This window comes from Populus euphratica, unplaced genomic scaffold (genome assembly GCF_000495115.2).
Source record: "Populus euphratica unplaced genomic scaffold, PopEup_1.0 scaffold93.1, whole genome shotgun sequence".
NCBI classification, from domain to species: domain Eukaryota; kingdom Viridiplantae; phylum Streptophyta; class Magnoliopsida; order Malpighiales; family Salicaceae; genus Populus; species Populus euphratica.
This window is the reverse complement of record NW_011499873.1, coordinates 22,867-127,147: the sequence shown is the minus strand read 5'-3', so window position 1 is coordinate 127,147 and position 104,281 is coordinate 22,867. Positions and strand designations below refer to the sequence as shown.

Here is a 104,281-nt window from a genome sequence, read left to right as displayed (position 1 = left end):
GAGCAAATTGACCGTCAACTTGAAGGCCACGTGTGACTGTAAATAAAGATGGGTTTGGTATTTGTATTTTAAAAATATTTTTTAAATTTTTTTAATATATTTTTAAATTTTAATTAATTTAATATGCTCATTTTAAAATTAAAAATTAAAAATTAAATTTTTTATTAATATAATTTTCTAAATAAAAAATGCTTTAAAAAAAAAAAAACCCGAACTACCAAACACAGTCTACGATTAGAAGATAGACAGAGAGGAAAATCTCCAAGTAGCTACAAAACATAAGGCGCCACCAGGAATCAAAACCACTTGACAAATTCCATCATACAACAGTACTGCGTGCAGAGTTGGAGTCATCATTAAGTTCACTATCTCTATAAATCAAACCACAAGACGCGATAGTTGCAGCGATCCATACACATAATCCATCGTCTTAGAAACACTAAAGAAGAAGCCATGTCTAGCACAGTTGGTCAAGTCATTCGCTGCAAAGGTACCGTATACACTGCTCACAGTCATCACTGCTGTCCCTTTATTTTTCAGGCCGGCTAATACCTTGTCCCACTTTTCCGATTAGATATATAACTGTGGTCTATCTTTTATCTTGTAAATATATATAATTCAATCGTATATATTGTGTTGATTTAGTCTGTGGGTTTGGTAAAAATCTTGAATGTTTGTTTTCATCCTTAACCGATCATCTCTCTATGTACTGCTTAGAATTGGCATAAGGGTCCCTCTACGTTTAACATCCGCTTAAATCAACCTCTGATCAAAGGTCGAGCCCCTTCACCTTGATTTATTACTGATTAGAAATGGCTGTGATGAGTTCAGTTCAGATCTAACTGGAAGGAGGTTCGCAAATTGCTTTTAGTAGGAAGCAAAGAGATTAGTTTGTTTTAATTTAAAATATGGGATCTGATTCAACAAAACATATAAAGTGGAGGGACCGTGTTTTTATTTGATTTTAGAAACAGGTGTTCTTTCTCTGCATGATACACGTCTCCTTTTCTTTTTTGAGTTTTCATATATTTGGTGTGCCCCCCCCCCCCAAGATAAATCCAAGTGCTTCCATGCAGTGTTAAGTCAACCCGACCCAACTTGTACGGTCGGGTTTTAAAGTAAACTTAGTGAGAGCTAACATGGTCAAAATTTGATCTAGATTTTTTTTTCCCAAAATTCTTGAAGTAGAGTGTTCTTTATTCATGGGATCAGCCTGGGTTAATTGTCTAATCGACCATGTGGGGTATTTTACGTAGCCGCGGTGGCATGGGAAGCAGCGAAGCCACTGTCGATTGAAGAAGTGGAAGTGGCTCCACCACAGGCTAATGAAGTTCGCTTGAGGATCCTCTTTACCTCTTTATGCCACACCGATGTTTACTTTTGGGAAGCTAAGGTGACTCGAGTTTATATTTATTCTAGCCAAAATTATACGGAGACGGTTCGTGTTTAAGATGCATTAAAATTGAAATTGGAAATGTTCTGATCCTTTACATTGCAGGGACAAACACCTCTGTTTCCACGCATATACGGTCATGAAGCTGGAGGGTAAGTACATCTCTATATAGAAGTACTAACAGCAGCATGTTCGCAAATTTGTTTGTTTAGATTATCACACTGCAATATGCTTATAAATATTTTGATTCTGTTTGCTGGCTCCTAGAATTGTGGAGAGCGTGGGTCCTGGTGTGACTGATCTCCAGCCAGGGGACCATGTCCTACCTGTATTCACTGGGGAGTGTGGGGATTGCAGACACTGTAAAACAGAAGAGAGCAACATGTGTGATCTCCTCAGGATCAATACTGATAGGGGTGTTATGCTCACTGATGGAAAATCAAGGTTCTCTATCAACGGAAAGCCAATTTACCATTTTCTTGGCGGTTCCACGTTTAGTGAATACACCGTCTGCCATGTTGGGACTGTTGCCAAGATCAACCCTGCTGCCCCTCTAGACAAAGTTTGTATTCTTAGCTGTGGAATATCAACAGGTTTGTTAATTACAATCGCCGACTGCTATTGTATCATCTATTGACACCGTTGATATATGGAATAAAATACGAATATTAGTGGTGAGATAAAACCCTTCTACGTTCTTGATACATATGGTCACTGCGGTTGTAGGCCTTGGTGCAGCTTTGAATGTTGCAAAACCAAAGAAGGGTCACACTGTTGCGGTTTTTGGACTGGGTGCCGTTGGTCTCGCTGTAAGTTGTCCTCGTTGATTGTGTTTTCACCTCTCCCGATCATATAAGGTTTGTGGTGAACTCTAACGCTTCATCTCTTTTCTTTTGAACTAATTTTAGGCTGCTGAGGGAGCAAGGTTATCAGGGGCTTCGAGGATTATTGGTGTTGATTTGAACCCCAACAGATTCAAAGAAGGTAGAGTGAGTTTATTTGCCTAGAATACATACTCCATGTCTTAAATATTGTGGCATTTCACTAATCACTGATGGTTGTAACTTATCCTGTTCGTCTCACAGCAAAGAAGTTTGGTGTTACTGATTTAATAAACCCAAAAGATCATGACAAGCCAGTTCAACAGGTGGGTTATGAAACATTCTTGTCATATTTTGTATGCACCTGATCACAGCCTTGCTTCTAGTTTGGCTTTCTATCATACCATGGCTCATTACTTTCGATGCATTAAATAATTTTTGATCACTGCAAGATTAATTGAACATGCTTTCTGTCTTGGCCAAACTAGAGGCTAAATATTATCCATTACCATGACCACAATATACACCACTCTACTCAAACATGTTTTGTAGATTCCAAAGGTTAACATTACTTCATTTTAAACCTTTATTGAACAATCAAAATTTTGATTCTACTAATTGTTATGTATAAAGATTGCCGATTTTTAAATAAATTCATGGCATGATGCCAGAAAAGTGTCACTTGTATGATTAATATTGCTTTTGGTCAGGTGATTATCGAGATGACTGATGGAGGAGTTGATCGGAGCATTGAGTGCACAGGGAATGTCCAAGCCATGATCTCAGCATTTGAGTGTGTTCATGACGTAATCACTTCCCTTCGCTTATATGCTGTTTAATCATACTAATTATATATGTTCCTGCATATAATCGTAAAATATCTCATCATATCATCTTGGCCTCTCAGGGTTGGGGTGTTGCGGTGCTTGTTGGTGTCCCGAGCAAAGATGATGAATTCAAGACCCACCCAATGAATCTGTTAAATGAGAGGACCCTTAAAGGGACCTTCTTTGGCAACTACAAGCCTCGCACTGATCTTCCTGGCGTGGTGGAAAAATATATGAATAAGGTAAAAGCTAATATGCATGTTGGTGGATCTGCAGCCATGTAGTGGTTGGTAGATGAATTTTAAGACGTCCTAGATCGATATTTGACGAAGATTTTTTCGCAAAGTGATTTTCAATCAAGCCTACATACGGCTTCATTCAGTTTTAAGGTGTTTACTTGTGTCATTGTCACTTGCTATCTTGCATTTAAACTTCAATATTTTTAATTTTCAGGAGCTGGAAGTGGAGAAATTCATCACTCACTCTATTCCCTTCTCGGAGATTAATAAAGCATTTGATTACATGCTGAAAGGAGAGGGTCTGAGGTGCATTATTCGCATGGAGGGTTAGCTAAAGAACATCAAGATCCACCTGCTACATGGAGGCCTTGGCTTTCGATATAGTAGACAAGTAATGCAATGGCTTTTGGTTCTGGTTTTTTATCATATGAAGAGATAAAATATGTAAGTTGTTCGCGGGTGCACTGTTTGTGGCGTTGGCCTTGCGGCATATCATAAACAGAGTTTTATCTATTTGAATGCATTATTATGTTCTCTTGTCCCTCCCTTTTGCCATCTCCCCATCTTTCACGGGGTATAGTGAACTCGAGAACTCTCACCGCTGCAATTTGTTATTCATTCATTATGAGGCTGTTGTCTGCAATTCTGCTCTTGGTGTGAGAAAGTTTGAAGAACTTCTGGTTAAGCATTCAGGCTTTGATTTAGGCTCAAATAGTGACGAGTTTGATCAGGATTGGGCCTGGGTCTTGATTTTGGGGTTGCCTAGTTCATATGAGTATAGGCTAGGGGTTGCGGTTGGACCTCTTGTTTTGATTTTGCTAATCTTTTAGACCTACTTTGTTTTTATTTTTATTTTAATGTGTTTTTTGTTGTTTTGATTTGAAAAATAATTTTTAAAAATAAAAAAATATTATTTTAATAAATTTTTAAATAATATTTTTTTTTAAAAAAAATTAACTAATGTAACATTTCTAAAAACTCTTTTAATTTGTTAATGCGACCACCCTTGTTATTCATGAGTTGTACGATGTCAGGTAAAATGTTCTCCGTGTTTTTAGGAGTTTTAATTTTTTTTTATGGGTTGTGTTTCATTGGTCATGCGTGATATCCATTTTTTATGTGGTTGCATACAAGTTTTATTCTTTTAATCCATTGCTCTAGCTCGGTGGAAAAATGAATTTTCATGAATTAACGCTAGCTATTTTACGTGTTTTGTTTTCTTAATGCAAATGGGTTTGTTTAGTTTAATATATTAGTGCAATTAGGTTTTATTTTTTTAATCATTAAAAAAACATTTTAAAGGTTTTTTAGATGTATATATATATATAAATCATCCAAATTACATTTAAACCAGCATGTTTGGTTTTTTTTGGTTATTTTTTTGTCAAATTTTCTTTTTATCTTATAATTCGGCAGATTGAATATGTTATTAAGATAATTCTTGTGTAATTTAAGTGGAAACTTAAACGTGGCAAGGATTTGAAATAAAAAATTTCAAATTTAACTTGGTGATCTAGTTTAATAATAATATTAAAAAAAATAATTCTCAACAGCTTTAATATTCTTCTCCTTACATTTAAAATATTTTTAGTCAAACCCACAACATACCAAAAGGTAAACTGGTTAATGCTAAGAGATCTCCCTTGATCACCACCACCTGGCTGTTATAAATTACAAATATTTGCTAAAGAGGGCTTGGAACAGTCATTATTCACGTGCAACTTGTCCTCCGCAAATGGTTCGTGCCTGTTGGGAATTTGAAGTTGAACTTATTTTTGTTAAAATTTGATTTTTTTTTGTTTTAAAATAATTATTTTATAGATTTTTAGATTTTTTTAATTAATATGGAATTCCAAAACTAATTTGTGTATATTTTAATTAATTTTATAAATTGTAAAATTAACAATCATATAAACTTTTAATAATTTTAAAATTTATAAAACTTGAAATAATAATTTTTAAAAAATAAATTTAAAATTTAATCAAATAATTCTCCCAAGAGCTGTCAGCATCATCTTCTTGGTGATGCTTATAGGACGCTCATAGTGTGAAATTCATTACAACACGTACGCGATCCCATTTTTAGACGTGCGCGGCCATTTCCATCCATAAATGGTGGCCTTTAAAGGTGTTTTTAAAGTCATTTCATTAAGATTTTTTCAATGATGTTGGTGATATCAAAATCAAAGCATTATGATCCATTCTTTCTTACTTTCCATGGAAGGCTTGAATTAAATGTGTAGGGAAGAAAATATGCATGGGTTGAGAGAAAACAATTGCATGAAACAACCCATTTCCTAGCAGCTTGCCCAAACAACTAGGACTTTTCTAGACTCCTGATGTTTGGACCTGGCCCATATAACTAGATTTGTTTTTTTTTAAGAAAAAAGAAATGGGCATATAACACATTGATGCGAATACAGACAACAGATTAAAAAACAAAGGAAAAGAAAGAGTGTAGCTAGCTCAATTGGAACACATTAATGCCATCAACACTTCACTGAACTCGGCTCCACTGCATGACGGGCTAAAGGTTAATGCAGGAAAACAGAACTATGTACCGTTTACTTGAATGTCTTGTTTTGTTCTTCTTAGGATCCCAAATCCACCACTAATCCGTAGTGCTTCATTGATAACCTGTGTTTCCAGTAAACCAACCAACCAAATGAATAAAAAGCTAAAAAAAAAAAAAAAAAAAAAACCTTGCTATGTACCGTTTACTTGAATGCCTTGTTTTGTTCTTCTTAGGATCCCAACTCCACCACTAATCCGTAGTGTTAACCCAGTTTCTTTATCTTCCCTGCTAGAAATAATTTCCTCGTTTTCTTTCTGATAACAATATCCATCCACAGGAGTCTTGGTGAAAAACTAAGTAGCATTCGAAGAGACAGAAAAAAGATGAATTGAACACAACGACTTTAGGAAAAGATGAAACAGGAGTAGAGAGCGAGGTCAAAGTTAAGATGATTTGGTGGTTGCTTTAGTTACCACTAATTCTTGCATAACAAGAGCATGCTCTGCCAGTAACTTGATTGCCACACTTGAAGTTGCGGTGATCGTCCAGAAGTGGCAAATGGAAGCACAAAGATAACATAAGAAATGAGATCTTCTGTCAACAAATTATCAGATTTCATGACATCTATGAGGCGACCAAGGAAGTCTCCTCTTCTGCTTTCAGGGGATGCTCGTTTTTCCTCTATAGTATCTCTTATCAGCTTCAAAATTTTCTTTCTTTCTGAAATTGGAAAGTGGGACTTAAATTAATAATTTTAATTGTACTTATAAAAATTAAAATGTACACAGCAGAGGATTAAAGATATTGAAAATTCTTAAGATGAAAGTGTGAATCACACCTGCATACACTTGAAAGGCAGCGCCTGGTATGTTCAAAGGAAAAGACATTGGCCCTTTTATGAAGCCTTCAAAACTCTCACTTTGAATTTCCCAGGTTTTTTCAGGATCATAACAAAACCAGAGCTTTGAGCCGAATTTCAACAGCATCTGAAAGAAAAAGGCAGCGATGTAGAATTAAATGAGGAAACATGAAAATAATCAAGTTCTGCTGCACACCAGTATACAAATCAATGTGTCCATGTTCAAATAGTTAGGTAGTTATGAAAGAATCCAAACGTTATTTCTACTTACACGCATTGTAAAAAAATATATACATGTGCCTATTGACCACATGGTCCAAAAGGAAGGAAATGGGAAACAGAAACTAATTAAGAATGGAAGAGCAAATTGCCACAACACTTTCTTGCATGGAGCATTGCTCGGAGAAAGCAGAAAATGAATGATACACATCTAAGGAGCTGGAAGTATAGCAAAGACTTGGCGTTATGTAGTCAACATCATGCATAAAAAATAACTTATACAAAACACGTTTCATGGCGAAAATTAATATACTCGACAGGCATCAATTATAACAATTTATTTGTAAAAAAAAAAACAATTTATTTTGTCCATGATAATGGTAATGTTAAATAAAATTATTTTGTCCATGATAATGGTAATGTTACCTACCGGAGATCGAAGATACACGTTATCGACAATGCTAAAATTGTAGAATGACTTTCCAAAAAAGGTTGAAGAGTAGGAATTAATTGCAAACTTTTATGAGTAAGATACATGCTGGAATAGAATCTCTTTTCATGCTAACAAGTACTCACAACCAAAGCTCCCTGTTGTAAGTTAAGGGGGAAGATATTGTTTTTTCACTCAAAGGCAAAATATTATTCGAGGATGAAGCATAAAAGCCAAAGTAAAATACGCAGAGATTAGCCTCGTAGTTAAGTAAAGTTGATATAAAATTTTAATGCAGTGAGCTACCAACTAATTATACTTTTTTCATCTATCTCCATTTCTTTTGAAATATTCCTATTAGACGAAGATTTGTGTTTAATGATTAAAATCATAAGTGTTTTGTTTGTATTGATTTGGTTGTGTGCGAGTGCGTGCATGAGACAAGAGAGAGCATCTTATTATACACATCATTCTTCATTTCATCACATGGATTTACTATTCAAAGTTTTATTTTGTTTTTAATTTGGTTTCATTCTTTTATATATAATTATATTTTGTTAGGCTAAATTCAAGGGTAATTAAATTAAATTTATTGAATAAAAATAAAATTGAAAGATAAAGAACTATAATACAAAAAGTGTCACAAATAAGTGATGACTTGAGAGTTCATATAAAAGTTTAATTTAATTCTCATAATTTAAATATTATAAATATTCGATGGTAGAATGAAAAAAATAATGTTGTTGTCGATTTAAACTATTAAAACAATTAATTTTTGTGTCAAATGATTCCATTTGATCATGAGAGTTCAATTTATATGTTTTTTTTTTCACATTGAAAGTGCTTTAAAAAGACATGTTTGAGTTCGATAATATTTTTTTAATTTCAAGTTAATTTGGAATTGTGAAATGATTTATTTTTAATTTTTTAAGACAATATATAGATTCATCAAGGTTTATATGATGTTTATATGTGTTATGGGTTAAATAGATTGGAAAATAAGTTTTTGGATAAGAAAACCTTTAGCTCTGATTTTTCAACTACTAGTGGCTAGAATTAGGGCCAAATTGGATAATGCATCGTCTAACACAATAGATGATGTGCTCTCTGATTTATTTATTTATTTTTAATATCATCCATCCCTTCTATAATAAATGAATAAGGGTCTAAGTGCTCGAGCCCTAACAAAATGAGTCAGGTTAGTTGCGTTCAATTTATTTTTTTAAATTATTATAATTTTTTAAATTAATATTTTTTATATTTTTTTCTAATTTCTTTTATTTATATTTAAATTAATACATACTTTGTTTTTTAATTTTATTTATACAACCTTTTTTAAATGGTAATTAATTTTTAATTATTTAGTATACATTTAATTTTTGAAGAGATTATTTTACTTCTTTTATAATTTAAACTATGTTGTAATCAAATAATCCTTTAAAATATTATTTTAATAATTCTATTTAGAAAGAATTTTAGTTTAAAATATTAAAAAAATTAAAAAATTAAAGAGCCATTAGAAAAAGTTAGGCTCTCGTACCTGACTTAAAAGGGAAAAGACCAGGCACACCTATTTTTTATTTTAAAAAAGAATTGTCTATACAGACAACAAATCATCTATTAGAATGTTTCTTAACCTTCAAAATTCAAAATTGAACCAAAAGAACACTCTAAAAATATTATTAAAACCTCAATAATCTCATTGAGGAGGAGGGGGTTGTTTTCGTTGACTCTACTGTTTTTAGACACTTCTTTTTATATCGTTGGATTGGAAGTGGCAATTGGCAATATTTACGGCTTAACAAAATCTAACCAGTCATTTAATTGATGAGGACTTGCATTCGTCGCCACAACCACGGAAGGTACATGTTAGTTTTCAAGAGGAAAACCGATCGAGTGAAATAGAATGGCTGAGCATATTTTCATAAGAAAAGAAAACCCGTTTCATGTTTTTAAGCTCCTCTCTCTCTCTCTCTATCTCTCTACACATTCATGAGATGCCAGTAATCGTGAAGTTATGTGTTTTTTCTTCTGAAATGACACACTAATCTCCTAACGCATAAAATGATAAGAGATTTGGAGTTTTCTCAAGCTTATACAATTACACCATTGGGAGCGGATCAATCAGTTTTGATGTTTACTGAAGAATGAATGTATTCTTGAATAACTCTTGAATTAATTAAGAAATATTCTTAGCATCAAATAAGAAGAAATTGAAATGTAAGAGAAAATGTTTTAAAACATTGTTTCAAATATGTCAAGGACAAGGACAGGGCAACACAAAACACCAAACATGAGATAACTTCCTGTAATAGACACACAGTCAAGTTTCAGGGTTTTATTGTTGTGAATAAATTAAAAACCAAATTAAACAAATTTAACTGCACTTTGTCAGAAAGTTTCGCTTAGGGAGTTTATGAAATTATGGTCATCGAATCCTTAAATTTTACCCCCTGAACAACACCACAAATGTTCACGGAGTGATGCTGTAATCATTAGGCCTTGTGTTCAGGTCGGGAATGATCATTAGAACCAGAAGAGGATGGTGCTGCCAGCTGATCAACGGTACCAGCATTCCCCTCTATAGCCTTAGCATGCAAACCTTCGCCAAGCTTCTCCTCCTTCTTAATTTCTTCACCGATATGCACGTCATCAACAATCTCTAGCACCACGGCTTTTGGCCCGTGAGGTCCTCCTACTATGGCCTCTTTCACCTTCAAATGTTCATGAACATCTACAATATCGGTTTCTTCAACAGTTTTCTTCCCTTTCTTCTTGATAAAGAAACAAAGAGCAGCAGCAAGGAATGCAAGGAATATAAGGCCACCAAATGAGACAAAGACAATGACTATTACTGTGGTGTTGTTACTTGGTGATGGTGCAGGCGGCAGAGGTGGTGGAGGTGGACGGATATGAGGTGGTGGTGGACGTACATGAGGAGGTGAAGGTGGTGGTTGGAAAGAGTGACTTGGTGGTGGAGGGGAATACGGGAAGTCAAGATTATTGGAGGCGGCCATGTCAAGCGCAGCTAGTGGATGTTTGAAATTTGATGATTTGAATTTGTTGCGGAGAAAGTAGTAGGGTTGGATGCCTATTTGTACGGAGAGGTTAGGGTTATTTTTTTTTGTCTAAAATTCATAACAAGTTTTGAGTGACTTGACTCTCATTCTAAGATTTGTGAGAAAGGGTTGTTTGCATTGGAAAACACTCCTCAGTTTCCCTACACTCAAAATCCCATGTTTTTTAATCTGAAGCTTATATCCATATGCCTATTGCCTACTACAGTACTACAATCCAAAATATAGGCATGCTTGCCCAGTTTCTAGCGAAGGTAAGAAGTTGCTGCGGGAAGGCGCTTGTTATGTGATACGCATTGATTATAGATAGAAAATGAGTTGATTTGGAGCCTAATGACCATTTGCATAACTTAAGGTAGCATTATAATTTGTACCGGTGTCATAATAAAAGGTATAATGCTAGGGATTTAGTTTTTCAATAAATTATGAAAATGTTAACTCAGATTTTACGGTTAATTAGAGATTTTAAACCATTATGATTTTGATCATTTTTTTCCACGTAGAATTGGTAGGTTGAAGAAGAATATAATCAGCAGTTGGTCTGTGGTTGGCCCTGCTTTTACCATCCAAGAGTAAATTTGTCCATTTTTCTTCTTCTTTTTCGTCCTCTTCTTTTCTTGCGCTTCAATCAAATAAAGGCCGACGACTCCGATAGAGCTTCAAGTGAACAACATCCTTTTATCTACCCTACATATCATTTTAGAGAAAAAAAAATGAGCGTCAATTTTTCCAGTCCAGATCATTAATATTTGTAATGTGCTCTCACACAAATTCTTTAAATTATTGATCATTTTCAGGAAGGGGGAGAATTTCCACTGCTCAGTTGCCAATACAATTGTTAAAAGGCTTAATAAACCTTAATGTAAAGCATTGACAAAGCAAGGCATACTGTCAAGCCAAATGCAACTTGAACATTTTAGCAATAACGCTTTTATTGTACAACAGCTCGGTGGCCTCTGAAGAGCTTCCAGATTTCAGCTAAAGCTGGAAAGAAATCATTACATGTGAACTCAAGTGCAAGTAGAATAGACAAATCAAGTAATTTTTGGATCCCTAAGCTACACAACAAACAATATTTGTGACATATGCACACAACTTCTCAGCAGAGAAAATCTTCGCATGTATTGAAATTAGTTGAGTAGAAGGTTTGGAAATTGAATGGGGTCAATTGAGGAGGGAAGAATATGGAACACGCTACACGGTTTGCATTTTCTAGCTTATGGAAAGAATGGCCTATTAATTCCTGGACAACATATTTGACAAGAGAATCTCGTTCCACATATCAGGTACACCAGGTAAGCACCAGTGGCTGCAATCAGGCACAGATGGATTGTCACTCCAAGTGCCAACATGTGCATCACTCCGGAATGCACCCATAGGTGTCACATGCAAAACTGTTACGGGAACTGCTGTTGCCTTCACAACCTTGATTATGATGTCAGATATCGGGCTACGATCCCTCCCTCCAGTTCTTGATGAAGGCTGCCAGGTCACTTTGCAAGAAAGGCGGTTCCGGCCACTGGTTAATTACAAATGCAATCAATACAATCAGTCAAGTTAACTAGTTAAGCATGAGCATGCCTGTAAATAGCAATAAGCAAGTATGATCTTTCAGCAGATTGTCACATGATGGTTACAAACAAAATTAACATTCATTGACAAAACAGAGGAGCCAACATTGAAGGATCTCATGGCGTGTAAAAGAACAAGACATCCTGTAAGTCGCTCACTAAATTCAAAACATGATTCTGTTGAAAATAAGCATCATCTTATAGAGATATCAGCTATAATCAGTCAAGTATCAAAATCCTTGGATTCTTTCAGATTAGAAGTTATGGGATTGGATTGCAAAGGAGATTGGCAGAGGTGGGTTTGTTTAACGTTGCTTTGGGTTGGGATTGTCTGGATGCAAAAGATGAAATCTTCTTCCATATGGCTCTGTTTTAGGAGAGCTCTTGATGTCTGACATGATTCTTATTGGGGGCAGTTCAATACCAATTATAGGGTCAAACCAAAATATTTCAACTTCTCCTTCAGGATGTAAGGCAATAAACACACCAGTCCATCCTCTATACGGAATCCATGATCCATCCTATCATCTCCATTTATTTTAATGGGTATAGACTAAGGAAGCAATTTGCAAAATGCATGGTTCATCTACAGGGAATTGTATGCGTCATTATTTTGTGTCTGATAGACACCTTTTGAAATTGTTTATAATTCACTAAAGCAAATAAGAGAGTACATAACACACCTCCAATGGGAAGATTCAAAAGTGCGGAAGAACACGCTTGTTCTATTTGCATTTATGGTAGTATTAAGCCATGATGCCCATGTATGTAGTGCCCTTTCAAAGGCAGCAGTGATAGGCATTCCTAGCTTCAGCGATCCGCCTACCAGAAAATAACAGCCCCTGTCTAAGAAAATATGTTAGGAGGATTTTGTGCATTCATAGACCAAAAGAACTATGTTCATAGACTCCAATGAATTCTAGATGCAGATAATTGTTGACATGGAAGAACACAGAATATCATTTCTTTGACCATTGATGTGTATACGGGATTTTAAACCTAACCAGAGTTAAATAACTGCATGAATGCTACATTCAGGAATTCATCGCCTGTATCTACATCTTCCTAGTAAAAGAAAAACGTGTTAGGTGCTATTAAATCATTCATCTTTTCAGCCAACAATATTGGATGAGATGACTATAAAACGAGAATTCAATGCAAGCTTTGTGATACATGCATTTATCAACACGTCTTACTGTGTCACATGTAGCATTATCAGAAGTTATCAATGGCTATATAAATGATGCAGAAAGAAAAAAAATATGATAGGTTTGCTTCACATATAACATAGAAGTATACGGCAGTATTATTTGCAACCAAAGACTTCTTCAATCAGCTCATACCAGAAAGCACATCCCAATTCCAAAATATAGTTTCAAGTACTATGTCACAAATAGTTTAACTAGATATCTCTCAGACAAGTAAACAACTTACATTTCAAAGAGTTTACTCGGTGTCCACCAATGCCCTGAATTAAATATTAGAATATCAGAATCAATCCATTCATTGCGAATATCGTCCAACTTATCGATCTTCAGTGTTGATTTAACCCTCTTCGGAGCGCGCCTAGGTGATGGACCAGGCTGCACCAGAAAAACTGATCTATAGAAATCAATTCTCAAGTCAAAAGAACTAAACCGTACACCTAAAAACCTAATCTGCTTGGTAATTTTATTCCCGTTGATTTCATAGACACTTCTCTTGTCCTCCACACCTGTCATAAGCATACATATCAAGGACTCCCACTGTGTTCTACTCAATGAATCACCAACAAAAACAATTCGCTTCCCACGCATCTTTTCAAGAATTTCACGCGCATTAAACCTCGGAATTTCACAATTCTTAGGCTTCCACCTCCATTTTGTATAACCTCTGTCTCTTCTCCCATTAGCCAGGCAATTAAATCCATTCTCAGCGAAAGGACACTGAGATGCATCATATAAAGGGTAACTCTCATCTTGTATCCAGTTTCCCTCAAAATAATTGCACTCACTTACAGAACTATTGAAATGGGGAGTCTCATACGTCTTATTAATAACAGGCTGAAATCTTGGAAACAGAATCACATATGCATATGCCATGGCTAAAAGGAAAGATAACAACGAACCAACAACAACAACTCCATTGAATGATTGAAAGATCCAGAATTTACAATGACCCTTTATTACTCCCTTGCCAAAACTCAAAACCCTTTTCACAAAAGGCCTTAAATGGCCAAATGACCAGTGATTGAAACTATCAACCATCTCGATCATCTCAGAGAACAACACAATGCACACTCATAGAACAACACAATGCACACTAATAAAACAACTCAATTTGCCATCACATCATATCATTAGTACAACTAACTCAAAATTCCACATACCATAACTTCGATAATGGAACCGATGCTGATACATACCTATTGAAACAAAAACAGATCAGTACAGCAGCAGCAACCCAAATCAAGACCAAAACTTGAAGAATCTTTAAGAATCACAATAGGTGAAGTAAACACTCAATGAGGCGAAGTTTCTTGAAATGGTGAGGCGCAGATAAAAAGTGAATGAGGGTTGAAAGGTCAGGGCACTCTTGTCATTTATGGGATAAAAGTGGAGCTAGATCAGACAGGGATCCTGCGGACAAGTTGCTGTTTAGTAATAAGTACGACACAGGAAGCTTGTCGGTGAATTGAATTTCTGTTTATTTACGTCTTTTTGCACAGCTGAACAGGTGAGCCGGCCTTCAAAATACGGTGTATTTATGAGTGTGGTTTGTGAAAAAATTTAATTTTTTTAATTTTAACGTTTTATATTAAAAATAAAATTTATAAATATTATTTTAATATATTTTTAAAAAAAACTTTAAAAATCAACATTTATAATAATTCACTACATGCCTTTTAATGTAATGAAGCCTGAGTGGTGGAGCCCTCTTTTGATTTGGACATCAATGGCCTGTCTTTGATAGAGACAGAGAAACAAATCTCAGATCCAGTAGGGTAGATATCATTCATGTGTTTTCTTTTTTCTGTTTTAATTTTCAAATACCTCTTTTATTTTCCAAAAAAATTGATTTTTGAATTTTTTTTAGAAAATTTTTTATCATTCCCTGGGTTTCATGTTTTGTATTTTTATGTTTAAAAACAAAAACAGATAAAAAAAACAATAAACTATTATCAAAACAATCCCTAAACTCTTTATTGTAAAACACACAAACATGAATAATACTTTTTTTCCTTTTATATACAATTATTTTTTAGAAAGGTAAAATATTAAGTTTTTTTTTTTTAAATTAGGTAGTGTTATAAATTTAGTTTTTATTATATAAAAAATTAAGTAGTGTTATAAATTTAGTTTTTATTATAAATCTAATATAACTATTTTATTAATTAATAATATAATTTTTTATGATAATCTTTAATTTAAGTAAAATAAACTTAATATTCTATAATCATATTATAAAAATAAAAATATTGAGATAATTTTTATAAATTACGGTTTTGATTTTTTGTAAAAAATAGTTTTAATTTTGATGGATTTTTTATTTTTTCAATGAAAAAATTTATTTTCGTTCTCAATAAATGAAGATATTTTTTAGTTTTTTTTTTTTAAAAAAAAGAAACTGTTTTTCTGTCCGTTAACATTTCCTTAGATCTTAGAATGATGCTAGACACGCGTTTTACTTATGATTGAAGTGTTGTAGAAAGTGGGCCCACCTGACATTATAACAAAGACGCGTTTCAAGATTTTTCCATCTTTTGTCCACGATGAAGTAACTCCTTCAGGCTTCAACGTCACCAATATTGCTTCGCTGACTCACCCGATCATTAACGGTGTCCACACCAAAACCATCGAAGATTTTTATAGTTCTTATTGAACTAGCAGCAGTTTAGATGTCGATTTGATGCGCCACCGTGGGCCCCAAAAAACAGAGTTGAAACTTGAAACAACGGATTTCTTAAGGCGATGATCCAAGCATGCATGATTGCATCAATCTTCCAAGCATTTCTGCTTCTTTTCATTCCTGGGTGGATCCCATTACCGGCTTCAGAGTTTTAAAGAATTCCCTGTGGATGTTATGGAACAGGTTGGAAAAAGAAAAGAAAAAGGACATTACTTGTTAGCGTATCAAAGTCCAAAGGATTCTTTAACAAACCAATTCAAAACAAGCTGGTTAACTAGACTCTGCGATTGGATGCTTGGAACTAACCAGTTCTGCACTCTATCAAATCAATCAGGAACCTTTCATTCCAATTGGGTACAGATGCCAGCAATGAAATGAAGATAGAAGTACCAAACACTGAATTCCCATTTCTAAGGAAACAGATTGAAACGCCCTATCTCTTGCAATTATTATTGCTGGAAACCCAATTATTCCCTCGCTTCTTTCTTAAGGTGATGAAGTTTTGGAACTTGGAATAAAACTAGAAACTCTATCAGACTGTAATAAATGGTGAAGATTCTCAATCATCCATTGGAACGTGTGTTGTATTTGGCAATCTCCGGCCGCGCACAAATGAACTGAACAGATGCAAAGCTCTTGATGGTTGAGCATAGGGCACCATATGGGCAGCTGCCCTCACTGTGGCAAAAGTCAATAAATTTCCATATTCTGTTGCCCAACCTCCAACCTATACAATTAACACAAGTTCGGATCATTACATATGCAATTGGTAGAAGGAACACTGGAGGAAATTCAAAGTAACTACTATATGAGTACTTTTAAGTACCTGGCCTTTGTGAAACCATGTTCCATATGGGACTGTAATCTTGAAATTTAGATCTTGGGCAAGTTCTTTGACGAGTGTCCGGGAGCCCAGAAGTGGCACAACAGAATCTTGATCGCCACTGCATTGGTCAAATTGATTGATTAAGGTTTTCATACATGCTTAGAGTAACATAGCAACATGGCTAAAAACCAAGTTTTGTCCCCTTCCATCTGTACAATTTAGAGCTTACCTGAAAACCCAAACTGGAATATGATTTTGAATTATCTTTTTTAGAATGGGAAGTATGTCAATGTTACCATCAATGTCGCTGTAGTTTAATACACTGCCCAGTAAACCAAGATGCAAAAGTTAGATTTACAACATTCGGTATGACGAGCAAGCCTAGAGAAGGACTCGTACTCATCAAGTAACTAAGGCCATCAAAAATTTAAATTAAAAGAGAAGCATCTGAACCCTACTTCTAATGGTGATTTCATACAGCTGGTCTTTAAAAAATTTAACATAATGACAAGATAAGCCTTGCAAGATTCTGACATTGTTTCCTCAATTGGTTGGTAAGAGAAAGCAACTATCACTTACTCACTGCACATAGACCAAGGATAGGGTAGTTTGGTCCGATTTGCATGAAGAGCCTTCTGAACCTCGGGAAGATTGAAATAGAAACGTCTTTCATAGGTCATACACACATCAACACCAACACTTATCCTGGTAGCCTAGGTATATTGGAAAAGCAAAGTGGCTTAATTCTATGACAAATATGAACTTACACTGAGGAATGAACAAGGAAGGAGAGAGTAGAGAGTAGAGGGAGCAAACCATTTTCCTCAATCGTAGCTCTTGATTTACTATGGATGGATAGCAAACATCGAGAATCACATCATAATTGTTTATGTAATCGCCAATGATGCTATTTGCTTGAGATATCGCATCATTGCAAGAATCGGTTACATTATGCGGACTTGCATAGGTGTAGTCATCAAAGGCGCATTCATTCATGATCTTGAGGCCGATCTCATCAGAAATCATCCCATGGGACCAAAAGAATTCGTATGTTGCTGGAACATCCCGATCAAGTCTAAGAAGTGGATTTCCAATCTAACCAAATACATTGAACAAATAAGAAAGAAAAAAACTAAATATAAAGGGGAAAACAAGATTTATAGAAGAAAGGGCCTGAAAACATAGTAGACGTGTTCATCACAGAAACAGAAGTGTCAGGTTTTCTTACAGCAACTCCTTTGATATTGAACTTGAAATCGGTTGACTGTGCATTATGGTCCAGAAGAACCTCAGCCAGCTGGGGTATGTAATGCCCTGTATGACAATTTTCATACATGTAAGAAATTCACTTAAACAGACCAACCAAGAAATGATAAATGTGTTAAGTCGTATTTAATGGACACAAAGATTGTCTTCTGTGAGCTTGGGATTATTAGGTATGGCTAATGATCGGAAACTTCTATATATCGAGCTCAGTTGTCACTACAAAATGGGAGATAACATTAAAACAAAAGGGTGCACCTTGAAAACTTTTGCATCGATAACAAGTTAAGAGCAAAAATGAAACTTTTTTCAATGCATACGGTCATACCTGCATAACTTTCTCCAGTGAGAAACAATTCTCTGGATTTGAAATCTGGGAACTTCTCATACCACTTCAATAAGAACATGTGCATATCCTCGGCTGTCAGAACAATAGGCTTTACTTGGGTCAATGTAAAATAATGTATGTATAAGCCAAAATGAACACATTCTACGCAATCATCCATCTGTTTTCTACTTCATCAATAAGAATACCTCAGTGTTAAATAAATCAAGAGAAAACCAGTGTGGTTGTTTGCAGTTTTCTGTACCTGTTTTGGCATCTCCAGTAGTATAATCAGAAGTTGTATTTGAGTACGACCATCCTACTCCAGCAGGAGACTCGACAAAGAGGAGATTCGATGCTGCAGAAGATGAAAGATGAAACGAATTCAAGTTATAATTAGTTAAATAAGGTACCTGTACCGGAATTCATTGTTTTGCTAACTATATGCTACCTCTGTTCCAGGACATTGAATTTCTTCTAAGGCCGCGGCCATCCCTACTAGGAAAGAATGGACACCTCCGTGAAGGCTCCTCCACCAATAGAGGAACAACCAGGGCCTGAAAATGGGATATTAATGTTACCAACTTGAAGCCGTCAACATTATGGGAAATGCACTGCATCTTTTTTTGAATATTAGGACGATACAGGTCGAACTTGTTATTGAATTCTAAAACCCTGCAGAACGAGACTAAAGAAAATAGCAGAAGTTTTGACTGGAACATCATTAAAGAGTTTGAATTGAATATGAAGAAATCCTGTCGATTGATCACAGCAGCAAATTCTTCATTAATATCCAATTACTCGTCGATTCCAAGCCCAAGAGCAGAAGAGATGGTTACATTAAAGACTAAACAAGGGCTATTTTGTAATGCCCGTTTCGTTTTAATTTATAAGATTTGTCTCTGAATTCTGATTCACCAAAAAGAAAAGAGGAGGAAAAGAAAACTGTGAACCTTGCAACAGTTGGTGATGAGTACTATTGACAAAATTTCAAACTTTTCATCAACCAAAGCATAAAATCCCCCCCTACATTAGAAAGGGAGTAATATGAAATGCTTCTAGACTGTTGAGAGACAGAATTATCCAAATTTGTATTTTCATGATTCAAAACTGAAGTTGCATCAAGAGAATTGTCATAATCATAAACATATAAGACAAAGAACAAATACAAAATTGCACAGTTCATATTTTTTATAAAGAGAAAAGGAGAAAGTGAATCTTGAACGTAGAAAGCAAATTTGAAGGACAAGACCAGCAAGTACATTTAAGAAAAATAACTAGAGCTAAAAGTAGAGTAAAAAGAAACAAAATTGAAACCCAATAACAAGACATTACAGCTCACAATATTTTTTTATGAAAGAAGGTTTCATTCATCAAAATTACAAAAAAAAAAAAACATAAACATCCTCAAAATGAACATGTTGTGTGAGAGAGAAACTGATCACCTCCGTTGAGCCAGAGAGCTAGGGGCTTCTGGTCAGGGTCCTTGTCAGCCTCAACGAAGTAATAGAACAAGCTCCTTCCATTCTTGACATCCACATCAACATAACCAGCATATTGCCTGAAGCCAGCCTTTGGTTGACCAGGCAAGTTGAGGACCAGATCCTTGGCTGGATATCCACCCACCACATTACTCAACAACAACCCGAAACCCAACACAGCAATTAACACCCCACCAAACCCACAACCACCCGTCTCATGAAACCCCATGACCATGTGATAGTACAGTACAAGAAGCAAAACCTCACGCTTTTATCCTGAACTCCCCCCCGGGCACATTCAAATCCTTCTCTAAGTAGATGTGTATTGTATATTATATTATACTAGAACAAACCACCCAGAAAAAAGAATAGTTCAAAAAGTATGACAGAAAAGAAACCTGATAATGATAATACTCTATTGCATGTCTTGTATTCTACATGTATATCTTTATCTTTAATGAAACAAATTCTGTTACAACAGGGCACGTGAATCCTGGACCTTCCTTTAACGAAAAGGCGACCGTATATATTTATAGCCAGATCTGCCCTAGACAGTACGAAAAATCCCCTCCACACATATGTATGTATGTATGTATAGAAGGAGAGAACGACGTTGGAAGCTGTAGGGTGGTCAGGTCCTGCTTTACTTAGGTGGTGAATTTGGGAGAGAGACGTTGGGAATATAACACCGTTTTAATGTTTTTGTTTTTTTTGGGTTAATAAAAGTAAATCCCAAAAAAAAAAAAACCACTTGTTATCTTCGAAGTTCTGATATGATATGAGATAACAGCTCAAAGAATCAGTCAAATAAGTCGAAGGAAAAAAAAAAAGGAGAACAGAATAGGCAGACAGGTATCTTTTTGGCTCTCTTTATACTCTGGCCGCTTCATTGGATTAGGATAATATTAACAGCATTCTATTATATCTGATAAATGCCAAGTCCAGTTGCAGTTTACAGAGACTGTAATTCACACACCAATTGATGATGAGAAATAATGAAACTCAAAGGAATCTTCATAGATATTTTATACACCTTAACTAGAGCCAAAAGTAGAGACAATAACAGCCGTTCTCGTTGGCTATCTTTTTTTAGCTGTATAGCCCCACATGCCACCAATTTTTTTTATATGGCTGGAGACTCGGAGATCTTGCCGTGGGGACTGGCTCAATGTTGCCGATGGAGTACTTTAGTCAGAACTCAATAATCGTGGGCAAGAAACTCGAACTTTGACTACAATTGTGTTTTTATATTGCTTCTCAAATATTTCGCTTTTTAAAATAGCGAATGCGTTAAGAAACGTTTATAATTATGGGGTTCTTTTTCGCTTTCAAGGACTGGATCTAGCGTTGATCAACCAACCATGGATGGCCAAGGACGCAGCAGCATTAGTGACCTTTTCCTAACACTTAATTTGTCATTACCTTGCATAAAGCAAAGAATACGGGTTCGAAAATTGGTGATAGAATTTTAGAGTGCCCTGGAAAAAAGGATACGATGGCTAACCACTCTCAATTCCCGGCCGCGCCAATCATGGATTTGTAGTCTTGTGCTGGTAGAAAATACAATCACATACGGCTAAGACTGTGGACTTGTTTTTGCCAGCAGTACGAGTCAGTAAATGGCCAAGTCTTGGTGCTCGTAGATGTCAGAGTGGTAATGACTGTGTCCACACAACTTGTTAGTGCACACAAAAGTTCATGCCTTGTCTGTAACATTTACTTTAGTGATTAAGTGCCGAAGCTTGAAGTTATGCCAGATGACCCGCTAAAGCGCAAAATATTATATGAGAAATTAAGCAGGCCTAACACCTTGGCCACGAAAAAAGATTATAAAACAGGCAATGAACGCAACATACCTAAGATATCACAGCAGCAACCGGCGGAGGGAGATGCTCCTATAGAAAAATATAGAATTGGTATTTAATTATCAGAAGATAAATTCAATGAAGAGTGATTGAATTTGCTTAGGTCTATAAGTGAAATTCAAATTCAAGATCTGTTTTTAATTATCTATCCCATCTAAACAACTTGGAGAAGCTCAAGTGAATTTTAAGTAAATGGTGCGAGTGGCTTCAAAATGATTCGATGATATATATATGCACACGATAATTAAGCGCCCTCTGGAACTTGAGCGGTCATCGGTTTTCATCTACCTTGAAACGAATGAGTTATTATTATCGTTAACGGCAAGAAAATTTTATGTTGTATTTATGAAAATATTCTGTATTATAATCTCTTTTCAGATTGAAACCTAAAAATCAACATCTTTCTACTAATTTAAGGATTAAAAATAGAATGAATTCCTGGTGCTTGCCAACGGTACTGGTTGGGGTTCTGTTCTCCTCCAACAACTATAGAGTAATTTAGTAATAATATACATACAAAAGACTTTGCAAATGAAAATTTTCAAAATTTCTAGGCACAGATATGTATGGACTTGGCTGACAAGGTTGAAATGGTGACCTCCGTATCACGTAAGACCCCCGATTTGGGAAGCTTTTTGACCCACAGAAAATTTTAAATCAACACAGGAAGCCATGTTGATTCCATAAGCCATATGTACGGATCATCAAAACACACAACATCAGAGCACCACACCAATAACAGCACTAAGACTACCACCATCACCACTACCACCAGCAACAGTCAAACACACTAAAATTCACTCAAAAGGAGATCGGGAAAGATGCATAACAAGTTATCTTTCACTTGTGGGGCCTTAAGTAACAAGTGGGAAAAATTGCACCAGCAGAATGACGCCCATATTTGAAATGTATCAGTAGGAGAATGGGTAAGAGATTTGGATAAGAATCCTAGAAAGCCCTAGGTTTTTCTTTTAGCAACTGGGGCCTTCTGTGTGTATATATATATAGTTCTAACCAAACTTTCGTATTCAAAGTTTAACATATACCTGTTTTGGAGGGGAAAGAAGAAAATTAATAAGAAAAAGAAAGAGGAAAAAAGAAGATAAAGTGAATAATAAACTGGTTAGGAGTAGAAAGAACTATTCTTTCAGCAAGCACTGTTGGTGAACATCATAACGATCTCAAAAGCTATGGACTCAGACCTCAAGTGCAACCAGTTATTATGCAAGCTCTGGAATCGCAAACAAACAATGATCGTGCATGCCCCAGTGTTTCATTTTTCTCTATCCAAAATGATACACGTTGATATCAAGCATTCAAATCAGCAGTCTTCTCTTCTCTGACTTTAATGATGGTCAATAAGGAAGTTTATAAAGTGAAGACCGTGGACAAAAGCTGATTTGAAGAGTGTGTGACTACTGTGGGACAGTTTGAAATAGAGATTCAAGAAGCAGGCATACTTCTAATTTAAGTCTTGTATATATCTACAATGGATGAGCAGACAAGCTATAGCCTATTTTCCCTTCACCAAAGAAAAAGGTATGCCAAGGAAGGGTGCCTAAAAGGTAGAATTTCGAATATTACAAGCTGTATAAAGGTGCAAATCACTTTCTGGTCCACCGCCATTCTTCTTTCGGATGCCGGCTTCCTTTTTTCCCTTCTCAGTGAAGAATCAACAACAAAAAAAATGGATTATCATAGTATGTATCAGAGAATGGCAAGAGAACAAAGGTGCTTGATTTCCTAATTCACTAGTTAAACTTTGAACTCCTAAGAAAAGCTCATGATTGTTATAATAGGCTAGTACGGAATAGTTTTGTATTTCTTTTGAAGATTTATAGGAAATAGTGTAGATTAACAAGAAAGAAATAGCAGCAGATGAGGATATCATGCTTGAGCCAGCATGTAGTGATTTATCTGTATATCAAAGTCTGAGGCTCAAAGATTAAAACTCAACTACTACTAGGAAATTTTACGAAGAAAGTTACTTCAGAGTTCAGACAGGAAGCTAGGCAACAAAATGAAATTCTAAAAAGACGGTTATTTCAATCACATAATATGCATGTCCATGGAATATACACTCACCATGAAGGAACGTTTACTTGTGAAATCACAGCTTCATAGTAGGCTATCACTTCAAAATCATAAATAATAAAAAAATAATCAAGCAGTAAAAAGAATTAGCAACTTCATAAAGTATGAATTTGCAACGCTCCAATACCAATAGACATGCAGAAGGTTGTAGCTAAAGACAGCAGAGTGAGCCAAAGAGAAGTCGCTGCAACGAGCTATTAGGTATTCCTGTATTCTCTACCAGGACTCAAGTTAAATGGCCAGGAAGCAAAAATTGAACGTTCATAAATTTCAAGTCTCAAGTCTTCTGATAACTAGGCAAGTTTGATTTAGTTAAACAAATTGAGCAGTGCTCTTATATGCCACAGCCATCCTCAAGAAACATTCTTTCCAGAATAAAAATCTCAAGGCCAAGCTAAGTTTTAAATGATCGATTCAAAACCCTGGTTTTTGGCTGGAGAATAGGACGCCAAGCTCACCATGATTGCCGCCGATTAAGGCGAAGGATGCCAAGCTTATGTTGGGACTAAAAAGGTTCTAAATAGCTTTGCTACATAAATGATATTGAAAATGGCGTCCACATGGTATGCATAGCATTTTTTGTCTTGGACGGCAGATCACTGCATTGGAGAAGACAGGAAACATTGGTTTTTTCTTTTTTTTTTTAATTTTATGTGGGGTGTCCGGGCCAGCTTGCGCGCACCTCCACTAATTCTCACGGCCTACTAAATACTCTGTAAATCCAGTAGGCATGTAAGGCACCATAGAGATGACAAACATGTACGATAGGACTCGAATCTAGGTATAATAGAAAGAAATAAACTCCTTTCACTACTAGGCCTGTCACTGGAAACATTGGTTTAATACAGTTAAAAGAGGGAGAAAGAGAGAGAAAGATTCGAGTCTGTTGTAATTGAATAGAAAGATTTTGTGCTATGGGAAGCCTAGGCTTAATTTTAATTTTTATTCTTTCGGCCTAGCGAGTAGGCGAAATAAGTTTCAAGCTCGATAATCCAGCTCCACCATAGTCCACCACAGCAGATGGCATGCTCGTGTTAGTGATATTTGGAAATATTACTGTTTTTAGTTTTTAAAATGCTTTTTATTTAAAAATATATTAAAATAATTTTTATTTTTAAAATTAACATATTAAAATATCTAAAAACACTAAAAAATATTAATTTAAAATAAAAAATAAAAAAATAAAAATACTTTTAAAACACACAATCAAACATACCTATAATCTTCAACATTAGCATATTTTTACCCTATTGAACTTCCTCTGATAACGGCAATCGAGTTTTAGAACAAAGAATCAAGTCTTATTCAATTATGTGCGGCACAGTAGTATCAGAACAATTCATAGTTTGGAGTGTCAATTAGTGGGCCAGTCGTAGCTCATTCAGAACTACATCCTGGCACTATGTGGACTCCCTTCAACGAGTAATTCTGGAGTTTCCTATAGATTTGAGTCACGAATGAACAGAAAGAAGGAAGAAAGAGTAGAGCTCAAATTTCAGAATACAGTCGAACTAGACGCAAGGAATGGAAAGGGGTGTCCAAGCGCCACTCTCTTTGCTTTTTGCTGAGAGGTCTTCCCTTCCCTGCTTTTTCTCTGTTTACCCGCACATCTGCTAATCCCCAGGTGCAGTACTTGGTCTCCATATCAAAAGAAACGAGCCTAAGAACACCATCACTTTCTGAGGACGAATCTTTAGCATCAGCCTCATTAACATATTTCACATACATAGCTCGATCCTTGAACCGGTCCAGATCTTCTGGAATCCGAACAACTCTTTCAACACCAGGAGAAGATACCTGATGCAAAACACAACTTTAGAGTTAACAGACAAAACATCTGATTACTACAAACACAAACATCATTCAAATTTCAGCTTTAAAGCATTAACTATATTTTGGATTGGTAGTAAAATCTACTAAATCGGTTCAACACGTGCATCAAAACACCAAGCATGTATAACATCTACAAAGCCTCGCCTAACTAAGCAATGCACACTTGCTATTGAAATTTCACTGGTGTATAAAACTTGGAGGCAGCTTTGTGCACATGCACCCCTAAGTTTTCATTGAGGGCTGGTCTGACTTGTGAGCCAGCCCCTAAAGAAAAACTAAAAATGCAAAGAAGTAAATAGGAAATACCACTACCTCCAAAGTAACATTCTCAGTTATAGTTTTAGCAAGTCCAGCTTCATCCAACCGCGCTCTATAGGTTGTAGAAAAAGCTTCAATATCTTCCATATTGGGGGAACCAGACCTACGACACATCATTGTGTCTTAGAGCCATAATCATTATTTAGCCACAGAAATTCAAATAAGAAATATTCAGAAGAAATTATAAATCTAAGACGTCTAGACAACTCGCTACATTTTTAACTCCAATTTTGACAAATATTAGTTCATCTTCCTCAATTAATTTCATAATATTCAAGACATTGCATTCTAGATAAATTCACTGGAGGAAATTTAATCACACCGAGCATAAAGGGTAACAAACTCATTGACATTTCTCATGAAGGTGTTAAAGATAGCACTCACCTATTCGTAAGCCTCTCAATGCGGACTTGAATGGTGGAATTCGACAAAGTCTTGAAGGCATAAATTTTCAATTCCCCGTCGAAAGTTGAGCAAACCTCTTCAGCTATCTTCAATGCTTCTTTATCCCACCATGTCCCAGCAAGTGCAATCCCACCTCCACCACCTCCATCACCAACCTTCAAAAAGAATCAAGATTTATCACCAAATTATCCAACTTCAATCTAAATAAATCAAGAAATCAATGAAAAACATTTTAACTTTAATTACAAAAACTCACATATAGTTCTGCTTCATCTTCCAAAAACTCTTCATCATCGAAATAATCATCATCACCATCCATCGCTGCTTCTAAAATCAAAGATTAAAACTTTAAAAGAAGCTTTCAATACAGAGCAAAAGGAGAAAATGGGTTATTAAGAGTTAAGTTACCATCTTCAAAATCATCAAAGAGAAGCTGTTCTTCTTTATCTTCATCGTCTCCTGATACTTGTTCGATTATGGTTGGCTTAAGGACTGGCTCGGGCTTGGAGTTTCTCTTCTTGGCATGGACTAGAATGGACTTAGTTGAAATTATGCGACATGGGTGTGGCCAAAATGGGAAGGAGAAGGAACGGTTTGTGAGTGAAGGCTTGCAGTGGGGGGAGGCGGTGATTGGTGGAATTGAAATCGGAGGGAATCTTAAATTCCATGGGGAAATCAAATTCATTTTACGTTAGCGTGGAAATGGAATTGCAAGTAGTTGAATTCTCGGGCTGAAGCTCGGGCTTCTTGTAATAGGACTGGTAAAGGTGTTTTGAAAGGGCAGTGAAAGGATCGCAAACAAAAAACGATGCCGTTTATAAATATAATTTCCTCAATTGAGGATTTTGTTATCATGTCGGGGACCCTATTGAGAAGGTTTTAAGTTGGGGGATGCAATTTGGTGTGGTTATCATTTACAGTCGGGTCGGTGAAAATATTTTTGAACATAGAAAATTTTTTTTAGAAAAATGAAACTGTATTCTTGTTGTTAAATCCATCCAAACAAATTAACCTTTGAATCTTTTACTTTTTGTATAAATCAAGTTTAAAATTAAATGATATAAAATTTATTTATAATTAATATAATAATTTTAAATATAATTATAAATATTATTTTAAATCAAGTTAGTAATTTTTTTAATAAAAATAATAATATATTAAATAGATTTAAACTTCATAATTTACTAAATTAGTGACTCATACTTCATTGAGTTTAGTAATTATTTTTAAATTATATTTAATTATATGATAATAAAAATAAATGTTTATAAAATTAAATATTAAAATATTTATTTAAAATCATAATAACCTTATTTAACTGTTTTGTTAATTTGGTAATTAGTTCATCGCGACATCCCATGGCTCAGTTTTAATCTCATTAATTTTACAATTGGTTGTTTCAAGAGAATTGACTAACAACAATTAATTTGAAAAGATCATGGACTTTTCAATTTTGATTAAGAATTTATTTCAAAAATTGATTTATGATAAATAATCGCTTCCCTGATCCTCTTTACTGTCATCCGGTTTGTAATAATGTCTGAAATTTGTCTCATTCTATGTCTGACGTTGAGGTGTAATTAGGGATCCACTGCAATGTCTTGTGGTATTCTTTGTCCTGGCATGGTATCATACCCAATACATGATTCATATAAAAGAGTATAGTCCAACCCATTTTATTTAGATTTATTTATTAAACTTAATTTAATTATATTTTATTTAATAGGCTATAAATGTATTTATATTTCACCCCTCATTCTTTTTTTCTTTAAATTTTTCTTCTCTTTCTGCAGCTTATTATTTCATCTTTAAAAACACTTCCAACATCAAATAACATCAAAGTGAAACTTTTCTTCTTTTAAATTTGTTCAAATTGCTAAAATGTTAACGACGACTGAAGCGGTATTTGCTCTTTCTAATTATTTTTTGTGTAAAAGAAATGAATTGTTTCAAAATAGCATTGTTTATAGCATTTAAATCAATTCTCAAAGTTTTATTCTTGGTCTTAATAGTCGAATTTGATGACAAACCCTAATTGCCCAATAAATAATAGTTATGAATAAATAGGTCTTGTTTTACCACAACCTCAATAGCTTAAAGTTACGTAAAACATGTCATTAAACCCTTCTTAAAATCACTCAAATAGTTAGGATAACAAAATTATGAGGTCAATATTCGATTCATTGCCTTATCCCTTGGCAGCTCAAACTTACAGATCCAAACCCTAAAAATATGATGCTAAGTCGTCTTTTTTAATTTATGTTGAATTTTATTTTACCAGTTTCCTGATACAATGTCATAAACAGACAGATAAGGATGGATAATGCAGTTGAATTTATGCCGACCCAGATTAAACTAACTCAACCAGAGCTAATTTCACCATAACTTGAAAGATATCGGAAGGCTATAGAGACAGAAGAAGAGAAATTAGACCAGTTGCTTTGCATTGCCCCCTCGCTACCTAACATGAAAAACAATAAATAAACAGAATTTATTTTTTTAACGCAAAAACAGAGACTGCCCTTTAGCAGTCAGTCACCAAAAGCACATGCACAGGATGATAAATTTTAACAGAAGAAGCAAGATTTGCAGCTGCAAGTGCAAACGAGCCATATCTCTCGACCATCTCCCTGGCTTGGTTGCATGGAAGCTTCACAGCAATTACATCAGTCTGGGTAGAATAGGACTAGTGGAATAGGACTAGTGGGAACCCCGAATTCTTCTCCTCATCTATCCTTTCAGGGTAAAGGGATTCCTAAGTTACATCTTCCGCTACATGTTCCTGGTGCTGAACAACTTGATCAACATCCATTAACAGTTGCTTCCAGTTTTTAATCTCACTTTTGTTTAAGTTTAACAAGCCAATACCCTGATACTCACTGTTATCATCTAGTCTGACTATAATATCAGTAATCCGTTCCTAGTCAGCGTCTAAGTTTGAGATATAAGGAGGATCCATGGCAGCACGGTCTCCTATTTACAAAACTTGTCCTGCATGCGTTAAACCTCTCCTTCAGCATATAGCACAGGGAGAATTCAATGGCTGTGCCTTCTAGCTAAGTTAAAGAAGGATCTCAAAATTTTTGAAAAGGGTAGACGAGTGTGACTGGGATTTATTTAACTCTAAGAGCTACTTTAACTGCCATATATACTACTTAACTGCTTGAAGCAAGGATAAAGTTCATGAGGATAAGAGTATAACATAACGCCAACAGCAAAAAGGAAGGATTGATTGGAACCTCTATGTTGGGAGGAAAACCACAAACAAAATAGGAAACCTCGATTTTTTATAATAATAAAAACAAATGGTAATTTTCCTTTTTTTACTTTTTTTCTAATGAGAAATACTTCTCGCCAAACGTGTTTTATAACTTTCCACGTTAATTTTGTTGATGCAATAGTAAGAAAACAATTCTAAGAGAAAATGATTTCTCTTATCATTCAAGCTTTAAATTATCTCCCGTGATTAAAAATTGAGAATAACAAATGCATAAATCACATTAAACATTTTATTTATATCTAGTTGATTCGTCTATTTTAAAATTTATTTATTGAGAGGATACATCAATCAACGAGGTTGATATATGATGGTTTAGTTTGTTTGTTTATATATATAGTGTAGCAAACACTTTTCGAAAAGAAATATAAATTCATGTTATGGACTTGGTTAAGAAAAAAATAATTTTATTTTAATTAAATAATAAAAAAACAATTACGAAAAATAAATCAAATTAAAAAAACATCATGATAAGATGGGGAAACAATTATTAAAAAAAGATAGATAATGTAGCTTAATTCACAACCTATTAAATATAAAAAAATAAAATTGAACAAAAAAATATCTAAAATAATTAATATGATTCAACTAAAATTAACATAACAAATATTTAACCCCAGTAGACAATAATCAATGACAAACTAACATATGTTATTTCATGAAACTCACAACCTAGATCGTGAAATTGAAATAACTTAATACAAAAAAGTGAAATTCACAAAGCTTATTTTTTTATATATAAAAACAATGTCAGCTCACATTAACTTTTTCAGCCCATGATCTAGAATATGAGACCAAAAATACTTTATTTGAAAAAATCATAAAACTCAATTTGCAATCAATCAAATATTTAAAGATGTAATTTTAAAAATAATTTTAATTATATAAAAGGATTTAAAATAAAATAAATATAAAATTGATATTTGATTGAATGCTACAATTGAAAAGAAAAATCAATTTAACAAAAGAACAAAAAATAAAAAAAAATAAGGATCAAACTTAAAATAAAAAATACAAACAAAATTTTAATTGAATGATGAAATAAAAAAAATTTAATAAAATTTCAAAAAAATAAAAAAAGAAAGGATCAAATAAAAAAATAACAAATGACAAATGGAAATCAAAATGAAAGCAAAAGCCAATAAAATTTTCTACAAAAATTCCAATACTAAAAATTAAAAATCAAAATAACAAAAATTAGAGTTGAAATACTAACCATAAAAAAGATTGACTTATACTTTTTAAGAGAGAAATAAAAAAAAAATTATTCACGATAAACCACACCAAAAAAAAAATGATATAGCAATATTTTTAATAATATAACAAAAAAAATATTTTTAGCCGCTAGAAGATGTTATATATACCATATAAAGTACGCAAGAGTCTTTAACGGGTATTGCTTATATCACATGTGTCAAATCATTTTTTATTTAAATAATATTTAATATATACAAAAGAACTAAATTATTCTTCATGAAATTAGAAATAAAAAAATTATAATATATTTTGATTTATTTTATTTTATTGATAACACTATCATTTTATTGTGTATTAAAAAATTAAAAGATATAAATACTCAGTTTTTTTTAAAACTTGGAGGGGAGCTTAAAAAAATATATATCCTGATAATTTTTTAATAAATAATGAGTCTTGAAAAAAAATCTAAATATCCTTAATGTCAAGCTATTTAATTTATTAAAAAAAACCTAAAAATCATTACACTATTTTCAATAAACAAAACAAATAAATGTAACGATGAGTTTTTCCGGTAAGAAAATGACGTGTGATTTGATATTAGCCGAAACAACACTTTCTGGCTTTTTATTATTATTTTTTAGGAGAAAATCCTATGATCATTATACCATGCAAAGAAAGAAACCCAAATATTTTCCAAATGAGCCCTTGTACTACCCGAAATGGCGGGCAACATTAAGCCCAAACATTTTAGGAACGGGCCTGTTCTTGTCCCCGTTCAAATAAAAAAATAAACCGGATAAATCGTTTTTCAACTCAGTTGCTGCGCTGTTCAGTCCGTACTCGGTAGAAGAAAATCAAATGGCGTGATATCATTACATGCAAAGAAAACGGTGCGTTGTAGCCGTTCGTGATTCCCTCTAGTCTACACAGATTTGATTAAAATCATACCAAATTCTATCGTCAGTCTTCACCATCTCCATCATCGGTATATCTCACCGGTCTATCCTTGCCGATCACTAAAAATGGTGCTGGTATCTGCTGCACGTCATTACATAAACCGGTTGTTGCAGGACATCTCCGGCATGAAGGTTCTCATTCTCGATTCCCAAACGGTAATTACTTTTCCTTTTACAATTTCTCACTTAGTTATTGAATTCTATCGTTATTTTCTATATCAATTCGCTTAATACACTTAAAATTTGTATGATTACCGTTGATTCCTCGTTGAAACCCTTGGAATCAAAGCAATTGCTAGGCACAAAGAAGAAGCCTAAGAATTTTTTTGACGGTCTAAAACTCTAGCTGACGATCCAAAACTCTGAATAATGTGTTTCAGGTTAGCATTGTAAGTGTTGTGTATTCACAAACAGAGTTACTTCAGAAGGAAGTGTTTTTGGTAGAGTTGGTAGATTCTATATCGAAGTCGAAAGAATCAATGTCGCATCTTAAAGCAGTATACTTCCTTCGCCCAACATTGGAGAATATTCAGCATTTGCGGCGTCAGCTGGCTAATCCTAGATTCGGAGAGAGTCATTTATGTAAGTTTTTTATTGAAGAGTTTTGGAGGTTCAGTAATAAAAAATTTATTTGAAGTTTGCTGTTTGATTGTGATGTATTTGCAGTTTTCTCCAACATTTTGAAGGATACTCAGATTCATATCCTAGCTGATTCGGATGAACAAGAAGTTGTGCAGCAAGTGCAGGTAAATAATTTCCATTAATCTTGTATTTATAAACTCATTTTATTATGGTAATCATGTTTCTTGTAGTAAATTAACAGTATAATGCACATGTGGATTGAATGTTTGATGTAATTGGATCAACTGTGCTGCTTCTTTTTGGATACGCGTCTTCTCATGATATCCATTTTGTGGATTTTCAATATGTGATTGTACTTGCCAGCAATTTGTTCCATATCCACCTTCTAGCTCAGTTTTGAGTTAAGATTGCTTTATATACATTTTTCTTTTATTGATTATGCAGGAGTATTATGGAGACTTTGTAGCTATTGATCCTTGTCACTTCACTTTGAGCATCCCTTCAAATCACATGTATATGCTCCCAGCCGTTGTAGATCCTCCAGGTTTGCAGCACTTCTGTGATAGGGTTGTTGATGGTATAGCAGCAGTCTTTTTGGCATTGAAACGAAGACCTGTTATTCGATATCAAAGGACCTCTGATATTGCAAAAAGGGTAGCACAGGAAACATCAGTGAGTAATACTATGAACTGATGAAATTAGAGTGGTGTACCTTACATATAAACATTTCTCTGGAAATAACTTCTGTTTGTTGAGTCACAGTTTTACCCTTTTATTTTTCACCTTCATTTCTAAGAATCAAGTTAAGATGTGTATTGCATGTGCATGGGTTACTCCATTCTTAGTACAGCAGCAGCTTTTGCTGCATTACCTCGATGTATAAAACTGATCTATGATTTTACCATGCCTTATCGCCAGTGAACCTTTTGTTTCTTCTTTGAAGATTAGAGCCCTAGAAAAACTGATTTTTTTGGTTGATAAATTTTGGGGCATGCAGAAGCTGATGTACCAGCAGGAAAGTGGCCTTTTCGATTTCAGACATACAGAAATTTCTCCTCTGTTGCTTATAGTTGATCGAAGGGATGACCCCGTTACACCATTACTAAACCAATGGACATATCAGGTTCAAGATGTGACAATGTTATGTGATTTATATGCTTTTCAAATGTCAGGTATGCCTTGTGAATTAATGCAGCCCTTTGATTATGTTCATTTATTTTGTAGGCTATGGTTCATGAATTGATAGGTATTCATGATAACAAAGTGGACTTGAGCAGCATCGGCAAATTACCAAAAGATCAGCAGGTTGAGTTGCTTTCCCCCTTTGCTTTAAATATATAAGATTTTTTATCAAAAAAAATGCATAAATTTACATACTTGTACCCCTTGCACTTTCAGGAGGTTGTATTGTCATCAGAGCAAGATGCCTTCTTCAGAGCTAATATGTACGAGAACTTTGGAGATATTGGAATGAATATCAAGAAGATGGTGGATGATTTTCAGCAAGTTGCAAAAAGTAACCAAAATATCCTAACAATAGGTCTGTATTTAGCTAGATTGAACATCCATGCATTTGATGATTTAGTTAATCTTTATCGCCATTCATGGCTACGATTTTCAATTTAAACAGATTTTTTTTTGAAGTACTGCAGAAGACATGGCCAAGTTTGTTGATAATTACCCTGAGTACAGAAAAATGCATGGCAATGTTTCAAAGCATGTGACATTGGTCACAGAAATGAGCAAGATAGTTGGAGAGCGAAGGCTGATGTTAGTTTCAGAAAGGGAACAGGATTTGGCTTGCAATGGTGGGCAAGTGGCTGCATTTGAGGTATTGCATTTATTCTGATATATTCTAGGTTGTTCTTATTTCTTTTAGTTGACATCTGCGTGAATTTTAAGCTAAATCAACAACATATGATAGGCCTGAGGTATCTGAACAAATTGGTCATGAAAAAATCCAACCAGGAAATTACTGTGTTTGTACCTTAAAATTATGTTATAGCTTGGCACTTTCATTGGAGGTGGTTACATGTATTCAAAATGAATACAGAGCAGAACAAAAATGAAAAATTAACCGAGCCTAGATGTTCCAGTGAGAATTGGAAGGAAAATGTAAGTGTTGAGGGCTGCCTAGATGTTTAACCGAGCCTAGATGTTCCAGTGAGAATTGGAAGGAAAATGTAAGTGTTGAGGGCTGCCTAGATGTTTAACCGAGCCTAGATGTTCCAGTGAGAATTGGAAGGAAAATGTAAGTGTTGAGGGCTGCCTAGAGATTAGAAGCCCAGAAATATTTGTGGCTTTGTTTTTTAATAAAAGAGATGGGGATCAGGTTCCTAATAGAGTATGGCGTTAACATTTTCTACAGCACTTAGGTGATTGAGGGGATGTTACATTAATATTGCAAAATTAATGTTAATTATAAGCTATATGGTAAATACTACTAGTTATATGAATTTTCGAGCTTCATTGGTTCTGTACATGTCAAAAAAGATACATGATTCTGTCAAACTAGCATCTCATGTTACTCCTTACAGAACATTTTTTTAAGACTTTTTATGAGTTGATATTGTTTGCCATGTGCCTAGTAATTTTTGGAAACCACTAAATTTGTCACCATTATAAAGTAGTGATAGATGACTACACTAAAATATTAACTGATAAGATCTGAATGGCAATCCAAAGCTACATTCAGAAATATATGGCGCGAGTGTCAAAGCTTGACCTCCTTCATTTGTTTATTTTTTTGCAGGCAGTGACAAATCTTCTAAACAATGAAAATGTTTCTGATATTGACTGTCTACGCTTGGTGATGTTATATGCATTGCACTATGAGAAGGAGAGCCCTGTTCAGTTGATGCAGCTTTTTAACAAACTGGCTTCTCGATCTCCCAAGTACAAGCCTGGGGTAATTTATCAAACCAGAGTCTCGCTACATGCTTGGACTTTTCTCTAGTCTTTTCTGTATAAACCTAGGGTATATCAACAACATGTTTAGTGATGCATAAAATAATTGTTAAAATAAATCACGTTGAAGGGGCCATCATTTATGATCAGTAGCAGTGTTTTATGCTGGTGGAAAGATATATTTCGGATCATTGATCATGCTATCCTTGTCAGACTCTTGCATGATATTACATGACTGACAATGAAATGAATTGCAATCCAAAAATGTTTAATTTTATTTCTCATTTCATATTGAAGCTACTTTAACTTTATAATTATTAGATATATTATGTCCTTTGCTGTGGCTAGATAAGAAAGCTTACTAGTTTTAGATATTTACTATCATGAAATGGCAGCTAGTCCAATTCCTCCTGAAGCAAGCTGGTGTGGATAAGCGAACTGGTGATCTTTATGGGAACCGAGATCTTCTAAATATTGCTCGTAACATGGCTCGTGGTCTGAAGGTTGGGGGAAAAAATTATCCTTTCCTTTCCTTTTTCTTTATGTTTCCTGATTTTCCTTTTTCTTGGATATCTATAAGTAGATGCTTGTGCTGTTTTTTCTTGCCATTTTGGTGATAGGGAGTTGAAAATGTATACATCCAACATCAGCCTCTTCTGTTTCAAACTATGGAAAGCATAATCAAGGGGAGATTGAGAGATGTGGACTATCCATTTGTTGGGAATCACTTTCAACAGGGAAGGTTAGTATTGTAAATATGGAGAAATATTTTTCTGTTGTACTTTCAGAATTGTTCCCAGGTTAGTTAATGTGATGCTGTGGTAAGTCAAACCCCAGTAAATAAGGCCAAACTGAACATGATGATTTGCTGTTGTAGCACTTTGCTTACATATTAGAAAACGGAAAACCATATAATGATTTGCATTCTATTAGAATGATTTATATCTATTATTGGTGCAGGCCGCAAGATGTGGTTATTTTCATTGTTGGTGGAACAACATACGAGGAGTCACGCTCCATTGCTCTTCAAAACGCCAGCATTTCTGGAATTCGTTTTATACTTGGTGGATCTGCAGTTCTCAATTCTAAGAGGTAAGTCTGTCATCATTGTGATTATGTTGTTCCAGTGGATGCTCAGAACCAGACATCATGTGTCCTTGAACTGATAGCAACCATTTGGCTAATGCAGCCTACTGCCCTACTTCATTCCTTAGGATTATGAACAGGCTGAACAAAAATTTACTGTTGCAATGTTTCTTATGCTCCACGAATGGTACAGGAGTCTTGGAAACAAATGCTGACTTGATCTTCATATACTTGTGTTCTTGCTTTTGAAGGATAAAGGGATTATTTTGGTCTATTTAGGATGTGTTTGTTTTGCAGAAAATATGTTTTAGGAAAATATTTTGCTCCATTTTTGAGTGTGAAACAAATATGGAGAAATAAATCAATAAAAAATATTTTCTAATCAACCCTAAATAGTTCTAATTTGAAGAAAAATATTTTAACAATTATTTTTTTTTAATACAATAAATTTCATTACTTCACCACTTGAACTACCACTACTGGCATTACTGTCATCCCAAGTTGCCTGCTTAGCCACTATCATAACCATCGTCTTATCATAAACCCTCCCAACTTTATTAGCATTATCGCCTCTTCACCTCACCACCACCATTACTAGTTCCCATCACCAAATATTATCATCACCATCACCATAACAACTATTATTATGGTTCCCATCACCAAATATTATCATCACCATAACAACTATTATTATATCATTATCATCACACAATCATCAATATTATTACTATTATAATTACCACCATAAATGCTACCGTCTTACCTAAAATCACCTCCATTATCTTTATCATAAAAATTATAATTTTTCTACTCATTATTATTAATGAAAAATAATTTATTTTACAAGAAAATATATTTTTTAATACATTTAAATAATAGAAAATAACTCATTTTTATGTAGACAAACTTTATTCCTCGGGAAAATATTTTACACAAAACCCTTGGCAAACAAGATATTATTTATGTCAGGCTAATGTTAAGTTGGCTTGACCTTATGTTGAAACCTGTCCGTGCTAGACTGTTCACTTGACTTCTACCTGCCTACTGGTGGAAACTTGGAACATCGCTGCATCCAAAGGAGACTTTGGTCCGATCAATTAGTACTTTAGGAGACGTGTGGAAATAATACTTAATTTTGTAGGATGAACATGGGGATGACAGTTGATAGGAACCATTGTATACACGCTTGATGATGAGATGTCTCTGTGCAGGTTCCTGAGTGACCTGGAAGAAGCTCAGAGAATAGCAAAATCCAGCACCAATGTCGCTTGAAGTGAAATAGCTATCTGTAGCTGTTTGAGAGCCATGTAAATAATTGTTTGCGGCTTTATATCGAAGTCGAGAATTTGTCAGTAGATTGCAGCAGCTGCCGTCATATGCCAGATATCGCTGCATCGGGCGTTAAGTGAATTGAAATGTATCATTCCCTGGCATGAGAGTGGAAAAGTGAAGAATTCCAAAAGCCCTCAGCCCTGTTAAATCCATGTTAAGGGATGTATCTCATGTCACCTTTTCCCGAACTCTCAACAGAAAACTCAACTGGCAGCTTCATCACAATTTTTATTTTTTTTTGTTTATTGAGCCAGTCAGCCAGATATCTTTTAGTGCTTGGATCACATTTCATATACGATAAAAGGAACCTTGTGTTTTTCTATATGGTACTTGACATTGGGGTCAGTTAAAAAAAAATTAAAAAATAGCCTTAATTAATGAAACATTAACGTCTACCAGTAAAGTCTTAAAGACTTCTCATGAAACTTCGGGTCTGTTAGTGAAGGTGTCTTTTTTGTTGTGTGGAAAGTTTCAGCATTTCGTGTAAAAGTAGGGATTGACTATGCTATCCATGAGATGAGAAGCTATCATCCCAGCGCGTATGTATGCACATGGATGTATGGTGCATGGAGGATCTGTTCATGGATGTGAGTGTGTTCATATGCATGAGAGTTGCCAATGCAGCTTTTGAATGATTGAAATGGACTCCAGTTTCCGATTTGTGACGCGACAGGGACTTCTGCACGGTTATCGGAACCGAAGGGATGCTTTCAGCCAATTACAGTGGCTACTGGTTATCGTGTGGTTGTATTTAGCTGAGTAAAATATATACTAGTACGGGCATTTATAGGTTAGCTGCGCTTCTGGAAATTCAATGATGAAACCCTAGGCCCTTGTCTGATAATAGGTAACAGCAACTCCTGCAGATGAATTGGCTCGCACCGCCATAAATGGCAACTTAAAAGAACCCTCCCCTTACCTGGCTTTATCTCGGAATTCTGATTGTGGCTACGGTGTGTTGTACCCCTCGGCATGATTATCAAGCTTCTGTAGCACAACATAAAGATTCTGTCTCCGTTGCAGTTTCTGTGTGGTGTTGCAGTTTCTGTGTGGTGTCACTAGTATCCAACGTATCTGAGTAGTAATCATTATTCCTGTCAAAATCTCTCTCAGTTTTTCCTCTGGTAAATTCATTAATATCTTTTTGGGTACTGTATGGTAAATTCCTGGCGTGCCTGTATAATGAACTGTTTGAACTAAACCAAAATAACTCATTCCCATATATAAAAAAAAAGAGTGAGAACTCTATTAAAAAAAAAAGTAAGTTTTGATTACTATTATTTTTTTCAAATAAACGCTTAATTGCTATATGAAGATGAGAATCGTCACTTGAAAAAAAAATCCAGGATTTTCATTTATTAATTTAAAACCAGTTAATTAGTAAGTTGGGTTTTCATTTATCTCAAGAGGCAGATTAAAAGAAACTAGTATTCTTGCTATGCTTCGTATTGCATTTTAAAAATATTTTTAAAAGAACTGAAATTTTTTTATTTTGAATTAATATATTTTTAATTTTAATGTTTTCAAATTATTTTGATATATTATATAAAAATAATTTTTTTAAATAAAAAATAATTGCAATTATATTTTATATATATATATATAATCTAGTTTGTGTCTTGAAAAAAAAACTCCTCTCTATTATTTGTGTCTGATGGCTTCAGTTTAGGGGTGCTGGGGATAAATAATCGGATCTAATTTTGTTGTTGAAAAAAAAATCATAATGACAACACTATATCTCCATTTATCATATCGATCAATTATAATTGTTATGAAATATTTACTAGAGTACTGTTTCACTATAACTGCTCAGAAAGTATTTGCTTTGCTTATGCTCCACAATGCATGTGGTTGATGTGTAGATATGCATGTACATGTATATTGAATCAGAATTCTATTTATTTTTTGTTTTGAAACTTTTTTTAAAAATAATAATTTATTTTAAATTAAAATCTTTTATATTATTTTAATATATTAATGTCAAAAATAATTTTTCTAAAAAAATTAATATATTTTTAAATAAAAAATACTAAAAACCAATCTAGCAGCGATTGTAATGAACATTGATGGCTTGTACAAAGGACGACTTTGCCTTGCTTGTAATAAAGCAATAAAAGACAAAAACTAGCTCTCATGAATGTTTCTTGGAACCCAAGTCATACACCTGCACTTTTCTCCTAGGTGTTCGCTCCGTTTCATTGGATGCACTCTTCAAACTATACAGTGTATGCTGCCGTCAATGAACTGAGAAAAGGATGTTAAATTGTATAACAGGATTTTATTAGTCTCCCGATTCCAGAAGCTGAGTGTCTGCCTACATGACTCCCTGTTGTCGTTCTTATCGTTAATTGCCCACTTATCTTCAGCGTAGTTTCCTTCCCTTTATTAATTCTCCCAAGAATACTAATTGTTGGATTTTATGGTTTATATATATATATATATATATATAATTTGACGTCTATGTTTCTACGTCGAGTTTGAGTTCATTTCTGGGGGAATTATAAAAAAGAAAAAAAGAGTCAGTCTGCCAAGTAAATTTTAAAAAATTATAGAGACTGGTATCGAAGAATTTTGTCTTTACCAAAGTGAGATAACCACAGAGTTAAACCTGACACAAGAATTAACCGGTATAAAATCCGAATTAAAAATTAAGTAGATTAAATCTAATTACTTTGAGTTAATAATTTTAAAGAAAATTAAAATAAAATTGTTTTAAAAATTCAAAAAAAAAATTGATTATACGCCAAGGTCGGGATGGGTTGAGCAGGTTTAATACCATTGCTAAAGAATAGAATATTGGTAGATCAAAGAAACACCCACAAAGAATTTTCAATGATTAAGAGTTTTTAAATGGTGGAAAAGGTGTATTTTGATCAGAGTAATTAAAACAATCACTAAATATTGATCTGTTTGCAAATAAAACAACATTTTGATAACCTCTGTAAAGTTTCAATGCGAAATTGTGCAGTCCGCCTCCTACAATCCACGTTTGAAGCGACCGTGTTTATAATATTCTACAATAATATTCCAGGTTTTCAATTTCAATTCTTGAACCTGACTCGGTCCCGAGATGAGTCATCACACTCTAATTACGAGTAATTTAGTCTCAGTTAATTGGTTAGTGTACACGGCAATCTCCTTCTACAAGTACTGTTTCCAATAAAATATACTAGAAATTTGCTTGGTTCTCTATCAAGTAACTGGCACCAGCGCTCCTGAAATGGAAGAAAGCTTGTGTGGTTGATCGATAAAGGAAGACAGGCGGTAACAGTGACATAAACGTTCGATAAAAAAGCTGTGTTGTGGGTTCCATAAGTCTCACACCCATAATAACATTTATCGCAAAATAGCAGATCACATGGCTAGCAATATTTGCTCCAGTTCATGATCCCCTTCTTCCTACAAAATTGGCAAGGCTCATAATTGAAGAGGACAAGCGCCCTTGATAGTAATATGGTCCACAGAAACGTACAAAATCCAAAAACTGAGGTCTGCCTCAAAAACTGACCCAGATTTAAATTTTGAAATTTGCTTGAAGATGGAAAGAGAAATAAACTCCAGATTAACATGTACTAGAGGTTTAACAAAACTGGCTCGAACCAAGGCAGAACCCACCATGCACCAGTACTGATTTCTTTCTTCTCTAGGCTTTATAATTTGCTAGAAGTTATTGCTCCTCTGCTAAAAAGATGGAGGGACAACATGTAGCCCTGTTTTTCTCTTCACTTGCATCCGAGCCCAGTTCAGGGTCGAGCATGACTGAGACTTTATTGCAGTTCTTGGAGAACCATTTTGACTGCATGTACTCGGCTTTCCTCCATGGAGGAATATGGAGATCATTTTCTTTGAGCAAGGCTTTGGCAGCTGAGCATAAAAGAGAGATTATCTTGTCAAGCCTCTCTTCAGAGCCAGCAAAGACTGGAGGAAGAGCGTTAATGAGCTCTTTGTATGTTTGAGTAGGCCTTGCTAACTCAAACTGCGACCTTAAATCCATGTCTACTATCAGCCTTGTTGTCTTGTTGCTTAAGTTCTGGTCCGTGATCATTACATCTATGTAATCGTAATCTCCTGTAAACTGGATAACTGGAACCCCAGACAGATTTTTTAAGAGTAAAAATAATAACAATATTCACCAATCATTCTGTGTGTTAATTCAATTAGAGCAAAGAAATGTACCTTCGTGGCCAAAAGAGGAAACCCAGGAGGTTTTACATAGAGAAGCTTCATAACCATCCATTTGCAACCTCTTGACCACCCATTCTTTGAGACTATTGGGTTCTCCCATACCTCTAACATGCATCAAGACCTTGTCAAGAAGCTGAGTCTCAATATCTGTTGCCTCCAAGAGAATATCCTGATAAAAATCAAGCGTGTACATATAACAACTAAAATCAGACATTGAGAATTTTAACACCAGCGAGAACACGGTAATGCAATAATTTTGCTGATAAGAACAACGAGAAGGTTATAGAAAGAAAACCTGCAAGATTGATTGAGATTTTTTGGGGGCAGGTTTTGACACTGGAGTTGGTGAGGTTGATTGATCTGATTCAATGTAGTCTCTGATCATTTGATCGAGCTCTTCCTCTCCAAGGCTACCCAACATGATCCGTTATGATTTTTCTGCTTCTTCCCGGGAGGATTTATATGGGTTATGCGTGTTTATCAAAGTCTTGAAGAAGTCAACTATTGTTTAAAAGCCTGTGCCACAAGCTTCTAATGGTCCATGTGGACTCCTTGTGTGTTTTTCCATTTAAAGCGAGTGAAGTGATTCCAGTAATGGTGATGTCACTGTGAAAAGAAAGGCACCTGTTGTCGTTTTTTATCATCTACATCAAATATGAACGCATATCCACAGTACTTCGCCATGGGATCCATACACTGTCATGCTTTAATTCCCCTTTGATTTCATCCCTCTCCTTAGTTAAGGCCATGCTAGATTCTTTGCTCTGCAATGGATTGTGCATTCCCATTGACACTGATCGATGTCGTCATGATGAATGGCTTCTGAAGGGCGAAACCAATATACATATATACGCACACATAAAAAGAGAGGAGAAGACAAAACGGGTAGAGTATATTTTTCAAAAAGACCAATCACAAAGAATGTTTGAATCGAATTTTATTTGCTATGCACAAACATTTTTCTTACAAAAAATTACGTAAGCACAGATGCTTCCATGTCATTTCACTTCTGCGACAACGAAGATCACAGCATGAATGGACACTTAAAAAACAACACAAAAGGTTACATTTAATTACAGCTGCGCAACTGTATATTTTCTGTTCACTGTCTCCATCATGCTACTCTAGTTGTTCGTTTTTATGTTTAAAAATTAAATTTTAATCCTGTTTTAAAAATATGTTTGATTTAAAAAAATATTAAATTCATTTTTTTAGTGGTTTTCAACAGTTTTGATGTATTAATGTTAAAAATAAAAAAAATAATTATATTTAAAAAATATTAAAAAATACCTTACTTTTCTAGATTTTATACTCTTTATTTTTTTGCTTCTTTCAAGCTAGTGGAGATGGAAGGCCTTGGTCCAAGCCATTTGAGCTATCCTTCTTTTATTTTATCTCCACCATGAACCTTTCCAAGAATGTCTCTGAATTTCTTTATATTCTCTCGTGTTGCTAACTTGACACGCATATTCATTTTTCATTTTTAGAGTGTGGTTATTTTTAGATAGATTTCATGCCTATAGTTTTAAAAAATAAATTTTAAATTAGTGTAGTTAGCTATGGTTTGTTTGATTTAAATATATATTTGATAAAAATTATAATTAAAGTTTATATATAGCAAAATATATATATATATATAAAATATTTAGTTAAAATGTGATTGTAATTATTTTAAAAAAAATTATTTAGAAATATATCAAACAATATTTTTTTATTTTTTAAAATTTATTTTTAATATCAACACAACAAGATAATTTAAAAATATCAAAAATATATAAATTTAAAGTAAAAATAAAATAAAAATTAATTTTTTCAAAAACATTTATAAAACACAAAAATAAATAAAATTTAATTAAAAAATATATAAAAATTACTAGATAAAAACTATACTTCAAACTCAATATTTTAGTGGATCAAAAACACAGTTTAATTTACTACTATTTATTTCACCGCAGGCATTAAATCTCATGAAAAAACAAGTGCAGCAATCATGAATTTTCGCCAATTTCATTTCACGGTTACATAACAGATCACTCCTCCGCTCCAGCCGTCGTGAAGCTACAGAAAATTATCTTCCGAGGTGTCTGGGCGCGCGCGCGTGTGCATTTATAATTTTAGTTGTCCCCCATTCCTTCTATGCGAATTGGACTAGTTCCCTTTACGCAACTCAAGTTTTTGGCTGGCTTCTTTCTTGTTTAATTAATGACGATATCCGGAGATTTTTTTTTTCGCAACTCATGTGTTAATTTATTACTTTCGATCAAGATGTTTGCATTTATGGTAATTTATGATTTTTCAAGATGTTTTTCATAAAAAAATATTAAATTGTTGTCTTTAATTTTAGGTGTTTTGAAATTTTTGATGTATTAATATAAAAAATAAAAATAAAAATAAATTATTTTATTAGATTTTTAATTGAAAAGTATCATGGTGTTAAACAAACACTAAGAGCCAAGAACATGGTTATATAGCTAGTGTTTGATTACAGGCAGGAGGGAGGGAGATAGTAAAAACATAGATGTATTTAGTTAAACAGATAGAGATAGAGACAAGATTATTTTTTGTATTTATGATATTTTTAAAGTAATTTTTTATATTTTAAAACATAAGTTACAAATAAGATATATTTCTATAAATAATATTTATTATTTTTTAATATTATAGTTATTAATAGATTTTTTTTTTACCACTTGTTCCCTTGATTTTTTGGCATCAAATGTAAGTTTAGCATGGCTGTGATTTATGTTTTAAAAAATATACATAAAAAGTATTAAATTAATATTTTTTAAAATATTTTTTGATAATTTTAATATACTAATATAAAAAACATTTTAAAAAATAAATTTTTAATTAAAAATATCATATACCATGGTATTAAATAAACACTAATTCTTACGTTAATAGCCAAGGGCTCGTCCATGTGATGCCTATGATGCCAGCGCAAGATGTCTCGATAATAAATTTACACCAATATAATAATTAACATATTAATCGTCGTGTCAAAATAATCGATAGAGGGCCTTTAAAAATCATGTCAAATACATGTTTAATTGCTTACTATTCGATTGAAAAGTAATTGTTGGAATGTGTAATTTAATTGGTTAGTTATTAAATTTATTTTATATATTATTAGTTGGAATTTTATAATTTTTAATATTATTAAAAAATTATATAATTATTAATTTAAAAATTTATAAGATTAACTGAGAAACAAGTGACTTGAACACTGATATTAATCTAAAAAAATAATTATTTGACATTGAGATGTAACTTATTTTTTATTTTAACTTATTTTTTAAATGTTTTTTATTGTTTTAATATGTTAATGTTAAAATTATTTTTTAAAAAAATATTTTTAAATAATAAATATTTTAAAAAATAATAAATATTACGCTGCTAAACTCCCTGGATTTAAAAAGTAGACATATTACTACATGATGCGCCGGGGGAGTAGTATAATGGACTTGTAACATGATATTCATGCTTTCTAAATGCATGTTGAAGATTGTGATGCGTGGTATTTTTTAAAAAAAAATTTATTTTAAAATAAATTAAAATATTTTTTTAGATTTATTTTTATTTTCAACATACCATATTAAAATAATTAAAATATATATAACAAAACATCTATTATATAATAGAGGTAACATAAACAACTAAGAACGAAAGCTGCCTTATTTTAAAATAGTTTTAGGAAATATTTGGAAATGTGATTTAATTCGTGTTTTTTAAAAAAATTAAATTTTTTTATTAAAATTTAATATAATTTATATGTTTTAGATTATTTTAATATATTAATATTAAAAATATTTTTTAAAATATAAAAAATTATTAACACAAGAAAAAATTATTCAAAAAATAATAACAACCACTTTATGAGACACTTTTAAAACCAAACAATGAATTTACTATGTTTGTGGGTCCACGCTTTGCAGAAAACTGAATTTTTTTTTTGTTTTACTAATTTAAAAACACACTACACAAAGGCGACACAAAAATGTTTTAAACAAGTAAAAAAAATAAAAAAAATAAAACTTGACTTGAGCTGTAGACACAACCAGACAAAAAAAAGTTGGTACAGCTTAAATGGAAAATAAAAGAACTGACAAGGACGGTTAATAGGTCTATTTTTTATATAAAAAAACATGAGAAATGCACAAAAAAAAAAAGATTATCAAAATAAAAATAATAATGAAACTATGATATCATTCCATAAAAAATGAAGGAGCAAGACTAAAAAAAAATGATTTAAATTATTTTCTCGTGTATGAAATATACAAGATAAAAAAATTTAAAGTTTAATTTCAAATAAATCAAATATAAAATAATAAAATTTAACTAAACCTTTGTCCCGTACCATTTGATCAAATTAATGTATCAAATATATAAAAACCATAAAGATTAATTTTCAACAAATTACGTATTGACTAGTAATTTATTTTTTTAAAATCAACTATATTAAAGGATTTAAAATAAAAAACAACAATTAAAAAAATATATGATCTTATCTGAGTTAACTCGTTAAACAAATAAGACACGTTATAAAATCAATATAATCTTAAAAAAATTTCATAAATCCTATTTTTTTAAAAAAATAAATAATTAACATCGAGTAATAAGATTGGAAACGAGAAAAAAGTAAAAAATAAAAATATTATGAATCTATGAGAACTTATAGAACTTAAAATCCAACCTATTTGATCGGAAGCATGAAAACTAAAACAATTTGAAATCTAAATATTAATAAATCAAACGAAATGATGAAATTAAAAATAAAAAATAAAAAATTAAAATTAAAATAATAATAATTAATTATTTTTTAAAATGACAAGATGGATGCTTTTGAATTAAAAAACCAAATTAAAAAAAAAATCAATTCATGACGTGTGGAATATACTCATCATCAACTTCTTTTAAATTATTTTTATATATGTTAAATTACATACTTGCCACAAACCAATCCTTCAATTACAAAAATGCTCAAATGCAAATATAAAAATGCCCTTGAACCCAATACATAAAATTCACCTTTAAAGATATATGTCATTTAATTGTTTATTAAAAATAAAAAAAACTAAAATACCTTTAAATACAAGCTTTAAAAGTTTTTGAATTCAAATATACAAATATGTGCATTATAAAAAAGATGTAATTGCGCACTTTAAATCTTGAAATGCTACAAATGTGAAATTACTAAGTTGCTACCATTGTAATGTTTGTTTTTTTTTAATTGATTGTAAAATAGACATTTCACCCTAAAGTCTAAAAATACCTTCTATTCAGTCCGTCTCTGGACTGGCTGGGTGGATCTCAACAACCAAAACCTACCAGTCTATTAGCTGACGTGGACATGGACTCCAATTGCCGTACGACTACGTTCACCTGCTTACGTGGACAAACAAAACCACAGCCCGTCACAAAATACCAGCATCACAGCCCCATATCATCAGCACACCTACCAAAAAGACAAAATCCTTACTAACTCTTAAAGAGATGGACCCACATCTAACCTTGAATCAACGTTCCTGATCTGATCCGTGATATTGAAACCTGACTGCTATGGTAACAATAGCCTCTTTGAATCCTAGAAGGAAACAAAGTTCCCAACCTCCTAAGCAAAAACCAGTTTACTTCATCGACACAACACCACCACCAACATAAAAAAGAAAAATTTCTATCCCATTTCCCCAGATTTTCCCGGGAGAATCTCGACAACGTGGTTTGGAACCCTAATTCTCAATGACACGCTAAGTGAGCTCTCTCTTTCTTGATTTTTATGTCTGACAACTTGTGTTTATTCGATTAACGTGGTTGTGTGTATGTTAGGGCTTTGGTTGATTTTCCGATTTCGTTTATCGTATTGGCGCTTATTTGTGTTTTGTGTGATTTAAGAATAAACCAATTTGAAACTTAGTTTTCTGGAAGAAGAGATTTTTTTTCCTTTTCTTTATGTTCGAGTTCCTTTTCTTATTGTCAAAGTAATGAGTTTAATGTAATGATTTTGTAGGCTAATCGCGATGCAAAAGAAGTTAACTTTGATGCATAAACTACAGCACTTAATAAATCTTTTGAAAGCCATTTGAATATGCATAATGCGGGTCTTTTGTGCATTTTACTAAAATTGACTGTGATAAATCTCGGTGATTTCTGGGCTTCTTACTGATACGATGGTGTATGTGGTTTAGGTTGTGATCGACTTTCACTACGTAAAAAAAGAAATAAGGTTCTTGTCCTTCCAGTACTGTAAATATCTGCAGAGCGGTAGGTATATTACAGTTGATATTTAGTTGCAGATGCTTGGGTGACATAAAGCCTCCAATCAAGTAGCATTAAAGGTTGAGCTATACATACACGGAGGTGTTAAGTAGCATCAGTTGTATTGTCCTGCTCCATGGAATGGAGAAGGGCTTCTTGTTCTTTGTTTTTTCTTTTCAAGTTGGTCGAGTCCACAAGCGGATTAGGGAGAGTTTGGGCATTAAATCTGGGAGCTGAGACTGTTGTAAATGTCAGCTGGCCAATCTTCATTGCAAGCATATTCGTGCTTCTTGCTCTTGTCCTCTCAATGTATCTTATCTTTGAGCACCTAGCTGCATATAACCAACCAGAGGTATGTTCTCGTGTTTCTTTTTAACTTGTAGATTTTTTGGTACCTTGTTCTTTCCTCGTACACTTATAGTTTATTACCTTGTTAATTTGGTCAGCCAAGTAAAATTGATAGCTATGAGTTTGATTACAAAATTTCAGGAGCAGAAGTTTCTCATTGGACTCATCCTGATGGTTCCTGTTTATTCTCTAGAATCGGTATGAAAGAAGCAACCTATCATTGTTTCCTTCTTCAATTTGCAAATGATAACTTGCATTTTGAGTGTAATGTATTTGTTCTCACTATTTATTTATTGAAAATCTTATAATTTAGAAGCTCTGCTGTTAATCCTTGTAGTATTAGAGATATCTAGACAAAGTTTTAGAAAGTGTTAGCCTACTTACCCCGCATATGAAAACTATTGAATGAATTAAGCGTGCTAAAGTCTGCTTTGCCTGCACTTTATTGTAAACATAACTAACAGGGTTGATGTATCTTTTTATCCTGGAAAGGATAGGTACCATCACTTTATATATTCCCAAAAAGGGCAGTGTTACTGTTTTAGCATAAATAAGCACATTCATCATTTCAAACGTCAGGACTGCTAAATGCTACTTTGCTGACCTCTTTGAGTAACGCCTATCATTTTTTACACTTTGAAATATCAAATCCTACAAGCATTAGTTGACTAGCACCGGTTTGGTGTGAAAAACTAGCACCTTGACTTGGCATCCGTTTGGTAGCAGCTACTCAAAATTGAAGTATCCATGTTGTGATTATTTGTTAATTTCCGTTGATGATCTGTGTTTTTTTTTTTACTGGTTTCATGGGCAGTTCTTATCATTGTTGGATTCCAGTGCTGCATTTAACTGTGAAGCAATTCGAGATTGTTATGAAGCCTTTGCCCTGTATTGCTTTGAGAGATATCTGATAGCCTGCTTAGGTACTGCTATTTGGGGTTTTACCTCATTCCTCAACATCCTTGATAGCCATGATTCGTGATAAATTTTTGCACCCCCTTATTTTATTTTGACAAGTTTTTGCTGTTATAAGGTGGAGAAGAAAATACGATTGAATTCATGGAAAGTCAGACGTTAATCACTCCCAGCTCACCTCTTTTGGAGGATTCACATGCTCATGGAGTTGTTGAGCATCCTTTTCCTTTAAATTGCTTTCTGAGGGACTGGAATCTTGGCGCTGATTTCTATAATGCTGTGAAGATTGGCATTGTTCAATATGTATGTACCTGCTTGTGTAATTAAAACTTTCCCTTATTATGACATTTGCAACCATGTGGCAGTTGCTGAATATGTACCGTGCAGATGATACTGAAGTTGATCTGTGCGCTTCTAGCAATGACTCTTCAAGCTTTTGGGGTTTATGGAGAAGGGAAGTTTGAATGGAGATATGGGTAACAGACTTTATTCATTGTACCAGTGATTTCAGCATCTAAAGCTTACATGATAATGTTCAGTATTGTATTTTATCTAACCACAAATGCCATGTAACACAATATCATTAGAAAAAACCAATATAGTTAATTCTCTTGATCTGCCTGTGATCCGAGTGAGATTTTTTTCTTACAGGTATCCATATTTGGCAGTTATCCTTAATTTCAGTCAGACCTGGGCCCTATACTGCCTTGTACAGTTCTATTCTGTAATTAAGGATAAGTTGGCCCCAATCAAACCACTGGCCAAGTTTCTGACATTCAAGTCAATTGTTTTCCTCACATGGTGGCAAGGTGTTGCTGTTGCGTTTCTTTTCTCCATGGGAGCCTTCAAAGGGGCTTTAGCCCAGGAGCTGAAAACACGCATACAAGACTACATTATTTGCATTGAGGTGTGACTGATAATGCATTTATTATACCGATCATCGATAATAGAGAGAGAATTCATTTATTTACCGTGGATGCATTTATTATATTGCTGATTAGGTATACTAGTGAAATTGATAAACATGAACTTGATTAGGAAATGACATTAAAGTAGAAATCTATTTAGTGCTAGTCCTTTTGAATTCATTGGTGTGGTGTCCTCTACCAAAGAACCATGTCAGACTGCATGCGAGGGTTGATAAGTTTGTTATGCTGATGCTGCAATCTGACACAGCTCCACAACTAAAAGTGACAAGTGTCTTTTAGGGGCAGTCTCAATATATGAGTAATTTCTGTAGGTGGAATCGGAAACCCTAATCCATTGATGAAAAGCTATTCTTCAGCTGAAGTATCTCATCAAAGCCTGGTGCTACCATATAAGAGGCTGAACATCCTAATGAACCTTTATGTGGGAGGACTGTGTACGGATGCATCAACTCTTCTTAATACAATGCTGTCTTCATGTCCAATACTATTTCTGGTTGAATCATAATGATAATCGTTCCTCTTAATTTCTTCAAGTTTAGGAGGGCGTTCTTGTTTCCTGATATTGAATTTGTGATACAGATGGGTATTGCAGCTATTGTGCATCTTTATGTCTTCCCTTCTGTACCTTACAAGCGTGGAGAGAGATGTGTTCGCAATGTTGCTGTTATGACTGAGTATGCCTCTCTAGGAACTCCTCCGGATCCGGAAGAGGTTCGGGATTGTGAGAGGTCAACTAGGGTACGTGTAGGTCGGCATGATGAGAGAGAGAAACGGTTGAATTTTCCCCAGAGTGTTCGTGATGTGGTCTTTGGTAGCAGTGAAATTGTGAGATACCTGCTCTTTTTCTGTAATGACTTGAATTAATTGCTGAACTTCATTTTTTCTACAGTGCTGTTACTAACTTTCTACACTTTTTTAATGACTGCTATTGAATTCCTTGCTGTACCCTCATTCTACTGCTATTGCATTCCTTGCTGTGCCCTCATTCTATCTTTCTACATTGCTGACTACGAATTCTTTTTTCAGATTGCTGATGACATGAAGTATACAGTTTCTCATGTCGTGCAACCAGTTGAAAGGGGAATTGCAAAAATAAATAGAACCTTCCATGAGATTTCTGAAAATGTGAAGCGCCACGAGGAACGCAGGAGGAGCTCCAAGGATGACAATTATCTTGTTCCCTTGAATACATGGACGGGGGAATTCTCTGAAGCACACGATAAACTTCTTGAAGGGAGTGTCAGTGACAGTGGTTTGTCTGATGGAAAGAGACCGCACACCAACCCAAAGCTTCAACATTTAGAATGAGAACAGGCCCGATAATATTAAAAGGTATTACAGATTAAAATTCTAATTGCTTGCGAGTTCACAGGGCTTCTTAGTAGCGTCATTGTTCTTGGTAAGCCGAACTCCAAAAATTTATCCGTGACCTATTTTCCCATAAATAAGGCAATGTTTTGAAGATGCTTTATTTATGGGGCGAACTATTTGGTACACCAAATCTTGGGATTCAATAACCGTGAAATGTACAAAGAACATTCTATAGATACTGCTCTACCATTGATAGAAAACCCATTGAAGTTTTGGCTGCCGAGCTTAGGATTTCATAAAATCTCACCACGAAAACCCAAGCATTTTCATTCAAAACAAAAAATCACTCGGAAAGATCATGACTGGCTATTCACTGGTACAATTATATGTTTGGATGTTACTTAATATGATTATTCTGACACTTTGCAAGTGCCCAAGGGAATTCTAAACGGAAAAGCAATATCATGTTGATTTGTTGATGCGAGTGATGGATTGAAGAAGCTGCTGTGTGTGGTGCTATCACCGATATGTGATACCTTTTTATACTCATTCGATTTTGGTTTACAGAGGTCATAGAGATGATTTAGCTTTCCCTGCAAACATACGGTTAACAAGATATGACTCTTATTACAAGAATCAATGGTAACAAGGCAATATTTGATAGACGAGAGTGCGTGGCAGGTGAGTGTCTAGAATACAAAGGGGTGATATGACTATTATCTGTAGTGATGAGATGATTGATCGAGTGCGATTGACCACCCAAAATGGGTGCTTCCAAGAAAATGTGTCAGCGTTTGAGTGGATGGAGTGTGTTTTTTGAACCTTCTGAATTTTTTTAGTTTTAAATTATTATTTTATTTATTTTTTATGAATGTGATATGTCAAAAAATGATAATATTATTTTAATATATTTTTTAAAATTTAATAATAATAATAATAATAGATGATATAATGAGAGAAAGGAGCACAATAATTGGTGATATAATGAGAGAAAATGTGATGGAGAGGTGTAACATTATTTATTGTATTGTATCTTTTTTTAATTTTTTTGTCATTTTCAAACCTGTTATTAATATTATTTTAAGTATTAAATTTTATGATTTATTTTTTTATGAGGCCATTTGAGTTTCATGACTCAGGTTATTGTTTTAGCGAGTTAACATGTTATATTTATTTTTAATGATTTTTTTTTAATTTTATTTATTAATATTGAGTTAATTATAAATTGTGTTTTATAAATTATTTTAATTTATTTTTTATAAGGTTATTTTATTTTTATGATTGAGTTATTTATTTTTTATAAAATTGTCTCGGTTTCATGATTTGTTTTACAAGTTTGATGAGTTAACTCGAATAATTCTATCTTTTTTATTTTAAGAATTGAGTTTGATCATTTATTTTAATTTGGTTTCCATGAGGTTATTTCAATCTTGTGATTTAAATCGTGAGTTTGACAACTTAATTACAGTTCACTTGAGTTTTTTATATTATTTGTTAATTTTTTAAAAAAAATTATCTTTTAGTTGATTTGAGTTAGAAATGAACTTTATAATTTATTTTATTTTAGTTTTTGTGAGGTTATCATAATCTCGTGATTAAGTTAGTAGATTTGACAGGTTAACCCGGGATAATTCAATATGTTTTCATTTCAATATTAAAAAAAAAAGTCTTGCATTGTTTTTAATTAAATTATATTTTTGCTGATCATTTAAGTTGTATTTAAATTTATCAAGTTAATAGGATTACATTGAATTAACATTCACATGGTTTAATTACTTTATACTAAAAACAATGGTACCAATTATGATTGTTAAAAATATGTTTAGACTCATAAAATTATATGATTTTTAATAATTAAAATATATAAAATGTGTAAAATTAAGATTAAAACTTAAAAATCAGTAAAATCGATTAAATCTAGTCAAACTAGCATAAAATTAGGCGAACTTGTAAAAAACAATAAATGAGTTTTGATATTATAATTTTATATGAAATTTAAAAGAGTTGCCTAGTTGCTATATTGACTCAGCACTCCCTTTTCCCACGAGTTTCCCACTTTTCACTTTCTAGTCCCCACCCAACACATAATGTTCACTACTTGTGAACACTAGCCTTGCACAACATATTACATAACATAATTCTTATTGGAAAAAAAAAAAGTCTCCCCATTTACCAAAACCACAACTATAGGTAACATGTGGGGAATTATATACCAAACCATTATTCTTATATTATAACTCACAAATCCTTGATGCATGGGAAGAAAGAGTCGCTAGTTGCTTTCAACTTGTTTTTATTTAAAACTATTTATCATCAATAATGTCTATTTTAATCTCAGATTATATATCTTACTATTTATTTATTTATTATTATTAGTTGATACATAATATTTTTTTATATTATTTAATTTAATATTGATAATAATATTCTTATTTTTATTTTTTTAGGTGTATACTTATAATGAAATTCTATGGATATATATAAATTTTTATTTGAATTTTGTATTTTAAGATGTGTGGATATTTATATCATTTATTTCACTTTGATTTTAAACGTGTTATATTATTATTTACTGCTTGATTAAATCTTGCAATTTAGTTAAAATATTTTACTTGTTATTTTATAATTTTTATTAAAATATTTTATTTATAATTTTACGATTTAAGTTTACGATTCAAGTTTATCTTGTATGTTTCGTGTCGTGTTAAAAAAATATTTTTGACAACTTTGATACCAACATTTAAATATTTTCTTAATGCTAAGAAAATATTTTATTCATAGCATTAATCACCTATCTAATCTTATTTAAACGTATGAATTAGGACTGAGGCGTTATGAGATCAACTCCACTTCAAATCTATCAAGTTTCCCTAAGCATTAGCTGCGGAGGTTCAAAGACTGAACATGAACCTTGCCATCAAAAGTGTTGAGGAGTCCTATTCGTGTTGCTAATCAATTTGCAGGAATTAACAAGTGAATTGAAGCAGGCATGATGCATCTATAACACTTTATATTTGTTTAGGTATTTCTGTTGCTCTCTGCTTTATGGGCTCTTGAGTCTTGACTTAAGAACCCAAGGAAACCACGACCCAAAAAGAAAACAATATGGAGAATTCTACAAAGCATGGAGGGTAAGAATGTCATTATAAGTTGCGAGGGCTGGATTAGGGTTTCATTCTCTTAAATGATCCGTTACTATATATATATCGATGCTAGCCTAAGACTCTCGGTAGAAGACACTATGGCTTTTCATATGTGTTGGTTCAGTAAATAGGCAGGCAGCCTCTCCCCTTCCCTCAAGATCTCTTTGTTATTCTGTGTTTTGAATTATTTTTTTTTATTGTTAAAGGTGGGATTTCGTTGAGAGGGCAGTGATGAGGATTTTGAGAAAGTCATGCACCACTCTGATGTATTCCGTGCTGATAAATTTCTCATACCCATATGTTTCTGAGCCCTCTTTCTCCTTCTCTTATGGATCTAATCTGCTAAAAAACTTTATCGGTGTCCTTTATTATTGTTTTTCTTCTGTAAAAATGTATAGTAAAAGTTGGCAGTAAAACAGAAGGAACCATGTGATGCGGGTTTTTCTTAATCAGATTAACCCGAAGCCATGATGCGGACCGCATAGCAATTTTCTGTTGCTTCTGGTGATAACTGTTGGTTTCTGATGGTTCCTCTCTTGCTTTTTTTCCAGACTTCCTAATGCTTTATTTATTTTCAATCCTGAAACACCAATAAAACCGATGTTTACTTATATGGTTTGTGAATAATTACGTTTTGCATCGAATTATAATCAAAAAACTGTTTTTTAGAAGTAATTTCTGATGAAAATAAGTTGATTTATCCAAAAAAGTATCTCCAGGAAAGATGATTGAAAGAAGTATTTTAGAAGAAATCTGATGCAAGCCAGAATATTCTTAAGAGGTTAAGAATTTTAATAAAAATAGAAAAATTGACTCAATTTTCTAATTACTGCGTTGGAATAGGCACTTGTAACTTGCATTTACAAACTCACTTGCAATGGCGACAGGGTGAAATATTCTATCTATCATAAACATTTTGGCAGCTTAGTTGTATTTGCCTGTATAAGTGTCATTCTGTGCCGTGAAGTTTCAGGTCGGAGAAGCAGCTGCACGTCCTCGATATGGGCTCCCGATTCTCATTCTTCCCCTGACAGTGCTCGGGGCTTCGCCTGTCATCCGTGGTGTCTTGATCGCTTTCATTCTCTTCGGATGGAAACAGCAACCAGAGGGGATGGATTCGGGTTATTAGCAACCCGATTAAAAAATCGGGAAGTACTTGTCTAAATAGCGAACCAACACATTCGCTCCTAGTTTCAGCACTCACACTGTCAATATCATTTTTCTTTAATGTTGTTTTGGGTTTATTTTTCAAATTTGTTCTTTAATGTTGTTTTTATGAAATTTTGTCACTTATTGAGTTTATTGTGAAATTTATATTTATATTTATATCATATAATAAAATAAAATAAAATAATTTAATAAATTCATATTTATATCATATAATAAAATAAAATAATTTAATAAATTTCAAAATTTAATCCATGAATTTGGTGAGTTTTTTAAGTACCTTTTTCTCCGAAGAGGCGAAATTTAATCCATGAATTTGGTGAGTTTTTCTCCGAAGAGGCGAAAAAAAAAATCATCAATAAAGTAAAAAAAACTAAGTGCCAGGCCCAACACCTGGCCAGCAAGTTGTGGGATGTCCATGTTCTTTGTTTTTTTTGTTTTGTTTTTAATAAAAAAAACACAAACAATATGCCATATATTACTTGTTTCAAAGAAAATAGAACCAGCCTCCCCTAGCCTGATCTTTGCCTCGCACATTCAATCACTTAATCTAAAACACGAATTTAATCTAAAACATATGTTTTACTGTTCATATATAAACAGTTAAAATATATTCCAAATGATAAAAAAATATATATATGAACAGTTTACATTCTAGAAATTTTTAATCCAGGCTGTAGTGATGGCATCACGGATAATAGAAGTTTTTAATCCAAGCAAAGCCAGAAGAATTTTGATGCCCTCGGAAGACATACACCTGGTTTGAGGTCACTCATGACCTGCCTCGAGCTTGCATCGATTCTGTTCTTCCAATTTTTTTACCCAAGGACACTGTCTCTAACCATATCACTAGTTTCCTACCCAAGCTAGTCCACAGGTTAGTAGGGTTTATTCAGGCACGAAGCTACTATGGTTTTCTTGAACTCATCTTCTTTAATTACATGCAAGGAACTGTTTATGCATGGAATTCAAGGCTGATGCAAAGAGGAAACAAATAGGATGGTTAATAGAATGCTTGTCGAAGTAAAGCATATTTCGAATTTGGTTCTGTAAGTTGTTTATCCTACACCCAGAAAGGACAAAGCAAAAGGCTGCTCATCCAATATATGCAAATTGTACAAGCTCTAGTTGATTGTGTCACCCAAGAACAACATGAAATGCATGGTAGGATGTCTTATTGAGCCACCTGCCCATGGCCAATGTGATAACAAAATTTGAAAGCAGTGAAAAGTTTCTGTCTATTTGTCTTTCTATAATTTCTAGCAAATAAAATTAACACGAAGAAGGTATACTGCCAAGTCACGCATCTGTTCTGTGATTGTTCTGCTGGTGTATCATATATATTATGGACTAAGACAGCAAATTACGGTTGAAATGATTAATATTTTCTACGCCCAAGGGAGGTAACCTGGATAAGGGGCTTCTCCACAGTATCTGAATAGATCTTTAATTTCAGGACAACCATTTGGATAAGGAATCGACCGGTGGAAGGGATCACGCCCTAGTTTTTTACGCCAGAGAGAACCTTTACAGCCATAAGGATCTTCTTGAAATTGAGATCTCACCAATGATTCGCCTTTCAAAGCAGCCTCTTTGGAAGTTGATGAGGCTGGGGTGCCTGAATAAAAGAACCTGGACTCTGGAAAACTAATTGCAGAGCGATGCAAGTTTGCAAATCTTTCCTCCTTGAAATCATAACTAACGACCTAGACCACAAATGTGATAAAAATTAGAATTGACAATCCACATCAAAAGCAAAAGGAATTAAACTTCTACATTCTTATTGTTTTTTGCTTTTTGATGGTATAGAAAGAAGAAGCTGGGAAAATCTGGATGTAGATTTAATATAATCTTCAGCTACTTCTTATTTTCTATCTAGTTAAAGGATTCAAACTCATTATCCTGCTTTCTCAATCAGGGTCATTCACAAAGCACCAAAAGAAAAGACATTTGGAAACCATGTACTTACAGTTATGTTTTGAGGATATTTTCCAGTAAGTTCTCGGAATCTACACACACTAAAGAGAAGATTCTCAAAGCTATCTCTGGCATGTTCTTCGGTCAATGCCCTCCATCTCACACTTTCCTCGTTACCTGACAATCACACATTTCAATGACAGTAAAATCAAGATCAGATGGTTTGACACCTTTAAATAGTTGCACACGCCTCGTGTGCTATTCACAACATTTATCAGCTGTGGATTCCTAGCACACATCGGTTTAGACAATGAGTGCATCAGGCAATAGCAAGAAATTGTCAAAATCCAAGGATGATGCTAACCCAATTAAACATGGATCCCTTTAAAAACATGGCCATCAGGATGTAAAATCTATGTCAGAAACCAAATCAGATAAATCATTCACGAAACACAAATTTGGTTTTCATTGTTCAGTTGAGTTGCCTAGGAGTTCCCTCAGGACACATCAACAACGACAAATTCAAAGATCGCCCTAGGCAAACATTGTTCGCTTTTATGCAAATCGCAGTAAACACAACGACATATTAAATCCAAGTTTATGAGGCATTATAATCAGATAAAAAACGATCAAACAGCATATGAACTTAGAGAAGCAGAAGAACTCACTGAACCATCCTTTTGATTCAGCAACAGCCCAATAACTCTGTGCTTCACTCCGAGGACCAGCATTTTTACGAGTCTCACCACCACTAAACAAAAGCAAAGCCCCGTCATCCTTCGAAACAATTTCAACTCCCTCTTGAATATGAGCCACAAAAGTAGCAGCCTGTCCGGGATGCTTCTGATAAGACTCCAAAAACCAAGAATCCTCCCTATCAACTTTCCCACAACTACTAGTATAAACCGAATGTCCAGCAACCATTACAAGATTACTAAGGTTAGCAAATGGATAATCATTCAACCCCAAATCGAGTTTTCCAAAATCATTCATTGTTCGGTGCCGGCTCTCATATAGAAATAAAACAATGAGGATTGTGACCCCAAAAGACAATGAAATGAAGAATAAAAGAAATGGGTGCAATTTATGAAAGTAATTAAGGCGGTTAGCAAAACATTTGATCATTCTGAAAGGGTGCAGGGATGAGTTTTTCGATTTACGGGACCTTCTAAGGGTTCCTGACTCTAAATCAAAATCACCTCTTGGATATGATTTGAAAGCCTTAGTATTATTTGCATATATGTTCATGATACTACAAAATCAAGCATACCCAGATGGGGATTTGGACGTATGAAGCTAAAGTAATGGGATCATAAACTTTCTAAGCACAATAAAATAAAAAGAGAGAGGAAAAGATTATAAATTGATCAAAAAAGTTAGGCAAAGCGAAATCTAGCAAACCCAAATGAGGATTTAACGATATTAAACAATAGGATCATGAATTTTGATTCAATTCAACAAGTCAAGTTCTAAATTTAAGAAGTCAAAAGGTAGATTTTCCACCTTGGAATTGGAAATCAAACATTACCCAGATAGAAATCTTGACAGCAAAAAACCCACCAAGAGAGACTGTGAAATTGTTTTGCGGTGTTTACTGTAGAGGAAATCCAACACACAGTTGCTCTGCTTGAAATTTCTTTAATCGTGTTGTTAAATGATACTAAACTAAGATTCAGATTTTGAACATTATGTTTAGAAAGATGAAGAAGATCAATAACCAAATAGGCCATTAATAGACTGGATTTGATTCCTTCAAAGTTCAAATAGCCCATTTAAACTCAAAGGCCCAACTTCTCTGAATCAATTTGTCGTTGATTCATATCAATGTATTCTTTCATAGGATTCCAGGCCCTTGTAATTTTAAGAGATCTTGGGCCTTTGAAATTTAAATGGGCTATTTGATTATTCAGCTCTTGATTTGGTGAGTACTAGTCTCGGTACCCGTGCTTCACCATAAGCTGGACTAGTTGTTTTAGGATCTTCTTCAAATAAGATTGATCTGCTCATGTGTTCTTATTTTTCTAATGAAATATACAACAGGACACCAGGTAAAATCGTGTTCAAACACAGTTTCCAACACATATGTGCTTTTCAGTGGATATATGTTCAAATCCCTAACAATCTCATTGAACATCATATCCCTAGCCTATTTCTTGATATAGGTGGGTCGATCCTCCAGGCCACATCATGGTGAACCACTCCAGTTTTCCGGTACAGCATCTTTCCTTAGCAAATTATACAGTAACTGCCTTAAACTTCTGCGTAGATCAGGTGTAAGTTGCAGCAGTGAGTTTTACTCTCTGGAAATGTTGCGAAGATTGTCCATGTCTCAGGCAAGCATTTATAGCTCCAGAATGTTGAATTTTGCAGGTCGGACCTTTCAAATTGTCTCATTAGTTCTTATTTTCTCAGGTATATTACATGCTAGGAGATAATCCAAAGAAGATGAGCTACATGGTAGGCTTTGGAAACAAATATCCAACCCAAGTACACCATAGGGTTGCGCCAATCCGTTGGGGTGATCAAAATTACACTTGTCCAGAGGGAGATAGATGGTTATCCTCTAAGGAGCCAAATCCAAATATTCTTTATGGGGCCATGGTTGCAGGGTCAGACAAGTTGGACAATTTTTTGGATGAAAGGGAAGTCATGGTTCACCGAGCAACCATAGCGAGTCATGCAGATTTAGTTGTAGCACTGATTGCGCTTCATGATCTACCACACAAGTCTTCTGATTCAAATGACACTCATTTGGGAATTGATCTGCTGGTATCTTTGAAAGTATTCAATTTGTGCCACCAGCTGAATGTATTACAGTTGGTCACTAACTCTCGTATAAGAATGAAGGCAACAAAGAAGATAAAGGAAAAGTCATGGTAACTGAGAGTTAGAAGAAATGTACTCGAGGATAAATTCATTTTTCTTCACTTCGCAATCACATAATTAGACTAGTTTCCAAGTAATAAGAGGACGGAAGGCGGTGAAAATTTTCTGCTTAACGTTCCGAATGGTTTGTTGAATTTGTCTACATTTCATACGCTGGATGGTGAGTCAAGGAATTTTCTTCAGAAGAGCTTCCGTTGCTTATGGATTTACAGCACTTCGGACTATAAAGGCTGTGTTTACCAGGAGAGCATCACAAACTAATCTATCTATGCAACATCACGTACGTAATCAATTTGTCAATCTAATTACAAAGGGTACGAAGTCCACTGCTAGCTATGATCAGGTGGAAGGACGCAGCAATGGAAAAATTCACTAGCTCTCATACCAAAGATACCTTTGCTTGAAGACATGTTTTCTTGGAATGTTGCTAGGAGCTCAACACAAACTCTGACAAGAAGCCCCTGAAGGGCTAACGAGGGAGGAAGAGGCCAGGGTAACTACTTACATGATTTTTCTAGCTTCAACTTTTGAGAATAAAAATAACCGTCGGATGCTCATCCAAAAGACCCGATCCTGTGATGATCAGGTCGGAGAAATCTAAACATAATGCCTTTGCGGCCAGATATGGACATTTTTTCAAGATATAGTTTGTGGACATTACAGTAAGTTAGTGTTACAGCATATTTCCCACATAACTCTATCAGCTATTCACAAAACTCGATCAGCTATTCACAAAACTCATAGTTACACGAAAGAAACTAAGAAGAAAACCAAGTTATGTAAAAGACAAACTCTGTACATTTGCCTCGCTTTCTTTTGTGTTTTTTTTCGCCCATCTTTGTGTGCTTTCACCTTAAGTGGACTTCAACCTATCCAACCCGTACAATATCTCCGACAGGGAAGAAAAGAAATGATCTAAGTAACCAGAAACATAGCAGAGACACTTTATATAAAGGTCAGGACACATCAATTTGGTGGCTTACCAGAACAGAGTGGATCTCTTCTAAAAAAGGCACAAGTAGTGAGATCAATGTTTGCACATCCTCTTTAAGGGTGTCGTAGGTTTCGTCTTTTGGCATGAGCAGATCAATCAAGGTTTTATTATCCGGCATTAATTTAAGAGCTACCTGCAAAACATTGTATCCCATATGTTACAGCAGCAGTGTTTAAGTTCTGTGAAAAAAAGAATGAAAGTAACAAGGCTCATATAAGTACTTTATAAGCGGCTGATGAAATCCAACCGTGCCATGGCTTTAAAGTGATGTTGTAAGATTCTTCCACGAGTTTCTCCATTTCCTGACCAGGATCCGCCACTAACCTTTCTAACAAAGCAACCGTAAAATCCAAGGATCTGGGGAGGAAAATGAGTTTCATTGTGATCTAAATTAATACTGAGGATGCATCTGATAAAATATGCCTAACCTATGATGTTAGACGTCCACCTACCAGGTTTATAAATGTAAATGAACAGAACCTGGATCAGAACTTTCTATTTTGACCCTAAATTAACACTCCATCACAGCATGGATGGAATCAAGCATGCCAAACCAGATTATGGCAGGGTAGTTGCTGAGCTGTGTCGAGTAGTTTTCAGTTTTGGAAGGTCTAAAGTTAACAAAAAAAGAAATGTAGCAGCATGTGTCTGCATTTAGCAGAAACAAACAAATTAACATTGTAGTGAACCGGCAATTAAAAGGGTTTCTCGATTTCGATTTGTCGGCCATTAGGCTAGATAATTACTGAGAATAATGTTCAAGAGCTGCCAAGTTGAACTAATTAATTATACTGTTGATATCAGTGTTACTGACACAATCCACTAAGTTGCAAGCTGTTATTGTTGATTGAACAAGTATATAACTAATGCGCGCCTCTGATTTAAAAATAAATAAACCGTCCGCGGCAGGGATTAGATTTGCATCATTTTATAACTGATAATTGTCTATACCTGGCAAGCCAAACAGAGGCTTTACTGCAGCTGGCACCCTTTCTTGCACCGCCTTCATCGGCCTCTTTCTTTAAAATCTCAACCAAATTGGAGTACATTGAAGGATCAGAATCACATAGGATCTTCAATCTCTACAAATGAAACAAAGAGAAAAAAAATATACAGAGAATAGAGAAACACCGTTCTGTTAGCTTCGGAAAGGAAAATGACAAATGTTGAAAATGGACAGTGATAACCTAGTCTGGTTAAACAATGAAGCCTCGGGGAGCACGTTTGTTGAAATGTCAAGATCAGGGGTGTTTTGTCACGAGAGTAATTGAAAATAAAACACTTAAACGGGCTGCAATCTTCTTTCTTTACCTGAATATTCTGATCAATATCTTGTCTCAAAACTGTCATGGTTGGGCCTATCTTATCTTCATAGAGACAAGAACAGAACGACACAGATAAAAAGTCAAGGTGATTGCACGTCTTGAATGAACAAGAAGATAGAGATAGAATTAAGAGAAACTAATTACCAAGAACCTGAATAACAAGGTTGCAGACATATATAAAAGGCCTTGTGGGTATATGAACAGTAGTCTTATCATGATTGTCACCTGTAGGCTTGAGTTTGATCAGCATCGAAAGTTCTTCAATTGCAGACTTGATCTCTGATCCCTTCTCTATTTCTCTGGTCCTTTTCATTTTTTAAGATGATTCCTGGCTCTTCTTTCACAACCAGTTCTTAGGCAACAAAAGGGTTTCTTCAATGTCTAAGCTTGCACTTGCAACTAGAGAATCGTAACAGAGAAATGGAAGCTTTTAGAGTGTTTGGTCTCAGTGGCCGTTGTTTGTGAGTGAAATTTTTGAAAGACTAAACAACGTCTTAGGGTTGAACTAATAGATTCAAGTATTCTTTAAGACATTGATGGTGACATTGTATTTGACCTTTGAGTTATCTGTCAGCTTATCCTATTTACTATTTCAAATTAATATAATCTTGCCTCTGCAAATCTAATCCCAATCGTCAGTTCTACCGTATCATGATTTGTCGATGTTTTAATACGAGCAGCTGATGTGGGCCCTTTGCGTCACATAAAAACTATAATTTCCCTGTACCAGTTGTGGTGCAAGGGCCGCAGGATGAGCTGATTATCAACTTAAAGCTATCATATTTTCAATAAAGTCCTAGTTGTGTTTGAAACTTGCAATTTGGGCTGGCTGAATAAATCTTTTCTTTCTTTCCGATCCATTTCATGCTTGAGATTCTTCATGATGAGTGCATGTTAAAATCATTTTCATTTCCTTTTCGTAATTACGGCTAGTAATTATTTTGCTGACATTCGTGGTGCATCGAGAATAATCCATGTTGTCTGCATCGATTCTTGCATATCAAAAACAAATTTATATAGTCAATCTAATCAAATTATGTACATGCATGTCGAAACCAAAGAAGATATAACAAGGCCAGAAACACGCAAGCTTTGTCAGAGGAACCTGCAATCATGCATCCAATCCTTCAACGTCTCACAATTAAACCCTTGTGCTTGAGTAAAACCAACTGCATTCCAGACTTTTTTGAGCTAGCCAGCGTATAATCTCTCAAACAATAGAAAAAATATTCCTCTTGCAAGTTACATCGATTACAAATGGCACTTGTAGAGAGCTCACGATGGTACATGAGTGACTTAATTAGCAGGAAGCCGAACGTGGAAAGCCAACCATTTGTAAGTTCTTCAGTGGTTTAATACTATTCTCCTTTGTTTGTAAGTTCATCCACCATTTCCAGTTACCCTCATAGGCTAGAGTCCTGGATTAAGACAGAAGCCACGAGTAAGCTGGCTTGGAATTATAAACATTCGACGTCGAATTACTCCAAGAAACATAATCATCCAAATCAGCAGTATATATTAAATCCACCATGAAGTTTTCAGAGGGATTTCAATCGGGTATTCATCTGGACGTATCCAATATTCTTGCCTAAAATTTTAACGATTAATTAACGAGTCTCCCCAAGGGTAACATAATAACTTGTTAAAGGTATTATATATCATCAAGAAAAACCTTCGGCAACAGACGATTTCCATTTTCGTTCTTGATACGTACCAGTTCTTGCCATAGCATGTCCATCTTTTCTCTCGGGCATGGGGGCGCTTTTTGGTCCTATGACTTTATCTATAAATGACACCTTGCCACCCTGCACTTCCTGCGTTCTGCCTTTACTCCGGTTTCCACCTCCTCTGTACGGTGGTTTGTCTGGTATAGGTCCTCCCCTCAATTCTCTCTCAGCAACGTGGACCTCTATCTTTAATTAAATCTGTTTAGTTAAAAACAATACAACAATTCCTATAATAAAGAAGATAAATTAATACTGAAATAAAAGAAAGAATGATTCGAAAGGATAATTTTTTTTTTTTAATATAAGTAATTCGAGGCAGTTTTAGTTATTCGAACAACAGAAGGCCCACAGAGTTTCTGAATAAGTTTTTTGAATTTACATAGTTTACTTCAATTGGATAGTAATTGAATCGAATTAGAAGTCATGAGCACGCGCATTCACGCTTTCAATATGTCTTTTTAATTATTTTTCCTATCAAGTTGTCTATAAAATATTCGGCAAAACACAGCCAACGCCACAAGACCTTTATTTTTATAAAACATAAAAATTAATATAAAAATAACTGTTACTATCCGAGGAACAACGCTCTTTGACGATAATGGAGTACTTAAAGAATTATTGAAAAACAATTAGTAGAGGGATTAGGTTAAAAGAAGATAAATATGGAATGATACAATCAATCCTATTATACTGTAGGAGGGTGGATTTGAGAAGGTAGCAGCATCCTTTTGATGCTCCGGTGGGACCTCCTTTATAGAATAACCCGACTACTTTCTGGAGTGACCTTTGTTGTCTCTCTCCCGGGAAATGGAATATTTCCATTCCAGAAAGTCATGCAGAAAATAGTAATTTTTTTTTTTTTGTGTGTGTGTGTATGTCTCATTTAACCTAGCTATGATCCACTGTGAAATGTAATTGGAAAACATAAAACACATCATGCGAAGTTTTTTTAATTGGAAAACAAAGAACACTTCATCGAACTTTTATGAGATTTCAGAATTTTTAATTTTCCTTCATTTCCTTTTTATATATATATATTGAAGGGTTTCTTAGACCCTGTTTTATTGTAATATTTAACTTAATTTCCTATTTCCCTTTTAAGCTCCAACAGAATTACAAAAACGTTAGTATTGATCATTTGAGTTTAATCCCTTCTTGGAAAACAAGAAATAGAGACACACAGGACCTAAACCTCACGACAATTTTTGTATACAGAAAAAGGGATGCAGGCCATTGGGATATTTAATAAAAATATGCTTTCAAGATCACTGGATTTTGACATTGAAACTGCTTAAAGAACACCATGGATTCATTTGACATTGTAGACCAATTGTTGGATTTCTGCTTATTTATTTCATCCATAATTAATTATAACTCTTTTACTAGTTGCAGGGTAGCCTTTTATTCTATTTTATTGTGGAATGCATGCTGTTCTCTGGTAGTTATGGTGTCATAAACCACGCTGGGTGATCAGCAAATCTCTCTTCATGGGATCTTTTGACGCTAGCTGCTTAAGCTAATCATGCCGACAAATAGTAATCTAATCGCATTATGTGAACTAATACTACTCTGACATGCAGTATTATTCTGTAAAACTAGCTGCCGGCATTTTTATCCACAACTCCGCATAACATGTATTAATTTTTCTGGGGTTTTCTTTCATATGAAGATGGCTGTCCGGATACGTTACGGAAGGAATATATATTTGTGAATGAGATCAATCGTACGTAAATGAAGGATTACCACATTAGTAAATTAACTGGAAAACAAGATTAAAATAGAAACCTCAGATTGTATGTGTGTTCTTCTTACCATTAACTCAAATCAATTTCAAGAAAGCTATAGGTTAGTTATGTCGCGTATTTGTAGAAGCATAAATGTGTCGTTTTTAACGAGAAAAACATATTTGTTTTGATATTTATTTATGGAAATTATTAATTAATTATGTGATGGATTACCAGGTTGTCACCTCTTCAAGAACACTTTGGCGTTCTAAGCAAATATTGACATACCTCGCATTAATTAAGGCCTAACTAAATCATGTCACTGGTATAATTGGTAATTACCTTTAAAAATTGGGGCTAAAAACTATTTTTTTATTAATTTTTCTGCTGCTGCTTCTTTCTTTGGAGATCCTTATAGCAAGCATTGCTCCAATTCATGTGTCCAGTGCGTTTATGTTGGTAGATAACGTTGTATGTATCAGTGCTCCAATTCAAAAACAATTGTCCAACTTGCGGCTAAGGAACATAGCTAGTAATAATATACTAAATCATGTGAGCTTTTTGTTATTGATATACTATAGATCCTCTTATATTTCACTAACACATTACCGCTCATAGCTACTTGTTTCCTTCAAGTCCTTGAATTCTATCATCATAAGATATGCTGACATGATTTTATGTGTTGGGTCTGTTTTGATTTGCTTGCTCTCGTGTATTCGATATGTTATAGAATATTTCAAGTTAAATTAAAGATTAATATTATAGAATAAAATTTTATGTCATAGTTAAAAAAATTTAAAAGAACAATGACTAAATTAGCACCTAAAAAATAGAACCCATTTTCATTTTTATTGTTCAAAAGATATGGAAAACTTCTTATTTGGTCTCTAGAATCTTAATTTATGCATATTTACCCCCTATAGAATCTTAATTTATGCATATTTACCCCCATATTATTTTAGGTTATTTTAGGTTTTTACCTTCAATCATGGACTTCATTTTTGTTACATTTTAGCTCTTTGTTGAAAGAAAAGATAGAAAGTCACTGAAAAAATAAAAGAGATAAAAATATATTTGAATGTCTATAAAAAAGTTTAATCTTAGTATGAATGAGTTTGTCTTAATGAAAGGAGTTCAATGAAAATAGTTTTGCCCTTCAAACATATTATAAAAAGTAAATTGAGATATGTGAATTTTTTTTACTTGATTTGATTTTGAGTTTTTAAACTAATTAGATAGTGTTTTAAGAATTAAAAAATAATACAAATAATATGTTTTATTCTCTTTTGTTTTAAATAAAAAATAACAAAACCAGATGAGCAAACCTAACCTTCCAAGCTTAGACATGCATGGGCGCGTGCTTAATCATTTGTTTTTTAATGATTTTTTTAATTTAACTTTTAATTAATACCCTTAAGATTTCTTAAGATCATTAGCATATATAATATATGTATAAGAAACAAACGACGGTGTGAACACAACGGATTCCTTGTTAAAACAATTAAGAAGTAACCAGCGAAGGGTATGGTCGACATTTTTCACTATGAAGCATGAACAGCTCAAGCTCTTTTTATAAGAAAATGAACTTCTGTCATATACATGGACGGCACGTTAATGAATTAAACTAATTAGGAGACTAGACAGCAACATGACACTGTACAAGGTGTAAATGCACAAGATTCTCTCGTGAAGTTTGTTTTTCTTTTTTAATTAATATAAATATTTAATCAGTTTACGTGTATCTTAAAAAATTTGATGAGTTTTAAAATTTATAATTATATAAATTTTTAATAAATATTATAAAACTTAAACTAATAACTTATAAAAAATAATTTTATTATTTTATTCACATGGAAAGAAACCTTCAATTCCATAGGTGTAATATCCATTTAAGTTTAAATTAGAAAGTTTATTTAATCCCTTTTAATTTGCTTTCATATTCTCTCTTTTACTCTCCATAATAAATAAGCTAGCTCATTTTCCTGCACTACGTAACAGTCATAATAATTTTTATTTTAGTGAAAAAAATTATCTCAACATTGGCAATGTGTCTTTCTAAGAAAAAAAATTTTAATTATGAATTAAGCGGTATTTCAATCTAATGCTAAGATTAAAAAAATATTTAATTCACTTGAATTAACTTAAATTGACTTTTAAAGCTTGTGGGTATAATCTTAAAAAAAAAAATACAGTAAAGCTTGTGGGTATAATCTTAAAAAAAATATATAGAAAGTTTAATTTTAAATTAATTTAATATTAAAAGATGAAATTAATAAAAAAATTTAATTAAAAAAATCAAGTAAATTCTAGTTAATCAAGCAAACTCATGATAAAAATTATGCATTTTATAGGATTTAATAAAAAATTTATCCCAAAAACTATTTTTTATTTAATTATACAACAATCTAGCTTATGATATTTTTTTTATATAAAACACGTATTTTAAGTAAAAAAATCATGATAGACACATGGAACTAAAATATAAAAGTTAGATTATTTACAATAAGATAAGAAATTGTATTTTTTTAGGTTTGAGTTAAATAAAAAAATAAATAATCGATAATAAATAGTGAAATTATATATATTTTTTAAATTAAAAAATAAAAAAGTATTAAAAAAATAAAAATACATAATAGTCTAATATCCAATTACCCTATCAACCCTAAAACCCTTAAGTGAACTTTATTTGATTTATCAATTTTTTTAAATAAAAAATAAAATAGATAAAAAAAAAAGAGGAAGCCCACCCATACAGGCTCGGACATTAAAAACAAATAGCCCAGCGTGCCTGTATCTATCTTACTTTTCTTTTATTTCTTAAAGGATTTTCTGCCTTTTTTTTTTTTAAGAATATTTTGGGTAAAAAGTAAATTGATAAATAGATTTTACATTTAAAAAAATCGAACAACATTTTATTTGGATCTAGTCATGGATCTTTATCAGAAACTTGGGCTTTCTTAAAGCCCGTACTTTCTATCAACCCACCGAAGCCCCAAGGAAAAAAACGCAATGACCCTTTGTGATCGACTGCAAAGCACAATCACACCCTTTTCGAAGTTTAAATGACTGTTTTACCCTTTTCCAGAGAAGACTGAAACGCCATTATTAACGGTCAAGAAAAAAAGAAGAAGAAAATCCACCGCCATCAATCTCAATCATCAGTGAGACCCAGCCACGGCCATGGCTACCACTTGTACTGCTCTGAGTGTGGCGTCCATGGCAGGAGGCGCACGGGCATGCTTATTTTCTCATCTCCCCCGCACGCTAGCAAAAACCAATATCAGTACCACAAGTATTGTTTCCTCAAAATGGATTTATTCCTCGAAAATGGGTCTTAATCCTCTGCAACGCGAGTGCGTGATAAACAAAACTGTACATGCTAGGAAGCTTCAAGTTCGCGCTGCTAGAACCGAGTCACAAGGTGTCTCCTTAGGGTTTAGAGCTCCCAGTTTCGAGGTATTATCCATGTTTATAAATTTGGTTCATCGTAGGAATGCCAAATAATTATGGGGCTGTTTGTTGTTAATGACTCGTTCTTTTTATTTATATAAATATCTATAGTTGCCAGAGCCTCTCACTGGGAAAACTTGGAAACTTGAAGATTTTGAGCCATATCCTGCTTTACTGGTAAGTCGTTTCTCCAATATTTTGAGCAAACCACAACGTTTTGCTTTCTGATGAATAAATGTAGAATAGGTGTCCAATTTGTAATGTGTAAAATCGAGAGAAAGGAAAACAAAGTTTAAGATATGAAATCTTGTTTTGTTGATGTTGTGGTTTCTATTGGAAAAGTTAGCTTAATTGCTTTATCTTAGCAATGGTTGCTGGAGCGAACTATATAAGTGCAATTCAATGTTATTCGGTGGTTTGAAGAAGTGAGAATTTGCCAAAATTCAATTTTTTTTTTCTTTTGAATGTTTTATGCATGCCTGTATTTGAGTTTTAATATTTACTTGTAGATTGATGGTTTGGACTATTCTAGAAGAAATATTTTAGTTTTTTTATTTTAGTGATCAAAAGTGGTGATTGCAGCCATGAAGAATGTGATAAAAGTATGGAAGGTTGCTTGAGATGAAACTAGTTAAGTTTGGTCTGCTGGGCTATAGAATAGAATCTTGATCATTGTGAAGCATAGCTGGGAAATGTACGTTGCTTAGGCTAAAAACATGCAAGATATTTGTGTTTGATGTTGGAATTGTATGAGTTTAATACAATGCAGAAGAGAATGAATTTGACCGTAATATTTGGGGGCCTTTCTACTGTTAGAGTTTTGGGTGTGAAACCCTTGGCCTGTTAACTTTAGTTGATTGTCCCAACTTGGCAAATGAATTTTCAGTAATCATGCAGTTCTTTATATTTCCCAAATTGGATTGTCTTTGAAAGAGAAAATAATGATATTGTTTCATCTCACTTAAATATATGCAGTTATTTTATGTGTGATAAGGATTTGGTGGTGCAGGTTATGTTTATCTGCAATCACTGCCCTTTCGTTAAACACTTGAAGAAGGATATAGTGAAGCTCACAAATTTTTATATGAAGGTAGTTGAATCCATTTCCTTCTTATGTGGTTCCTTCATTTCCAATTGAACATGCCATGACTTAACAAATGATTATAGAAACACCATATTGAAGTCCATTTATGTTCTGCTACAGAAAGGACTTGCAGTTGTAGCAATATCTTCAAACTCAGTAGCTACTCATCCACAGGTCCTAATTAAACCCATTCTTTCAGATCAGAGCTGTGTTGAAGTTGTGGTATGATTTACCCAACATGTAATTGTTCTTCACAGGATGGACCAGACTTGATGGCAGAGGACGCCAAAATACTTAATTACCCTTTCCCTTATTTATATGATGAGGTATGCTAATGCTTGTCTCAACCTGATCCACACTATTTGAGTTTTTCTACTCCACTTCTGTTTTTTTTTTTTTATTTCTATTTCCTGTTTGTTTGAAAGGAGTGAGATTAAAACGGATAAAAGGTAAAACAACTTTTCATGAAATGATTTTATTCCTTCACGTAGCCAGCAGCAACTATGCATGCTATTGTTTCATAGTATTTTCATAGGCAGCTCTTGTTTCTCCCAAGAGAGACTAAAGAAGAAATGAACGCACAATTACAAGAGGTGAATTGGACATTTGTGACAGAGCTTTTCTTTTTTTATTTATTTATCATAATTAATTGGATGGTGATGATGAATGAAAGCCAGCCCATAGGATATGGTATTGAGTTATTTTTTTTGTTTTCTTTGATTGAGTTACAAAGCCTCCACGTTCTGTCAATAGTTGAACAGAGTTAGTCATTATTAAGTTTTGGAATATCCCTAAGTAATAAACTACTGGCTCCGGTTTTTGAAAAAAAGAAAGAGAAAATAAAATAAAATACAAGTCTTTGAATGTTACAAATGCAAGGATGTATATTCTTACAAAAGAGAGAATGCGGTAGATTGAAATTCTAATATTCATGTAGATGCAATAATATTATGTTATAAATTAAGTGTTTGTTTGGGAACACAGTTAAAACCGTGTTTTTCAAAAGTTTGAATTTTTGTTTTGCTTAAATTTTGTTTTTTGTTTTTGGATCGATTTAATGTGTTAATATAAAAAATGATTTTTAAAAAATAAAAAAACATTATGTTGATGTATTTTCGAGCAAAAAACATTTCGAAAAGCAACCACTATCAAACTTTCAAACACCCCCTAAACATGTAGCTTATTTTATTGTTTTGGAACAAATATATTACTTATCTGGGTTGAAATTGCTTGACTGCAGTCGCAAGAAGTAGCTCGAGACTTTGGAGCAGTTTGTACACCAGAGTTCTTCCTATTTAAAAAGGTACTCACAACCTTCAGTAATTGCTTTACGTGGGCATTTCAAGCATGTCACATGATTACATGCTCTTGTTTTTCTCTACCACTCAACACCCTTAAAACGTAACTTTCTATTCAGGAATGTCATATCATTGTGAATTGAGCCATAAGCACCCAACATCACAGTGCACGCAAGAGTGGTACTAAATTAATTTAATTCCATAGGATGGACGGAGACCATTTGAGCTGGTGTATCATGGCCTGTATGATGATTCCAGACCCAGTAATAATGTGCCTATCACTGGAAGGTTGGCTTTTTTTTGTTACAAATTCCATTTGAACTGATGTTATGTAATCTTGCAATTTCAAAGAAGATAAAGGTATTTATGTTTTGAATCACTTGTTAATAATTTGGTTCAGGGACTTAAGTCTTGCAATTGACTCTGTTCTTAGTGGCCAGCCAGTATCACCAGTTCAGAAACCCAGGTATATGGCATCTTGTTTTTCTTCTTTCCTAGATGTCTTTAAGTTCTCTTTCTGTAATAAGATGCCCAAAGTGATGGATTCTTGTTGCCAAACAGTGTTGGATGCAGCATAAAATGGCATCCTGGGGCGAAGTAACCTCCCATGTTGGGTTTCAGGATCAGAATCCAAAAGCCTGAATTTTGTTCTATGGTATGCTGTGTCTCCTTTCTGAGAATTCATAATCATTGTGATATTGATAGCCTATTATTGATTATTCTACAGCATCATGAATTTTTTCTGTCACCGCTGCTGTTTCTTTGTTATGCCTCCAGTGTTCTAATTCATCTTTGGACTCTTCCAAGAGCAGGACGCAAGGTTTAGCTTAACATGAGTAATTATATTGAGATATATGTGAAATATGATTTCATGACTTACGTAGGTTTACATTCCTATACATTTGTTATTTAAAAATAGAAATGAATAAAAAAGAGTGTATTTTGTAAGATGCAACTAATTTTATTTTTGATGGTAAAATGGAGAGGGAAAATTCCAGTGTCCATTCTTGTTGGTTTTATGGTGTCCGGATAATATGTGGGTGATGATTATATAGAAGATTGGAAAACTATGTAGATAAAACATAGTTTTCAAATTTATTTTTGATATTACTACATCAAAACACACAAACACACAATATGAAAATGATGAAAATAAAATTAATTTAAAAAAATTCAATTTTTTAAAACAAAAAAAATAAACAGGTTTTTATTAGAAATTATTATCCAGAAATTACAAGCTAGTAGGAGGAAGGATGAGTAAAAAGGGAGGGATTGGGTTTATCCAATCATATGACATTAAGGACAAGGAATTAAGGAGGGATTGGATGGACCTTCTCATCCGACTTCGTTTATAATTTTCAATCCTACAAATTTAGATGGACCAACTAATATCATATCCTTTCATTGCTTTGTAATATTTTTTTTTTTAACTATGCTATCCAGATTACCTTATACATATCTGAACTAATCTTCTAAAATTAACAATTAAATAAATTTTTAATTATTTTAAAATTTATAGCACTCAAACTAATACTATCTAGAAAATAAATTCAGAATCTAAGTCACACATTTCAGATTTACTTTGTAATTTTGAATGCTTTCATGTGGGTGAACTGATTCTCTCATCTTCATCTTTTCACTTTATCCAATCCATCCCTCGTAGCAAACACAGCCGTAATTGCTTGTGTAGGTGAATGCATGAGTGTTCTCAACATCGTTGCTTAACAGTTGGGCAATTAGACACGAAAGTCATCAAAGAGTGATTGATCAATCGGGGGCCCTAAGGTATGCTTGGGTCCAGCTTACATCTCCTGATTAGGTTTGTTTTAGTTCTTGCATCACATTCCTTCCTTTAACTTCACATTCAAAAAAATAAATAAAAAATCCTAGTCAGGTGATTGGTTTGTTAAAATGCCCCAATCATGTTTTAAATTTTGAATTTCACTGGCACCAAATATCTTGGGCACACGGGTTACGGGGCTTAACCATATATAAAAACTAGTTTTGAGCTGTAAGGATTTAATATAGTACATGCAAGCTGATGTAGGATATCTTGCGTTTCTAAAAAAATATAAGTTTAAAGTATTCAGATACAAACTAGCTTGGTGACTGGAGTTATGTTATTAGTCTATTTATTTTTTCTTATTATAAAAAAGATATCAAAACAATTTAAATATTTTTCAAAAAGAGAAAAAATCTAAGATTCTAGTCGTTAAATTAGATGAAATTAATAAACTTGATTAATTTAATAACATGATTAGAAAATAAACTATTGATAACAAATAAATAGAGTAAAAAACAATAACAATTCAATACAAAAAATGGACAGCTTTCCAATATTATAAAATATATTTGTACAATATTTATAAAACATCTCAATAATTTTATTTGTACACTATTCATAAAACATCTAAGATCCAATTTTTTTTACCAGAAAAAAAAAGTTCACGATATAGTTATATTTTTAAAGAAGTAAGAGAAATTTGATAACTAGGTTAAATCTTGATTAATTTAATAATATAATAAAAATATAAGACAATAACACAAAAATCTAAAAAATAATGTCAAATGACGAAATTAAAAAAAAGGACAAAAAAATTTCAATCATTGTTAACTTTTTAAATTGCATGAATAAAATGAAATTAAAAAAATACCATGCAAGATTACCCATTAAAAATCTTATAAAAAATCATTTTTTTAAAAAATTCAATCTATATTATTTTTTTAAAAAAATAAAACTCACATATAAATCATATCAACCTCTTTAAAAATTAAATGCATTTACTATCATTAAAAAATAATCGCAATCTAAAAAAAGACTAAATAAGCAAAACAAATAATAGAAAATAGGTATTAATTAAACTATATACCAAAAAATTATTTTTAAAAATTCATAAAAAATAAGGCATCAATTTAAAAAATCATTTTTTTAAAAAAGAAAAGAATTGGCCCCCATGCTTGGCCTATAAAACTACAACCTGCACATAAATCTTTTATTTTTTTCAAGTTTAATGGGGAGGATGACTCAAGATAAAAATGATGTGTCGTTTACTAAGCTCAAAATCTAGCTACTGGTGAGGCTAAAAAAATAGGATTCATTTTTTTACTAAAAAAATCTTTTTTAAGTGTTTTCAAGTTAAAAAACATTCTAATCATAACCTCCTTTATCATATTAAATAATTTGACATAAAGAATGATTGTTTTGGTGGTCGACATTATCACCGGTGGCAACTTAATTTCTCTTTTTTCACATTGAAATTCGATTTTACTAAGCTCAAAATCTAGCTACTGGTGTGGCTAAAAAAATAGGATTTATTTTTTTACTAAAAAAATCTTTCCAATTCCTATTCTGTTTTTTAGGTGTTTTCAAGTTAAAAAGCATTCTAATCATCACCTCTCTTGTCATAATTTGACACAAAGAATGATTATTTTGGTGGTCGACATTATCACCGGTGACAACTTAATTTCTTTTTTTTTACATTGGAAGTCGACAACTCTCTCTCTTTTTTCCAATTAAAAAAGAATTGAAAATAAAAAAAAATGAATTTGGGTATCAAAATAAGATTTATGAAAATTACAGGAATTGATAACCTAATATCTCAAAAATATGAGTGGTGAAAATGGACTTCCACAACAAACTTCAAACTCATCCCTTATTCTTTATATTTTTTCAGTTTAGTTTTTTATCTTTTAATTCAATTTCTTCTCCTTAAAAAATATGAAATTTAAGGTTAATTTGGGCTCAAAATAACTAACTCACCCAAAATAAAAGATTGAGGATAGAAGTGAAAATAATAATAAAAAAAATAAATACTATTTTAATTCAAAGTGTATTGTGAAAGGATGAACAATAAATAAAAAAAGATAATTTCTTTTAATATATTGTATAAATAATAACATAAATTGGGTGGTATTCGGCTTCGAACATTTTTGAAATCCTGAATAGGATTTGCATGGTCTTTATTCTTGGACTGTTTTGCATTACAAGATTAATTTGCATGTTCTAGTAATATTATTGTGTTGTGCGATTTATGTTGTGAACATGCAGCCAGATTTTTTTGTTCCACTGTTGATTCCTGTTGCCACGTTGCCGTCGAAGGGCAAAATTCTATTCTGTTACTATGCGTCTTGATTCTTTGAATTATTTTCTTGCAGCAAGCATTCCATGTTTATATTTATGAATTAATTCACTGGTATTAACAAGTACTGCAGCAGGTTAAAACATTACTAACTCTTATGATTACTGGGAACACGTACAGCAGACGATAAATATGCTTTAACAGTATTATAGTAGTTGATATGTGGCGAGCTACACCTTTCATTTGATTTATTAATGTTACCAAGTGTGCTGTGTAAACCGTTTGCCTACTAGAAGCACCAACCATTATTGATCATTATTTTTTCTTTTTTTAAAATTGCTTGTTCGTACATATAAGAAGAAAACAATTAAGATGAAATTATTGAAACATTACTGTTATTATTGAGGTTTGAATCGCGTGCATGAAAAGCTCCATCGAACTAATTAACTAATGACTAACATTGCTGGTTACTTGCATTCTTAGCCATTAGAGCTTGATAGGGTTCTTGCAACTATACGTGGGCCTGACATGGTTTGCGATCACATGACTAGAGAGCAATGTATCCTTTCCGGAACATGGAGCGCATGAGATCTCTTTTGGATGGTCTTATGGGGGCGGTGGTCCGTCCGCGTCCCCATAATTTCACTGCCATGGCCCGGATTGTCACTGCCATGGCCCGGATCCCTATAGACAACCCCATAGGATCATAAGCTAAATTTCCTTTTACGTTGGTCCCAGGCTGAAAAGTGACTCTGATAACAAGGCCATGCTAATTGATATATTTGTACTGTAGCACTTTTGATTATTGTTTGCTTTCTGTGACCCTGCTGTCCATGGAAGCGGCTTCCTGGTGCTAAGATGACAGTCTGGGGGGCGTGTTAGTTTCTCATAAACGAATTTTAGCTATCAGGGAAAAAAGAATAAACGTAGACGGCACCATTTCAGGTAGAAGATAGGCTACTATTCTCTTGACATTTTGGTCTCCTTGGTTGTGCGGCACATGCATCTCTTAGCAGTTATGAATGTTCTGATTGGGAGGAAATCGGAATAAAGAACATCTGAGTGAATCTAAGTGCATGTCTGAAAAATCTGAACTTCTTGAGAGGATCTATCAGAATCATTTTCTTTCATTTTTAACTACAGGATGGCGGAATTGGCAAACTGGGAAGTAGAACAACAATCTTTTACTCATAGCCTCGTCTTCTCTTTAGAAAGATGGCAATATGAACAGGGAACGCGCTCACTAATTGAATGAAGCCAAACTTGAATTAGGTAAAATAAACAGAACTTGTAGCCCTGGTGGTACTGCATATATCAATCTATACAAATTATTTTGTAGTTTGAAAAATAATCAATGAACTGAATGCAAGATTTTACAGAGCTACGGATTTATGAAGGTGGTCTAATTAGAGGTTCAGATGATCTGGAGAAACTAGAGGAGTGAACTGCTGCTTTTGGATTGGAAGTCGCTTCCATGCCACGATAGTTTGGTTTTTCAAAATCCTCATTTACATGTCTTATCTCCTTCAACATCGCTGTTACATCTTTCATGGTGGGTCGTTCTTCTGGTGAAGGGTTCACACACAAGAGGGCCACCCCAAGCACCTGAAGCATTTCTTGGAGTTGTGTACCTGATCGCAAAAGAAGTTGCGGGTCTAGGATTGTTGTCAATTCTGTTCTTTCTCGGAGTGCCTTGCTAACCCATGTGACAATGTGGACACCTTCAGGGATCCGGTCATCAGTAGGTTCTTTCCCTGTTAAAACCTCTAGGAGCACTACACCATAGCTGTACACATCACTTTTCTCTGTGATTCTCAGACGGTATCCATATTCTGCATTCACACATGGAAGGATGGTTACGTTTCGGAGTTACTGAATGCAGTGCAAATTCAGAATTTGTGACCTTTGAAATGTATTTAACATGTGAGCCCTAGCAAAGATGAGGAGTATCGGAATCCAATTATATTTTTCCAGGGATGATTTGAGTTCAAAAGAAAACCATTTGCGAAACTGATGCTAGAATTCTTCTGTAAAAGAAACCGTTAATTTTTCTTCTTGAAAAAGAAAATTAATATGAAGGTTGGGGACGTTACCAACAGCGTTTGAATTACTTTTTCCTGTGAAAAAATGTTGATAAACTAAACTACTGAAAACGGAAGTGCTCGTTATATTCACCTGGGGCAATGTATCCATAGGAACCTGCAACTACATTAGAAACTCTTGAACATTCTTCAGAATCAACAAGCTTTGCCAGCCCAAAATCTGCAAGAAAAGCTTCAGACTGTGGTCCAACCAAGATGTTATTAGTCTTGATGTCACGATGTACGATTGGAGGAATACAATCATGATGAAGATAAGCCAAGCCATGAGCTGCCCCCAGTATTATGTTGTATCTTGTATCCCAATCCAAGAATACCTTCTCATGGAGTAATCCAGCCAAACTCCCCTTGCTGATGTAGTCAAACAAGAGCAACCTAGTTTTTCCGTTGTTACAGCATCCTAGAAGCCTCACTATATTTTTATGCCGTATTGATCCAAGAGCTCTAACCTCGGCAGAAAACAAGTCTCTCTCTGGAACCTCACCATTCTTCAGCGGCCAGAACTTTTTCACAGCAATGACCTGTTTCATTGGAGTCTCGACACGATAAACCACGCCTGAAACACCCTTCCCAACAATGTTTGAATCTGAGAGCTTTGTCACAATATCATTTACAGAGAAGTTAAGCTTTTGAAATGGGGTGATATCCCACTCCAAATTGTCCTCTTCATCTTTCCTCCCGAAAGCAGCTCCACGAATTCTGGTAAAAAGAAGTCCTCCAAGAAGCACAATCAACAAGGTCACTGTTACGCTGAGAAGAGTGCACACAACAAGGTTTCTGGTGGAGTACTTGCCATGGTCACTTCCATCCATGTGACACTTGTTTCTGTTAATGCAGAGCTCTTGATTGCCAGCATATGCGGAGGCAGGGAGATCATGGAAGAGCTTGGTATCAGGAAGCAAACCTGAAAAGTTGTTGTGCGAGACATTGAGAGAAACAAGATTGTCAAGACTGCCTAAGACTGTCAGCGTTCCTGTGAGCATGTTGTGCGAGAGATCTAGGTTGGCAAGATTTGAGAGATTCGCGAAGCTTTCAGGAATAGAGCCCGTTAGAGAATTCCTACTCAAATTCAAGAGGATGTCTAGCCCTTGCAATCCACCTATCTCATCTGGGATTGAACCAGTGAATCTGTTGCTGCTCATATCTAACAGCTGCAGATCCCTACACAGGCCAAGTGACTTCGGGATAGAACCAGTAATGTAGTTTTCACTGATTACCAGTTTGTTTAAGGATGTAAGCATGCCAAAGTTATCAGGTACGGATCCTGCTATAGAGTTCTTGGAAAGGTCTAACACGTTTAGACCAACAAGAAACTCGATAGATGTGGGAATGGTTCCATGGAGCCTATTGCTGTGCAAATCAACCATTTCTAGCTGAGTGCAGTTACCAATCTCTGGAGGGATTTCTCCAGTAAATTGATTATCTGACAATTCGAGGAAGCTCAATCTATGTAAGAGACCTATTTCTGGGGGAAGTTGACCAGTAAAGTTGTTTGATCCTAATCGTAAACGGATCAAACCAATGCAATTACCAAGATCTGGTGGGATTTCACCTGATAATCCATTTGATATCAGAAGCAATTGACTTAAGTTCTTGAGATGGAACAGAGAATGTGGAATTGAGCCAGTAAGGAAATTGTGTGAAAGATCCAATGCTTGAAGTTTCTCACATTTGGCTAGTTCAGCAGGTATCCTTCCATGGAGCTGGTTCTGCCATGCAAAAAAAATTAAAAGCTCCTTCAGTTGGCCAATGGCAGGTGGAATCTCGCCAGTGAATCTGTTGTTATCCAGTTCAAGCTGCTTCAGGCCGAAAAAGTTGCCAACAAAAGGCGGGATTTCTCCTGTAAGGTAATTGTCTGATAAAAGAAGCTCCTCCAATGCATTCAAATTGGCAAGAGACCCTGGAATCTGACCACTTAGAGAATTCATCGAGAGATCAATAACTTCCAAAGCCAAACAATTGCCTAGAGCATCTGGAATGCTCCCGGTTAGATTGTTCTGCCATAACAACAACCTCTTGAGATTTGTCAACAAAGCCAATTCATCAGGAATCCTGCCTGAAATTTGGTTTCCGTAAAGATAGAGATGCTCCATCGCTGAGCAGTTGCCAATATCTGCTGGAATGCTGCCTGTAAGTTTAGCTGTGTAGACCGAAAGAGTCTCAAGATGCTTCAGTTCTCCTAAAATACTTGGAATCTGTCCTGAAATCCCAGTATCTGCAAGACCCAAAAACGAGAGTTCTTTGCAGTTGGATATCTGCATTGGGATTTCGCCATAAATTCCCGGGTTACCACCTGCTCGAAAGGTCTTCAAAGCTAACAATTGGCCTATTTCTGCAGGAATCTTTCCGGAGAGCTGGTTATCAAACAGTTCCAGCTGTCTAAGCCTTGAACAGTTTCCTATTTCTTTTGGAATCTCACCATGCAATGAATTTGTATTCAGAGCAAGTAACTTCAATTGAGATAGTCTCCCAATTTCTGCTGGGATGTCTCCAGTCAAAGAATTGAAACTGAGGTCTAAGGTGCTCAGCGAGGACAGGTTTCCTATCGACGGTGGAATTTCTCCACTGAGATTTGCATTTGAAAGGACGAGAGTTGTGAGATGGTTAAAGGAGAGTAGCTGGGTAGGGAAGCTGGTAGGCAGGTTGATGGAAGTGATTGTTATTCCCGAGACAAAACCATTACTAGAACATCTAACATAATCCCATTTACATGGATTTTTGTGGCTTGGATCCCATGTTGAGAAGAAAGTAGTTGAAAGAGAAGAATTAAACGTTGAAAGCCATGAAAGTAGACAATGACCTTCTTGGTTCAAGGCAGAGATGGCTGGAAAGATAGAGATGTTAAGAAACAAGAGAAAAATGGTGATTGCGTTGCTTGACATCATGAGGTTAGTACTCCCTGCTACTGTGCAATCTCATTTAATTATAGCACACCAGTCTCTCAAATTCTTGTTTGTGTTCTTTTATGACCGTGGAGTATTAAAATGCCCTTGCTTTATTCCACATTTACTCACTGTCTGTAGACTAGAGATCCTCTGCTGTTCTAATGATAACTCAATGTGTTTGTAATTTTGTATTGGAGGGATGGATACAGATACAGTACAATTCTAGCTTCCAGAATATGTTTTGGGCCTTCTTGCTTGTCTTTCTCCAAATTTTACTGTGTAAGTGTAATTTGAAATAATATACATTACATAGAATTATTTAATAGATAATTTTTTAATATTCACCAACTCTATTCTAATTAATAAAATTAAATATAAAATAATGTTAATTTGTATAAATTTCATTTTAACTCGAAAAAAGAAACCTTGCTTAATAATTTAATCCCTTATCTTAAACAAATTCACAAGTGTTAATCTTGAACACCATCTATGAAAAACCTGGTACTTTGAGACACTTCAAATTTTATTTAGTTCCATGATGCTGCATGACAACAGGATGCTAAATGGAATCTTAATCTAGAAACATGTTCATCAGATAGATTTAAGGAGTGAAAATGATGTCATTGTATTATATATGCACTCGTATTCTTTGAAGTTTTTGTCATAAATTATGGTGAAAATAACTTGAAAAGTTAAACAAGACATTTTTGTGATTAAGACTACATAAGTCGATCATTTCGCTTGCACGTACCTTAATTTTATTTCATTAGAATTGATTCTTACATCGGCCCAGGGATCGGTGAAGTTCATATCTAAATAAAATACATGGTGATCATGTCTGTTAAAATTTCCTTATATGTGCAGGATAAATGTCTGATATCAGATTTTCATTTTCAGTGGTTCTCGTACAATGATTGTTCATCCTTTTGAGTTAAGATGCACTTACAATACAGATTGTGAAAGGGACAAGCAGCAAAAGGAGGTGGACACCACAACCTCTTCTGAAATATAATTATATGTGGTAAGCTCTCCATGTCAGTTTGTATGGGATTAAAAAAGAAAAGGTCTTCGGATCCTCGCCTCATTCGGACAGAACCTATGTCTCTTTCCGTGCATGAACCTTCTCATGGACCTAATGGCTTAATAACAGAGAAGGTAGCTCGACTTCGGTGTCCTTCGCCCTCATTTGTTGGTGCAATATTTGCAAACTGCCTCCCTCGTTTGTTAATCAGCTCTTCATTTTAATTGATTTATGGCCTTAATGCTTTTGTGCTGATACCTAATTCTCCCGTGGACATTGCTTGTTTAAATTTCCAATAATCTTTGGTGTAAAGCTTGCCTTACGTCTTCTCTTTATTTCCCATGCGTTATCGTCATGGTAACATTGCATTGGGGATGAATAAAAATTACAGTTTGGGCTGCAATTCGTTTAATGGGAGAGTCAATTCATGCCATCGCCTCACTCATTAAAGCTAGCTATGGTGTGCCACTTGAACATCTTATAATTATTGGTTGTCTCGTCATAATTATAAATGTGATCAGAGCGTGGATCTATGTGGAAACGTACCATAATCTGGAAACTGTGGAAATTATCTCTTTTTTGGACCCCTCGAAGAAAATAAATTGCTTCCTGCTATCTTAATGACTTTGTATATGAGTCAATCCAATGTCTGCCCGACAATGACAGCGGTCATGTGAAAAATATAATCTTGATCTACCAGTCTTCTACAATTATATAGATCCTCAAAACTTAAAAAATTTATATTTTTTATCAAAAAATTTTATGTTAAAAAACATCAATTAAACCTCCTGCATTATCAAATTATCAGATTAATATATACACCAATACACCATAATATCCAAAAACACTTCTTTAATATATTAATTATCAAATTCCCAATTAAAAATAATAAAAATGAGAGATACTTACATGTTTCTTCAAATCCTTTTTAAAACTCAAAAGATTAAGTTTAGATAGAGCTGAATTTCTTGGTATTGTTGAAAGAAAAGTCATAGCAGGGAAGGAAAAGAGAAGAAAAGAAAAACAAATTATCTGGCAAAAATTCTCTTTAAATATATAAATTAGATTGTGTTCTTAGATTTGAGCTAGATTAGGATTCGGATCTAATGAGCTAAAACATGTATCTTAAATGGAAAGAGAAAAATAGATTCAAGTGATCAATAGTATATAAAGTCTTTTTTGGAGTTCCGAATAAGTTCATCGTTCAATCATGAAATCCCGATGATAACACCTCCTCGTCAAAAGCGGATTTGTTCATTTTAAAATCTCAGGATACTTAGGGACATCAGTCTGGTTAATTAAAGTAATTTACTTATGATCATAACCTTTAAAGATGACAGCGACGACGACAAGGACTGATTCCTATTACAAATTTACAAGAACGTTGCTTTAGATATCTATTCCATTCAATATTTGTTTGCTTCCAACAGAAGAGAAGTTACTGAATAACTTCTTGGAATTTATGGATGCTGCTCAAGATCTTCAAATATTTTTTTTTTCAAAATAGTGTCAAAATAAACGAAAATGCGTTGTGCCCTTCATTTGTTATATAACCTAAGCAAATCTTTTCTGCTATCAATTTATGGATAAGTTTGCAGGGGAAACCACAATGAACATCGTAACTTCCAACTACCAAATCTTTGCTAGATATATGTCGCATAATTTAGCTCCAAAATCAAGCGATGGCCCAACAAGAAGACATGAAGGGAAATAACTTAGAAATATAAGAGAACAAACAAATGAAAAAAGGAGGAGGAAAAGGAACTCTCATTCATGTGGGTCTTGCATATATAGATGTCTAGTGACCTGATTTGAAGAAGGAAAGTAAGCTAGATTAATTAATTGTGAAAGGATAATATGGCTCATGGCTGGAATAAGTTTTCGGTTCAAAAATATGGCTGGAATAAGCCGTGGAAGGTGGGGCAAGCGATCCCTCCCAACCATCGCTAGTGGTCTAACTATTTTTGCCGTATTTTATTATTTGGATTGGTGCTTTGATACGACCCATCATTTTTTTCCGGAGAAATTTATCGGATTTTTTTTTTTTAAAAGGGAAAAGTAGAAATAGCAACACTAATATATATCGAAGAAGGTTTACCATCATTTTTTTCCGGAGAAATTTATCGGAATTTTTTTTTTTTAAAAAAAAGGGAAAAGTAGAAATAGCAACACTACTATATATCGAAGAAGTTTTATTGTATAATAAAATAATTATTTCAGATCTTATATAAAACAATTATACTGTTTTTTAATTCTGTAACGACACTTTGGAAGAGGGAAATGGCAATTTGTTATTTATTTAAGAAAGAATACCAATTTGATTTATAAATGAAAGTAAAAATAACAAAAATAATAATATAAAATAAATATGATTACATGATGAGTAATTTGAACTTGGGGTCGCCTCTACAGAGGAGCTATAATATCAATACAACTAGAACTTGTAAATTGCACCTGAAAAAAGTAGGAAATTATAGGACAATAATTGAGCATCTAGACACCAAAAGTAAAAATAAATAAAAAATAAAAAATAAAAAATAAAAAATCTGTGAACGAAATAAAGTGTCCCAGCCAGTGAAATGCATCAGGGTCCAGTCCTTCTAAGCAAAACTCTAAAATGCATGGTAAATTTATTGTAGTATAATATAATTTAACGTGGATTGCTATAAAAAAATTATATTTACGTTCCTTGTTGGGAAAAAATGAAAGGTTGGGATATAAAGGAATTTTTTTTATTGATGAACTAGTTATTAAAAGATTGAATAAGAATATTGTTATTTTTATAAATTATTTTATATAATAAAAATGCTTTTTTACTCCTAAGATAAACGGAATCTAAACCCTTTAAATAATGAGTTTTTTTTTTTACTTTACACGAACTTTAAAATAAATAAAATATTTCATTGCTATTAGATAAGATAAAATAGCTTTTATGCCTTCAAGGATGTTTTTGTACTTTTATATTAGTTTATTTGTTATTTCCTAGGTTATGAGAGGTATTTTTTAGTAATTTAACATTTATTTTTAATATTAATTTTTGAAAAAAATACTAGTGTGTTTTTTCAAGTGTCGTTCTGTTGGTGGCATCTGCGATCTTTCAATGAGGTGTGCGACGCCATCATTTCTTATAAAATAACTTTTTGTCGTGTCATATGAAGCGCTTTCACGTGCTCTTTCTCTTAACGTGGAGCATGTCGGTGGTAGTTTGATGATTTGTCATCGATAATTATTTCTTTTTTTTCTTTCTATTTTTTTCTCTCTTCTAGTTAAAGTCAATATTTTGTCCTTTTCTTTTGGTTTTTCAATTTTAGTATTTATGTTTAATTGCTTATTTTCATCCTTCACCGTTTTATAATTTTTTTTTATGTTTTCAATTTAGTTCTTAAATTACAATTTGTCATATATTATTTTTGTCAATTTAGTCCTTATTCATTTAATTTTTCTTTTTTATCTATGGATCTTTTGTTAAATTTTTATTAACATTCAATTTCATCCTTCAATCAAACTTTATTTTTTTTTTAATTATTTATCCTTCATTCTTTTGATTTGTCTTTTTTACTTTTTTTAATTGTTTTTTTCTTCCTGATTTAACCCTGTAATTTATTTTTTAAATGCCCTTAAATTTATTTTTGGTTTTGATTTCCACCCTTATTTTTTAATTAATTTATTTATGTGGTTGAATTTTTTTTCCCATGTACATCCTTCAGTATTTGATTTATTTGGGATTGAACTTTAAGGTTATTCATTTGTGATCCTTCTAGTTTAATAACATGGGTCACACATTTTAAGTGTTAATATGGTTATTATTTTTTTTCTCATTATATTTTGTGATTTTATCATCTATATTATTTAAAAAAAATTATTTTGTGGTTACCTTCATTTTTTTTTTGTCAGCTTATCTCCATCTCATTATTTAAATCATGAGTTTTGCAAGTTGTTTTTGAATAAAGGTTTTTTTAAAAAAAAAGATATTTTTTTTTGTGTTTAATTTTTGCTGATTTTTTATTTTATTTTATACAAGTATGCTTTGTTTTGTACAAAAAATAATTATTTTGAAATAATATTTCTTATATGTTCGGTCATGCATATTGTTTTTCCTTTCTTTTATTCACTCTATTTTATCTATGTTTTTATTTCTATTATATTTTATTGATTTTAATAAATAAATTTAGTGGATACAAACAGATAAATGTCTCATTTTATGAAATTAAATATCTTAATCTATGTCCATCTTTTTTTTAGTTATTATTAACAATTTTATTTATTTATTTACATAGATAATTATTAGTTGTTTGGATAAATTTTTCAATTTATACTTATAATTTATATTTTGTAAAAAAATATTAAAATAATCTATATAATCAATATTGTTTTTAGAAGGAAAAATTACGACCCACTATAAAACGCATATCAAATCAAATTTTTAGTTGCTATATAATTAATATTTTTTTCACCTTTATTTTTTAGATTATTTTGTGTAATTGATTTTTTTTTCTTGATTTATCTTTTGACATTTGATTTGTTTGAGAGTTGACTTCATAAGATCTTATTGCTTTGCATATGTTTTTTTAATATTTAAGATCTTATTGCTTTGCATATGTTTTTTTTAATATTTTTAAAGATGTTATGCTAATTCATTTAGAATCCTTTTTTGGATTTTATACAAATGAAGTTTATTTTTTAAAATAAAAAAATATTTATTTTTAAATAATATTGCTGATGTGTTTGACCTTTCATAATATGTTTTTTCAAACATGAATTTATTTAGTCAATTTTATTTGTGTTTAGTTTTTAAGTCATGAATTTTTTAAGTTGTGAATTTATTTTTTTATTGATTTTAATAAATAAATTTAGTAAACACAATCAAGTGAATGTCTCATTTTATGTGATTGAATATATTGATTTACATTCATCTCTTAATCTTATCAATTTCTCTTTTGGTTATTGTTAATGATTTTTTTCCTATTTATTTATATAAATAATTATTAATTTACTTAATGAGATAATAGAATAGGCTTTTCAATTTATATTTTAAATTTTTTATGTTAAAAAATACATTGAAGCAACCTATATAGCCAGTATTTTTTTTGAAAAAAATCATGACCTCCGGCGAAGCACGAGTTAAATGGCTAGTGCATATACTAAGACACCAATTGTTTTTACAATGCAAAAATATTTTTGAAAAAACTTTAAATTTTTTTTTCAAATTTTTTTTAGTGTATTTAGATTATATTGATGTGCTAGTATTTATTTTTAAAAAAAAATATTATTTTAATGTATTATTAGATAAAATATATTTTAAAAAGCAACCATTACCATAATATTAAATATTTTATGAGTGAGAAAACATGGGTATGAATTAGGCAATTCAAGAGCATAATGATTTTTCTTGTTCAAACATATTCAATATGGTGATGCTGTTGTTGCAACTAGATATTGTGTGTTTGACATAGTAGTAATTTTTGTAATTATGATTTTAAAAAAATATTTTTAAATATAATTTAAATAAATGTATATTTAGTTTAATCATTGTGAGATGAATTTTTACATGTAAAATAATAATAATAAACAGATCTTCAATGAAAAACATGTTATTTTAGTTTTTATAAAACCAGAATTTACAAAGCAATTTTGTATTGGATACAATGCAAAAAACAGTAGCTATTTATCTGAGCAAACAATTTTTTTTGTTGGATAAAAAAGCAGAAGCTACAATCTCTTGGTGTTATACGTCTGGGGCCATGATACAAGTTGTAATACTCACAACACATGCAAGTAATAACAGTAAACAGATCAATCAGAAGGAGTGCTTCCAGAGCTGGCAGCAGTCAGGGAACTTCTGTTGATCTAAATCACAGACCAAGGGAGTTGCAGGGAAGTGGCAACAGTACAGACGTTTTCGTCAACTATAAATGTGTTTTCAGCGTATCTACTTACATTTTCGATTCGTGGCCTTGTATCACTTTACTTATTTGTGTTATGATCTCTGGAAGTTCGAAGTTCTAACAAATATTTGTGTAGAATCCACAACTCGAATATATCAAATATCAAAGATAAGATTAGAAGGCAGCACGTGCTAAGCCCCGAAACTATATCCTTATGGGCTTGACTACTCCTTTACGTGTTTAAACCAAATTAACCGTGGCTGCTAGCTTCTTTTTCTAGTGCGAGATTCAGGCCTTGGGGCCCCGGGTTGTTCTTACAGAAAGATGGATGGTGCTTCTTCTTCTTTTTTCTTTTTTTCTTTTCACCCTTTGTCAAGGTGATTTTACACGTTGTGAAAAAGAGATTCCGAGTAACATCTTGTCCCCCATTATGACATCACTTCACCAGTGTATATTAAGCTCATTACCCTCACAAAGCTTGTAATAGAAAGTGGTGTTGTAAACTTAGAGAGTGGCATCATCGTTTCCCTATTGTTTGGACCTTGGTGTACGCATGGAATATGATATATAAAAAGCAATTCTGATTTCATCTTATGTTTTATATATATGTACTCACCAAACGCATCCTAATTGTACAATCGTGATACATGCTAATCTTTGACTTTCTCTGTTTGCGTTGCTATTACACCTATTTTCTCATGCCGAAAGAAAATGCATAGCATCTGCTTTGCCTCACTAGCAATCTTGGAATGCCGCGGTGCTAGATGCCAAGACCCTCAATCAAGCGATAAAAGAAATGACATTTACTTCCATTTCCCTCTATATAAAAGAAATGACATTTACTTCCATTTCCCTATATATATACATATCTCTATCTGTCCGAGCTTGTCGTAAATCTTCAGCTCTTACACTGAGTCATGGCATCTATGATTCATTACAATTTAGGTGCTGGCATTAGTCTTACAAAAACCCTGAATAGCAAATTTTCTGCAGTCCAGCCAAATAATATTGCTAATGCAAGGCATTTGAGCAACCTAGCAGTCACCAGTAATGTCCATTCTCCTATCCCCAAGTTCACATTTCCTCAACAATCATTAGCAACAAAAAGGCAACTAAATGTTGCAGCAAAGAGCAAACAGGATCAATGGAAACTGCAGTGCAGTGACTGTACACCTGGTTTCACATCGGATTTCTTTGATGATATTGGCATCCTGATCCACAGGTTCTTCTATGCCATCAATTCGAGAAACGACGAACAATTACTGGAGGATGTTCTCTCGTATGACTGCGTGTTTAAGGACTTAATTTTTCAGATTGCTTTCGATGGAGAACAGGTCAGTACATTTTAGTACAACTCCATCTTTTCTCCAAGCTGTTCGTTTTCTCGATGTGACAATGTACCAGATATTTGCCTCAAATACTCAGTCAAGATTTATTGTAGAAATTTAATGCAAGTATATCAAGTAATTCACAACGAATATAATACCGACGGTTCAATATTTTAATATGTAGAAGATTTTCACTATGTTGTAAATATTCTGTTGTATTTACTCTGCAATATTTCTTTCATTCTTTAGCTCTTGATCATGGGCACTAATTAAGCTTGTATTTTGTATCTACAGACCTAAATGAATTGAGTCAAAAAAAGTCTCGCAATCTATTTTTTTTTACTTGCAATATATCACAACATCCCTGAATGTTAACAGTTTAGGCTGGGCATTTACAGAGTATCATACAATTTCTTCGGAAGGTAATGAAGGCAATGGGGCCTCATATTCGTTTCAAGATTGAAAGGGTGCAACCTAGGAATGAATTGCAGGCTGCAACTGCTTTCTTGCATCTAGGTGAACGCCACGGCCACAAGCTCTTTTCAATTACTCAAATTCAATAGTTAGATTTTACCATTATTAATTAGATACAACAGCTTTTCTTTTACCTTGACCTCTTGGAAATATATCTATATCTAATTATCTATATGTGCGCGCGTAAGCTAGATTCAACTGTTAAACTATTTTGTTCCTTTTCAGAGTGGAATAATCAAGTTATACCCTTCACCAGATTTTGCACTGACTTTGAATGCGAGTTTGGCCAAAAACCCTTGATCAGGTGCGCAATAATTTGATTGAAATATTTTTTTTTTACTCCATGTTTTAGTATAATGGTAATCTGTATCAATTAATCTGGAAGGAAGGGCTCTTATTGTTTGAATTGAATTTCTCGATGGTCTCAAGGAACAGCTGATCGATTTATAAACTGATCAGAACTAGTAATCTTGAAGGAGATTTCACTTCATAAGCACGGATATAATTTTAAGATGGGTCGGAAAGAATGCCGAGAAATGGACGAGATCCATTTGTTCTCCAATGGCCAAGATAAAATGGGCCGTCCAAGCAAACATAAGAGAGCAAATGAAATAGTCCCATCATCTCTACTTGCATGTTTTTTTTTCCCTCTCTAAATTCTAAGTTCAAAAAAAAAAAACTCAGGTGATTAAGAACTTTTACGCGTTAATTAAAGATTTTCAACTGACCAAGGAAGACTATGAACATGTGTAGGGAAATCACAGTAGTGAAAGAACAAGGCGAAGTCGTAGATGTTAACATTATGCTGGTATGAGCAGTTGATCATTTTTTACTTCCTCATAATTTCTCCATTCTCTTTGCATATGTACAATCACACGCGTGTATAGCTGCGTTTCTTATGTCAAAAAAAAAAAACTCAGGTGATTAAGAACTTTTACGCGTTAATTAAAGATTTTCAACTGACCAAGGAAGACTATGAACATGTGTAGGGAAATCACAGTAGTGAAAGAACAAGGCGAAGTCGTTGACGTTAACGTTATGCTGGTATGAGCAATTGATCAATTTTTACTTCCTCAAAATTTCTCCATTCTCTTTGCATCTGTACAATCACACGCATGTATAGCTGCGTTTCTTACGATGTTTCTTATGTAAATTCGCAGAAACTTTTGAAGGCAGCAAGTACCATATTTGACATGTTCCCAGATCAAACCAGGAGTAAGCAGAAGTTCTTTGATGAGATAAACACAAATTATCATTATTTATACTTTTTCGAAGATTTATTTCAATTTATATGCTTCAATTTTCTTACATTTATTCCAAATACTAATGACATGTACTACAGTACTTGTTTAAATACTCTTGAAAAACATGTTACCGGAATACTTAATCAATACTAATTTTTAAAGGTTCAGAAAACTAAATAGCAGAAAAAATGAAGGCTGAATTAATATCAAGATATTGTCATAAAAAATATAATTTTTCACAAAAATATCCTCCAAAACACCCTTTTTTGTACGAGAAATATTCTTACTACTTTTAAATTCACTCCCTCAATAGTAAGACGATTTTGGATTAAAAAAAAAAGGTTATCCCTATGTTTCAAACTTTTGAATTAGTTTATATTTCTTTAATATTTTAAAAGGGTTATTATAATGACTAATTTCTCATAATTTCTTTTGCAGAGCTGCTATCGGAATTGAACGAATAATAAAGATGGTTTTGGAGATATTTGGAGGATATTCGAAGTTATTTAACTCGATATGGATCCATTATCTTGCCGTGATATATATGCAGTGGCAAGTTCAAGATATCAAATTCGGAAGAACCGTGTACTATATAATCCACTGGATTGTCGGTTAAATTAATCTACTGTAAGAATAAACAAATTAAGTAATATGTGTCACTAGAGGATAATTTTCTAGTTGCTTGAAAGATTTTATTTGATTGTGTGGTGCAAGAGGGATATTTGTTTTCTTCAGATTTTTTTAATTATTTCATATTTTTCGATTTTGCACATGCTATTTTTTAAATGAAAACTAAATATTTGTTCCGAAAAATAGGTAAGTATATACGCTAGATTAAACGACGTGCCATTTTTCATTTACCTTTACAAAATCTAGTTCGTAAATATTTATGTTACAAATCGCATAGCATATGCTATACAGTAATACGTTTTTGTAAAATTCTTGACATGTACCGTCTGAAAATTGGAAAATCTTTAATAGCAGACTAAATTGAAGAATTATAATACTTCGGGGAGAAGTTTTTTAATTTGAATAACTGCTTTGATAACTAATTTTTTTGCCAACTAATCTTATGTTTATCAAAAAAAGAATTGACAAAAGATGTTAATTCTAGTTAATTTAGCTCATAAAATCACTTGATGCTTTGCCAAATAACCTTATCTAATTACGATTACATTTTACCCGACTATCTATAGGTATAAGATTTTCTGAGTGGGGGTATATATATATAACCCATGTTTTGCTTAAAAAACATCAAAAGTGACAATTGAAAAACTTATATATACATCTAATAAATTAAATAAATTAAAAATTATATATGTTAATATCATTAACAATAAATAAAAATAAAAATTAGATATAAACCAAGATATTTGACATTGCAATTCTAATCTTTGACAAGATTGTGTTTTATGACTTTGTTCACGAAAATCAACTTTTTATTTAATTAAATGATAATAAAAATAGATACACATGAAATTTATTAAATAAAATAAAAGGTAAAAAAAATATTATACAAGTTTACACATATTTAAAATATTATTTAAAAATAAATAATTTTTAATTTATTAAAATAATTTTTTAATATAAAACATAAAAAAATTATAGATAAATTAGAACAATTTATCAAAAAATTAAATACATACAAAATAACTAAAAAATAATTATTATTTAAAAGAGGCTAGATTAACAAAATAAAAGAAAGAATGCATATTAATTTAAATATAAATTTAAAAATTATTTTGATAAAACACATTTTTAAAAAAATTAATTAAAACAAATATTTATATATAAAAAAAGCTAGTCATTGTTAGGCCTAACACATCTAGCAAGGGCTTACCTGCAAAAGCAAGACCATGTGCTTGCAAAAGCAGGACCACCTGCTTGAATTCTTAATTTTTATTTTGTTTTTAATGAAATATATATCTATTTTAATTATTTTTAAAATAAAAATTAGTTAAATAACATATTATTTGATATGACTTAGTTTCTAGCCATCAAAGTAGATAAAAAGTATGGGGAGAAATTTTTTAGATCTAAAATTTAATTTTTTAAAATATCTTTTACTTATAACATATAGAAAATATCATAAATAACTTGATAAACTTATTTATAATTTTAATAAATAAAAAAAAAATTATCTCAAAATTTAAAATTAAAAATTACCAAGCTCATATATTTACTCGTATTATTGCTGGATTCTAGTGGCTTCCTCTCATCTCTCTTAAACCAAGGAGGAAAAAATAATGCAAATAGAGTTTGATGTGAAAATTAATTTTACTCTTAGATTTAAAAATCTAAAGGAAGCAATATTTATAATTTAAATGTATAGAGATTACAATTAATATTTCATCCAAACTTTTTTAAAATCACTCATTCCCTTGTGTTTTGCAATCTAATATCATATATTTTAATTTTAATTTTTTTCAAGATTTATAATTTAGTTCAATAAAGATCAAATTAAAATAAAAAATACCGTAAATAATTGGATAAGAGTGTCATGTGAGGTAACCACTGTGCATTTTTCATAGTGAATTCCCCACGTATCTTAGATTTATAGTTAATTTATAAAATCAATATACCAAATATTATTAGCACCAAGAAAAAAATGATGAATGGAACACAAGAACAGAGAACAACAGGGAAATCAATATACCAAATATTATTAGCACCAACACAAGAATAGAGAACAACAGGGGCTCGAAAACACGAACCCCAACACCAAGATACCATGGAACTAAAGATTATACAGAAAACCAGTACCCAATATAATCAAAACAAATCAGCATCATTTCTCAATACTCCACCAATTCCAACAGGATCTGGTTTATCCAAGGAGGATATATCTTTTGATTAATACATTTAATTATACCATCAGCAGAACCCACAACTCACAGAACCGAGCCAAATCTTTCAAATAGAATAGTTTACAAGATGATGATCAACTGATTCCTTCAATATTAAAAAAAGGGCAATAGATTGGAGAAACAAGAAGAATGCCTCTGTGAAGAAGATATATACGCAGCTAGATCTTTCAAAAAACCAATGAACTTTTAACTGAACTTGTTTATATTTTTAGGTAAGAGATGGACTTGTTTAATATTTTACTGTGATAGTCAAATTCAGTCCGACTTTTCCTTCCTTCTAAGTTCTAACATTATTAACTAAGTATGAATGTAAAAAACTAAGAATCAAAAAAGAATTTTGATTGACATAGGGGAAAATGATTTGAAAATTATTTCTGCTAAATAATATAGGCAATCGCTTATTTTTGCTGCGGAAATGCATTTTTCTTCATCGGCCCGTTTCTAGTGTATTTTTTTGGCCCAATTGACTTGAGATCTGCACTAGTTTAGGATATGATTTCTGCTGGGGCAATGCTTTTCTGTTTTTCCTCTGTCCATTTTCTGGAGTGTATTATTTTCTCAGCCCAATCGACCTTGAGATATTACCTGGTCTAGGACATGAGTTATCGGGTTAATAGTTAACTTAATTTTATGATTTGTTTAAAATAATATTGTCTTAATATTTTTTTAAATATTGATTTTGACTTGAATAGATCCATCCGGGTCAACAAGTAAAAAATCTAACTTGTAAAATCACATTAATTTAATCAGGTCAATGTAAAAATGAAACCTAATCTTTAAAATAAAACCCAGTCTAAATAAGATTTTGGGTCAACTCCTCAGGCTTTAGTAACTGTGCATGTACGGTTCTCCTTAAGCCACGTATAAATGATTCCTCCATGTAGGATACAATGCTGGTTTAATTATAGAACTCTACTTTTCGAACTCTCGTTTTGACACTGCAAAATCTTTTTCGTCGTCCATTACAGCCAAATCAATAACAAAGAGAAAACAAAGTAAATATCTCTAATATCTTTTCATTTCATTCTCACATGCCATAATCTTTCATTTTCATGGGTATTTAACAGTAAATCTTGCTTCTGTAAAGAAGAACAAGATCATAAAATACAAAATCGAAAAAGGTTAATATATAGTAAAGTATGTATCAAGGTCTTGGATAAACCTCAAACCCCGAGAGATCAAAAGAACTCCAATTATTGTCGCTGGTAAAATTGGCTGAAATCTTTAGACGATCATCCACTGAAAATGAATCAAAATCTTGCAATTGTACCATGGGTTGCCAATTAGGAACATTAGGCAAGGTTGCATCATCTGACCACAAAGCATCTTGCACAATTTCATCGATCAGTAAATTTTGCAACCCAAATGCATTCATGTCTTGACTTTCCATGAGTTCTTGAAATCTCTCCTCTTCAAATTGTTGCTTCTCTCCTACAAGCACCTGAGATCTCCCTTCAAGTAAATTGGATTCTTGGGCCAGATCAGATCGCTTCAGGCTTTCCATCATCGGATCATTTTGGTAGCTGTCTGATATTGGGGTTGAAGAATTCGATATATTAACCAACTCACTGCCCTCATCACGCAATTCTTCACCAATAAACTCGGGCCCATAACTCAAGTCTTGATTCAAGAACTTAGAGAAAACAGCAGCTAGATCAATATCGGAGCCGTTGGCTCCATCTTGTTGAGCCACTGAGTCTTTATTCGAGGAACAAGCTAATGTCTCATTAGCCCTACTATAATCAAGCGAAACAGCAGCACGTTCATTCTGCAAGATCTTAGAGGACCTCGCTCTGCGATACTTGCGACAACCACCACCTACAGGAACATTTCTTAGCGACCCTCCTTTAGTCCAATACCTTCTACAACCCTTACAAAAATACCTAGGCTGTGACAAGCTGTAGTTGTTGTAGTAGCAGAATTTCGTGTTCGGAGAAGCACAACGAGGGCAATTTGGAGCAACTTCGATTTTGGATTTCCATTTTCTCTCCATTGGCAATGGCCTAGGAGGGCATTGAAACATCATCTGGTCACCAGCAGAGTACATGCTCGTAAGCAGTACTGTATATCTCTTTTTTGTTTGATCTGGTTAGAGATATGGAAGGAAAGGGAGAGATTTGGGGTGATATAAGAGGATGTGTATTGGTGTGATATTGTGTGAGAGTTAGTGCAAGCGCATGTGTGTGGGGACTAGAAATATGGCGTTTGGGTGTTGCAGCATGATTTTGATTGATACAAACGTGGGCGGTTGCGAGCCGTTTGGGTTAAGGAAGGTAGGGTTCATGTGTGTGCTTGTGTGGTCCTGGTTACAGTGAGCTGTCTCATTGAAGCTCTATTGCCTCACATGGCAGTTCCTCATTGGCCACATCAAGATGGTGATTGAAATCGACAAGTCAAAGCTTGTTATAATTTAACATTGTCCTTTTCTGACTCTGAGAGTTTAAATGACCAATATGTCCTTATGTGTCGTGGATTGTAGTTTTTCTTTATGGAATGGAGTGGGTGTCTGGTAAGGAATCGAGATTTTATTAATAAAAAATATATAAAAATTATTTTTATTTTTTTAATTTTAACACTAATATATTAAAATTATAAATAAATATTTGAAAATACATTAATTTAATATTTCTGAATAAAAATAATTTGTAAAGCACTAAAGCAACTTTGTCTTGAGAGTATAAATTAGATTTAAACAAATCGATTGTGAAAATGGAGTAATTCTATTCTAGTTGTAAAATTCTTTGAAAAAAAAAATAGAAAGAGAGAGAATAAAATGCTTGTGACGATGATAATGTAATAAATCCATCTTTGAAAGAAAAAAAGGACTTAGAAAAGGCCTTTCTTTCCCGTAACCAAAATCAATTATAAATGCTTATTTATCACTAATTAGTTATTATCAACTATGGATATATTCTAAATTGCTATTGTATGTATATTATGCAATTCATTTTTATATAATAAAGATGAAAATAAATATTTTTTTCTTTCCTTTATTATAATTATAATTATTTTTATTTGTGGACATAAAATATAATAATTATAATTATCTTTATCTTTATCTATTTGATCATTTATTTGAAATTAGCATTTATGGTATTAATGTTCTCATTATATTGTTAAATCCAAAACAATTATCTAAAAAGTGACCGGTGATAAGAACTTAGCATCCAGAATTTTCATGTTAATTGTTTGAAAATATGTTGTGACTAAGACATGTACAGTTTGGTAATTTAAAGATTTTGCACGATGGACTCGACAGAGTGAACCTTCTCATGGGGATTTTACCAAAATAAAATAAATAAATAACACAAGGGAATGAATTAGTTAATTAAACTAAATTAAGAGAAAGCGTCAAGGTCACGCTTGTTGCATTGCCATTGCACGTGCATAATCGGGTTACGTGGCATGCCTTCCTTCCCTTCAATTCCTCGGTTAAGGTCCTTACTTATTATTTTTCTTATCGTAAGCAACCAAATTAGTCGATAATCATGGTCTACATCTCGGGTTGCGGATCATGATAGCCACGCGTCAGTTCTCGATTCCCGTTAATAAATCCCTCCAATTTCGAAGTCAACGTGCCTCTTGGGCTCAACGCCAAGAACAAGCGATCAAGTGCGATGCACACTCTTTTTTGTACGGTAAACTAATGCAGAATTGCTATAGAGAATTCATATTTTCTATTAACATTCTTTTGGAATTTTGTGAAGATTAATGTGCTTGTTTTAAAAGAGAGTAATATTTTAATTTAAAAAATCACATTAAAAAAGAAAAGGTAAAATTTTCTATTTAAATTTAATATTTTTCTATATAAATCAAGAAATTTTTATAGTATATAGAAAATAAGTAATAACATCCTATTAATATCAATTTATGGATACAAGACAAAGATAAAAATATAAAATTAAAATAATTTTATTATTTTTTATGACTATGAATTTTTTGTTATATTTTTTTAAAATATAACTAATATGATGTTATCATTTACCTCCTTATGCATTATAAAACTTTTCTTCTAAATCATTGAAACAAAACTAATTTCTTAAACTTATATTTAGTTTTAAACATATTTTAGAGGTTTTATATTTTTATAATATTTTTTAAAATTAAAAAAAGTCAATAATAAAATATTTTCCTTTTATATACATGTATTTCCTACAATTTAAAACATTAAAATTATTTTTACATCTTCATGTTTAATTACCGTCATAAATTCATTTTTTTAATTATAAATATAATATAAGATATTTTTTTGAGCTAATAAATAAAATCTTTTCCTGTAATTTTAAATCCTAATAAAATTAAATTAAAATTCATAATAAGATTATCATGAATATAAATTATGGTCTTGATTTTTAATTTTAAATTGATATAATCTTGACATGTTTTTTTATTTTTTATAAAAAAATTCTTTATTTTCAATAAATGAACATGTTTTCTAATTTTTTATTGAAAAAATTATTTCTATTACTAAATAGACTCAATCAATTTTACAAATATAAAAATCTATGAATAGTGAAATGTAGAGTGTAGTATGATTGATAGATATCTTATACTGAAAATAAAATAAAATAGGATACTTATATATAAGATAAGATGGGTCTATAATTCATCGGTCTAGATTTTTTAATTGAAGATGATGTTTATATATATATATTCTTAATTTACCTCGTCAGGAACGAGTAGTATCTCTTGCTGAGGGAAAAGCAGTGGACGGAGACGTCAGTTACATGCATACGCAGATCTCCAATTGAATTTGCTCATAACCATGGAAGGTGTTGATAGTATTTTAGGAGTAAGAGTCACTCTTCATTTGTGTAATCATTTTTTATTGAGTATCATGATGACATTGAAGAAGGAGAATTGGGAGGTCTTTGCCATAATATTGTTAAATATTTACGCTAGCAACTCTCACATTGCAGACCTTTATTAGTATTGTTTTTTAATTAAAAATATATTTATTTTTGTGTTTCAAAAAATATTTTTTATTAATTTTTTATTTTAAATTAATTCTTTTTAATTTTTTTTTTCTAATTTTTTATTTTAAATTAATTCTTTTTAGTTTTTTTTTAATGTATTGATATTAAAAATAATTTTTAATAAAATTTTTTTTAAAAACAACAACGATAATATTAAACGAGATTAAAGAATCGGGCTACGCAATGTACGTGGTTTTAGCTTTACTGAGATGTCATTTTCCAAAAACACGATAAGGTCTCATTTCTCCTTGTAGCTACAAGGATTCACCAACGCACACCGCCCAGCAATACTTTCCACTAGCACTAAAACAAAGACTCCTCCAATGAAGTAGTATATAGACACACCCCTTACCTTATTCCGTTTTCCTCCAAGATTACCGCCGCCGCCAACTGCAACCAGAAAACGTCATCACTGACACAGAAACAAATTAAAGGAAAATGCACCGATCAGGTAGGGTCTGATATCGAGAGAGCATTAGGATCACGTGGGAGGTTTCGCGTCACTTTCATAAATGATCATATCCATATGAAATCAAATTAATTCGCAGAAATAATATGTACATATAGCATGGGTTAACAAATTGAAAAGCTGCTAGCTTCCACGACTCGTTTTCTTCTGATTTTTGGTAGCATGTTGAATGTGTGGGTACATGGCTCTACAGCCCTAATTAACACTCTGCATTGAGCATCATGTTCAATGTGCCCCGGTAACAAGGTCTAGGAAAATCAAAGACACGTGCGTGGAGCTCGCCTGATATAATATATGGTTTATACATATTAGTTTATGAGGGTATCAAACCAGATTATAGAGCAAGATTTGGTAAGTAATGGTCAACAAATTGAAATTCATTTATCAACATATTTGTTTCTTCCACTTAAATTTATTTTAAAAAAATTTTAGTTGCTTTGATAGGTATGATTGCCACAGCTCGTCATTAATAAATCTTTTAATAAATAGAATAGATATTCAAATGAATTTCTTTGAGTAAAACAAGGAATCTTTTTTGAACATTGGAATGATTAACAATGATAAGATTTTAGAATATCTTTTTGTTTTTTTTTAATTAAGCATATCATTTAATAAAATTAGAAATACGGAGCATCAAAAATAAACGAAATAGCTCATCAGGTAGAATATAGGATTGAAAATTCTCATGTCACCAAATCACTTCCTAATAGACTTGATTTTTGTTGAGTTAGATTGAAATTTATTTTTAAATGAGTTCATGTCATGATTTTAACTTTAAAAATTCATAGGATTTTGACAGGCATTTCAAAAACAAAGAAAAAAAGTATCACTAATTTTTTTTAATTATGGATAAGATAGGGGGTAAATTCATATGTAATTGACTTAGATAGAGTAGTGAAAAAAAATTAGGTTTTTAAATATTGGTTTATGAGGGTTAATTTATTGGGACCCATAATTTCATACATTCATTTTTGAGATTGGCTTTATCGAAGATTTTTCAAAATATTTGCTTCCATAGACCGCAAATCATTGCTTTTTGTTGGTTAAAGTTATCTTTCTGGTTTCCGCTTGAGGAAATTAAAGGAAGAGATTGGCAGTTTTGTCGCTCTTTCATGTGATCGCGCTATTACTTGACAAAATATTCATACAACAGGGCTTTTTTTTATTTATTTAAAAAAAGAAAAGAAAAAAAGAGAAGAAAAATGGTCTATATTGGGATCATGTCATATGATCCTTGAGCATTAATGTTGTGAAATTTATGAAAAAATACAAGATTTAACATAGTTCAACAACATATTTATACATAAGAAGTAATGAACTTTTATTTTACTATATGTTAATCTAGGATTACATAATATATATTTATAATAGATCTTAAATCACTCTAAAAATATTGATAATTTCCGCTCTGCTCAGTACGCTCTACTCTCACATCTGCCTATAAACTATAACAATTCAGATCAACCAAGAAAAATTTCCTGGATCAAGATTAATTTGTATACCATCTTGATCAAGATTCAAGAGCTTAATTATTGAGTCATAGCACAATTCCTGGATACTCACGAAATTGGTGCTTTCGCCATGATGGGCTGTTGTGATTAGCAGGCTCAGAAACAAAGAGAGTTGGGCTTCAGTTTCCCCTATAGTTGACATCATATATATTTTGAAGCCAGGCCCATTTGGCTATCATAAATGTTATGTGGTCGGATAGCTTATTGCAGAATTTTTTAAATATCATTCCTTGGTCTCTGACGGTAAGAATTTTTAAATTAAGTTGTTTAACTTTTCAGATTGAAAATTGATTTTAATAAAAAATATTAAATATATATTATATTTTACTTTAAAAAGCAAGGCATGTAAAATGATATCTTTTAGATTTTAAATGAAAGATTGTTTATTTTTATTAAAAAGACATAATTAACTTATAGTATAGTTTACACTAATAACCTTAAATATTTTAAGATCAAACTTTTTTTCCCTCGAGAAGAATCTCAAAATGGGCCAGAAATTAAAGAAGAACATGAAATATCAAGTACGGATTTTGTTTGTGATATGAATTTTAATTAAAATTATCTAGTAATTCTCTTTACATAAAAAACATATAATATTTTTATTCTTGTTTTTTATTCATCAGGAGCTTCCATGGATCTTGGGCTATACAATGAAAGGTAGCCATCGATCTCTGTCACATACTAATCAAATAAATTATAGTCACTAGGGCTGAACGTACTTCATAGGAAATTATCAAGAACACAGCCGCCCTGCTTAAGATTCTTGTTTCTTTCTTACTTGTGTTTTTTTTTTTTTAATGATATTTGTATGTTGTTCAAAAGAAGAAATCCATTTCTTAAAAACTCTATAAATAATTGTTATCACGCAAGCCGATCGATGGATCTCACATGAGGTTAAAGTGATTATATTTTTGTCATGAGAATAAAAGATTTATCCGGTTCACACGATTATTAAAGATTTATCCGGTTCACACGATTACCAGATACCTAGTATTTACGAATAACCAAATATTAATTAGTAATAACATTACAAAAAAAAAACTTGGAGAATTATATGGAAGGTTCTTTTCTAGGTATCAGAACACTAGTGGTTGAATATGGAGATGCTTCACCTTTTACTTCCAATGGGCAACGAGCCAAAGGCTAAATCATTGAAATGAAATTAACGAGACAAATAACAAATACAGAAAATGACAGATTACCAAACACCTCTATAAAAAAGGGGAGAAATTAGAATGGCTGTACGTAGTTGGAACGCTGATTTTTATCATCAAATATAGGAAAAAATCACTTAATATTTTGTTATAGTAATATTAAAAATAAATTTTAAAAATAAAAAATATATTATTATAATTTATTTTAAAATAAAAATTATTTTTAAAAACAACCACTACAATAATTACGACTATAACCAGCTTTAAATAAGCATGAGGTCCTTGTAAGATGAATGAGAACTCCATTGCAGGCGAGAAGCTTGGTAAAAAAAATATTCCAATTTTGACTGCTTTAAATTTGTATGGTGGGGCAGCCAAGTGATCTGGAAGGAATGGAGCACCAATTTGCTATATCTTTGTAATCCTAATCCTAATTGTGTTATCGACTGGCACTTAAGAGGATCAGATTAATTGGCGTAATTTTTTTAATATATATATTATTTTATTTTATTTATTAAGGCTATAATAATATTTTTAATTTAGTCTATATATAATCTTTTTATATTTAAATTAAAATAATAACCTTGAATAAAGTGATTAATAAAAACACTACTAAGTCAAATCTCAAAATAAAATTAATTTTAGAGAATTAAATTTAAAAAATAAAAATTGGGGAACCAAAAAAAGACATTGCAAATCAGCCTCTAAATGTTAGCAAACAAAAGTGACTCCATCTTTTTTCAAACTTGTAATTGAATTCTCGAAGCTCTAATTCTTATAATTTAATAAAATAAAATTTTATTTTTTCAAATTAAACAACAAAATATTTTCCAAATAGTACAATGCCTAGTGCACAGACATAAAAACAAATCATTATGACCACTTTTATAAAAAAAAAACAATGTTAAATAATTAAATTAAAAACAAAATAAGTTGAGAGATCAAAATGGAAAAAATTGCACAGAAATAGAAAGAAAAATATTGTATTGTATGAACCCATATTATTTTCTCATAGATATAATAAAACAACATGCTTTTTAGATTTTTTATTATTATTATTTTACCTTAATTGTCCTTCCTACCGAGAGAAAGATATAATTAACTAAATTATACACATCCTGTTTTTCAGACTACCGACTGTAGAAATATTTTTCTATATAAGTTTGATGCTTAAATAAAAGGAGTCCTCTGGTAGTCAAGTTAATGCTGTAATCATAAGTTGCGCGAGGATATTGATTTGCATGTGTATAGTGAGTTGAAATGATTTTATTATATATGTGAAATGCGTGTGACAAGCAATAAAGTGAGACTGTCATGGGTTCGAAAGGTTTAATTATTGGTATTTTTTGTTTAATTTAATTTATTTTTATGCACTGTTTACAAATTAACAAAACCTTACTTGTTCATAAAAAATAAAAAAACGAATGTAAATTGTACAACTTATAAGTTCTTGGGAGCGACGAAACGAGACACTACTCAACTTAAATTTGTGAGTGAGAGCGTCCCATATTCGAATCCAATGGCCTCTCATATACAAAAAGCTAGTGTCTCAAGGATGATTCTGGAAAGAAATAGTGGAATTTAGCTCAACTTAAATTTTGAAAGTTTTCATATGCCATTAACGAAGGACCAATTTGAAAATCAGGAGTTTTCTTTAGGACCAAATAGTGAGTCACGGCATGTGACTGGTTATTCTTTTTTTAGATTAACGTGGGTGTCTGGGCCAGCTTGCGCGCACCACGACTAATCTCACGGGCCCTGAAGTTAACGACCATGTAAGTTTCCAGTGACCATCGTATGAGCAACCAAGGACTCGAACCTGAGATTACAGAGGGAGTAAACCCTTTGATCCCAAGTCTTTACCATTTGACTACTACCTAGATGGTTATGTGACTGGTTATTCTTAACTGCATTAATGGGTCATTTACATGCATGCTACTATGAGACTAATAATCCAATATATTATAGAGAGACATATACAACCGCTTTGTTGTTGATTTCTTTTTCGTTTTTTATTTATCAATAAAATATATTCATCAATAAAA

At 32.9% G+C, this 104,281-nt stretch overlaps 14 protein-coding genes across 23 annotated transcripts; 5 read left to right on the top strand and 9 right to left on the bottom strand.

Moving 5' to 3' along the window:
* The first annotated feature begins 258 nt into the window (after positions 1 to 258).
* Positions 259 to 3,822, top strand: ADH1 (alcohol dehydrogenase 1). Its single transcript, XM_011029078.1, has 10 exons — positions 259 to 490; positions 1,257 to 1,393; positions 1,499 to 1,545; positions 1,661 to 1,986; positions 2,120 to 2,202; positions 2,302 to 2,377; positions 2,479 to 2,540; positions 2,925 to 3,020; positions 3,122 to 3,283; positions 3,495 to 3,822. Exons 1-10 carry the CDS (start codon positions 454 to 456, stop codon positions 3,609 to 3,611), a joined length of 1,143 nt encoding a protein of 380 aa, XP_011027380.1. The 5' UTR covers positions 259 to 453; the 3' UTR covers positions 3,612 to 3,822.
* Positions 3,823 to 9,522: 5,700 nt separating this feature from the next.
* Positions 9,523 to 10,434, bottom strand: LOC105127697 (tumor necrosis factor ligand superfamily member 6). Its single transcript, XM_011029077.1, has 2 exons — positions 9,753 to 10,434; positions 9,523 to 9,715 (listed from the first exon to the last, which is right to left on the bottom strand). The coding sequence occupies exon 1, from the start codon at positions 10,318 to 10,320 to the stop codon at positions 9,799 to 9,801; it is 522 nt and encodes a 173-aa protein (XP_011027379.1). The 5' UTR covers positions 10,321 to 10,434; the 3' UTR covers positions 9,523 to 9,715; positions 9,753 to 9,798.
* An 832-nt stretch (positions 10,435 to 11,266) lies between these two features.
* On the bottom strand, positions 11,267 to 14,642 carry LOC105127696 (protein trichome berefringence-like 7). Its single transcript, XM_011029076.1, has 3 exons — positions 13,386 to 14,642; positions 12,635 to 12,793; positions 11,267 to 11,899 (listed from the first exon to the last, which is right to left on the bottom strand). The coding sequence occupies exons 1-3, from the start codon at positions 14,204 to 14,206 to the stop codon at positions 11,617 to 11,619; spliced, it is 1,263 nt and encodes a 420-aa protein (XP_011027378.1). The 5' UTR covers positions 14,207 to 14,642; the 3' UTR covers positions 11,267 to 11,616.
* A 1,399-nt stretch (positions 14,643 to 16,041) lies between these two features.
* Positions 16,042 to 20,539, bottom strand: LOC105127695 (serine carboxypeptidase-like 42). The gene is given in 11 exon segments (XM_011029075.1): positions 16,042 to 16,566; positions 16,666 to 16,783; positions 16,895 to 16,987; positions 17,245 to 17,378; positions 17,482 to 17,760; positions 17,894 to 17,979; positions 18,257 to 18,349; positions 18,519 to 18,611; positions 18,705 to 18,766; positions 18,768 to 18,810; positions 19,699 to 20,539. Coding segments are annotated over 11 exon segments (1,440 nt in total). The 5' UTR covers positions 19,970 to 20,539; the 3' UTR covers positions 16,042 to 16,398.
* A 4,376-nt stretch (positions 20,540 to 24,915) lies between these two features.
* LOC105127694 (uncharacterized) lies at positions 24,916 to 27,051 on the bottom strand. 2 transcript variants are annotated; one of them, XM_011029074.1, is made up of 5 exons: positions 26,658 to 27,051; positions 26,506 to 26,570; positions 26,229 to 26,404; positions 25,839 to 25,947; positions 24,916 to 25,490 (listed from the first exon to the last, which is right to left on the bottom strand). In XM_011029074.1, the coding sequence occupies exons 1-5, from the start codon at positions 26,932 to 26,934 to the stop codon at positions 25,182 to 25,184; spliced, it is 936 nt and encodes a 311-aa protein (XP_011027376.1). In that variant the 5' UTR covers positions 26,935 to 27,051; the 3' UTR covers positions 24,916 to 25,181. The 2 variants fall into 2 exon arrangements, with proteins under 2 accessions (XP_011027376.1, XP_011027375.1); XM_011029073.1 differs by having other exon boundaries at positions 26,506 to 26,576; positions 26,658 to 27,050.
* A 4,443-nt stretch (positions 27,052 to 31,494) lies between these two features.
* VPS45 (vacuolar protein sorting 45) lies at positions 31,495 to 57,824 on the top strand. Of its 3 annotated transcripts, XR_842685.1 has the most exons (15): positions 31,497 to 31,835; positions 32,060 to 32,261; positions 32,346 to 32,425; positions 32,706 to 32,933; positions 33,259 to 33,384; positions 33,486 to 33,566; positions 33,660 to 33,801; positions 33,914 to 34,092; positions 35,014 to 35,169; positions 35,564 to 35,671; positions 35,789 to 35,910; positions 36,129 to 36,260; positions 37,466 to 37,586; positions 52,209 to 52,214; positions 57,811 to 57,824. XR_842685.1 is itself a non-coding variant. In XM_011029068.1 (13 exons), the coding sequence occupies exons 1-13, from the start codon at positions 31,746 to 31,748 to the stop codon at positions 36,380 to 36,382; spliced, it is 1,671 nt and encodes a 556-aa protein (XP_011027370.1). In that variant the 5' UTR covers positions 31,495 to 31,745; the 3' UTR covers positions 36,383 to 36,502. The 3 variants fall into 3 exon arrangements, 2 of the variants coding, with proteins under 2 accessions (XP_011027370.1, XP_011027369.1); XM_011029068.1 differs by lacking the exons at positions 37,466 to 37,586; positions 52,209 to 52,214; positions 57,811 to 57,824 and adding an exon at positions 36,358 to 36,502 and having other exon boundaries at positions 31,495 to 31,835; XM_011029067.1 differs by lacking the exons at positions 52,209 to 52,214; positions 57,811 to 57,824 and having other exon boundaries at positions 37,466 to 38,023.
* LOC105127691 (uncharacterized) lies at positions 40,878 to 42,300 on the bottom strand. The gene is made up of 3 exons (XM_011029069.1): positions 42,067 to 42,300; positions 41,763 to 41,940; positions 40,878 to 41,669 (listed from the first exon to the last, which is right to left on the bottom strand). Exons 1-3 carry the CDS (start codon positions 42,190 to 42,192, stop codon positions 41,254 to 41,256), a joined length of 720 nt encoding a protein of 239 aa, XP_011027371.1. The 5' UTR covers positions 42,193 to 42,300; the 3' UTR covers positions 40,878 to 41,253.
* On the top strand, positions 47,385 to 51,930 carry LOC105127692 (transmembrane protein 184 homolog DDB_G0279555-like). Its single transcript, XM_011029070.1, has 9 exons — positions 47,385 to 47,522; positions 47,957 to 48,378; positions 48,516 to 48,572; positions 49,189 to 49,297; positions 49,408 to 49,592; positions 49,677 to 49,765; positions 49,941 to 50,196; positions 50,798 to 51,043; positions 51,245 to 51,930. The coding sequence occupies exons 2-9, from the start codon at positions 48,163 to 48,165 to the stop codon at positions 51,524 to 51,526; spliced, it is 1,440 nt and encodes a 479-aa protein (XP_011027372.1). The 5' UTR covers positions 47,385 to 47,522; positions 47,957 to 48,162; the 3' UTR covers positions 51,527 to 51,930.
* On the bottom strand, positions 56,989 to 59,482 carry LOC105127693 (uncharacterized protein C57A10.07). The gene is made up of 3 exons (XM_011029071.1): positions 58,425 to 59,482; positions 57,809 to 57,933; positions 56,989 to 57,545 (listed from the first exon to the last, which is right to left on the bottom strand). The coding sequence occupies exons 1-3, from the start codon at positions 59,002 to 59,004 to the stop codon at positions 57,228 to 57,230; spliced, it is 1,023 nt and encodes a 340-aa protein (XP_011027373.1). The 5' UTR covers positions 59,005 to 59,482; the 3' UTR covers positions 56,989 to 57,227.
* A 1,758-nt stretch (positions 59,483 to 61,240) lies between these two features.
* LOC105127688 (pleckstrin homology domain-containing family A member 8-like) lies at positions 61,241 to 63,470 on the bottom strand. 3 transcript variants are annotated; one of them, XM_011029065.1, is made up of 6 exons: positions 63,106 to 63,470; positions 62,948 to 63,003; positions 62,588 to 62,655; positions 61,858 to 61,993; positions 61,626 to 61,769; positions 61,241 to 61,531 (listed from the first exon to the last, which is right to left on the bottom strand). In XM_011029065.1, exons 1-6 carry the CDS (start codon positions 63,272 to 63,274, stop codon positions 61,496 to 61,498), a joined length of 609 nt encoding a protein of 202 aa, XP_011027367.1. In that variant the 5' UTR covers positions 63,275 to 63,470; the 3' UTR covers positions 61,241 to 61,495. The 3 variants fall into 3 exon arrangements, with proteins under 3 accessions (XP_011027367.1, XP_011027366.1, XP_011027368.1); XM_011029064.1 differs by having other exon boundaries at positions 62,588 to 62,718; positions 63,106 to 63,469; XM_011029066.1 differs by having other exon boundaries at positions 62,588 to 62,718; positions 63,113 to 63,203.
* Positions 63,471 to 69,442: 5,972 nt separating this feature from the next.
* LOC105127687 (Thioredoxin superfamily protein) lies at positions 69,443 to 73,151 on the top strand. Of its 3 annotated transcripts, none has more exons than XR_842683.1 (10): positions 69,443 to 69,868; positions 69,974 to 70,039; positions 70,872 to 70,952; positions 71,067 to 71,120; positions 71,204 to 71,272; positions 72,187 to 72,249; positions 72,450 to 72,532; positions 72,645 to 72,710; positions 72,806 to 72,899; positions 73,129 to 73,151. XR_842683.1 is itself a non-coding variant. In XM_011029063.1 (9 exons), exons 1-9 carry the CDS (start codon positions 69,593 to 69,595, stop codon positions 72,843 to 72,845), a joined length of 798 nt encoding a protein of 265 aa, XP_011027365.1. In that variant the 5' UTR covers positions 69,443 to 69,592; the 3' UTR covers positions 72,846 to 73,141. The 3 variants fall into 3 exon arrangements, 1 of the variants encoding a protein (XP_011027365.1); XR_842682.1 differs by having other exon boundaries at positions 73,022 to 73,131; XM_011029063.1 differs by having other exon boundaries at positions 72,806 to 73,141.
* Positions 73,152 to 77,492: 4,341 nt separating this feature from the next.
* LOC105127685 (receptor-like protein kinase 2) lies at positions 77,493 to 81,366 on the bottom strand. 2 transcript variants are annotated; one of them, XM_011029062.1, is made up of 3 exons: positions 80,092 to 81,366; positions 78,499 to 79,974; positions 77,493 to 78,155 (listed from the first exon to the last, which is right to left on the bottom strand). In XM_011029062.1, exons 1-3 carry the CDS (start codon positions 81,305 to 81,307, stop codon positions 77,713 to 77,715), a joined length of 3,135 nt encoding a protein of 1,044 aa, XP_011027364.1. In that variant the 5' UTR covers positions 81,308 to 81,366; the 3' UTR covers positions 77,493 to 77,712. The 2 variants fall into 2 exon arrangements, with proteins under 2 accessions (XP_011027364.1, XP_011027363.1); XM_011029061.1 differs by having other exon boundaries at positions 78,499 to 81,366.
* A 7,730-nt stretch (positions 81,367 to 89,096) lies between these two features.
* Positions 89,097 to 91,993, top strand: LOC105127684 (uncharacterized). Of its 2 annotated transcripts, none has more exons than XM_011029060.1 (6): positions 89,097 to 89,547; positions 89,940 to 90,057; positions 90,241 to 90,319; positions 91,005 to 91,059; positions 91,176 to 91,230; positions 91,698 to 91,993. In XM_011029060.1, exons 1-6 carry the CDS (start codon positions 89,131 to 89,133, stop codon positions 91,721 to 91,723), a joined length of 750 nt encoding a protein of 249 aa, XP_011027362.1. In that variant the 5' UTR covers positions 89,097 to 89,130; the 3' UTR covers positions 91,724 to 91,993. The 2 variants fall into 2 exon arrangements, with proteins under 2 accessions (XP_011027362.1, XP_011027361.1); XM_011029059.1 differs by lacking the exon at positions 91,005 to 91,059 and adding an exon at positions 90,769 to 90,823.
* A 3,124-nt stretch (positions 91,994 to 95,117) lies between these two features.
* LOC105127683 (dof zinc finger protein DOF1.2) lies at positions 95,118 to 96,304 on the bottom strand. The gene has a single exon (XM_011029058.1). It carries the CDS (start codon positions 96,171 to 96,173, stop codon positions 95,271 to 95,273), a length of 903 nt encoding a protein of 300 aa, XP_011027360.1. The 5' UTR covers positions 96,174 to 96,304; the 3' UTR covers positions 95,118 to 95,270.
* Between the last annotated feature and the right edge of the window lie 7,977 nt (positions 96,305 to 104,281).

Coding starts and splice junctions, on each gene's coding strand:
- ADH1 (XM_011029078.1), top strand. CDS start 454: ATGTCTAGCACAGTTGGTCAAGTCATTCGCTGCAAAG. Junction 1,394..1,498: donor TTTACTTTTGGGAAGCTAAG/GTGACTCGAGTT, acceptor TTTACATTGCAG/GGACAAACACCTCTGTTTCC. Junction 2,203..2,301: donor TGGGTGCCGTTGGTCTCGCT/GTAAGTTGTCCT, acceptor AACTAATTTTAG/GCTGCTGAGGGAGCAAGGTT.
- LOC105127697 (XM_011029077.1), bottom strand. CDS start 10,320: ATGGCCGCCTCCAATAATCTTGACTTCCCGTATTCCCCTCCACCACCA.
- LOC105127696 (XM_011029076.1), bottom strand. CDS start 14,206: ATGATCGAGATGGTTGATAGTTTCAATCACTGGTCATTTGGCCATTTA. Junction 12,794..13,385: donor CCGAGTAAACTCTTTGAAAT/GTAAGTTGTTTA, acceptor TTTCTTAGACAG/GGGCTGTTATTTTCTGGTAG. Junction 11,900..12,634: donor TTTGAATCTTCCCATTGGAG/GTGTGTTATGTA, acceptor GTAATTAACCAG/TGGCCGGAACCGCCTTTCTT.
- LOC105127694 (XM_011029073.1), bottom strand. CDS start 26,934: ATGAATTTGATTTCCCCATGGAATTTAAGATTCCCTCCGATTTCAATT. Junction 26,577..26,657: donor CTTTGATGATTTTGAAGATG/GTAACTTAACTC, acceptor CTTTGATTTTAG/AAGCAGCGATGGATGGTGAT. Junction 26,405..26,505: donor AAGATGAAGCAGAACTATAT/GTGAGTTTTTGT, acceptor TTCTTTTTGAAG/GTTGGTGATGGAGGTGGTGG.
- VPS45 (XM_011029067.1), top strand. CDS start 31,746: ATGGTGCTGGTATCTGCTGCACGTCATTACATAAACCGGTTGTTGCAG. Junction 32,262..32,345: donor ATTCGGAGAGAGTCATTTAT/GTAAGTTTTTTA, acceptor ATGTATTTGCAG/TTTTCTCCAACATTTTGAAG. Junction 36,261..37,465: donor GCAGTTCTCAATTCTAAGAG/GTAAGTCTGTCA, acceptor GTCTCTGTGCAG/GTTCCTGAGTGACCTGGAAG.
- LOC105127691 (XM_011029069.1), bottom strand. CDS start 42,192: ATGTTGGGTAGCCTTGGAGAGGAAGAGCTCGATCAAATGATCAGAGAC. Junction 41,941..42,066: donor AATCTCAATCAATCTTGCAG/GTTTTCTTTCTA, acceptor GATTTTTATCAG/GATATTCTCTTGGAGGCAAC. Junction 41,670..41,762: donor TTCCTCTTTTGGCCACGAAG/GTACATTTCTTT, acceptor CTGGGGTTCCAG/TTATCCAGTTTACAGGAGAT.
- LOC105127692 (XM_011029070.1), top strand. CDS start 48,163: ATGGAATGGAGAAGGGCTTCTTGTTCTTTGTTTTTTCTTTTCAAGTTG. Junction 49,298..49,407: donor ATATCTGATAGCCTGCTTAG/GTACTGCTATTT, acceptor TGCTGTTATAAG/GTGGAGAAGAAAATACGATT. Junction 49,766..49,940: donor AAGTTTGAATGGAGATATGG/GTAACAGACTTT, acceptor TTTTTCTTACAG/GTATCCATATTTGGCAGTTA.
- LOC105127693 (XM_011029071.1), bottom strand. CDS start 59,004: ATGAACATATATGCAAATAATACTAAGGCTTTCAAATCATATCCAAGA. Junction 57,934..58,424: donor TGAATCAAAAGGATGGTTCA/GTGAGTTCTTCT, acceptor TGTGATTGTCAG/GTAACGAGGAAAGTGTGAGA. Junction 57,546..57,808: donor AATATCCTCAAAACATAACT/GTAAGTACATGG, acceptor TTTGTGGTCTAG/GTCGTTAGTTATGATTTCAA.
- LOC105127688 (XM_011029064.1), bottom strand. CDS start 63,274: ATGAAAAGGACCAGAGAAATAGAGAAGGGATCAGAGATCAAGTCTGCA. Junction 63,004..63,105: donor CCTTGTTATTCAGGTTCTTG/GTAATTAGTTTC, acceptor GTCTCTATGAAG/ATAAGATAGGCCCAACCATG. Junction 62,719..62,947: donor ATATTGATCAGAATATTCAG/GTAAAGAAAGAA, acceptor TTTCATTTGTAG/AGATTGAAGATCCTATGTGA.
- LOC105127687 (XM_011029063.1), top strand. CDS start 69,593: ATGGCTACCACTTGTACTGCTCTGAGTGTGGCGTCCATGGCAGGAGGC. Junction 70,040..70,871: donor AGCCATATCCTGCTTTACTG/GTAAGTCGTTTC, acceptor TTGGTGGTGCAG/GTTATGTTTATCTGCAATCA. Junction 72,250..72,449: donor AGTTCTTCCTATTTAAAAAG/GTACTCACAACC, acceptor TTAATTCCATAG/GATGGACGGAGACCATTTGA.
- LOC105127685 (XM_011029061.1), bottom strand. CDS start 81,307: ATGATGTCAAGCAACGCAATCACCATTTTTCTCTTGTTTCTTAACATC. Junction 78,156..78,498: donor CTATGGATACATTGCCCCAG/GTGAATATAACG, acceptor GTGTGAATGCAG/AATATGGATACCGTCTGAGA.
- LOC105127684 (XM_011029060.1), top strand. CDS start 89,131: ATGGCATCTATGATTCATTACAATTTAGGTGCTGGCATTAGTCTTACA. Junction 90,058..90,240: donor AACTGCTTTCTTGCATCTAG/GTGAACGCCACG, acceptor GTTCCTTTTCAG/AGTGGAATAATCAAGTTATA. Junction 91,060..91,175: donor TTGACGTTAACGTTATGCTG/GTATGAGCAATT, acceptor GTAAATTCGCAG/AAACTTTTGAAGGCAGCAAG.
- LOC105127683 (XM_011029058.1), bottom strand. CDS start 96,173: ATGTACTCTGCTGGTGACCAGATGATGTTTCAATGCCCTCCTAGGCCA.